A 144,179-nucleotide genomic window follows, 5' to 3' on the forward strand; every position below is an offset into this window, starting at 1 on the left:
GGATAAGAAATAATGAGAAATCTTCTTGCATGAAGAATTAACGATCCTAAATGAAGAAACAATGTCAAGTCAGAACATCAGCTGCTCAACTAATTAGCTTAATGGATTTGGCTCTCTCTAGAGAAGAAGTGGTTCTGCATCATTTTTCCTTGTGGTTTTTTGCTTGTTTGTCTTGCTGTTGTTTGGTTCTTTTTAACTCCACATTTGAGCAGTGTTAATTTTAATCTGATTTTTCTGATTCTGTGTTGTCTCAGTACCTCAAAACCTCTGTAGAACATTTTCATATACAACAGAAAACCAAGCCCTGCTGACATTAGACCATCAGACACAGTTTGGGTTTTATGCCTGTTTGGGCAGTGGAAGCCTAAGAGGCTTTGCCAATTTTGCTGCATATATCCATATTTTGACCTTTCTTTTTATGAAACTGATAAATATAGCAAAATTGATTTTCACATCTTCAGGGTAGATAATTTTCTGATTGAAATGCTTCTCTGAGGCATGTTCTTTTTTGTTTTATGAACTTTCTCCCCCAGCTAGAAAGAAAAATAGAAACCTTCCTGTCCCATCTGGTTTGGACAAGCAAATCAAGAAGGGCTGCAGATGTTTAGAATGGTTACAATAAAATGCCAGCATATATGTTCTCTTTATCTTTAGGAAAGTTAGGAAAAGATACACAGCCTTTGAAGTACATCATCCATTGAAAAAGAAATGTGTTTCTTCCAAAAGGAAAAAATGCCAAGGAAAAAAGCAGCAAGAAGAGGCAGTAATTTCCACCACAGACAGTGACTGAATAAGGCAAGTAGTCAGGTGATGTCAGAAGAGCAAAACAAGAATCAAGCAGTGAAACACAGCAGAGCACATGAGGAGGGCAGTACATCTAGCACTGCAGCGTGGAGATCCCCTATTTACAGAGCATTAATCAGGCAGTGATTGATTTTCAAGGAAAGGCTGGGTACAGTGGATAAAGGAGCATTGCTATAATAATGCAGATAAACTGGCGCCCTGCAACCTGTCTGGAGAAGTGTTCTGTGTTTGCCTAAATAATGGAGATAAGGTAATGAAAAGCTCTGGGATGCTGGAAGGCTGAGGGCACAGGGCTGTGCAGGAGCAACCACAGCCACATGGGCAGGGAGAGGGAATAGAGCAGATGCAGGCTCAGAACTGCACCGCTTTTTCTTCCCTGACAGTTTGGTGAAAGGAGAAAAAAGTATCTTAGCTTTCAATAAAACTGAAGATCCTTTGCTCCAGTGAGAGGTGACCTTCTACAAGGTGAAGATAGCAGCTCATTTCTATGAATGGAGCAGATTTATGGCAGTTGCTCTATTTTGAATGAAGTAGCACAGTTCTATGGGAGGGAAGATTGAAGCATGAAATATTAGTGGGGCACGACTGTGCACTATTTCTGTTCTTCACTGACAATCAGAAATTGATAAGTTACCCATAAGACAGTTCTTTCTTTCATTACCTTGGGGCTTTTTTGTGAAGAAAAAAATTGCTATATACCATCTATAAAACGTGTAAAGTGGGAAAAAAAGCCACTCAGGATAACAGAATCAACCAATAAAAAAATCAAAATATTGAACAAAAGAGAAAAAGGAAATGAAAAGAGAACTAAATTTTGAAGCGTGGTTTCAGTTCTGTTGCCTCAATCATTTGAACTTAGTGACTGGAAATGGAATCAGACAAATGAGTTTTTGCCAAGCTTACCCTTTCCTACAACACCCACTGCCAGTAAATGTAAGGTGCATGTTCCAGAGGGAGTTAAGGGGCTCTGCCTGAGCAGTCACATTTGCCTTCAGGGAGGTGGTTGCTGCATAAGAAAATAATTAGTGCCCTGGGGAACTGGAAAAAAAAATTTATTCTGACTCCAGCAAATGCTCTTTGTGGGCCCTGCGTTGCTGATCGATGTCTCCAAAATAGCTGTCTCAGTTTGCCTCAACTTTGAGACTCTATTCACCAATGCTGGCTCAGAGAGTGAGCAGCCACACTCTGTGACCCACGAGAGCTAATGCACAGTCAGCAGGAGATGGGTTGTCTGTTACCCTTTTTACCCACACAGACCAGGGAGAAAGTAAGGCTTTGATGTTCCACAGATTCCACAGGATATCTAGAGCTAGGTCCCTCCCTTTGTCCAAAGCCTTAAAATGCAAGCTAAATCCAGAAAACATTTATGCTTGAAATAAAAAACCAAATAAAATTAAGTCCTTTATGATATGATATCCATGTAGGCAATGAGCAGAGAAGAAACAAAAGGGTGGCATGAGCTGCAGCACTGTGTCTGGAGATGAATATCTGGGTACCTGCAGTCCATTGGAGACTGATATCATCCACAGCCTCCTGTGCCACCAGGTAAGGAGAGAAGAGCACATCTCTACAGCCTCACACAGGTACCCACAGCCTGCCAGCTGTCTTGGGGAAAAGCTCCTATCACAATCCTTAATTCCACACATCTGGCAATGTCTCCTGAGGCACTGTTGGTTTGTGGATGCACGTGGTGTCCATCGGGGTGCTCTTATATTTAAGAGAGAGGTTTTAAGTTTGTTCTGAAATTGTGGCACTTAACTAAAAATCTGTCCTTTTCTTATTTTAAATGACAGAGATGAAGAACCAGGAAAAAAACCTAAGACTATCCTTTACCAGGCTAGCATCAGATTTCAAAGACCCAGTAGCCCGTTTCCTTTATTCTATCAGTAAAACTGATGCCCTGAAAGTTGTACCAAGAATGCACAGGCTGGCCTACTGCTTACCACTCAACACCAATCCAGAGAGGAAGTCATGAACTGCATCAGGATTTCATCAAAACAGGACAACTTTTCCCTCCAGTGCTTTTTCAGAGCTGTGACTTTCTCTAAGAATGGCTCCAAGCAGCACAAGGGGCTGAGCCAGAGTGGTGAGGTGAAGAGTGATGAGGGATGCTCATTGCTCAGCTCTGTTGAGTCAAATATTCAAATAAAAAAATATTAGCATCCACTGAGAAAATCACATTTAATTAGAAGGGAATAAAATGAACATGAGAAATAAAAAGGAGACCAGAACTGTTGCAAAAGGAAGTTGAAGCAATCCATCTGAGAATTCTCTGGATGATTATTATTAATAACACTGAGCACTTATGTAGCATTTTTTTGGGTCAAGTTCATTGCTGTAAATCATCACAACAAATGTGGAACATAGAACATAGGTTATTCTTCAGCATTCAAATGTCATGTCTAATGTATATTAGTTTAGTTATCACTAGCATATGATGAGGGGCCAATTCTGTCTTTGTTATTGAAGGGTTTTCCCCTCTAGCCTGCAAATAATAATCTTACCACTTGTGTATCACTTGTGTCTGTTTCCTGGAATATGAAGTATGCAATAAAATGTACTAAATTCTAATATGGATTAACTTTTCATTCCCAGTGCAGTTTTCAAGTATGTTCTTTTTTGCAAGAGGATATTTTCGACAACTATTTTATACTTTGGTTTCAACAAACATTATGTTCCCTACTTCAAGCCCCAGAACTCTGTGTGAAACAGGACTCACTCTCTTTAGTCTGGAAAGCCTAAATATGAACCCAGCAGCTGTCAAGGTATTACAGCAGCCAGGTCCATGGGAAACCAGGCACTCAAATAAGTACATTTAGTGCACCACCCTGTAAAACCCGTGAACCACACAACTCTGCTTCCCCTCCTCAGCTCTTCAGGTCTGGCAGCTTCAGCAGATCCTCAGTCATTAGCAGCCACAATCATCTGCTGGGCACTGCACTTTCTGCAACACCTTTGATAGTTGCAATTCCCCTCTCTGAACTAATATCAAGGGCTTGCAGCCTCAGCTGGTGATCTATTTTATTCACACACATTACTTGCAGTCCATTGTCTTAATTCAGTTACAGTTGAAAATTAATCCAGGTCAAAGCAAGATTTTACATAATGATTGTTTTCCAGACACACTCTGGAGACTGATGCATAATCTGACAAAGTATCCTGAAGCAGATCTCACCATCTCACAAGCAAGTTGTTTGTGTAAGCAGGAGACCAGTTAACAGGTTGGAAAAACAATTGTGAAACAGCTATTTTAAAAAAATCTGTTCATGCTTCAAATAGCATTGACAAGAACATTCCTGGAATAAAGGTGTATTTTCCTGGTGTAAATGTGCCTGAGAGTTTGAAATGTTTGGGAAAAGGTGGGTTGGTAGATAGCATGTTTTAAATTTTCTTTTTTTTTTTTAATTTTTTTTTTTTTTTTTTAATTTCTGCTGATTAAATGCAAGTCAAGGCAGAAATCCCTGAAAACACAAAGCCAAACTGAGCGCTGATTGTTTTTGAGCTTTCCTAAGCTGATGGAGTGTCATGTTGTTTTCAGCTGCTCGGTTCCCTTGGAGAAAGGGCACATCTGAGCAGTGTGTGCTGAATTCAGGTGACACTGACAGACTGCAGCCATCAGGCGGGTCGAGTTGGCTTTTGGGGCAGCTCTGGTCATTTCTGTTGACAGCTGTGACCGGCCAAGCTGGGCAGACGTGCAGCTCCAGCCCTGAGGCCAGCGGCTCCAAGGGCGTTCGCTGCCTCGCTCACGCTTCTGAGCTCCTTCCCCTCGTGTCAGAACCTGCTCTAAACAGGGGGAACAACTGATTTGAAGGGGGTGTTGCAGTAACCTAAAAAAGAAGAAGGATTGTAGGGAGAGGGGCTTCATGCTCTAATACATTTGCAACCTGCATTTCTGTGTTCACTTCAACAATGAAGCACTGGCCTTGCCAGTAAGCTGGGCTGGGACCTTGGGCTCCTCTCCCATGCGCTCTCCACACCCCACTGAGGTCCCAGTTTGGGTTTCTGTCTCCAGAGAGAGTAGCTGAGCCTCTGAGCAGCCACGGCCCTACAGCTGCTGGGAAGGCTTGTGCTGTGTGTGTTGTGGCTGGCTGGGAGTGAGGGGAAGCACTCTGGGCTCTTTGGGCGTCCCCTGCAGCGGATGCCTCAACAGATTGTGCAAGTGACCTCAAAGAATTGTCTGCCCAAGAATTATTATCTTCAGAATAACAGTCATCTAGGCAGGCTGAATAAAATCTAAATTAAATCTAATTAAATCTAAATTGTATCCATGTACAAACACAGACACACACATGCATGCACACACAGTGTTTTCATCACATCTCCTAAATTGTACACTTCCTAAATTTGTATAAACACAATTTGTTTTGTATTAATTAATCGACTGTGTTTTCCAGAATAAAGTTCCCTTTTCTTTACAAATTTGTATGAATATGCCCAATTTTGGATGGACTGTTTGTACTCTGGTAATTGATTATAATCACCTGATTGTGCATTATTTTCCACAAAGAAGGGTATCGGACATCACTGGACTGGATACCACCCGCCCTGCCAAACTGCCTGAGTGCAGCAGCATCTGCCCTCTCAGCACCAGAAAATTCAGACTCTGTGAGCCTTGTCCTGTGCCACAGCAGTTGTCCCTGTGTGACTAAAGAGAATGGGGCTGTTCAGCTTCCCCCAGGCACAGGTACTTATTTCAGGGTAAGATGGGTTGCCATCTGGAGTTGCTATGTTTCTCCATTGAAAACAAGGTTCTGGAGAGCTTAGATGTATTAAGCACTACATTTTTCAGTTTGGTTAAAATTAGATAAGAGGAATCCTGCCTCAGGTGCTTAGGCTTCATAAGTCACAGGTGTTTAAAAAAAACCTCTTTTCCCCTATAACAACTGACAGTGCACTATTATTGAGATTCCTCAGGGTACTAACAGCAGAAGTGGAACCAATTCAGATCACATGGTGCTGCACAGAGAATCTGTCACCATGTTTAGACATCAGCCAGCACAGTAGAAATACCAAATGGGAAATCATCACAAGACTCATCTTGGTAAGTCGAAAATCTTTAGACTCTCTAAGGGAGTGTTGAATATAGAGCATTGTTCAAATTTATGATTGACTGTTCTCCTGTTTGTACACTAAATAGCATTTCAGAAAATACTTTTTCCCCCACCTCAGAAAAGATAAATTTTAATTCTAAAATTGCTTGGCTCCATCTGGTATCTTATCAACACAATTCCAACACAGCATTACAATTACAAAAATAAACTTCTGGTGCTTTTCCCCATGTCTATTGCTGTAGAGTTCTACTGCTTTAGTAGGGCCATTAAAGGTAGCATGTGATCTTGTGGACACCACACAGTCTGATGCTTGCGCTAATGAACTGCTTGTTAAGTTTTCCTTTTTTTTTTTTTTTTTTCTTCCTTGAATGCAGCTTTGGCTCCAAAAAATCATAACCTGAAACCAATGAGTCTCTTAAATGCACCTGAAAACTGAGTTAGGAGACCTGAATTCATATTTCAGGTGATGAAGCATGAGGGAAAAAAAAAAAAATCCCCAAACCAAAAAGCGTAACTGCCAAATCAGTAATTGCTCAGTTTGGTCCCATTCCTACATTCCCATACAGCCTCAGTAACTTCAGATATGCCCCTTCAGTATATTAAAAAAAATGGGGAAAATTATAAACCCAGAGATATTTCCCACTCCCTTCTTACTCTCATTCCATAATTTCCCAGAGAAGAATCAAATAATAACAATTTTGCCTCAGTGATTGGGGCAGGGAGAAAAGGGCTCTTCAAAAGCTGTCCTGAACAGTTTATGCTGCATTGCCATGGAAAATTGCAGATTGCTGCGGCTCATTTCCTGACAGGCAGTGTGTGTGTGCCCCTGTGCAGGAGGCAGGGAGCTGTGGGATTGTACCTTTGTCCATGCAGTGCCCAAGGTATCAGGAAAAAGGAGAGCAGAGCAGATTCATGTGGTCATTCACCTGAATTCATCTGAGGGATTTCTCATGCTGAAGGGCTCTACCTGCATGTATGACCAACATCACCAGTTTCAAGGTAAAGCAGAACCATGAGTGGAAAGCATCTCTGTTTTATTTCTGCTAAGGGGTTTCTCTTTTCTACTGTCTGTTTCTACCAAGATATCCAAAGATGAGAGCAGCAAACTTCCTTGCTGATCACCAGTAATTTTAAACTAAATTTACAATGATTTTGATCTTCCAAAAGTATAGTTTTAAAAAATAAATGGGCTAAACTACTTTCATTTAGCTCTACCCCTGACTTTATTCACAGGTATTGAATGGTTCTTGAACAAGAATTGACTGATATTCAGTATCTTATTTTTAGCTGGAATGATAGAGATGGAGCAATCTCACCTCAGAGAGGCTTTTCAGTGGACTTTTTATCCAGGATAAATGGCCTCTGAAGAAGGGAAACCATGAGTTTCCAGAAACTTGTAACTGGTGATGAAGGCATCGATCTTCTTGTCAAATTTAATCCCAACTCCAAAAGCCCAAGGAATTAGAGATTCTCAATAAAACAGTCAGAAGTTACTTTTAGGTTTTGTTTTGATATTTTCTTCCCCCAGTATCATTCTTGGAAGCAACAGGACTGTTCTGCAATTTCTGGACAAATGCACAGGCCAGCTTAAAGTAGAATGCTAGCATGGAAAATTTCAGCACAAACTGTTCACACCTTTATAGGTTATAGGCACACTAAGTGCTGGGTCTTCAAACAGAATGACTCAAGGAAGAGTACCACTGTATCTGGCATCCACGTGCACTGTCTGTACTTTTAGGGATTTTACCATCCAAACTTGGTCCTCCATAACATTTGAAATGAAGATGGGGTAGGTGTGATGCATTCCTGGGAAGTTTTACAGGTAAGTTTTCAGCTCCAGAAATTTTCTGAGTGGCCATTGCAGGAACACCAGAGGCATGTATCTTGCCAGAAAGCTTTTACTTGATGATTCCTGATGCTTTCATCACCTGCCTCTAAAAGTTACCAAAGGAATGACTTTGAACAATCCAGCCCTGTGTCTGCCCAAGCTGTTTTGTCTGCCAGCCAGATGGTCGACACCTGAGGGCTACCTGCTGCTTCCAGGGCAATTTCCTGGGGACAAGACAAATAGCATTTCTTCCCCTGGATCCAGAGGTCACCAGAGACAATGCATTTAAAGTAAGCAAGGCTCTGAGACATCCTTGTTTGAAATTTCACCTGAAATGGTTGTGTAATAGTTATTATTATTATTATACCCAGTGTTTAACATCACTAAGCTATCAGCCAAGCAGCCAATATCTCCATTTGTGGGCACAGAGCCATGCACCTCGTGTTATCCTGCAGGGATCTGGCTGCTGGTGGCCAGGGTGGGCAGGGCAAGCACGGGGTGCTGGGCAAGGGACTGTGCAATGCCTTGCTGTGCATGAAACAGGCACAATGAGGGGCTTCCTGCCCTCCAGCTTCTCCCTGTCACCTGAGTGACACATGGGTCCAGACAAGACTTTCTTCTGCTGTGTGGGTTCAGTGCCAGGACCTTGGCAGGGGGTGATGATTTCAGCTACCTCAGTGTGGCTGAGAGTGGGCAGGGGCACCCTGCTTTCAGAGGCAGCTGCTTATGAAAATGCTCCCATTTTGCTCCTGAATGCCTGTCTGCCTTTCAGCTACCTCTGGAGAGGTGAGCAGATGGGTGATCAGGTGCATTTATGTTTTAATCCCTTGTTAAAAGGAACACACAGGATTTGAAATATTCTGTTTTAAGCAAATGGCTGCAAATAAGGTGTGAAGCCCACAGCCAGGATATGCCTCTCACTCTGCCCTTTGTACTTCTCTCACCCTCGTGGTACCTCCTGCTCAGCCTCCTCCTCTCCCCCCTTTATTTTTTTAATTTTCCAGTAGGCATATCAATTAGAAGAGAGCTTTTCCTTTTAAACATTGGGATTTTCACTCGGCCTGCTAAGGCTGTCAGGTCCTGTTTGCTGCTGAACAGTTCATGCTTTGGTGCTGGACAATGCATGAATGTTTAAATTGCCTGAAATGTCTAATTGAATTATCCTCAAATTACAAATCAAAATAGGGGAGGCTGTCTCTGGCTCACAGGCTCATTCACTGGGATGTGTCTGCCATGCTGCTTTTCTTTATATTTTCTTTTCTGCTTCCGACTAGGCCTGTGTTCAATGAAACTTCAATCCTGAAAGCATTTCTGTTTGCGTGTGCAGGGGGAAGTGATGCCGAACCTAAAGGGAAATTTATTCACGTTCCGCCTCTGAGTTCCCTTTGTGCTGCACAGAAATGAATTCATGAAATTTCTATCAAGGCATAGGAAAGGAAAACAGCCAGCTGCTATTTGCAAAGAAACTTCCTTTCTCTTTCAGCCACAGTGATATATCAAATAAAATACTTTCAGGCAGATATATATAAATACCATTTAACTATTTTTATGAGAGCTCCCAGATTAAGGAAGCCAACTGCCATAAAGAAGATTTGATATATCTAGCCAGCACTCATGATAAAATCAGCTTCCTAAAGCCTTGCCATAATACAGCAAGGGAGAAATTTAAACCCATAGGATTTTCTTCTCGAAGTTCTCAGGGGAGGCAGAACTGGGTCTCCATGCATGAGTCTGCCCTGTCCTGCACCCTCCCCAGCATCCCTGGAGGCTGATCTGGACTCTTCTCAGTGCAATAATGCCTCTTTCATGGATGTAATGCTTTTTATAGAATTTTATAATACATGATACAGGAGGGTAAACTACTGACATCCGGCCTCAATCATTTTGTTACTGAACCTTAACTTGTCCAATGACTGCCTGAAACAAGGGCTCAGAGTGGGTGCTGGTGCTGCACACTGTGTCCAGCACTTGCACCATCCCTGCTCTCCCCAGAAAATACCCCTTGAGGGACTGCACACTTCATCAAGGCACTGGTGCCTCCCCCTGTGGCTCCCAGGCCACCCCATGTGCTCTGTGTTTGCTGCTCAGGTGAGGAGCCCGTGCCAGGGCTCACAGCTCTGCCTGGATGCTCACACCCACTCGGGCTGGGCTGGCAGGACACTCAGTCTAATCAGGAGAACTGCCAATCCCCATGGATATAGCAAACTGCCATGGGACAAGACAGAAGCAGCAGGACAAGAGTTTAAATGTTGCAGTGAGTGCCTTTGTTTTAACTAAAGCCAAAAGTTAAACAAGCTCAGAGCATGCCAGCTATCTTGATATGAATATTTTTAGTATTTTTTTCTGAATACTAAAAAACTTTATTTCAGGCCACTTTCAAGGGCAACTTCTCTGTAAACTCATAATTAGAAAACTGTTTCTGTGCTATAAATATGATTGAAGACATTGCAATTATGAAAGAACCTTAAGGAAAGGGCATAGATAAAATCTTTATTAATGGAAGATCAGCTGTGAAGGGATATTTTTCATAAGAAAGAAAATTCTATTGATATTAAAAATGTTAACGCTCCAGTAATTGAAGACTAATACATACTACAACATCAGTTTTCAGTTGTTTTTTGTTTTCTTTTTTAAAAACATTTGATTGCTTTGTGCTCAAGGATTATACCTGCATGAATCAAGCATGCCCAAATAAAAGCATCTTTCAGAAATGGAGAAAGTTCTGATTTGGAACTAATTGTACTGGGCATCTTTTAACAAGATGCAGACCTTGGCAACATGTGCCCAGATGAAACCAGTGAAAAGCACTTCATGATTTTATATTACCAGAATCACAGAATCCACATCTCTCTCATTATAATTTCTTGCTCCCTCTCCAAATGATATTAAACCCCAGTAATCCAATTTCTCTCTGGCTATCATAACACTGGTTCCAAGTGATGGGATGGTGAAGGAAGAGCACGTCAGGCAACATCAGGCTCTTCAGTGCAGGGAAGTTGCTGCACCTCATATTATTTAGCAAGGTTTTCAGCTGTACTCAAGACATAACCCTGGTTTCAGGTTTGGAGCTCTTTTGCTGTACTCTAGTCTGATCAGATTTGCACCCAATCCTCCCATTGCTTGTTGTGACCATCTCATCATGACTAAAGCAAGAGAAGAGCTCAGCCAAACAGCAGTGAATTTGGGGCTGATAGGGTTAGTAGGACTTGAGGGACCACACCAGGGTGTGCCCTGCTCTCCAAAGTGACATTTTTCTGCCTCGGCAGACTGGAGGTAAGGATGTTGATCCAACAGTTTTGATGCCTGAAGCAGAGGTCAATCCCTTCCAGAGGCATTTTCTTTCTCAGTAGTCACATGGAGATTTTAATGTGGAAGTTTTCTTCTGCAAAACCTGTTTAATATTTAAACCTGATGGATACCACAGTCTGCGGCACAATGGCTCTTGCTGTAATTCATTACACTGACCCCCACCACTTTGCATCATAGAATCATAGAATTGTTTAGGTTGGAAAAGACCTCTAGGATCATCAAGTCCAGCCACTTATCCAGCACCATCACATTCACCACTAAACCATGTCCCCAGGTGCCACATCTATGAGTCTTTTAAATAGGTCCAGGTTTACTGACTCTGCCACTTCCCTGGGCAGCCTCTTAGTGCTTGAGAACCCTTTAAAGGTAGAAGTTTCTCCTAATATCTGATCTAAAATTCCTCCCCCTAGGACAACTCGAGGCCATCTCCTTTTGTCCTATCACTTGTTATCAGTAGAAACTGAGAGAGATAAGGTTTTCCCTGAGCCCCTCTTTTTCTAAACTAAACATTCCCAGCTCCTTCAGCTGCTCCTCTTAAGACATGTGCTTCAGACCCTTCATGTTCCCACCATGCTAGATGATTATTGGTGCTCTGTCTTATTTAAGAATTTTTTCCAAACTGGGACATGAAATAATTCCTAAGGTACCAGCAAAAACTGTTAGGGAATAATGTCTTGGGAACTAAAGACAACCAGAATGCTTCCCTATTAAAATAAAGATCTCCTCTCCCAAGGCAGGTGTTAGCTGAGCTCACACAGGTACCTGGCAGTCCCTGGGGAATTCCTTCAGCCTCCTCCTGTGGCCGGGGAAGGAGGAGCCCTGCTGTGAAGGAGGAGTGCAGGCTGTGGCAGGGCCTCACACAGGCTGTGCTCTTCACCTGGAAAGGCACAGAACTGGGAGGGGGAATCCCAGCCAAAGCACCCAGGTTTAGCTACGGTGTGTCAGTGTCCATCTGCTGAAGGACTGGTCCATAAACTGCTTTTGTTCTTGAGTGGAAAAGGAGGGCAAAACCCATCCAGGGGCTTAGAATAGAAATTAACATTATCTCTTGAATATTGTGAACATTATCTCTTGCACCAAAATAAATAAAGATATGTAGTATTATGTGAAAGATGAAGAAATCACTCTAAAACTAGACTATGAAACTTCCAGCCCCTCAGCATAAGAGAAAGGGTTTAATGAGCTTTGGGGGGCTGCTGGAATGCGTGATTGCAATCCCTTTGTTTATGCACCACCAGCAGTGCACGTATTTGGGACAAGAACTGCAGGGTCAGGTGAGACAGAACCAGGACCTGTCCAGAAACATGCACAAGCAGCAGCCATGAGCCTCTCCAAAACCACAAGAGAAAGTGCTCAAGCATGTCTGACCAATTTGGGTAACGAGAGAAGTGCCTGAAGAGTCACTGCAGCCATCTCCCCATTCAACGCTCTCAGCTACATAACCAACAGGACACAGCTAAGTTTTTACAAGTACATTTTTATTTAAAATAAAAATTAATTATGGTGCCTTTTTAAAATAGGGTACTGCACAATCTGTATATGCAACACAGTTTTTGGTACAGAACATACTTATTGAGCAATATCCTTAAATACTAAATATACATTAATGGCTTGTTTGAGAAACATGACAACATTAAGTCTGATTTTTTTTTCTCTTTAGTCATTTAACCACTGATACAGATTTCCTATAAACAATATTCGTTTTCATCTGTACATGTGGTACACAGTCAAGAAGGCAGATCTTAGAATATTTACATTCATGCATTGATTTAAACACACTATTTTGCAGTTTAAAATAATATATTTTTGTTTGTACAGGTGCAGGGAGTATTGTAAATACATATCTACCATAGGCCTGATTCTCCATTGCTTGGCAGCATCAATGGTCACGACCTGGCTGGAGCAGGGTGCCCACACTTTCTCCACATGCTGTGACCATGTAGCATGCAAGACTGGACAACCAGGTCTCTGTACAGATATATATCAATATATTTATATTTTATACTTCGTAGAACTTTCCCCTTTCTTTCCATGTCTGTTTTTGCAGCATCTGTCCAAGGCAGAAATGCTTCCCTGGGCACACCACTGTGTCAGGTGTGGGACAGGAAGGGCAGCAGGGCTGCGGCTTCAGCTCCACCTTCCTGTCTTGTGAGGAACGAGGAAACTCAACACATTGCAGCTCAGGCCCTTAAGGTGCATTCCCTGCTAGTGGTGATCCTTGAGAAGAGATTTGGAGCTGCTGCTCTCCCTCAGACTGAGGGCAGCAGTTTGCTGAGTTTGTCTGGTGGTGGTCAGAGCCCAGCAAGTACCTTCTGTGTAAAAACTGGCCACCTTCACACCTGCTGGGGGATGTGACCATTTGTGAATGGAGCTAGGCAGGTCCTTTCTACCCCTGAATATTTTAGTGGCTAAAAAGGAACTCAAAATGCTTGTAAAGCTGCATTTTGGGTTGCCAGTTCCCCAGATGCAGGATCACTGCTTAGCAAAGCGCTTATGTATCTGGCCTATTCCTTTCCCTTTGCATTTAATTATAGTACAATAAGGAAGCACAGAAGCCTCTCTTATATAAGGTTTGCAAGTAGTCTGCAGAGTATTAAACACAACCTTAAACCCCATCAGCAAGCCTCAGAAATCACTCCTCAGTGACATCCCCTGTCTAGCCTCCCTTTTCTGAAGAGTTGTGTCTGATTCCAGCACACTTTTCCCAGTGATTTTCTCAAGATCCCTTTGGTGCAATGTAGCCAACTGTACTCGGGCAGGAACCTAAAGGCAAAGCGACCCCGTGCAGGATTTCCCACCTCTCCTGCCGTGCTGCGATGTGAGGGCTGAGAGCAAAGGGTCTGGGCAAGCAGAAGAGCAGCTCTCAGCCCATCTGCTGCTGCTTTTCTGGGGCCAATGCATTATTAAAGAGCGTGAGGAATGCTTGCTCAAGAACCATTATGGCAATTATGTGTCCAATACATTTATCAGCATGTTGCATATAACACAGTGTATATCCACCTAGCAGGTAAGCCGTGTGTATTTCTCTCAAAATGCTGCCGCAGAGCTGGTACCTACTTTTATTTTGATAATACAGATGGGTAAATTGAGGCACAGAGAGGCAAAATTACTTGCTAGTAAACAGCAGATCAGTGGCAGAGTTGGGAGTAGATCCTAGGCAGCATGTGCTGTGCCTTGCAGTGCCCTGCCTCTCCACTCTCCAGGAAGTTTTTAAAGTTTATGTTCTCCTGAAGAGTCTTCATGGGGCCTGGGCTGGGTTTGCTTGTGAGTTGTGTTATCATCAGGGTCTGGTCTAGTGAGGACATTTTACCACTGATACCACTGAAAATCAGTTTAACGACCATCTCTTTTTACTCTTTTTTGCAAAAACAGACATATTTTGATGGACATAATGACCTACAAATCCTTTTTGTGATTTTGATCTTACAGAACATGCCTTTAAAGCTGTATTAGGAAACAAATAAAATTGACAACCTTTAGGAAAAAGTGCTAATCCTGAGCCCATATTATGCTAAACTTATCTGCATTCGTACTTTATACTCTCAGATAAACATGCAACCAGTCTCAAACTATGCCACATTTCCACATTTAGGCTGAAACAACTGGAGTAAAAAAAGAAAGGCAAACATAGGTAACTACACCAAAATAAATGATATAGCTTAAAAATATTCTATAAATATACTTGCAATATTTTTATTATAGTATTTAGGGGCTAAGTGCTTTAGGCAATCAACATTTGGGATACTAGACTCAAATTGTAAATTGTGTAATTTTAATCTGACTTTGGATCTAAGAATATATCATTGTGTCTTGCACAAGCACACAACATTAACATGTTGGGAATGATCATACTTGTGGTTACTTGCCTCCTTTCACTTTTGCACTTGCATTCACTTCCCAAGAAAGTCTAACTTTAAAAAATAATTTTATGCAGTGATGACAGACTAAAAAGCTATATGAGTAACTACATAAGTTTCTCAAGAGCAATATATAGCAGCATTTCATTTTATAATTGAAAAGGTTCTTATATTTACATACACCGTATTGTTTGATAGGTAATAGAAAACTGCAGATGGGCCTGAGCTGAGACTGCTGATTTGAACATTCCAGAGCCTTTTTTTGGGAAGATCTGCAGAACAAAGTCTTCCTCTACCATCATGCCAAACTCTGCATCCCAGGAACAGATTACCCACAGGCCGGAATGTGCTCAAAATCCAGGTCTGATTTCTGCAGTTCAGGCACATCCTTATATAAAAATGAAAGTATTGGTGTGTTGCAGTACTGAGGGACAACACAGCTGGGGGCAGCCAGGTCCCAGAGCGAGACTGCATCGGTGCCTGGGAGTTACCCACAGACACAGAGACCAAAGTTTTATGTCCAGACAAGATGCCAGGGTGTAAATTTGTCTTTGACTGCATCACTACTTTCAGCACAGAGGTAAATGGAGACATACAAGTGAAGATATGACACAAAGGAAAGTTTTCAGGAGGCAGGGAAAGACCATCATCTCAACTAGTCTCACCACCTTTATCCTAAGGGCTACTTACTGAGTCTGACCTGAGATCCTACATGAAATGAACTTGGGTAGATTCAGCTTTGCTTTAAATAGTCTGCAATCCATGTCATGGAAAGTATACTGAACTGTATGCTGAACTTGGCACCACTGGCAGCCTCAGCTCAGGAGAGGCAGAGACCGAGGCAATGTGGGCACAACCAGCTACCAGACCCTCAAAAGTGGTCCTACGAGCCAGACCTGCAATGTCCTCAGGGCCTCAGTTCAGGAGAGTCAACACTTTGAGGGAACAGGACTAACCAGTGAATGAAGAGAATTTCAAAGGGCTGCTAGTCCTTTCAACACAATCCTGCCCCAACACGCACACCAAGATGTAAACAGTATCTTTCCTGTTCTGTCCTAGGAGTTTCCCTGGGGAATCAGCATGATGTGAACACAGAGAAACATGGAATTTCACAAAGGAACATTTTAAAAGATAAAATAAAAGTGTGATGCAAAAACGGACACTGATTATGAAGTAATAATATTTAAAGCACATCTCTTTCAAAAGCAATGCTAATTGCTAAAATCTTACATTTTAATTTCTTCTGCTAAAATCTTACATTTTAATTTCTTCTGCCTGAAAACTTCAGCCATGAAAACTGCATAGTCACCAGACCACAGATAAATTTCTTGGGATAAGTCGCAAGTTCAGGGCAATTTTGCTTGATTGCTTAACAGAAACATTTGTTCCCTTTATCATAACAAAACAGTAAGAATGAAAAGAATGAAGCATCAGCGTATGAAACTGCGCAGGCTGGAGAAGCGCATAGGTGACACTTCTCACCATTTAAAGGGAGACACCTCCCATTTAGGAGGCACCTCCCTCTGACCCATCTGTGATAAGCTGCTGCCCCTCTGGCAGATCACCCTCTCCTCAAAAGATCTTACTCCAGAAGCTTTTTGTGACACTCAATTCAAACACAAAAGTAGGGGAAGAGAGGAAGAAGAAGAAGCGGGAGGCATGGCAACATGGCTTTCATGGGATGCAGCATGCAGTGCTTATGCCTTTGCGAGGCCTTTCCTCTGGGCAGCCCAGGTGGGTGAGCTGATCCTCCCCTGGAGCAGCAGCAAGCCTGGAGAGCAGCCTGTTTTTCTCTTCTGGATCACTGATGCGTGCGCTGTTTCTGAAATGAAGTCCTTGGCCACAGAGCTCCCTCGGTTGCCTCATTTCACCCACCTTGCATACTCTGTGTGTGTGCTTTGAAAGTTTGCCACCTCCTGCGCTTGGCGGGCTTTCGGGGATTATACGACCGCATTGTTATCAACTGTTTTGTTGTTTTGGGAGGAGGTCATTGCATATTCCGACCGACTGGTTCCGTTCTCTTCTTTTCTCATTGGTTTCCTTGGGTGATCCCAGGTTCAGTGATGTACAGGCAGGGAAGGGAGAGAAGAAAGAACAGAGATCAACATCTTCTTTGTCAATACAGATAGAAAGGGAGGACATGTAAGCTACATAATAATATCAAACCTCTGTCTATTTTTCCCTTTCTGAACACAGGCTAATGCATCAAGCATCATAGTCCATCTGTAAGGTGACATGTCTGATCCTAAGGTGTCATGATGTGCTTTTGGTGTCCCCATGCTAGTCTGTTAATGGATACAGGTGTCCCTGTTACATGAGATGAAGGCTGCTGGAAGGAATGTCCTCCGCTGCCGCCTTCATCTCTGGAACACGGGCTGGGATGCTGGGCTGGGTGCTAGTTGGCTCTGCCGTGGGGCAATGACCCTTCTCCTCAAAGCGTCATATCATTCAAACTGGGATGATGGCCAGTCATGTCCACCAAGGACCCAAGTCCCTCACTGGTCATGAGAACACCGCCGTGTTCAGTCTCTAGGAGTGCACTCATCTGACCAGTGCAGATATGTACACTGTGGTGACCACCCCAGACAGTCTCCACAGCCAGTGGAGAAAAACAGGTATTTGTAAACACGATTCAGAACAGCCTAAAGTGGATACACAAAATATGTCAGCTGCTTTGTGCCCAAGGCATTTGTGTTTCCCTGCACTGTCAGTAAAGGCAGGCTAGTCTGCTAGCCCAGACAGAGGTGTCTATGTTCTAGATGTCTGAGCTAGTGATCAAAACATGGTGCCTGCTGTGACCTACCAGACTTCCAGCACCACCACCTTCTTGTTTTGTTTAGTGGCCACTCCTCCTATTTACTAACACAGTCCAGGATCACATGTTAATTGTGAGAAAATTCAGGAAATTCTCAACAAGTGCAGAAAGCTATCTGTACATCACAGAGCAAAATCATTTATTTAGGATTTTATAATTATTCTGAAAAGGGAGACCTGAGCTTAAGTCCTATAACAGACCATGTTCCACCTTGCAACTTCCCCCCACAACTTCCCTTCTCAAAAGTGCCTCAACTTGAAGCTTTAAAAATAGTAGGAGGAAAAAAGCTCTGTGCTTTCCACACAGGTATTTCAGACATGAGTGTCTTGAGATTAAGGTGTTGCTGAGGGCAAAAAGAGGACCAGATACACGTATTACAACAGTCATTCTGTGCTATTGTTCTTGTCAATCTTTAACAAAACAAACAGCAATTATTACAAAATGGTTAATGATATTTAATTTCAGCAAAGTCTTGATGAAAGCTTCATGGACAGTGATTACAGGTAGGTAAATTTCTTTGCTTGTAATCTCAAAGAAAATACTTCTGATTGTGACAGTTTGTGCCTTGCTACCTGGTAAGAGTTAAAGCTTGTTAATATTAGTCATGATTGCAGCTAGTAGAGAATGGAAATGGAAAGGGAGACTAAGAGTTAAGGACACTAAGGGGTTTGATAAACTGATTTTCAGTGCTCAACATGCAGTGCCTGTCTGAAGCTGAAACAAGGTCATGTGGGTCTTTCTTCTGTGACACTGAAAGCACACATCCACCACGCCACATCCCTGACAGGAAGAATGGAGAATCTGATGGCAGTGCTTATTTTTTTGTTAGGGCAGGAAAAATGGTGTGGCTGTCTAAATATCTCTGCTGCTTTCAAAAATTCTTTTGTTTTTCTTTTCTCCCAGTTACAGACCTATCAATAATTAAAAAATGAAGACATTTGGCCACTTTGACTTGCTGTTTTTCTCTTATTTACTCCTTCTTTCTTTGGTCTCCTATGTTTCTGCCCCTCCCCAGTTCCATTTTCTTTCCCTGTCTAGACTTCCTCTTCTTTCTTCATGTTAAAAAATGCCTTCCTCTCATTTCTACCTACATTTTGACATTTTCTAGTAGTGATTTTAAGATGCACTGCTTCAGTTGTCTTGAAATTTGCACTTTCCCCTCCCCAGGCTGGTGTCCCAGCACAGACCTGGGTGGACTGGAGGCTCTTCTATGGTGAGATCTCTCTGCAGACCCTGCTAGACAGGTTGCCAGGGATATCACACCATTGGCACTTGCATGCAATGGAAGAGTATTTTTACAGAGCCTGCAAAAAGGGGAATGGAGATTTTATCTGCTTCTGCCTTATCAATTGCTCAGGGTTAGTGCTAGCAAAACAGAGCACTTATTTTCCTGAGTCTCAATGAAAAGACTATTGTTAGATGCAAAAGTTCAGGCTTGGAGACTCTATTTAACTCCCCTCTCAATTTGTATTTAACTCCTTCTCTCAATTTGTTTTCAAATGCACAACAGGGATTTGGGGTCAGACCTGCCCCAGTTACACCATTTAAATCACTGGCTTGGCACACTGGTACGCACTTGTCACCACGATTAAATTGACCCATGTATTTAAATAAACAAGGTCATTTTGGCTTGTGATTTTTTCAAGTGCTCTCTTGCATTGGGGCATTGACTCTCTGTGTTCCACTAGTTCTGTGCCACTAACTTTTTACTCCAATTTTTATTCACTGTTGAGATCCAAGCATGCAAAGTTTCTTGCACACCAAAGAGAACCCTTTTATCTGCCTAATAAGCCAAATTGTGGATGATCTTCCAAAGTGTAATGCTCCAAGCCCCCTTTTAGATGATAAGCTATGGACACACATTTATGCCTTTCCATTCCAGGGTTGCTCTTCATTGGTTAAAAGGATGTTTGAAGTTAGTGAGGAAATGAGTAGGGAACTATTCATAGCTGTGACATACTCACTTGGTGGCAGGCGAAACAGGCTTTTCACTAATAAGTGGTTTGCATTGTTTTACCGTATAATTTGCTATACATTGTTTAGCAAACAAATTGGGTCTTCATGCCAAACATCTGTGAATGCAACTCTGGCCATGCAACTCTGTGCAGCTTAGCACACGCCTGAAATGATGCCTCAGAGTCCATAATGGCCTCTCCACCATGCATGCATTAACTTGTGCGAGTCCTAAAATCAAGAAAGCATCAAACAGCTGTTTAACAGTGTATTTCACATGTCAAGCTAAAATTTCAGATGAGGTTCTGATCACATTATATATCTTATTTATCAAGAATTTCATACTGGCTTGTCACATTGGCTTGTACCAATCTTCTGCAGAGTCCTGGACAAAGGTCAATGTACTGATGCAGAGTCAAACGCAATTTTTATGTTCTACGTTTAGAAAATTTTTTAGAGGAAACATAGTTTTTGGCCCTTTATCATGTCTAGTCACAAAACTGAGTCTGTATATTTGATAAAACCCTCCTTGCCAGCTTTGGCTACTGTGTAAATTTGGCATAGGCCTACTGTTTTTAAGGCAATTATGTGACAGAGTATTAGGAGAGGGCTTCACCTCGTGTCCCATTTGTACACACTTCACTATGGCTACACAGACAAAGTCAAGTAAAACCAGAGCAGACTATTCATTTAATCATGACTTTATCACACCTCATTATAGGCTTAATAAAGCTTTGAGAAGAATAAGATCACTTTGACATGGGAACAGAACTTTTGTCCAGAACTGTAAGCTGCAAGAGAGTTTAAAACTCCCAGTGTAATCCACATTTAATACACTTCTGGGTGCTTCATACTTGGAAGGGATGAGAGTTTAGAATAAAACCTGATTTCATTACACAGCCTCAGTGTTGCAAACCTGTTTCTGCTAACTACCTCCACAGCAATGTCTCTGTTGAGTGCCAGTGCATCCAGTCCAGCACCTGGGAAGGCTGGGTTCCAAGGAAATCCAATTGAGCTAGGAAGGGGTGACCTTGGGCTGGCAGCAGAGACATGACAGGATCTCAAATTCACCTCCTTCTGGGGTTCCCATACCCGACTCAGCACTGCCAGGAGACACCTGTCTCCACTTGAGGATCTGCTGCCCTGGATTATTCTCTGGGGAAATTCATATCCTATTTCTTCCCAAACAGCAATAGAGGCTCATTCCTCTTTTCAGGTATAATTAGAGGAGGAAAGACTGTTTTTTTGGTATGCATTGTTGGAGGGGATGACCAGTTCTCAGAAGTTCAAAGTGAAACTTCAGTCTTTGCTGATCAGTGGTACAAAATCGTAAATTGTAAAAGCCAACTGCAAAAGTCTCTCTCTATATATGTATATACATGAAAGATTGCACTGGATGGGTATCAGTATCAACTGACAGAGATTTTACCAAAGGTGAAAGCTATGAGGCATCTCTGTACTGTCTGTGCACAACTGTATTTGTGCCAATGTTCAGGGCGCCCATGCCAAAAATCCCTTCGTGTTTTCAGTTCCTCTCAGGAAGGTGTCTTTAGTAGCATGTGAAGAGCTTGTCTCTCTCCTGATTGCTGTTTCACTCTTGAGCAAAGTTCTCTGCTCCATTTGGCAGCCCCATTTCTGGTGCTGGCATGTGCTGGGTTGAGTGCTATTCTCTGGGGCAAAGTGGCTGAAGGGAGAAGGCAAATCAGAGAGCTATTTCACTTACATGTGCAGTGATCTCAAAGCTCTTCTCCATAACCATATTTCATTAGCTATCAACACACAAAAGATAACAACTTTCAATAAAATTTGGTCTCATACAATACACCCATTTGCTTCATAGGATTGGTCTATCCTCAGGGGACATATAAATAGAAACACCCAGAAATATCCAAGCTACCTATATACCAAGTAGAGAGCAAGCTGCAGTGGCACCTTTCTGGGTTACAAAAAGTTGTCCAAGAATCAGGGGGGATATCTGTGTAGTTTATTTCCACTCAGCTCCATCTCCAGGGCTAGGATGCTAGCAGTACCTGTGGCAGCTCTGCTGAGAGCTCCAGGCCAGACTTTACTGCTGGAAGCCCAGCCATGATGATGTGTGGGCTACAGTCACACTTCAAATTCATCCTTATTTAGCAGATAGGAATGGAAGAATACATTTTGTCATGTTATTCAATAGACCACCACTCTGCATAATCTGAATATTTATAAGAACATAAAGAACATGAATGGAGGCTGTTTACAGCTCAGGACTGGGGGAGTTCATCAAACAACTGTTTGATTCATGCTGGCCATCAGTCATCAGAGGTGAATCACTTCCCAAGAGAGCAAGTGGTGGGACAAGAGAAGTTGCTTCCTAAGACTGGTTTGTGAACAGGACTCCTGCTAGAGGAGCTCAGTGCATTGACAACAGTTGCTTTCAGGGACACAGCCATTAAATTTGTGTGCAGCCACACACAACCAGCCTTGCTGGCCAGCCTGGTGCTATGGCTTAGACATATGGGGCTCATGTTGGAGGAGGAAACTTCTCTGGTGAAAATCTTCAGAATCATGGAAGGAGTCACATTCTGACTTATACCTTTCACTGTCTCAGAGACACAGGAAAAAAAAAAATCAGACTTGTTATATTTTATTTGGCAATGTAAAGACAGAAGTCAAAGAAGAAACCCTAATGATGAAAATTCTCCAGAACCTTAGTTTTTCTCTATTGAATTAGCTAATGGCCATATGTGGACCATCTATCTGTCCAGAAAACAGGCAGTACACTATTCATTACTCGTAGGAAGAGGTTACTGGCTCTACTGCCTCCCACATACAAAGCAAATGTTTTACAGTTATAATAAAAAGCAGCTCCATCTGGACAACTTTTAGCAATACACTCACTACAGCTCAGTGTTTGTCTCCCAAGGCTTTTACATGTATCACCCATATTTCCATCTCCACACGGGTTACTTAGATAGTCCAGCATCTAAAAGACCAACAAACTGTCTTGTCCCAGTGTTTATTACTTTTTATCACAATATATGATTTTTTTAACTTACTCTTCCAAACTAGAAAGCGTTACAGGTATCTTTGATGATATTACCTGCAGCATTTGAAAGGACTATGTCTATTGGGCTATTTTCAGGTTTAGACATTTGATGGACTTCTCCTTCCTCAAGCTGCATTGCCCCTTTGCCTCTTATGAAAACAAATAAAAAGTCTTTTATGAATCAGAAAAGGCCATTCTTTCCCTAGAGACCTTTGAGTACTTCAGTCTTAGCCAAACTGAACCAGTGGTCAGATGATAAATAATATTTACAAGAGCAAGTAATCATACAATTTTTAACATATTCAGACCTTTTCTCTCTGTCTTGTGTGGAAAGGAGGGGAAGATCTGTGCAAGTGCTCCATATAGTGCTAGGATGATTATGCAAAAAGAGAAAGACTCCTTCACAGCTCTGGAAATTAGGCTGCAGGATAGCTTGACATAGCTCCAAGATACCAACTCCCAAGGAGATCTTCTTCTCTTCTGACTGTTCACGTGAGTGTTTTGAAGCCTGCAATTTACAGCTAACTCGGCTCTGCCGCACAGCCAATTTTAGCTGACCAGTTTCTGGAGTATATTTAAGACCTGCTGGCATGTGGGCGATTTCTGTTTTGGCATGGTTTGCACTCAAATTCCCCTCTCTGTGCATGGATTGAGCCTTTGCTGAGTGTTTCTCTCATGGAAAAAAAAAAATCCTTACTGCTGGGCAGCCATTCATCAGCACTTAAGAGGCTCCCTGAGCTGGTGCACTTGGGCTGCAAAGCAGGGGGGCAGATCTCTTTCTGCAGCAGTGCACCTCTCTCAGCCTGCTGCAGTCACTCTGGGTATGTCTAAAGGGAGGATCTGCACTGTTCAGATTGCAAGTAATTACAGTAGATTGCTGAGCCACATGTGAAATTTAAGAAGTGGAATTTAGTCTCCATTTATTTTCAGCAGTGCAAAGTCAGAGTAATTCCACAGACTTTGCTGGACTTGAGGAGGATTTGTTCTGATGTTACACAGGAAGAAGATCTGTCCCTGGGAGACAAAGGTGATGGATGCAATCCCATTTCCTACCAAGTCTTCAATTAAGCTAACTTCAGAATTATGCTCTGACATGAAACCAATCTTAAGGAAGAGAAGCAGCTTTATTATTATGATGCTGGACAATTAACTGACATAATTGATAAAAGTACTTTCAGTGACCCCTCACATAATAACCCATTCTTTGCATTCCCTCTAATGAGCTTTAAAAGGTTTTATTGACTGGAGGGATATTACAGCTGACATTATCCATTGGGTGTTCTCAGTGTAGAATACACTCTCAATATGTTTTGATTATAAAAGGAAAAAAATGAATGGGACTAAAGTAAAAAAATGAACTCATAATGCCAGCTTTTCATACTGGCAAAAAGCTACTAAACAAGATAAAAAAAATTTAAAAAATAAATGTAATAAAAAGACATTCAATGCATGAAATGAAGGCACTTTGAACAAAGCCAAAGCATGTCTGGAGGATGGTCACAGCCATGGCCATGGCAGGGGACGATGCACTGGCAGTGCCCTTTGGAGATGAGCTGGGCACACTGCTGCTCCTCAAAGGCCTGTCCTGTTGCAGAGCAGTGCAGGCAGCTAAGGCACAGTCCTGGAGCTCAGTTCACAGTGCACCATGCTCTGCTAAGCACTGCAGAACCAGCCTGGGATTGGAACATGTATGCTCCACCCAGAAAAACGGGATTATGTGTAACTCTATTGCATTTGGCATGATCTGCCCCACAAAACTGAGACATACATGATCTCACAGGTGCTGGCATGAGGAAAACAAACTAATCTGCCACTCTGTAATACAATAACACCAGTGGAAACCCAGACCTAGATCTCTCTCTTAGTTCTTTAAAATTCTCTAGAACTTCTGGGACAGGCTGGACAACTATTCAATGCTTGCTATCCTCAAAGTGCTTAACAAACATTAACTAGGAAAACTGGAGAAACATAAGGTGTCCTTACAAAAACGTGTCCATATTGGAAGGGAAAGTGGAGGAGGAAAAAAAGAACAGGAATTCCCTACCATGTTTGCAAAATGAATGGCTGTTGATGCCTGTGCTCTGGGTCAGGGTGATCATCAGTACTAGAAAAATGTGGGGTTGAAATAAGGGACAGAGAGAGGAGATGAGCAAGGGCTGCTCTTCCCTGCTCTCTTGCTCTCTCAAGGACAGTATGCCCCTCATCAGTCAAGTGACTGTAGAAACTGGCATTTCAGGCAATGGACTTTTCCATCCTCCAAATTATGGTACTTTGTGTCCAGATATTTTGCTGAATGCAGTTAACTACCTTGCTATTTAATCACTGTCAAACATAGGCAACAACTTGAATGATGGAAGAATGAAGAATGAAGCTACTTCTGCTTCACAGAATCATTTAAATACAATTTCACAACATTATTTAAATAGTATGATAAATTTCTGTCAAGATGAAGAAGAATTCTATGCAGATCTTACAGAAATGTCTTTGAAAGAAGAGTGTCTGCAACACAAATAAATGCAAGGAGCCTAGAAGAAAATTAAAACTCATAAAATTAACTGACCTTTGCAGCTATCTAGATCTTTGCATTTGAGGCAATCTGTCTCTGCCTTCAACCAGACTGAGACCACTGATTTTTCAGGCAGCTGCTTCTGGCTTTCTCTGCTCACAATGAAGAGTCTTCTCAGCCAGACCCTGCTCTTTGTGAGATAAATGCAAACACAATGTCCATGGACTGCACAGGATGGTCCCAGCCTTCCCATGCTCCTGGTGTGTAATGGGGCAAGTCCATGAAGAGACAGAGAAACCAGCAAGTCCTGCTCACTTTGATGTCTATGCAAAGGTTTGGTTTTGTGTAGCTTTAGACAATTGTAACTGGGGACAATTTCTGAGGAAGAATTTGAGTCCAGCCAGTCTCCACACTGGCTTCTCAGGGCTCAGAGCAAGTGAAGGAAAGAAACTACCGTTCCAGCTGCTTGGGAATATCACCATTTTTCATAAAGCCTCAAAAAGCAGACATCCAGGGCAGCACAGTTTCTCCAAGTGGATCCTCTTTTCATGGCCTCTTTCAAAGGCTGGAATGAGGAACGACCCTATTTTCTCACTCCTACCTCTCACACAGCTGGGACCAAACTCGTTACATACACCTGTCCCCTCTGTCCACTCCATCACCTGGCATTAGCTTGGGGAATGGATGTTGTGACACTCATCCCCACTAATGTTCTCTGACATGGCTAATTAGCCAACAGCTCCCCAAGACGGACAAACCAGCAGCATTGTTCTCCAGCCCAGCCACACCAGAGGGGGTGGCCACGTGCCTGCTGATGGAGGGGACTCTGGAGTGAGAGCGAGGCAAGGGTGTCATGGACAGGGACCACCCCAGCAGAGAGCATCTCCTGCCATGGCAGCTCTGCCCACGCTGCCCTAGTGCGTGTCGCGCCTTCGCCGCAAGGCTCTCGAGCAGGGAGCTGAGCGCTGCTTAGCAACCCCACAGCACGGGAAATACTGAGCACTAAGCACAAGGGTTGTGGAGAAGGAAGGACAGAGGCAGCAGAAATCAGACTGTGCAGCCCCTCAAGCAGGGGCAGCACAGGTCCAAGGGGCTCAGGTGTGGCTGTGGTTGATGCGCACCCTGTGAGTGTCACAGATATGGCTGCGCCTTTTCCCTCTGGACAATGCAGCTGTAGGCAGCAAACAGCAGAACAAGGTGAGGGGGTGAGATGTGATCTCCCTTCAGCTGGGACCCCCAAAACCAACTCAACTCACTAGGAGCTGCAGTTGTTCAGTCCATGGAGAAGTCAGGCTTTACTGCTTTTACTCAAATTGCACTGCAAAACCTTTGTGGAAATCAAAAGGGGGTAATAAGGCCAGCAAGGAGGTTTCCATGGGATTATTTTGTGCAGAGGGAATTTCTGGGTGAAAAGGAGCAGGAGTATGGATCTATATCCCCACCCCACTACAATGGGTACAATTTTCTCTGAGTCATAAAAATACTGAGACTGCAGACTGCTGCCGCAGGGTTCTTGCGGGTTCAAGCTCAGTCCTAAACTCAGATACTCCAGATAATCAAGACAGAAAGTTTATTCAAATGTCTCTGCACACTGTGCTGGGTATGCCACAGCCACAGCTTTGGCTTTTCACCCACATGTCAGCCCCAAGCACCCTCACATCAGCTTACAAGAAGTATGACTGGCTAAAAAATTAAATGAATGCCTGAGAAAAATTTATTTATTTGTCTTTAGGAAAAAATGTAATAAAAACATCATGGCGACCCTTGCACCTCTCCTATGTGTTTCAAAGCTCTAGTATTAACTTGTTTCTTCTGTTTGTGTTGGGGTAAATCAGGAATGCTGCAACCAATATAATTAGACCAGCATGAGCATTATATTCTGTCACAAGTGTATAAAATCCACCCATGGCTATCAGAGTTGCACTGGGGCAGTAACTCTCAACAATACTTGGCTGCATGGGTAGACTTCTGCCCATTCAATGTAACACCCTCATCTGCAGTAGAAAACAGAAAAAAAATGGCAAGTTTCTTTCTGGTCACACTGGAAAATTCACTTGTCACAGGACAGACCATAACTGTCTACAGATTTCTGTTGGCATCTTTGTCAATATATCACAAATTAGGAGTAAACAAGTGCAAAATGATCCATAAGAGACTTTTCTCTGAAACAACTGGACCACTTGTTTTATGCTAAGGACTAAAGCCTGTTGATGGCTTTCAGTGTTCCTGCCTATGAGAAAGAGTCGAGCATTTTATCTATTTATGACCACAAACTTTCTCCCTAGCAGACTTTGTGAGTTTGCATAACATAGAAGAGACAGAGCAATCCTGCCCTACAACTGTTACAAAAACTCATAGTACTTATAAAAATCTTAGACTGACAGCACCAGAGAGCAGATCCTTCTGCTTTTCTGACCAACACATTCTTCACAGACAGGAGCAAAACTAACTGCTCTGCACAGCAGTGCCCATGTGGCTTGGCTGAGCCATGTCGCCAAGTAAAAGCCTGTTTTATCCACTTCACTCATCAGCCCTTGAAGTGCCAAAAGAGCCTAACAAGTAGTTGCAATTCTTTTGCTATTCTACTTAAAAAATTACACCTTCTGCATCTTGATGCATCAAAAAGCATCGGGCAGCACACACTACCAGTCCTCTGTCCAAAATCCCCACTGATGCCCCTGAATCAGCAGAATAAATACAGCAGAGCTCTGGCATCTCCACTGGGCTTGGGTCAAGCTGTAAAGCTCTTCAACAGCTTGTCTCATAAATAATACCCTCAAAATTGTTGCACAAACAACATCCAGACTTCAATACTGTTTGGTAGAACAATTGATTTTCCTCGTATTAGCACTCAGTTTTGATCAAGCAGTGATTTTACAAAGTCATTTCTTGATGATTGAAAAACGGGATCTCCTGCAGAAAGATTGGTTGGTCAAGGTATTTAAATTGTCTTTAGTAGGTCATCTGCAGCCTCATTCCAAGGATGGGAGTCAATCCACCACTGGGAGAGGGTAACCAATGCATGGGGATGTTGGGCTTTGGTTAGAGGTGACAGAAGACCTGGACAGTGGTGTTCAGTGGTTGATGCTAATCCTGTTGCTGATAAACATCAACATTCAGACAGTGGAATCAGGCCACAATGCAAAAATCTTTTCCTTACTTTTCCAAAATATTAAAATCTGCCTTTTTCTCAGCTGCCCTCAGTAACATTCCTGAGGCCTTTCTATGACTCTTAGGGATGACTTCTTAGGGATTGATCTCTTTTGCAGAGCTGATCTGGTCTGGCATCAATGAATTGCATCAAAGGCACAGAGATCTGCCCCCACAGACCTTCTTCTTCCCTTTGGGTGTCTCCCACTCAAACAATAGTTCTAAACCTATCCTTTCAACCAACTATCTCACTTTATCTTCTGAGTAATTACTGTCTTTCCCTTCCTCTGCAAGGAATTAAGGCACCATTTCAGTACAAAGTCCTCTCCTCTAATGTGTCAGGGAGAATAGGAGAGATTAACAATTTCAATTCACCTTGACCTGTCTGTCATCAGTCATGCTGTGAATTGCTCTTCAAAGCAATTAAGTGCACTGAGGATTCTGCCTTGTCTGCTCAGGCTAAACAGCACTGTTTTGTTGCAATTAATACTGATTTTGGACTAGATCATGCTGTGTCTCAGCGGCTCATAGGAGAAGACCATGCAGAGGACTACACAGTTCTTTCTCTTTGGGGTAGTGAGTGGTACAAAACTGTCTGGGGAAAAAGTGCAGGGCTAGGACTTTTTTAGTGGGACATAAATCCCTGCACCATGGGGCACCCTCACTACAGCCCCCATTGCCAGTTCTTGGCCTCCTTAAGAAAGTCTCAGTGTTTTCCTCTTGCAAGTATCTTGTTAAACAAAGCCAAATTTCAGAACCTTGCTCCGGCTTCTGAAACTAGACTTTGCAGTATACAGGGGCCATAAATCATACACAAATGCTAAGCACCCTAAAAATACCTGAGCAATGAATTTTGAGACAGTTTAAATATGACCTGTCATTTTATTACAGTACAATATTTTCTTCGATTTAATTATTATTTGAAGGTGAACTCAGCACCTACTTAAGGAAGTGCCTATGTAGGCATTTATGGTACCTTTTTCTCAGGCTATGAGACACATATAAAACAGTGGCTTCACAGAGTTAGAACAGAGAATAAAATGTATATCATGTAAAGCTTGGCTATCATCAGCCCACTTTCCCTGCTGATCTAGCAGGAGGGCTCTTTGGCAGCAAATCCTGCAGTACATCTGAGAACAGATGGATCCATCCTACCTGAAATCCAGCAGAACCAAGGAGCCACATCACCAGGCACAGTGACCTGCCCATGGGTCATCTCAGACTATAGGGATGTTCCAGAGATACTGAGCATATATTTTTCACATGTTTGAAAGCCATCTGAAACACTCCCTGACAGGTTGAATAGGTGGCACATCACTTGTCATAAAGACCAGGATGCTCAGCTTTGCTTTCCCCTTCGAGGTTTGACAGATGGCTCTGTTATCTTAATTTTATACAGGGAGCCAGGGATTTATTTTTCCCTTTTATGTAAATATCTTACTCCCCTCACAGACACTGACACACCAGTGAGCTGCAGAAATAGGATTACACACTGCATGTCCCGCTCTCCCCCATCTCAGTTGCTTATTTACCAAACAACTCTTGTTAATCCTCTTTACTGTGTTTACTTCCCTCTTCCCTCTAGTCTTAGTGTCTTACTATTATTCAGGTACTTGCAGATGTTAAAAAAAGCTTAAGAGACAGTCACCTCCAGAGCTGATTAAAAAGAATTGAATTCCACTGATTGTTTCTGAATGTGGGTTGATTTACACCAGATGAAAGTTTGTTAGTGCTGCTGGCATTCATGGTGCACATTCCCAAACCCAAAAATCACATAACACTGAAATAATCTGGATTTCTCCACCCTGTGTTAGTTTATGGATTGTCTTTAGACCTCCTGCTTTTACTTTTTGATTACAGTCTTTTGGAGAAAGAGTGAGAATGGCAGGTTTTCACAGACAAAGACAGGGTAGAGAATTACTTGGAAGCATTCTAGACTTTGAAGCAGTTATTCATCTGCTCTTTCTATGTGTTACAGAAATCACTGGTTGTGAGATCACTTTTTTTATCCATGAAATGTATGGAAAAGTTCCACTGCTTACACTGAGGCTGAGCCCCAGCCATTGATTAAGCCTGTCCTAGAAATCTACAAATGTCACAGATGGAGCTAACTGACTATTGATAATGTTCTTCTGATGTGCTATGGAAAAGATTCTTAAAAGAAAATCTAATTTTTTTTTAAAAAGTGGAAATATGCCTCTAACACCAAGACCATAGAAAAAAGCCATTTCTCCACTGCCAAACTGAAGGTGCTTTCATCATGCAACCATGCTGCAGCCCAACACAATATCATGTGTGGTCTCCTCTGGTGCCAGATCTATGCAGCAGCACACATCTGTACCTGGTGTGCCAGTCATGTAGTGTCCAATGCTGCAGTCACCAGCAACACACAGAGGAATTAAAAAGTTGCTTGAAGCACCTTTGAACTATCACTTCATATGTATCTTCCCAAAGTTCAACCCACCTGAGTATTAAAGTTGATGGATGCAACTTGGTGAAAGTTCCTTCATAGACCAGAGAGGTCAAATCCATTCACTGGGATGGATCTCAGCATTTCTTATGACCATTTCATACTGGAAGGACCTGAGTATTTCCAGGGTGGATGCAGAAGTGGAGGTAGAAGTGTATTTGCTTGGTTCTGGTAGTTATTATATACAAAGAAGCACCAATCCACCAGGCTGTATTTTAGTACAAATCACTTTAGTGCCTAAAGTTGGTGATACACTGAAGTTTTAGCTTTTATGAGGGAAAACAGACTACCCCAGCAGACACAGTTTATATATAGATTGAATAAAAACACAGTTGAGTTATGATACCTCGAGGTCACTACCTCTCTTCCTGCTACAGAAAAGCAGACATAAGAGAGTTTGACTGGGTCTGGCCCTTTGAAACCAGTAAATGAGATTTCAACTTAAGTACAATGGGATTTTTCTTTTTACTCCAAATTTGATTCTTATGAAAGTGAGGGATTAATACTACAAAGCCAGACTCAATGCAAATAAATCCCTGCCTGCACTTTGCTACTAAAACATTTAACCCTTGTCACACCCTACAACCAGAGAACTGCTGTTACTTCACTCCTCAGCCTCTCTTCAGTGGAGGCAGTAGACAGATTTGTCAGAAGGGTTGCAGTGACAGAAGTCCCAGTTCCAGGAGATGTGCAGGAAGGAGGGCCCAGGAGGAGAAGGGCAGAGGAGAGCTGGTGGGATGAGGGTATGAGGAAGGACAGGGCAGAGCATGGTTATGGAGCCCAAAGCTGGGAACACACTGGAGGAACGCTTGGCTTTAGCATCACCCAGATTAATTCCCTTACTCTTTCTCTAGTCACTTCTACCTTCCAGCAAAAAACAGAGTGAAGGATTTCTCACATTAGCTAAAGCCAATTCAGCTCAATGAAGCTGTGTTGAAGCCAGAGATGCTCTTCTTGTGAAGCGCCTGATCTTATATCCCAGCATTTATTGACAGGTATCTTTTACAGTGGATCAAGAAACCTGAACTACTGGGGAATTTGCCAGGCCCTCCAGGGCATTCTTTAGCAGAACTGTCTTAGCAAGGACTCATTGATGAAAAGAAATGCTCTAGTTACCCTGTAAAATTATAATTAATATGATTTTCTTTCATAGCTGTCCATTCCACATCTGAGCAGCTTTCAGCTTAGCATTTGTCAGCAGTTTGAATGTCAAAAATAAGAAGATCTAAGAGGAATTTTCCCTCTTCTCTGAGCCTAATGCCTGTTCAAGCAGCTGGCTTGTAGGTTGATATTCATACTGTAGACAAATAATGGGTGTCTTCATCAAGTATCAGTATTATTTTGCACTGAAGCGTGAGACTGTACGTGAATTCCCCAAACCTTTGCAAGGCAGCTCTAAATTTGTCTCTTTTAATTTAATTTCTGTTCCTCCCATCTATTGCTGCTATCTACCAGCATCACAGCAGATTTGAAAAGCAATTCCTCGTGAGGTACAGGTTGCCCTGGAGAGTGACTGCTCTCATACAGGTATTTTGCAGCCTTGACACAAATCATTCACGATTTGGCAGTGGGTTAACAAATACAAATGAGCAGCAATGGTAAACCAGCAACTACAAGTGTGAGACTTTGCACTGCAGTACCAATTCAATTGGATGCCAATCTGAGGCCTCCAAAGATAATTTTCTGAAGTGCAGTTGCTAGAGTGAAAGCTTTTCAGCTCCCCTGAAATAATAAACATTCATTTTAGCTAAACTAGAATAGCAAAAATACTTATGCAAATTTAATAAGATCTAAAATAGAGACTTTCTCTTCTTGCTGGAATTCTCCCTTTTTGATGCTCTTTCAAATCCTGCATAAATTTTTCAACAACCACAAAACATGCCCAATGCTCCAGCATTGTGGTATCCCCACCAAGGCTCAACAAAAATCTTGCAATCATTTTGCATGCACACAATATTTTTCATGAAAAGTATTTTTACTTATTTTCCTTTTTCCCTCATTCCAAAATACTATCACTCAGAAATCCTGAAGTTGAAAAAAACTGTCATTTAATCCAAGCTGAGATTCAGATGTCACTGCAGTGTCTCATGAGAGCTATGGATGGGAATTGTGCATTCTCTACCGCAGGCTGGGTCACCTGGATATACTAATAGCTCCCAGCCAAGATCCTCACAGTATAAAACAGTGACACCACAAAAACTCAGATGTGGGCTGTTGTCAGAGCCATCCTAAAAACAATACAGGAGAAATGAACCTTCATCCATCTGGCAATTTTCTCTTCTAAATCAACCCTTTGGACTGGCATTTGGAATCTTAAAATGGAAATGTTAAAATTTTGACCTTTTTCACCAGAAATATAAATTTTTATTTAAGTGAAGAAATTATTTTCACTCATATTTTTCTGTGTAACTGAAGTCAATACTTTCTAACTACTTGAGGCCTAGGCAAGTGCAGCTATTGCAAAGACAGAAATGGGCTGAAATGGCCACTACACACTGTTGTACAGAGGCTTCACAGAGACTTTTACATTAGGGGAGAAAGGTTTTGAATTTCATCTGTATGTTATAATTTTGAAGCAAGAATAAATTAGAAGTATGGTCTCCAAATGAAAAACTACTCGTATTACTGTAGATTTTGAGTTATAAGTGTTTACTATAATTTGAAATGCTAAAACTAGTAATGGACCTGGGCAAAGAATCTCACATTCCACATGTAAATTTTGAACATTACCAGAAGTAGTGTTCAAATACAAGTTGTTGCACAGTGTTTCCTACCTCTACTCCTGGCCAAGCTGAAGCTCTCCACATTCACCATGCAGCAATTTGACTTTAGGCAAGTTCTTATTAATCTGAACAACGTAGCTCTGTCCTGTTTCTAGTTTTTCTCTTCCTTATGCCCATGACTGCATTGAACAACACTCTTTACACATGCAGGATACAGTACATGGAATGACTTTCCAATGAAAACACACACTGGCTACAGGACTCATTTTGCCTTTTGGATGCCTTTAAACTAAACAAGATATCATGAGACAAGTCTTGGGCCTTTAAACTAGACAAGTTATCATGAGACAAGTCTTGGGTTAGCCTCTGTGGGGCTGCATTGGCCTAGGCACAGTAAAAGCTTCTGGAGCCTTACCTTTTTATGGCTTTGTAGCAAATGATGACAACTACAAAGAGGAACACTAGTGTGGTGCAGCATACTGCAATGATAATAACCAGGCCTGGCCACCAGGTCTCTTCAGTGGGACAAAAGGTAGACTTGGGAGCTGTAAAAAGAGAGTGGAAAAATACATTAATTCTCCCAAATCAACAGGGTATTATCAGATATGCTTCAGTCACTCACGCAGTAGCACTACACCAGGATCACAGATACATGCAAAGATGTTATTTCACATTTAGGACCCATTTCTTTCTTTTCCCCAAGCAATCAATTTCTCTTATTGGTACTAAATATTTCTTGTCACAGTCCCCAGATGACCAAGTTCTCTGTGTCGGTGTTATCTACAACCTGGTACTCAGCACCAAGGAGAAAGGCTCAGCTCTGCTACCCGAGGGAAACATCTTCTTCCTCTGCATTCGCCATCTCCAGCTGCATCAGATTTAAATTCAGAGAGGGATATTATGCTGATAAGAGCATGTTTTCAAACCCCATTAGGGGAGGTTAGTTGGGAGCCAAAGCAGTGCCTACCAATCTGTATTGTAACTAATATTACTGTAACCTTGGAGTGAAGAAGGGGGATTTGTTTTAAAAGAATATGAGTTCTATTACATTTACTAATGGCTTTCAGAGTATTATAGTTGAAAATCTTATTTTCCTTTACACTACCTTTGAATTCTAAGCTAAGTTGTCAAGATATGTTAACATTAAGAAAAGTTAACTTGTGGAAATATAAGCTATTATTATTATTATATTTTTCTTATTACATTTAGGGCTAGAATTGTCTATTTAAGTACCACTCAAAACAAGAAATATTTTGCATCTGGTGACATTTAGTTAAAATATTTTCCTTCAGGGCTATGTTCCTTTTCCCGTGCTTTGAGGGGACACATTTCCAGAAGGATGGCGAGTAACAGCCAGTGCCTAGAGCAGTATCAGTGTATTGCAGAGGGAGGAGAGAGCCTCAGCACAGCCTCTGCAACCACATAAGTTCCATGAGAATTCTGGTCGCCTTAAGCGACATTTAATAATGAATCAGTTGATGGGACTGTCTTTATCTATATTCTCAACTAAGTAGGTGAGAGAACAAAATACAGCAAAAGGCTCTTTTACGAGCCTCATTGTTTAATTTGATATTCTGAATGTCCAGTACACATCACAAATAGCTGCACAAGTTTAAATATCTCATCAGTCCAGTATCATTTATTGTGATCTGACATCTCCTTTGTCTCCTGTGTTTGATTAGGAAAAGACACATACCCTTAGATTATGACTCAATAGATTAAATAATGAATGACACAATTCCTGAGAAGACTTCTTTTTTCCAATTGCAAGATGTATAGAGGAGTTGGCAACATTCACCCCAAGGGATTTACAGCAGCACCTTAGGAAAAACTAGGTAAAGAATTGTAAGAAGCAAATAAAGTAATAAACCCAACAGCTTGACAACTAGTGGTTCCCAGCTTCCTCTTTGACAATGTTCACTTCTAGAGTGTCCCAGAAATTTCTACTTTATTACTATGTCAGTTGAGGAAGTCTGCTTTCAGTGGGTGATGGAACTATTTACTGTGTTTTGATAAAGCTAATGATTTTAATATTCTCTGGAAGTTTTCAGTGTTGTTAGATTCCAGAACAGAATGCATTTCAAAGATGACAGAATGTTTGCATGAAGGAACAGGCAGTGTCAAGGTCAGCTCTACCCTTCTGGTGCTGTCCTGAAAAACACAAAAGGGAGCAGTGAAGTAAAAGGAAAACCATCGATCAGCAGGTGCCATGTAAAATCTGGTGAGAGCACAGAAAATGGGAGAAGTGGGGCCTTCCTTCTCTAGCCCTTGTTCTTCTTCGAAGGCAGGATCAACCAAACTACCAGAAAGAAAACAGTGGTGAGCCTGGGCTGCTCTCAGCACAATAAATGACAATGACAAATGGCAGAGGCAGGATATAAAGCCAGGCCTGTCACATGTCTGTACACCATGTAGTCCTTGATGGTTTGTCACAGTATTTTTCCACGGAGAATAAACAGATATATGTGGGATTGAATAGTAAACATTACTACTAGAAGCAGTCATTAATGACAGAAAAATAAGAATTGCTACAGCCTAATCCACCTGGCTCAGTTCTTTTCCCCACTGCTCCAGAATGGGCACTCAAAAAGAAGCACAAGAAATGCTGGAAGCTACCAAGCTGTTTCCTAGTGGCTTGTGGTTTCATACAAGTTTAAAAATTACCTTATCTTTCTACTCCTTATTAATGCAGTGCTAATCTTGTTTTCCTTTGAAATGCCTACTCCTTTTTCAATAAGCTCAGTGCTACATGTGCTTTTCTGCCTTTCTCAGTCTGTGTTCACAAAGCCCTCACACCCTGGCATTTCTATGTCCTTAATACATTTCTCCTCACAATTATCCTCTGAGAAAGAACTGCATTTAATCCCCTTATGATGGTGGGGAGGCTGAGCCTGGCCTGCATGGATGACTCCTCTGTGTGCAGCAAGAAATGTCAGCTGAGAGGGAGCTTCCCAAAGAACCAGCAAGATGCCTGGGAAGAGCCACATCTTCAGAGAGGAGCCTCCTAGTGAGTCCCACACTGAGCTCTTGATGCTAGGGAGGCATTGATGTCCCAGCTCCCTGGGGCTGGGGCTCACAGCTTTCCCTGGGGCTGGGGAGGCTCTCCATCTTGTGCTTGACCACCAGATCCCAGCTTATCACCTGCACCTGGGGAGAAGGGCTGAGCCCACAGGTGTCAATGAGCTCTCAGTGATGAGAAATTACCCTGGGTGAGGTAAGTTCTGGCACCTGGCATGGAGTAGCAGTGCATTTCACAGGCACTCCCTGAAAGAGCACACACGTGGGTCCCAAACGCTCCTCAGGGAGATACTGACATCACTACAAAACACACTGAGCAGAAGATGAGCACACATGTAGGTCCCAAACGCTCCTTGGGGAGATACTGACATCACTACAAAACACACTGAGCAGAAGATGTCCCACACTACCTATAACAATGTCAGTGTCCACTTGTTTCATCGTCTTCACCCATGATGAAGTACAGGAAACCAATTCTCCTGGTTGCCTCCTTGTTTGTACCACCCCTTTCAAACACATTATAAAACCCCCAAAACTGTATATTTCAGAGCCAAATTGTGCCCTTTCCCTTGAGTAAAGAAACAAGCCACAGACTGCTGTCCCTCACAGAGTGCCAGAAGTCCCTGTGTCATCCCACTGGGCTTCTGAGAGCTGAGGGCTGGCCAGCCTGGCCACAGAGGGTCCTCTGTGATGCTGGGGTTATGAAACTATAAAGCTACACACAGGGTAAGTGTGGCACACATAAACTGAGTTAAAAGCCAGAGAAGTGGTATGTCTCAAAATCTAACTATAAATGGAAAGTCACTGCAGGAAGAATGTGGTTTTTAAGAGTGACCTGCCTCTTCAGCCCCCAAAATAGAGTGATGAAACTGATACAGTTTGCAAATGACTTGGGAATGCATTCAACTACAAATGGAGACAAACACATTTAGATTAGAAATAGGGTAATTATAATCATTAAGGATAATTAGTCATTTCCATAGTCTATCATTTCTGGTTGAGTATTTAAACAAAAAACTTAGTTTAAGGTAGTCTTTTCATTTTTACTTTAAGAGGTCTAAATTCAGCTAAAGAGATTGGACTCATTATAAGACTTGAATAAGTAAAGAAAATGCTCTGGCTCTGGAAAGTCCACATAAGTACAATGCCTTTTATCTCTTGGCCTTAAAATTTATGAAGTACAAATGTTGGTTAGGTTTACTTTTAGAGGGCTATCACCTTCTCCTATTCCCAATGGCACCAGGCTTAAATAAATACAATGAGCAAATATACCCATTTCAGCCCTGTAGTGGGTAGATGGATCCAACTCATTCAAAACAAATTAACAAAAGAGTGCTTTCAGATCAAACTGTTCAGCTTCACAAAAATCTTACACCTGCTTTTTTTTGACTAAATTTGTTTTGAAGACCCAGGATAAAGACACAGCTCTGACTCTAATGTTAGAAAGTATCTGTACACAGCTGGCTCTAGCCAGAAATGTGCATAGCAGAAAAGATTAGCTCAGCTATTGAGGGTTTCCCTTAATGTCTAGGCACAAAAATAAAGGTTCTATCACTGGAAAGAATGTTTCCATGAAATTCCCAAGAAGTTCTCTGATTTTTTTGGATCAGATCTCAGGGGTCATTCACAAAATTGCTCTGAGCATCCAACAAAAAACTGTGATGAAGCTGTTTTAATCTTCTGGGTTAAGGAATAAATAGTTTTGTGTATGTTGTAAAAGCAATACATGTACTGCCTGAGACAGAATCTAGAAACAGGACTTTGAATCCTTGGATACACCATCAGGTTATCTGTAGTGGTCATGGCTGTAGTTTATAAAGCTCATCATTTCAAAATCTAGTGCTCCCATAATTTATTTTGATTAGTGTTATCACTTTCCATTACCATATGGGTTTTAGGCTAATTGCTCTTTGCATGGGCATGCTGGGACACTAACAAGTAACACAACCAAGTCTGTCAGGAGACAGAAAGGGCTCTCTGAGGGGGGCCATGCTGAGCTGGTGGCCCTGAGCAGCTCTTGGCAGTGATGCTGAGCCAGGGAGCCTGCACCAGGGCTCCCCTTCCTACTGCCAATCCCACAGCAGCCAGCTCTGCAAAGCAAAGAAAAACAAAACAGAATAAAGCAAAACAAAGCAAAAAAATCCAAACCAAAACAAAACCAAACACAGGGCTGAGCCCGAAAATAGCTAAGGGAGGCAGTGACCCGTGCTCCCACATGTAATCCCAGGGAGGTGTCTCCAGTGGAGTCTGTCAATTCACTCACAGACTGAGACCCAAGCAGCTGGTGAGTGTCCACTGATGTGATGGGGAAGGGTGACAGAGACCCCCATCACCTCCCTACAACAGCAACTTCATACCTAAAAAAAGGAAGAGCGCTTTCAAGATAAATCAAAACTGATTATTGTTTTTCTTTTGCTCTTATTCCTATTCTTGCAGAAAGGTCAAGAGTGCTGTCATAATCATCCTTATGAGACAACTGCCTGTTTTTAATATTGTATACTCACAACAGGCTAAACCCTGCCATCTCTATGCCTGAAGCATTTCTCTTCCTATTGTAAGGCTGCCTGAATCAGCCATGCACTTTTAATTAGCATGCTAGGAAGCAGGATAGGATTTTATTTTGAAGGCAGGCTCAAATTCCAAGGGCCTCAAGTGTTTTATCAGTCTTGGTTGGAAATTAAAAGGAAGATGAAGGCAGTGTGTTTTCATGTATGTCACATGTTCTAGAAACCTCTTAATCTTCTGGCTAAAACAGGGTTTGGGTCCTAGTTTCATCTTCACTCTTATTTATTATTTTGATATTCAGGTAAATTGTATGTTGACGTCCCATTTGCAAGACAGAGAAGACACTAGGTCCTGCAGCCATTGTCACACTGGGATGCAGGGGCAAGCCCAGAAAACATGGAGAAGTTTAAATGTGATTTCAAACGTTGAGGTGTATGAAAAAAATCCCAGGACACTCCAGTGTCCAATCTGAACTCCCAGTTAAATATGGAGAAGGATTTTGAATGTGTTGCAGTTTGGGTCTCTTCCCATCAAGGCATGTCATCCAAGCTCCTGTGGAATAGAGGAGCTCAATTAATCCCCTGATTAATATGAAATAATTTGGGTTCTGTGAGGAAAAACCCTGCAGAGGAAGTTACACAAACACCAAGGCTCAGATATTTACTCTAGGCATTGCACTGTGTAACGCACAAGAAACAGGGAGAGCCTCCATCACATGCTCATATCTTTTTTGAGAAAGCTGATTTCAGTCCTGAGGCCTCTTTTCAGGCTGATTTCAGAGCCTGAGGCCTCTTGTCTACTTTTGCATAAGGCGCTTCACTCCCCTCAGCAGTGTAGATTCACTCTAAAGTGAGTGCTGAATCATTTAATGCTGATTAATTTCATTGTATGATAGGATGAAGCCTTAGGCAGCTAATAAAGAATGTCCAAGGGCTCAAGTGATGTAAACTAGCAGAAGTGCACCCAGCTGTGAGACTGGTGCCAGCTGAGGACCTTGTCCCAGCATCTGCATGATGATGCTCAGAAGAGAAATGTAGCTGAAGGTCAGGATCAGTATCTCCAGAGCCCTGGAGGCTGAGGGCTCTCTGGGAACAAGACTGGTTACCTAACCCAGGGCCTTGGGGAGAGATCAGTGAGTCAGTGTCAGCTGAAGCATCCCCTCTGTTTGCTGCATTTCATCACGTAGGGACTGCTACAGATGTGTTTGGATAATGCATGCAGTAGGAACGTGCTGCGCGTACCCAGGGCTGCTCACAGTCAGAGGCAGCCAGCAAGGGAAAAACAAATCCTTCAAAAGAGCCTGCTAGTGGAATTTGTGGTGCTGCTAGACTTGATACAAATATAGATCTTCAGCTGTTATTCTAAAATACATTGTGAGAACAGGCAAAGTATGTGTTCCCTTCCACACTCTTGGATTTAAGTGGAAAATTTCCTGTGAGGATGGGGGACAGGAGGCTGACCAAGAAATAGCTGACCTTGGTGTGTGTTCCAGGGGCAGAAAGCAATGACTGCAGATGCGACCTGCATCCTCAGGGCACCCCAAAGCACATGTCCTGGGGCTCTGCTTGGCCACAGGGAACCTTGAGCTCACCTTCACGTGGCAGCCACAGCTGCCCGCAGGAGGCAGCCCTCGGGCTGGTGATGAGGGACAGACAGGCTTGCCAAAGGAAGGACTGGCATTTTCCACACTGATAGAGAAGTGGCTTGTCTAGCCCTGTCAGGGTTCCTCATGCTGTGTTTGGCTTTTTTCACTCCCTTACAGATTTCTGCCCTTCCTGTAGCCTGTAAGCTCAGGGCCATTTGCAGAGTGCCCTGAGCCAGCTGGGTAAACAACCAGGCAATAGCGGTGTGCTCGGCAGAAAGCCCGTCCTGATTTATGGCCTCCCTGGAGTAGCTAGGTTAAATAACACTGGCAGAAATCAGCTATTCCTGTAGCAGATGATACTTCTGTTTATCACACTTTGTTGCAGACAAGTTTATATCATGCAGCTGCTCCGTGCATATGTTCCTACTACACTTCTAAGGGGGATGCTGCAATCACTACGCAGCGGGAACTTCTGCTATAATAAAAACATGCGTGGGAATGATGCTGGAGAAATTCCCTCCCCCGCAGCTCTTACACTGTAGATACTGTTATTCTACACTCTCAGTTGCCTCATCTTAGTTTTCTCCTCCTTTCTAAAAACACTTCTCTTCTGAAACAAGAAACACACACAGTTTTGTGCTTAGTTTTGGGAAGACTAGGGTGTTCAGGAGGTGAAGGAAAGGGGTAGTTCTGCAGGGATTTTCTGAAGGTCACAGGCACAAGAGGAGGGCATGGCTTATTGCAAGAAACAGAACTGGAACTGCAGGTGAAAAAACCTGAGCATGGATAGTCAGTAAGGAAGAGAGCAGCTGGGTGGGGGAGGTTAAGTGTGATGCTCAAGATCTAAGCTTTAGGAGTTATTGAACCGGCACACATTTAGGTTTGGGCTTAGCAATAGATTTCACTAAAGCTCCGTGTTACTGTGCTTTCTTGGTAGGTGTCATGCAGCTGCTTTTCCTTGCCCGATTTGGGATTCTTATAGAAAAAGAAGATATAGTTAGGACCAAAATAAAATAATAATAGGTAAAAATATTAGTTGGCCAGACATAAGTAAAGCACATTGTGGGGAAGTGGCTTGTGCAAACTCATTGCACCTCAGTGAGAAAGCCAGAGAAACAAAATGTCTTTTGACTCCTGGCCAGTCCTCCCCTCTGGATTGTATTTCCTCTTCTTTGGGAGTAAACACAAACAACTGATTTGGCTAAGACTACATTACAGGGGTGGAAACAGCAAACTCCCTCTCTGACTTCCCAGGCAGGCGCCCAATCTCTGCCCCAAGCCAGCACAGCGACACCATGCCCAGCAGGTCATTGCAGCCAAGCCCTATGGACAGAAACAAGGCAGGATCCCACAGGATGCCCTGGAATGGCTGACACTGAGCTTGTGGGACAACCTGTCTTGGTTTTGTACAATTGCAGAGGGAGACTAGAGACAGAACAGTTCAGAGTTCTACATACATATGGAAATATGGCAATCCATAGAGCAGAGCAGTCAAAGGATTGTCAGACCAAGTAGGGAGGAAAAGTCTGTGCTCCTAATGATTAACAGGCTGAGGGCCAGACCTGCCTGCCTTAATCCTATTAGGTTGTTGGTGAAGCTGATGGGACCCACCAGAGCTGAGGAACCCGTCAAATAGGGGCAAAACATGCTTTCAGCTGCTGAGGTCTTTTGGAGGAGAGCAGGGTTAGAGAGCACACAGGGAGAATCTGTTCCCTAAAGCATGATCTGGAGAAGCAGTAGCATTTATAGACCTTGTGGTAAAAAGGCTTTTAAGGAGATTACATCATAGCTAGCTTCTGTGTTAATACTCAGCTCTGGCACTTATCTTTACAATGCATGCTCACATCAGCCAGTGCCCTCTGATCTGACTTTGTCTGGTGTTTTTCTAACCAGCAGTCTCCCCATGAGACGCTGCTTTTCACTCCCCATCTGATTCTCTCTCAACATAAAGGATGAATTGTTTCTAGCCTGATTGAATCACACCCTGTCTCTCTCTGTCCTGAGCAAATGAGAACTGGAGCCTGTGCCTTGCAAGGAAACCTCCTCCTTGCAGCAGCACAAGCGTTTGGGGGAGCCTCACGGGCATGGTCCCATCGTCCGCTCTCCACAGCCTGGTCACTGCCAGGCTGGGCAGCACCAAGAGAGTCCTCATGACAGCCCCAGGTATCCTAAGTGCTGCCCCTCCATGGGAGCCATCGCTGAGGTGAGCCCTGCCAGACTTGGTGGCCTGTTTGCTGAAATGGAGGAGATGTCCATCAGATTAGTGGGTATCTGGTGCCCCTAAGAAACAGGTCACAAGTGCCAAAGCATTTGCTGTTATATTAGTACCCTGGCATTTGTTTTAGAAGGTAACCTGGTTTCCAGAGGTTCTTAGCACTCTGAGAACCAGGATGCTTTAAATTGGGTATAAAGATATACAACCTTAAGTTCAATTTTTTGCATTTCATGCTACAGGCTTTAACCTCTCTGTACTTAGGCACCATGTCACTGCAGCAGACAGAACTTCCCCTCAGGAGGTGGGTTCCAGGCTCAGTTCTCCTCCTTGCTCACTGGGTGATTTTGGGACAATTTCCACTCCAGCCTTGTTTCTCCTTCTCTGGGATAGGAACAGTAGCTCCAGCTTTCTAAATGGTTGCAAGGTGTAGGGATAAAATGTGTAACATAAGGCTGCATGTCAGCACTGTTGCTATTTCTTTCCCAATTCTTTAATAGAACAGACTTATAAGTACCCATTTATAAGTACTTAATCTATATTTCTACAAGAACTAGCTGTAATTACCTGACCTTCCCGTCAACCACCAATTCAAGGAAACACAGCAGCAAGGCCAGAACAGCAGGGCACAACACTGACCTGGAGACAGTAATTCTCAGTTCTTTTGAACAGAGGCACCACTGAGAGACAGAGATGTGCCAGTACCACCCACTTCATTGCACAAACACTCTCCAGCTCTTCAGTGGCAACTGATGTGCACAGGCATTTTATGAGCACTTGCAAATCTTCAGTGAGGAAAGATCAGTGCTGAACACAATCTGCTTGTCCTGCCAAACTGTGTGACCCCATCATGTTACAGTGATGAAAGTGAAAAAGCATACAGAAAAAAAGAGGCCTAAAAACACTGGATCTTCATGCTAAATCTGCCATTTCAGCACACTTGGGCTTATTTCCATTAACAAGCACACACACACACACACATGCACACAGACATGCACAGAAATATCTGGGGCTGTTTAGCCTGGAGAAAATGAGGCCAGGGGAGACCTCACTACTCTCTACAATTGCCTGAGAGGAGTTGTAGCCAGCTGAGGGTCAGTCTCTTCTCTCAGGCAATCAGCCATAAGACAAGAGGAACAGTCTTAAGCTGAACAAGGGGAGGTTTAGGTTGCACATTAGGAAGAAGTTCTTTAAAAGAAGTGTGATTGGGCATCGGAATGGCCTGCCCAGGAAGGTGGTGGAATCACCATCCCTGGAGGTGTTTAAGGAGAGACTGGACATGGCTCTTAGTGCCATGGTATGGTTGACAAGGCGGTGTTTGGCCGTAGGTTGGACTTGATGATCTCAGAGATCTTTTCCAATCGAAATGATTCTGTGACTCTGTGAGTAACTTCAGCATGGGTAGGAAGAAGTTTGCTTCTGGGAATCGGATACGTGGAGACTTCTTCAAGCTGCCAGGGAAAAGGACTATCTTTGCTTGCAGGATTATGGCACCGTGCCCTGAGCCATTTAACATCAAACAAAAGTAGGAACCAGTGAAAGAAATAAAGGGTTGCTTCCAAACTGGAACTCACTAGGTAGAGGACATGCATTTTCCCACCTCAATCCCATAGCCAATATCACCTCCCAGGTCCACTGCAGTAAAATAGGTATAAAAAGAAATGAGTCTTCCAGACAGTTTCTCCCCCAATCTACCTGTCTTGCTTTCAGGCTTTTTCAGTGGCTGTTTTAGGGCAGATGATGGGCTCATCATCAGTACCTGGAATTTCTGGGAGAAATAGGCTCCTTTGTGGTGCAGTGCAACTGCAGAGGGCAGCTCATAGGGAAGCAACTGCCAAAGAGCAAAGACACGAAATAGAAAACTTGCCTCATCCTCCCTTGTGACCTGATGGCCACCACTCACCTCAGATGAACAGTGAGGAAGTGATTAGTAAACAGTTAACAGATTAGTAAACAGTAAACATCAGTGAAGAGCTGTCCAGTCCAAAATAAGGTGGGTTGGACCATGGCTTGGGACACTTGCTGAGAGCTAAGTGGCTTGGAGAGCTTATTCAGCATCTATTTAAGTTTTTAGGTGATAAAAGCCCTTAAAAAACTAGCCCCTGTTGCAAGTAGTCGCTACTGCACTGCCCCCAGGCTTTACACAGGCCTTACCTGAGGCTTCCACTATGCCTCAGGTACCCTTGGATGAAATCCATGCCCCAACAGGTGCCATGAAGGCAGCTTCTGGTGAGCCTGTTAAGGTTCTGCGGTAGTGGCAGTTGTATGGACTCTATAAGCTCATATAGTGAGCATTCCCAGGTTGTTAATTCCCTTATCTGCTGAGATACTCTCCTTTTCAGGGCTTTGCTGGAGCTGTATCATCATTGGCAGAGGAGTAATAGGACAAGCCATAGAGCTGGTTTTTAGTGTGGGTTCATGTCCAGCCCCTCAGGCTGCCTCCTTTCATTCATTACTGCATGGTGATGGTGATTATTCTCTCCTCTGCAGGTGCTGCATCTCAGCCCTGGCACAGCCCTCACTGTGTGATGGTACAGCCTCCTATTCCTTGGGACAGGACACAGCTGATCAATTCGATAACAATTACCATTACTTTTGAGCCTAATAATAATAATAATAATAATAATAATCTTCAGTGCTTGACACCTACTAGTCTCAAACACAAAGTTTACAAGGATGAAAACATTATCTCTGTTTCAGATGTGGTAACTCTGGGTGTCTGATATTGTAGTTGACTGTTGAGATCTCCCAGCAAGTTGGTGGCAGAGGGAGAAGCAGTGCCCTGGACTCTCTTTTCACCATTCCCTGGAGGGTGGGCAAGATGTCTCCTTTGAAGGAGTCACAGTATGTTACCCTGAGACCTTTTGAAAGCTTATCAGTCTTTCAGCTCTTACACTGAACAGACCTTCCAAGGAGGGATGATAGAGGCTGAAATTCAAGCAGCAGAGACGTGATTTCAGGAGTCTACACTCTTACAGTGATGACCAGTCTTTCACCAGCAAATGATTAATGAGGTACCTCAGGGCTGGCAGATTTCATCTCACAGAAGGATGACAGATTTTCTTGGTATAATGTTTTATATACAGATTGAATTAAAGTCCACATTTGTACAACTTCTTAGAGTTCAACAGTATTCCCATGAGTGGTGCCATCAGTCACAACCTATGCAAAGTGAACAAAATCCAGTGCTACTGGTATTAAGGCATTAACTTGTAGATCCTTAACAGCTTTTTCAAGAGCTTGAGAACCTCTAGGTAATAGCAAAGATTAGACAAACCTCACGTCTTAGTGCTGACACTTTCTCAAAATTAGCACCTTCAGGGAAGTCTGAGACAAAACCAACTGCAGACTGAATTTCCTAAAACAGACTGTGGAAGACTTGGAAATACTCTGCATATTTTCCTAATGTGCTAATAGGACAGTTCCTAAGGTACTGGTTTGTGTCCATCTCTGAAAAATAAATGGTTTGCCTGCTGGGCACCCCACTATATGATCAAAGTGACTATAACAGACACTTTAGATTGTTAAGTGCAGATGGCTCTAAAGAGTTCACTTTACAAAGAAAGCCATTTTGTAAGTCATTTGTCTAAGTTTTAGGGAACAGCCAGCTGACTGTGTAGCTGATACTTCTGTTGATGTATGGCATCTATATAAACATAATGCTCCTATTTGCTATTATGTGGTTTATTCCTTGTATCACTTCAATAACTCAGTTATTGCTGGAATTAAGGGCTACTTAAAAAAGGATCACTTAAAAGTGTCCCTTAAGAGATCAATGAATAATTCCCACACCTACTGCTCCTAAGTTCCTTTTCCAAATTGTATTCAGATTCAACTTAAGGGAAATTAAATTCATGACCCACCCAGGATAAAATGGATCTGAAATGTAAAAGGCCTTCCAAACCAGGTGTAAATGTAATTCTAATATAAGTAAAATTACATTTATCAACTACTAATTTTTCATGCAGTTTCCATAAAATACAGAACACTTAAAAAGGCAATTGCATCACATTAACAGATCGAGGCATTTCACTGTGCCAAATGCCCTCATATGAAGTCCTCAATCACCACTCAGTATCTTTGGAACTCCTGGAAAGCTAAAAGACAAGGCACAGGTATCTTTACAGTCACAAAGGCAAGCAAATTGGTTACAGGTTGCTACTGCACTGCCCCCAGGCTTTACACAGTGCCTGCTGAACCCACAGCAGTGGGAAGCCCCCATGTACGGTGATGCCCTGAAAAGCTGAGGCAGAGCACTTGCACCTTGCCAAACTGAAACAAGAGTTAAACCCAACCCTCCCTGTGCTCCACTGATAGTTATTTCCTTTGATAATGGCTATGAAACAAAAATATGCATCACTTTCACAAGGAAAGGAAAATGTCCAGGGATGATTCAAGAGAATCTGCTCCGTTGGTAAAAGTCCAGTTTAATAGCAGCATTTGTCAAGGAACAGATCTTTGTCTAAAATTATTTCTAACCAATGAACTGATGAAATACCAGTTCGATTTAAAAGACACTTCAAAATAATAAAATAAGTCATTTAAACAGCCATTAGGGATCCACAATTTGCTGCTATATTTATGTAGTTATAATGCAATATGATTTACTAGTGGAAGGGTTAAATTAACTTGCATAATTATTAATAACAGATTTTGGCAGCAGCATCAGTTATTAGCTGATACTCATACTATATTAACGGACACTGTGTCCTCACTTTGGGATAACATCCCAAATTTCCAGACTACTGCTTCCTTGACCTGTTACAGTGATTTAAATATTACCCTTAAGCTGCAATTACACAAGCAGGGCAACACCTTTATACCCTGTTCATAACAATACAATGCACAAAACCCTTACAAGAACATATTTCTTCAGGTCTGCTTTCCCAGGGTCAGCTGCTTAGCCCTTCCTTCTGGAACAGCTTGTGCCAATTAAGCATTTACTTCTGACTTGTCAAGATGAGGCACAACTCCTTCTGCCAGGAGCAGGTGAACCTACTATTACTTGTAAATCAGCAGCCTCTGACTCATCAGTAACTTCACTGAAGATTTGTTATCTTCTTAATCAGTGAAATGGTAGGCATGTACAAATGGACTGCCATCCACAGAAGGAATTAATGTCTTCAGCTTAGCCAACTCCTTCTGCTTAAAAAAAAAAATCAAGATGTTGGAGTATGCATCTCAGAGCAGAAAGGACTGTTCTATTGCAGAACCAGTTTAATATGTGATGGTTCTTTTTAAAAATTAGAGAATGCTTTTAATCTATAGACAACAGAACTCCCACTGATTCGTGCACTGCAAAATCTGGCCTGAGGCTCTTACTTTTAAATACTTCAAAATGCATTTTCAAGAGAGAGGATTTTTCCATTATATCAATTTATTACTGTATGAAAAATTCAAAACAAATATGCAAGGTCCCAGAGCAGGGGAGATAGTCATCACTTGCCTAAATAACAATTAGACTTGGCAAAACGTTTCAGAATTTATTGTGATGAAAAACTCTGAAATGGGAAAGTACTGGAAGCTGTGAGTGACCATCTGGTCTTACCAGTGCCTCAAACAGAAAGAGATTTTACAACTCAGTATGAGGAGATGTTAGGTGAAAAAGTGACAGCAAATCCTATCATGAAGGTGTTAGTATGAACCTTTCCAGTCTTACCTGCTTTCTCATCACTAATCCTGCTCTTCAGATTTGATATAACATCTTAGATGCTCAAACTATTTCAAATTTTGTATTTGATTGCTGCTTAAGGTATATCTTCACCATAAATAATTCTCTCATTTTAACTGAGAGGTGAGGACTTGTAACTTTTATTCCTACACCAGAAATAACTGTGCTTAATGGAAAAAAAGGGCAGGATTTTGAATTCTATGTGTCTTTGGTGACAAAATCAAGAGCCTGCAATTTGAGACAGAAAATCCAATCACTGCATTTATGATTTAGATGGGTGAATTCTGCTTAATCCAGTCTTGGATGCTTAATGATTTGGTTCACTTCAAGAGTGAAGGTAGTGTCTGTGATGTGAAAACAACTTGATGGGGACTTGGACTAGACTCTACTTCTGCCATCCTTCATGGCTCCAAGCTGTGGGCTCTGAGTTCAATTTAGATTTGAAAGTCTCCAAATCCTACAGCCAGTTCTGAGAGTCACATTCCTCCAGTAACACAAAAGTGTATGTGGGAGATGACAAGAATTGAATTTTGGTTTTGCTTTGTAAATTATGAACAATGCTCTCACACAAGACTGCAATTCACAGTATGACAGCTGTGTTACCAAAACTGGAAGGGCTTCCCTGTTTCAGCATTCTGTTTGCATTTTAAAAAAGTCACTGTCTAGACCAGACTTAATCTCACAGTAGCAGTCACTACTGTAAATGTCTTCATGCAGGAACCAATGTGTCCCCTGCCACTTTGGGGCCACTGCAGTTCTCTGCTGTTCAGGTTTGGTAGTCACTATGTTGTATGCAGGATGGAGGGAAATGTCTTCTCCATATTATAAAACAAACCTAGCCCTGCCTGTTTGCTAACAATTCCTTTGGGCATCACTTGGGAGAAATCCACCCAAGATTCCTCTAATATGTCCAAATATCTCAAAGCTACTCTGAACAAGTCTTTCAGGCAGAAGGGCAGTAGATGAAGGGTGGTCCTGCCAGCTGAGCACTTAGGGCCAGCAGCTTTGCAGTGGGTGCTTGTAAAGATAGAGAGCCCTCACAAGATGAAATGCTTAACCAAAGGGAAATTAAACTCAGAGCTCTCTGAGGTGCTCAACTCCTGTTGCAGCAGCCTCCATCAGACTGAGCTGAGCTGACTATTGGGCATCTCATATTTGAAGACACGTCGTGGCCTCCAGGAAGGCTTCAATTCATTTTGCAATGACAGCTTTCCCTCCACTCCTGGGGGACAATCAGACCTCTGCCAAAGGCAAAAGTTCTTTAGGCATTGAGTAGGCAAACACATCTGCATCCAAGTACAAGAAATGTTGTGGTGAGCATCAGGACCATGCTCAGTTTTCCTGCTGGAATAGCGACATGGAGACAGTATTCTGCATAAGGTTCAAACTCATTCTTTGAATCCACACTGGATCACCTGTGCATTCTACCATCAGGATTTAGGACCAAGAAAATCCCAAGGAAAACCCATTTCTTATTCTTTTATGTCCTAGAGCCATACAATGTTTATTTCTACAACAAGTTATTGCTCTGAAAGGCTATTTTAACAATTAGCAACACATTTGAAAACTTTGGTTACTTGAAAACCTACACAAAGTTTAAGAAGTTCCAGACTATTCCTGTTCTTCAGATTCCTGCCTAATATACACACATTGTGACAGTCCAGAGATGAGTGGCATTCCACAGGGGATGGTATTAGGACTGGTGCTGTTTAACATCTGTGTCAGCAACACAGACAGTGGGATTGAGCCCATCTTCAACAAGGACCTGCACCCATGTTGGGGCCATCCTGAGTACAAACAAAATCTGTGAAGAGAATAGATGAAGAGCAGCACTGAGGTGAAAGACTTAGGGGTGCTGGTGGACAAGAAGTTTGACATGACCTGGCAATGTGTGCTCACAGCCCAGAAAGCCAAGTGTGTTCTGGGTGCAGCAACACAAGCGTGACCATCAGGTCAAAGGAAGGGGTTCTCCCCTCTACTCCACTCTCATGGGACCCCATCTGCTGTACCATGATCAGCTCTGGGCCCAGTATTAGGAGGATGTGGACTCACTCCAAGATGGGGGCATGAAGACAATCGGAAGGCTGGAGCACCTTTTCTGTGAGACCTTAGAGGTTCTTCTGTGAGGCTGAGAGACCTGGAGCAAACTCCAGGGAGACCTTATAGCAGCATTCAGTACCTGAAGAGAGCCTACAAAAAAGCTGGAGAGGGACATTTCACAAAGGCATGTATGGCAAAGGACAAGGGGTAATGGATTTAAGCTGGAAGAACATAAATTTAATTAGATGTTAGGGAGAAATTCTGTACTCTGTGGGTGGTGACGTACTGGAACAGGTTGTCCAGAAATGTTCAAGGAACACTTCCCCATCCCTGGAAGTGTTCAATGCCTGTTTGGATGGGGCTTTGAGGAACCTGGTCTAGGGGAAGGCATCACTGCCCATGGCAGGGGGGTGAAACTAGATGATATTTATGGTCCCTCTTAACCTGAACCATTTCATGTATCTACGATCTGTCCCCAAAGATCTGAATGCCCTCAGCTTTCCTACTTGCACTAAAGGGACCCTACATACTTTCTGAAATTAGGTTGTACATCTGAGCTTACATAGCTGCCAAAAGGCTTCACCCTTCTTGTGGTTGGTCATTTTTATTTTGGCATTTTCACCAGTCCAAATAATTACTTAATTAGATGCTCTGTCTCCAGAGATAAAGATTTCACTCTGAAAAACAAAATTATACAATTACACCATGGAGATTAGTGTCCTCTGCAGTGATGTCATTCACTTTGGCTTTGCACTGACATGATTGTGCTTGATCTCAGCTGACAGCTCAGGGCAAACTTCCACTAAGGTCAGGACCTGTAAAGACTTCACTGTTCACCTATGTGCCAGCATCCAACCACCAGAGACTGGTTCATGTATCCAGACTGAGCTTAAGTTTCCTCCTCTAAATTTTGACTGAAGCAATGTTTGAATGAACACTTCTTTCATCCAGAGAGCAGATGGCAATACCATGGACTCCTTGACCAATATAGGAGAAAGGTAAAGCAGAGACAGCAAATGTTGCTCACCAACAAGTGAGTAGTACAGGCAAGAACATCCTTTCTCTTCCTTGTACCATTTCAAAGAAGTCACTTCTGATATTTTTTTTAATAAGACCTCACACAGGTTAAAACTGATACTGACTACTGTGTATATCTAGCTCTAACCCCTTCTCCCTTTCCTATTTTGAAAGCCTGGCTTTTACTTCCAGACAAAGTCCTTTCTTCTTTGCAATGCCCCTGGAGAAACCTGCATGCTCATGGAGTATTTAGGGGTTGACAACAGCAGTTTTTCAGATTTTTAAGGGTCAACATCATTTGAACTAGCTTAATCTCATGGGCCTGTGAAGCTGGGTTGGAAATGCTGCCTAAACAAGTATTCCATCCACCTTGTCTTAGTCTTGGCTGAAATCCAGAGACAAGGAGAAAAGCAGATGGAGAGAAAAAGACACAGTTAATTAAAGGCCAGGTTCTGAGCATCTCTATTGCCTTCAGGTCATTACAGACATATCTAGGGAACACACTCAATTTTATTGAAAGTTCCTTCTTCCTTTGCTGTCAGCATCTAAGTTTAGTTGGCCTTAGGCCTCTTAGAGCCTCATGAGTTTTCTCTTCACTTCATCAATGAGCAGTTTTCTAGGCATGGGTTAAAGAGCAGGCTGCTGCTTGCATAAGGGGAGTTACTCTGGAAACATCGATGTGCCAAACTGTCTGCAGGAGCTGCCACGGGCTCAGGGACCATGTCTCCTGACAGTCCCCACCATCACACAGTCCCCACCATCCTAGTTACTTCTAGCATGGGCTGGAGTCCCTCTCCTCAGCCCCTTGGTAAGGTCCACATCTACATCTGTATCAAATCAGACAACAGTATCTCAATGGGATGGCAAATAGCTGCACCTGAAATGAAGCTCAGGAAAGTCAAAGCTCAAACAGCCCATGTGTCCCACTTTGCAGAGAAAGGTGCAGGTGAACCAGCAATAGTGAGAGACCCAGCATGCACAAGGAGCAGCATGGCTGATGGCAGATCATTAGGTTCTGTAAGGCAGATGGGTTCCCAGGAGGGGGCACAGGGTTATTTATGCTGCCATGATGGAATTGGCTGCAGAGCAGAGGCAGTGAAGGCAAGATCAGGGGTGGGATGGGGCACCATAAATGCAAGTGGTCCATGTGAAGGAGTTAGAAATGTGGGGAAAGGAGACCTGGGGTCATCCCTGAAGGAGGACAAAAGCACTCTATTTCATTTCCTATATTCATATAGTTTCATTCATTTATTCAGTGCCTACTTAGGATGTACAAAAACCCTCCCCATACATTCTTAATGTAAGTACCCAACTCTAAGAAGGAGGTGTCTCCTAAACCAGGGAAAGCTGGTGCTCCTAACACTGCTTGGGGTTTTAGACTGCCTGCTAAGCTGCGTGATTCTACTAATTTTCTCCAGAGGGAATTAGGTTATTTCCCCTCAGAGTAAACACAGCATTTTCCAGCCATTATATGTGAATTCTAGGATTCTCTGCATTTAATAGATTTTGTATAAACCTATGTGCAGGAAGCAGAGCTAAAGATTTGTTGCTGGATCAACCTGTCAATACTGAAGTGTCTAAAGAGACACTAAATGTACTATAATTGTTCCTTAAAGTCCTCAAAGCACAATAAAAGCCTTTCAGGGAGTGATTCAGCTGCTCACAAACAGTTATGCAGTGCCATCCCATATAACCAAGTAGGGTTTGTAAAATAATCAGGTGGGACTTATAGAGAGGACACCTCAGAGGGTTCTCTGATTTTCCACAACAGCATCTTGAGGCCCCGTCAAAGAGCACTAGATGCTTCATATAGCAGACAACTGAATTGTCAGTGTCTATAGTGACTGGAGAGAGAGGACTTTTGCATCTATCAGCTTTAACTACCCAGCCCAAACCGTGGTAGCTGCTTTAGAGTTGATCTAAATCTCCAGCAACATTCATTTTGATTGCAGAGAGTTTTTAAGGACAGTACCTAGCAGACTGAAGCCTTTTGTGACTCAAAGCTCTGAAAGCAATTGAAGCATTTTTATGTAGTGCCTCATGACACAGACACTGTACCTTGTAAAGGTAAAAAACTTGCAGCTCCTGGTCTGCTGTTTTTTTGCAGATGTCTTTCCAGTACTAAACTTTATTCACTTAGCAAGTTCAAAGTGCAAATCTAGCATCAACCATTTCACAATAGCTTTTGGCTCTTTCTTTTCCTCTCCTCTGAATACCATTTAAAAGCAGTGTCTGTAACATCAATATTTAACCACAAGGCTTGTTGTTCCCCCAAGGAAGTGGATTGCTGTACACATGGACTAAATCACAGTGCCTAGACAGCTGATGATAATGAAAGCATCATTCAAGATGAGACATTTGATTGCTACTCTAAAGCTTACCAGTGAAAGAAATGTGTAATCTCTTTTTTTCATTGTATTTGAAATGAAACCACTTGCTTAAGTATTAGTCATCTGGATTTATATAGCTCATTTTCAGAACTGTGTTAGCACCTGGCAATCCAGCCTGGAAAGCATCAGGCTATCCCAGTCACAGGCCCATTAGATCTCTTCTTCTTTCTGCAATGTGTGACAGACTTCTTTTTTTTCTGACATGATTTACTTCCCACTTGACAGGGGACAAATCCATGCACTCAGAGCAGCTGCCTGATGGAGGGGAAGCAGCCTGGCAGTGGTGCTCCCTTCCCAGTACAGCTGGTCAGCAGGGCTGGTCCCTGTGCCAGCACTCTGCCACATCTCATCCCCCTCAGGGTAACAGGGTACCCCAGGCACAAGAAAAGAGAGTGAAAAAGTACTTTATTTTCTGGCTGTGATACAAAGATCAAGGTAATTTTCCATATTACTGCCCATGACATTTTCCTGAATATTGAAAGAGATTTTTCCTGGTATAAAAACTATCCCTCTCTGCTTTCCCAGCTGTCTTTGTACTTCCTTTCCCAAGTGTTTCACTGTTGGTTTTTCTCCGCCTTTGCCTTAATTTTCTGCAGTGTAGCACAAGTACAAAGCATGCTCCTGGCAGAAAAGACACTGAAAAATTCTGCCTGTCCTCTGCCTGACTACAAGCTATGCAGAAGCCTTCTTCATGTCTTCTGCACATCTGGAGATGCTGCTGATAAAGACAAACAGCCAGATGATGATACCTAATGATTTATTTTTCCTTGGGGGAAATGCTGAGGATACTGGATACACTTTGCAACAGTGCTCCCAGGAGAGTTTATATAAGCAGGGAGAAGAATTAATAGGCAGCCTTATAGGGAGAGATGAATTTATGTAAATGCATAAGCATTAAGGAGATTTACTGGAACACCAAACTCCGGGGACCCAGTCTGTGTCTCTGAACCCAGTGGGTGCAGTAGAACCAGGAAGGTCTCTCCCACAGTGCAGGGACCATGGGGACAGATATCACTCTCCAGAAATTATCTGTATGTCAGGGATCACAGGAACACTGATGTGGAAAGCAGCTGCAGAGCTAGCCAGCAGGAACTGAAGGCACCGGGTGTGCTGGGCATGGGGATGTATGGCTGGAAATAAGGAGGAGCTTGGATGCACTGGGTAAGGCTTGAGAGCACTGATTTGTATGAAGAGAAAGAGAAAGAGATGAGTCTTAGCCTGCATGTGCATAAGTGGGAAAACTGATCACTTGCCATTGACTCCTGACATGCCTCCTATTTTTGTAACACTTGTAAGCAATTTAAACCAGTGAGCCTGAGTCACTGCTATGGTAAACTGCAGTGCTCCAGTGTCTTGTCAACAGTCAAACATACTGAATGGTCTAGACAGAGTGCTTGGATTTTTGTCTGCTTATAAATTAATTTGCCTGGGAGCACCCAGACCTTCAAGCTGCACACCTGGCAAAAAAGGAGGTCATGCCACTCAAGGGGCAGCACAGCACTTTGTGTCTGTAGGAAAGCATTTCCCAGGGCTAGGGGATTAGGGAACTGTTTAAAACCAGGGAATCATATATAACACAATGAAAGGGGGGAATTTCTCTGGCTTTCCTCCAAAGCCAAGCATTATTCATTGATCAGAAAACAGATCTCCATCTCTACGGAGAACATTTCTTCTTCCATTTGCTAAGTGGAAAATGACAAATGAGCTAGCTGTGCCCTTTCCCACATCCTTTCTGCTGTCTGTCCAGGTGTCCCCGTTGCTTTGCCCTCCTTCAGCACACCACAGCAGTATCAGCAGCTACTTACTTGGCACCGCCAGCAACCTTGGGGGCGGTGGAGGTGGAGGAGGAGGTGGTAACAGTGGAGGTGGCCTGCACTGGCAAATTTCCTGGCAGCTCTCTGTAAATTTCTCTGCTACAGGCTTGGAGCATGACTTCTGGGGCTCACCCTGAGTGATCTGTGAAGAAACAAGTCATTGCATGAGCAGCAGAACAGTGAAAACTGATGAATGTGTTTTTTAGACTTGAGTACCTGAGTGACACCTCAGACCTGTAGCGAGAACTGAGCTAAAGTTCCTAAGATGTCCCCTCCCTACATGGTCCCTATTTTTAATATTTCTTTTATTTAACACAATATCTTCAAGAACTCCTTCCCTCTGTCAAATTTGGTTGAGATTGGCCAGCTGGTTTCTGAGTTATTATGGGGTAAGGAGAAGGCAGGCAGCGGCAGACAATACGATTGCATAAGCCTTCTTTCCTTAGGAAAGCCATCTAGCAGCATGCATTATTCACAGGGTCATTGCTGCAAGCCAAAGAGAGCTAATAAAAATTACAAGACAGTTAGGGTCAGGATTATGTTCATTTTCCTTAAGGCAGAACTGAGAGCCAGAGGACATCCCTCCTCTGCTTTGCCAGCCTCACTTGGAATTTCAGAGAGCATTTCACAAGGTGTTTCACTTCGTGCCAAGAGGGGAGGCTACCTGCATTTTAATCATCTGTGGACCACAGCAATGACATGGTTTAAATGGAAATGCCACATTGTAGCCTCCTGTGAGATGCAGAGCTGGCTAATAACAAAAGTGAAGATGAGACATTGCAGAACCCAAGCATAAGCATCACTTGGCCATGAGCAATGATTTAGCCAGTACTGGTATACAATATATTCAGTAGCTTGATCTAGTCACGACAAGGACTATTTATTAACAGCATATTTTTCTTATCATAGAAGTATTTACATAACTAGGGATTCAAGGAATATTCAGAAAAATTTGGTAGAATATAATGCTACAAAATGGAGTCAGTCCCCAATGAAAAGGAAATTTGCTGAGTATCACAGAAGCTTCTGAGAGGTGTTAGCTTCAGAGGTCTCTAAGCCAGCTCTTTCTGAATGACTTATACAGGATACAACTTTGAAGAGACAAAGCAGAGCCTAAAAGATTAATAAGCATGTTATCAACAAGCACTTTGAGTGTAAGTATTAGGAGACTGCCTGGGACAGACTTGTGTCCTGCTGAAGCTAAGGACAGTTATGCTAGCATATTTTCTTGTCGAGCTTGGTCTCAGGCGGGCTATTGTCCTAATAGTGTTGGCCTAACATCACCTTCTTTAATTAGCTTTTTTCCACAACACATTGGTCGTCACAAAGAAGATGTCTCATGCCATGCTCTCTGATCTGTTTTAGGCAGGCTTCTTCTGCATCTCTGGCAGGGTCACCCAGGGTTGCCTTCTCCCCACTTCTCTCTCCTGCCCAAGTTTTGCTTCCCTCCCCCTGCCAGCTCTGGGCACACAGTCTGTCTCCTCTCCCCTTTCAACCCTGGCCCCCAGCACGGCCAGCATGCCTCTTCCACTACCCTCAGCTGAGCACCAAGGGGGCTGCACTGCCCTGCAGGAAAGCTGTACACAGTCGTTTCATGTATTTCTGGCCAAAAAGAGAGACGTGGCTAATTAAAACAACATCAGCGCACAAAGGACGCGTTCACATGCATAGGAGGTTTCTAAATGCAGAAAGACGCATTACTCTGGCCTCAGGGAAATGGAGGTAGGGCTTTGTTGATTAAATATTATGGGGAGGGAGGAAAGAATAGAAAAGGCTACATGTAGCTAAGTTGGAAGGACGGCTCAGCACAGCATAAGGCAGAAGGCTCAGTTCTTTAAACAGCTTGTCTAGATCTATTACCAAACATAGGGAAAAACAAATTCAGCACAAGTGCTTTCCAACTTTCCCCTTCACCATCAGGTAACAGTAAGAGGATGGTTAAAGATCATCCCAGACAGCTTCCAGGAACTTACACAAACTGTCTGAACACTCTAATGAATCAAAGCGACTTGGCTGTGTAATCCCTCATGACTAGTAATAAATCTGTCAGCTAAGAAGGTTTATTTGTTTTTAAAGTAAGTGATCCCAGGCAGCAGAATATCCTCCATGCTGCTTCAGCTCTTCCAACACTGCTCACATGAGGGGTTGGGGTTCCAGGCATGTGCCCAAGAAGAGCCCAGTGAGAGAAGTGTCCTTCCCGTGCAGTGTGGGGGCATACCTGGGGTACCTCCTTGTTCAACAGGTGTGACCAGATTTCCCGTGCTGACAGAAGGAGGTGGGACAACACCTCTCCAGTGGTGTTGGCAGCTTATTAGGAAGCAGCTGTTAACTCCTAGCTACAGCCTGGGCCCTCAGTTATTGAATCCTGAGAGCTTAGTACAGTCTTGCAGGGGACAATGTGATGGCAGAAGATGGACACAAGGAAGAATAACATTGAGCAGACTTGGAGCCAGCTTCCTTTGCAGATCAGAAGCAGCTTTGCATATGCAAGTTTGAAGACAGTGCTGGTGTGGCAAAGCTACATTGACTTATTGCTCTAACTTAATATCAACCAGAAGCAAAAGCTTGCTCTGTCTTTTTTTAGAGCTATTGACTACTTTTAAATCCCTGGAGGCTCTCCTCCCTTAGGCTGGTAATAGAGTGTCCTCAGAAAATAGTGGATAATTTTCTCAATTACTTTGCAGACAAGATTAACACTATCATGGCCAGTCACTTTGCTGCACCTGCTCCTGTCTACTTTAAAAATATTATTTTAGGGGGGAAAACCCCAAGAAAATAAAAAAAAAGGGAAAAGTTGCTTTATTTCTCAATACTTTAGCCTGAACCTCTATAACAATTTCCCAAGATCATTTTTAAATAGTCAGGAAAGAACTGACATTTAAAAGCATGGGCTTTATCACCTATTTGTTTCCCTTCTCCTGTCACTGGGTGAAATGTGTGGTTGTTAGAAGACAGAAGTAGGAACATAAATATTACCTTGACGAGTTTGTCTTAAAGGCTTTGTTTTAAAAACAAGGATATTTTAAGTTGGTTGAAATCTGCCAAGAAAAGGAAAGACCCAAATCGAGGTTGAGGGCCTTGGGGAGGAGAGAAATAGCCAAGGACTGCAGCAAGAGGACAGAATAGTAACAGTAATATAAAGCAGCAGATAACAGTAGCAAGATAGAATCAGGAAAAAAAGGAAGGCATTGGCTCCTTTACAAGGAAAAAAAATTCCCCTGTTGATGCCTATTAGTCTTCTTATGAAAGAAATGAAGGCTATTACTTGTGTGTTCTAAAGGTAAGCAGAAAAAAAATCACTAGAAAATATGCTTTAGGGAACAATCTTGCTCTGGCAGGAGATGATGAAATAATACTCCATTGTTTCTTTCTTACTGCCTGCAATTGAAGGTAAACTGCCTTTACAGCATATGACAGGAAAAGTGCTTTGAAAGAGCCACACCTTTCTATGGCCGGGTCAACCAAAGGAATCTGGCCTCAAACTTTACTGCTTATTTGCTCTGGCAGACCCTACCATGGCCCCAGAATGGCTTTGGAAGACCTTTGCAGGTAAGGTGTAACTGGAAGCCCACCAGGCTGCCAAGCAGTTTGTGGCACAGAGGTTGCCTTGGCAAGGGATCATCTCTGGAGATGGATCCACAGGCTTGCTCCCTAGCTCTCCCAGCCATTCCTCTGGTGCTGAAGGTGCCATGAACAGCTTTTCTTGGCCTATCTGAAACTTGGTTGCTTGTTTGGCACGAGGCTTTCTTAACACACTGAGCAGTTGGCCGGTCTAGACTTTCAGCTGCCTGGACTTTCAGCTGCTGCATTTTTTCCTTGCTCTGAAAATATGTAGAGCTGACTTTATGGATTTGTGTATTTGATGTGAACGTGTTCTGCAAAAAGGAAAAATGTTTTAAAATACTTATGGAAATGAAAATCTGATCCGCAAATGTCCAGGGAAGAACAAACAGAAAGTGGTAAAAGGTGGTTTCCTTTTGCAGTCTCTGTTTCTGAAGTTTGTGCCTGTGGGATATTTCTCTTTAGTCCAAGATTTCTTTTAGAAACAGTGATGCTAGTCCTATTTTGCATACCATGGAAGAATAAATCTGCATGTGGTCAGAACTGTTTAGTATTTCAGTAGAGTCCCATGGGGTTGCAGCAGTCCACAAGCACGTTCTACAGAGTGGGATGGGAAAAGAGGATTAATGCAGTCCCTGGAGGGTGGCCTTCTTGTGACTTTCTTCAATCAGGTAAAACGAAGAAAGCTTTAACAGAAAAGTGCAGTTGACTGAAGGCACAGAGACCTCTAAAAGCCTGCTGATGTAGCAAGAGCTTTGTCTCTTGGTAGCAGTCTACAGAGATGAGATGAGATGAGATCTCAACACTGCTGCATAAATCCCAGGACAGCTCTGTGCAATTCACATCAGTTAATCCAGATCCATGTTTACAAAGCCAGAAAATATGTGTCCCTGCTATTTATCATGACCCTTTCTTCTCTTTTTTAAATTATGTCAAAAGCCTCTGACAGAATCATCCCTTCTCTCTTGTCACAGAACTGGCTACCATGCTAATAAGAAAAGATTGTGGGTTTTGTTTTGGTTTTGGTTTTAGCAAGACAAATGTTTCTCCTTTGATTAGCATCTGACTGATTCTTTTAAGTGTCTCAAGGCAGGACCTAAGGAGAAAAAGCCGAGGTGGGAGGGAAGACTATACCACACTAAGTCATTGTGGGGACAAATGCATGCAGAGGGGCTGGGGGATGTGAGTAAACATGCCTGCTGCTGGAGATGGAGCAGGGGCAGGGCAGCGACAGCACAGAAGTAGTCAAGGAGAGAATGGCTTGTGAGACTGAAGATAAGAGCAAGGATTATGATTCAACACGGGGAAGGGAATCATGGGAGGGGTTCAACCACGAAGGAATTTCAGCCACAGGAAGGATGGAAGGCTGGCATGCCAGTGAGCATTTCACACCTGCCCTTCCCATTGGAATCTGCTGATGGGATCCTGGTTTTGGGAAAACTGGAAAAAAGCAGGCTTAGTGTTTGTTCTTCCACAGAACAGCAAGCAATAGCACAAGTACAGCAGATGAATGGGTCATTCATCCAAATTACAAATTATTGCAAAGAAAGGCTACTGAGCTCCTTGGTTTTTGTATTTCTCAGAGCCTGTTTCAATTTTTATAATTGTAATTGTTTTAGAAAATGTAATTGTTTTAGGAAAATCGTTTTAGATCATGTGAATAGTTTGCCAGAAAGATGTTTATCCGAGGTTTTTTTTCTCCGCTCAATTGACTGATAGGGGAGAGGTTGCAGGAGGCATCTCTTTTCACCCAACTGTGCCTCCCTGAGGAATTTAGTTATAGTTTAACTTAAGATTAGCTACCTAAATACTTGAGGAGGACAGCAGGGAGGTAGCGCTGGCAGAAATTTTTATGACAGGACATTGCTTTAAAGGTTGTTTTTGTTGTATTTCTGTTCATTTTAATCCATAAGGAGCACAAATCCTCTTTGTCATTCATGGCAAGAGACAAGATGCTAAAACAAACAACATCTTTCTAATCTCTTGGGAGTCACTAAGTTTAGATCAGCGAGTAAAAGATGTGGAGTCTCCACTTTGTTTTTCCAAGAAAGAAACTGTAATTGGTCTGTTCTTGAACAGCACTTGGCTGGCTCATCAATCACTCCTCTGAAGACTTTTATTATAAATAAACTTTAAAATATCGAAGTGACGCATTTGAGATGAGCTTTGCTGCCGTTCTGATTCTCCAAACTGGATGGGCGCTCTCCCTCACCGTGTACCAATTTCTCCCAGTCTCTCTTGCTGGCCACCCACACTACAATCAAGGTCACACAACCCCACGGCGTCGGAGTTGGCAAAAGCTGATTCAGCCCTTTACCCAGAAAACCCTCAATTCAATTCGCAATCAATACAGAAAGCCCACGGCAAGGCGCGACCGCCGGGGCTCCGCTCCGCCGCTGCCTCTTTGCGTGCATCTTGCCACCTACAGCAAAATGCGCTTCCCAGCCCTCTGACCGCCGGCGCGCCGAAGAAAGTCAACTCCATCCTGCCGGGACCGAACACTCTCGGACCGAGTTCAGCGCTCCGAGGCTGGCACCGCCGCCCGTCCCGCACACCCGCCGTCCCGCAGCACCCAGCAAGGGGGGCCCACGCCGGGGACGGCAGCAGCTCTCCCGGCTTTGGGGCCGCCTGCGCGACCACCGCCCCGCCACGGCCTCCTCCCCGCAGTGCCGGGGATGCCGGGGGGGGCTCTGCCCGCGCCCCCGCTTTTCCCCCGCCCCCGCCCCGGCCCCGCCGCCCCCCGCGCCCTGCAGCTGCGAGCGGGCTCGGGCGGCCCTACCTGGAGGGATCCCCAAAGCGGGTGGAGGGCACAGTGCAGCAGCAGGGAGGGCCAGCAGTAGCGGAGCAGCCCCAGCAGCTGCCGGAGCAGCATCCCTCCTGGGCGGGCGGGCGGGGACGCGGGCTCCGGGCGACCTGGGGAGGGAGCAGAGCGAGCCGGCAGCAGAGGCGTTGGCTCGCACCCATCCCCGGAGCGCGACTGTCCCAACTTTAATTCTGGAGGGGAGGGAAGGCGGGAGGGAAGGAGGGGGGGGAGGGAGGCAGGGAGATGGGCGGGTGGGGAGGGGAAAGAGTGGTCGGGAAAACCCAGAGCCCTGCAAGTCCCGGCTCTCTCAGCGGGGAGACGCGCCTCCACCCCCGCCCTGCCCGCCTCCCTCCCCGCCCGCCCCGCCGGCTTCCCCTCCCTGGGATGCTCCGGCTGTCGCCGCCGGCAGCCTCTCCGTGCCGGGGGCTTCCCGGCCGGCGCTCACCGCTGAGTTCGGGGCTCCCGCACACACGGGAGGGGAGCGGGAAAAGTTTGGAGCCAGGCGCGGGAAAAAAGAGGCAGGGCCGGGGCCGGGGCCAGGGCCGGAGCCGGAGGGGAGAGGCGGGGAGAGCGGCGCGGCCGCGCAGCCCGGGCAGTGCATCTCCCACCAGCCCGCTGCCGCTGCTGCAGTGATTTTTCAAGCCCATCGAGGCAGTCCCTTCCGCGCACGGCTCCCCTCGTCTCTCCCTCCCCGCCCGGGCTCCTCCCGGCGGCAGCTGCCCTCCGCTGAGCCCCGGCGGGCGGCCCCGGGCGGCTCGGGAAGCGCCGCACCCGCCCCCGCGCCCTCCCCGCAGCCGAGAGCGGCATCGACCCGAGGGGAAGCGCGGGATGAACCGGCACCCCCGTCCTGCAGGAGCCCCATCCCGAATTGCGGCCAGGAGGTTTTGGGGTTGGTGGTTGTCAGCGTTCACCCCTTCTCTCATGAGTGATGCAAGGGTTTGTCCTGCGGCCGGGTGGGCCCGGTGTCTCTGGGATGTAACAGGGAAGACGCTTCATGGCATTTGCAGTTCTATGTTCCAACAAAACACGCGGAAATGTGTAACAGTGCATGAGGGGAAGTGGATGGATAGACCACCCTCCAATATCAAGGCACCACAGTCCGGCTTCCCCACAGGAAGGAAACAGTAGGAAATCAAAGATGAAGATGGTTTTGCTTCCAATGAAACCCTAAAAGCAAAACAAATGTTTTGTGAACGGTGGCTATTGCTGAAAGTTGGGCCTTGAGGGTATCAAGATGACCATAAAACATTTGTGGTTGGGTCCATGACGCAGGGATCTTGTTTTCAATGTTTCAAATGCAGTAAAACACATGGGTATGAACAAAATACTAGTTCCAAGGTTTACATTTCATATTGAGAGATGAATGAGTTTGAGGATATTGACTTTAGTTTTTCTTTGTATTTCTTGCGCTCACTGAGCCAAGTTTAATCATCAGTTTCATAAAAAATCTGCTCGGAGAAGCAGGAATGGAATTAACCTCTAAACTGATACACAGCTAAAATTCTTTTTTCATACCACTGTTACATTCATTTCATGTCCATTCATTTCATCCCTAAAAGGCACTGTTTTAAATGTCAGGACTATCAGGCCCAGCAGCATTTTACAAAGGAGAACAGCACACTGGAATTTAATGGTGTTACACCTGAGTTGAGGTAGAGTCGTTGAACCTAGGCATCTATTTGTAAATCCCTGTCTTGTGGTTTTATAAGAGCAGAATTCAAAGAGGCAGAGACATTATGATCTTGGGTATAGGCAGTAATTGTACAGCAAAGATATTTTCTGTGATGATGCTGAAAAAGATGGCGTCCTTTTCTGTAAGCCTACTGTGTAATACGCAGGGCTTAATATATTGTGCTCATTCAATTATAGTTTTAGTGAGCTGGAGTCACAAGAGACAGCAGAGCTTTTCAGGCTTTCTGGTGATTTCCTGAAGGTATTTCAGCACTTGGTCACAGTACAGAACATAATAAATTGCACCATCTGTATACATAGTTCTTGGTTCCTGACAGAATGAGAGATAAGGCTTTAGGCATTCTATGCCAAAAAAATACAACACAGATTTATTTTCTTTCAGTATTTACAATGCCTTAATGTCTGAAGAACTGTGGATTTTCCTGCCATTAGCGATTGCCCAAGTAGCTGTCTCAAAGCACTGTTCCTGTGGTTCAAAGACAACCCAGGGAACTGAGGAGACAGAGCCAAACTCAACCCACAGTCACACGGAAGCAAGCGCAATCAGGGATATTGTTCTGACACAAACAAGAGCAGAGTTTGGCCCAGGTAATCAGCATCTTTTCTGTCTCACACTGGTAATTGACAGTTCACTTGGGAAAATGACTGGGCTGCAAATATATTAAATCCAGCCTCTGGACCCAGTCATATGGTCCACACAGAAGTATATTTCCCATTAGTCTGAATGGCTGAAGAAAGGGCTGAATGTGTGCCCTGTTCTTGTCCACATGACACCAGTACTTTTCATTAATTACTTCGGCTTCTCTGTAGTTTCTATGGAGAGAAAATAGAGTCCAGGAATTTTTTCCACTTATAAGGAAGATAAATGATATAATTCTTGCAAGACTGTAGGCCCTGAACCAATGACAGGCTTGGAATATGTTTTGTTTAATAGTGCATTAAGTATCTTGTAGCACCAGGGCTGGTATGTGGAAGAACACGATGATTTGTCTGCAGCAGTCACACTACTGAAGTGTGGAGAAGGATAGTGGCTAGGGCCATCCTGGAACCAGAAACAGGATTTCCTAGGGTGTAGTCCCACTACTACCAACTCCCTCTGCTTCCTTGGGCACATTTTAAAAATTACCTATACCAGATTCCCTACCTGTCAAAGCAGTTCAATGAGATCCAGTTACTTGAAATTCTTGCTGTGTTTGGTGGGAAAAACAGTAATAAGGTCCTGTCCCCCAAAATGTTCAGCTCATCACAGAAACACGGAACAGTAGCAGATCCTTTGCTGGTGTGGTCAACAAAGGTCTGTGCTCTGGTTCAGGGCTCTGGAGATGAAAAGTGATATATAAGAGTTAGAGCTCAAAATAATAACTTAAACTATTTTAATAGGGTCTTCACTTTTTTTCTTTTTTTTTTCAGAAAAAGACTGCACAAACAGCATAATTCAAGCAGTTTCTTGAAAAATTTAAGTCAAATAATAATACTCAACAGAATGATGACCATTACTCATTTTCCCTTTCATCTTTTATCTGATTACCAAGGAATAATATTTATCTTGTTTGCTTCATGTTTTTATTTTTTAAACAATTGCTGATAATCAGAGAAATCGTGATTAACACTCCAATGCAGCAACTACTTCGAAAACATTAGTAAGGCTTGCAACACTGCTTAGATGTACTAACAAATATTATAATATTTCTAAGTAGCCCTAATAGCCTTTAAGAGGCTATTTATTTTGTCAGTATTGATGGAGTTTACAACATAATTCAAATGTTCAGAGAGCATAGGAGAAGGTTCTCTTTGATGTTGACTTGTCTAAACTTTGTTAAAATCAATAGATATTCCCCAGTCTGACTTTAGGCAAATTTTATCCCTATATCTTTAGAGACATCAGAGGGGTTTTAGCTGAAGCCAGTAGCAGAGGAAGCAAAGGCAACCTCTTCTCAGGCTCTGTGGTCAGTCAGGCCTAGAAAGAATCCACTTAAGCTGTGCTTTACTAATGACATTTCTGGATGCAAGTCAATGAACTCAAGAAGAGTGTCCAACCTGGTGAAATGCTAGAAAACATAAACATGCTAGAAAACATTTTAGCACTGACTTTTTAAAGCCTTCTTTAGCCTGGTGTGGTCAGTCTCAGATTAATTTTTGGATTTGAGTCTAGAAAAACATCAGCAAGCAGGTAAATGTACAGCATCACCTTTTCTTGTGATGAAAACATTTTTGTTGCTATTTTTAAAAGATATTTTTATTACTCCATATATCTAAAGCAGTGCTTTCAACATGTGGAAAGAAAATTTACTGGTTTTGGATTTCAAGTTTCTACCTAGCAATCCACAATTTATTGGGATATTTTTAGAAGATCAGGAATTTATAAAAGTCACAGCAACAGAAACAGTGGAGGAAATTGCATTTCTTCAAATACCATGATCTCTTTCCAAGGAGGGGAGAGAATTCTTCTTGATGATCCCAATTATTTAATAAAACTGAGGACCATACAAGTAAAATTTGATTTTTGGAAGATTTGATTACTCTATTGTTTAATATTTTCAACTTGTGGGAAAAGATCCCCAACTTTGAGGATACCTAGAATACATTTGGATAACAAATGACTCTTTGATTTTCATGATATTAAAGTTTTGGAAATAAGTTTTAAGTTTCATAACTATCTGAACTCCAATAAGTGCTCTTTAAGTTTTCTCTCAGATAAATTCAGGCTATTGCACTGCATCTGGAAAACAATGGCAGGGTGCCCCCTTTTCATTGCTATAGGTCAGGAATACTGTAACCAAAATCAATGTTTCCATGTCAGGTTAGGTGAGAAGTGAATAGGACAAACATGGAAAGTTGTATGTAATCTTTAGCTTGAGTTCCCTCACCTGAAAGTACAGGACATGGTAGGTTTTTATTCATGGTCCAAAAAGCTGTGGCTATACATCATACAAGCCTGTTCTTGTATTTTCAGTTTTCTGGCTCTGAGATGCTGCTTTCAGTGATAAACAAGCCTCCTGCTTATTAACTTGCTGTAGTTTCTTTTGTTCTCTTCAAAAATGGATTTTGTCAGCAGTATCCTTGCTCTTTGTTTATAAAGGTAAAATGTGTGGGATTCGTTTATTAAACTGTCCAGAAAAAATCTTAGATGTAAGGAAGAGATTGTATGCCCCAAATAAGTCCCTTTTCCAGCTCTATCAATTGTCCACACAACACATTACTTCTTACATATACTACATTTTCAATCACTTGTGACTTTATAATGAAATCTCTACATGCTGAGTGAACTGAAGGTTGCAGCAATCACTTAAGTGCTATATCACTTTTTCACTCATTATACATTGCTGCTCTGGTCTCAAAGATTAAATACTTATTATTTGGATGTGTAAAAGATGGTATGAAAGCACTGCCTTCACATGTACTCTTGGACTCTTTTTGCCCAGATCTTATGGAAACGGAGGGATGGCAAGGACAGGGCTGAGTAAATGTACAAGAGTCTAAGCAGTTCCAAATGAAAGGCAAGGAAGGAGAATCACTGTTTCTAAAACAAAATTATCAGTATAGCTTCTTTTTTTTAAACTCACCCTTGAAAGAGAAACCTGCACATATTTGGTCGGACTGATCTAATTTTGGTTGCCAGTTTAATCAATCCCAAGCATCAGAATACCCCCTAAAACTACACATCCGAGAGTTTCTATGCCTAGTGAAAATATGTGACTAAAACTACTGTGTGCAAGTCTGTATATTTGACATTGTTTCATTAAAAAATGCATGAAAAATGATCAGTTTCACGGAACACTGTTTTCTCTTTCTTTCCCCTCTCTGTCATTTTTACCTCTGTTTCTAGTTGACATGATACCTAGCCTGAAAAATTAAGAACCAGATTTTAGAATGCTGTCAGTGTGAAGATCTCAGGTGTGTGTTGTCCAGCTGGTCTTTGTAACAGCAAGCACACAGACCTTCTGGGCTCATATGTGGGATCCAAACTGTGTGGGGATGCAACCCTAACCCTAGGCAGTAAACGCAGCCTTGGGCTCCAGCTGCCTCCAAGGGAAAAGCTGTGGAGGAAGGCATGTTGTGGAAGTTTTGTGCTCCCCTTGGAATGCCTTTTGCAGCTGCACTGTACCTGAGGCTCTGGGCTTTGTGGTTTTCAAAACCCTAACCCTAGGCATAACCCTAACCCTAACCCTAACCCTAGGCGGTAAATGCAGCCTTGGGCTCCAGCTGCCTCCAAGGGAAAAGCTGTGGAGGCAGCCGTGTTGTGGAAGTTTTGTGGTCCCCTTGGGATGCCTTTTGCAGCTGCAATGTGGCTGGAGCTCTGGGCTTTGTGGTTTTCAAAACCCTAACACTAGGCGGAAATCACAAATATGTATTAATTTCTAGAAAATACTGGTAAAAAACACTCCTCATCTTCATTTTTATTTGTCTTCACTTACTGATAAATTCCACAACAGTTTATTTTGGTAAAAAGCCATTCTACTGTTTCTTTTACAATACATTCAACAATATGGCATACACTGTGGTGAGGTGGATGAGATAATCTGCGCTGCTGATAAATATGTGACATTTGTAGATGGCAGGGAAAGAAATATGAGGCTGTGCCAATGTCTAACAAAGAATTTTTGGTGAATATTTTACATCAGCTAAGGTTAAAGGTTAAGAGCCAGACTCTGAGGAGGTCAGATTGTAATGGATCCATCTGTCTCATAACAAGAGCTATTGATTGGTTTTAAGCCCCAGCTCGTGGGGGACTATCACAAAGACAGCACCAGCTCGCCACTGACCTCCGCTGCAGTCATACAGCACTGGGGTTAATGGGGAGAGTTTCTTTCAGAAGTCTTCATGGTGAGCATCAAACACTGCTCTGGGACAAACACTGGCAGGTCCCAATGGCATTACTGGTAGCAGGTCCCAGTTCTTTGAGCAAGTCTTTTTGGTATGTAATAGAGGGCTATGTTTTATATATTAATTCAGAATTTTGCAACGTATTTGTAGTCTCCTGTCAGTAAATTGTGGTTCTATTTGCAGATGGAAAGGAAAATCCAGTGATTTGTCAGTGGTTTCTAGACTTTTAAAGCTTGTTAAATCTTTCCCAGTCTTTTGCATTACCTGTGTCTGAAGTCACCTTGAGGTACACCAATCCAGTTGGCCACTGCTGTAATTTCTTAGATCCTGTGTAGTCTGTAATATCTGAAGAAAGAGAAGAAAGATACCTAAAGTGGTGCGTATGCTTTCTGGTATGCAGAAGATATCCTGGAATCTGCCTGTTGACAGTAGGTGGTAGGTTAATGTTCAGTGAGATATTGCTAGAATTTTGTTAGATTAGGGCAGTAGCTGGGAGCATGGCTCCTTTGGCTTAGACTGGCTGTCAGAAGGACTGACTGACAGACCATGTTACCTTCCCTGTACAGAAGACAGCCAAACACATGGGTCTTACAGCATTGACAACTGCACAAATCCTGGCTTGGCCTTCAAATATCATAGATAAATGCTGCTATGAAAGTTCATAAATCTACATCATAAAATATTTCAAACATTGAGGTACGGCAAAGCGTTTCACATCTCTTGTCAGCAACCATGTGCTCCTAAAGCTGTCCTACCAAGCTGTGCCTGTGGGTTTCTGTTGTCCCCTCTAAGTATTTTCTAGGGTCAGAAGGCATTTTTCTGGCAGCAGCACTCTCTGCAGGGGTAGACCTGGAGATGTACACAGTGCAAAGAATTTTCTCAGCTAGACATAAGGGGAAGGCATCAATGTGTTTAGGCAACAATCCTAAGAAAAAAGGTATAAGTTCTTAAATACTTTACTTTGAGCCTATGCTATGGATGTTTTGTTGAAATCAAACAGAGATTACACTGCTTGTAAGTTCTTTTATGTCACAAGTTGTCAGTGTAATGCCAAATTGCTTCCCTGGCAGAATCTTATGCAAAATGTGGGGATGTCTCTTACTAAGGCCACCAACATCAGCAGGCATGTATCAGCAGTTTCAACTCACCTTTTTTGCTCTGAATCAGCCAGTGGATTTAGATCTTATTGCATTCTAAAAGAAATTATCTCCTATTAATAAAATCTCAGTATTATCTTTATGTTTCTAAGATAAGTGTTCTGTCTTTTTGGAAACATTAAATTACTTGATCTGTTCCTTTTCCTTCTTTATCTTAACAGATACATGCACTAGGAAGAGGAAGAAAACTCTCAGTAGGTCTGGCAGTCCATAGTTCCTCCAGCTGAAGCACTTACACCTTGGAGTACTCTTTATCTTGCAGTCTTCTTTGTCTCACCAAACAGTGAGAGAGCTCTCAGGAGGTCCCAGGAAGACAGTGATTTAGGTGTCCATCTTCATGGCTCCAAACATCAGGGCCCACACTCTGTTCCACACAGCCTGAGGTGTGCTCTCTCTTGTTTCAAATTTCCATTCTACTCAGCCTACTGAAAACCAATGAAGGAACGTGCTAAAAAATTCCTGTGCTTTCTTTATTGTGATGAGTGATGAGTCACATCATGGCTTTGCTGGTACTAAGATTTCTTGGCTAGTGAGAAAATTTTGGGGGTATTATTGTATTTGCAATATATTTTTCTGCTGCTTATTTGCAATGTATTTGCTTGCTGCTTACATGAAGGCACTGTGGTATGATCAGAGAGAAAAAAGGGGCTAGATATATTTTCACTTGCTCTGTCACTGGATATTTTAAAGGATTTTAGAAATGCATCTGTGACGATCAACAGAGCCTGAATCCATTTGAGGACTAGGGAGTCATCAGATTCTTCTTTGTCAGCCCTTTCTCTTCCCCCAGACCATCCAGCATTAGTCTGGTGTGTTGGAAATCCCTGGGAGCCACTTGCTGCTGATTTGAAAAGAAATGCACCTAGAGCTGTCCTGCAAGACTGACATCATCATGCATTCATCTCAGTGCCTCCTAAGTGTCTTGAGATCCTCTGATGAAAGTTATTACATAAATGCATAGCATTGTATTCTTAAATGTTTAAATCATGACAGATTTTGAATACATATTTTTTGTGACTCAGTCATGAATTACCACAATTTGCATACAGTATTTTCCTATTAAATTCCTTGATCTGAAGCATACCCTCCTTCTCATTTAATTTAGGTCCTTCTGACTTGTGCTGCTGTAGTGACTTTAAACCTGAATTACAGAAGCAATTTTGGAGTGCATTGCTGTTAACTTGGTGATGAGTAATCCTGCTGTACCTATAGGCAGGAATAATTGACAAATTTTTATAATGAGCAAGGAGGAAACCCATAATCAAAGGAAACATTTCTCTATTTATGAACAAGCGCATCCATTTTACTCTCTTTGTATCCAAAGCTATAGTGGCTGTCTAATGTGAATATTACTTTTCTTTTGCTTACTGCTGCAGTGCCAAGGGATAAGCTGATATTAGGCCTTCACTTAATAAGGCCCTGGTCAAATGCTGAGGAATAGGCAGGGATGCCCCAGTGCACTTACAGTCTTAAAGAGAAGAACAGTGAGAAGGCATAAAATGCAAGCATTAAAGGAAACTAAAAAGCAATTCTCCGTCTTTGAAATAAGTTTGTTTGCAAAGGGTAGCTTAATATTTCTTGGGAACACCCTGCTGTTTATCCAATCACCTCCTCAGCTGCCTTTTTCTGGTTTTCTCTACACAACTTGGCCAGGTGACAGCAGCAGTCCTGCTAAGTCCCAGCTGTGGGAGAGAAGCTGACATGCCTGCAGCAGCCTATGTGTACCCATGCCTATAGAGCAGTGTCCAGTGAACTGGAAATCCACAGTCCAGCTCCACACACTTGTCCTAGACATCTAGAAATGTAATTCTGCCAATGTATACCTGATATTGAAGGCAGAAGCCCATTGCCTTTGTTGTCTTCAGGAGGAAGTGGAGTTAGGAACTCCCTGGGCCTGCCATGCTGCTTTTGATAACCATCCCCCACTGTCCTTTTGAATGTTTTTGCCATGTCTCCTCCCGCAGGAGAGGAAATAGGTCCTGAAGATGGTATATCCTCTATATAATACAGAATCCTATATATATATTATATATAATACAATCCTCCTTTAATTATGGAGGATTTTAACAGTGATGATTTCTTGCCCGGGGGATTAAATGTTTACTCTTGAGATAAAGAATTGCCTCACAACAAAGCTGTTTTACCAGATACTGGTTTGCCCCATCCCTCTTCTGCTTGAATATATTATCATAATGCTTTTTTTGCTGTAATAATCCAGCATCCGCTATGCTGACAGTCCCACACAGAGCTATTTAGAAGAGCTAAGGGTTGTTCTAGAACAAACAGACTGGTTCTCTTTCCCCTTTTTCCCCTCCTTTTTCCTTCCACAGGCTAACCTGGTGCTGATCTCCCCTTCTTCCCAGGCCTCTTGGTTGGGGAGGGGTGGACAGGACAGAAGCACTCTCTGAAGCAACTCCAGAGTCCCAGAGCATTTACTCCTAGCCCCCTTGGTGGGGACGGCAGTGCTGTTCAGGGTGTGCATTAGTCCTTTTCTCTCCAAATCTGTGGCGCTGGAGCAGGATTAGCTCTCAGCTAGCAGAGGTCTTGCCCTTTCATCTTTCAAAATGTGCCTGAGTCATCAGGCATCTTCTGAAGCATTGCAGATAAGCAGTTATTGGATCCCATTTTGGTGTTTGAATCTGGAAGCTGAGCTCACCACTGGCAGTTTGGAAAATAAGATGCAGATAGATATACAGATATACAGATGCGAAAAGAGAATAATTGCACCAGAAGGAATTTGCTAGAATTACCTGGGGTAAGCTGACAAATTCTGTGGGTGCATTTTCACACTCAGGCTTCAGTGGGGTCCTCCGTGTGCAGAGGCCTCCAGGCATTTTTGACTCTGGTAACCTGTCTCTTACAGCTCAAACTCTGTAAGTAGCTCAAGTGCAAGAAGACACTGATTCTCTCCTCTCTTTACAACAACTTTTAGTTGGAAGAAAGTAAAATTTAAGCTCTGACGTGCTTGAAGTAGAGTTCTGGTGAGCACTGTCAGACCCTACATCTACATGGGTCGGAAACTCCATCAGCAATGGGCGCACTGCATATTTTAATTTTGGATAGGGAGAAAGTTTGTGTTCAAAAGCTTTCTTCAGTGCCAACCATCTGCTTTCAAGAACATTTTTCTTTGTGCTATTTTCATGAACTGGGAGTGAAGTGTAACCCTTTTCAGTTTTCCATTCATGGTTCCTTTTCACTTGTTTAAATCGCTCATCCATCTTGTCCATCAATATGTTTCTTCACTTACTACAAAGATAATAAATTCCTGTGCCCACAAACACTTGGTTCCATAACTTCTCTAACATAAATATGCTGAATAACTTTTCTACAGGACAACTTCCATAAGGAAGATAGCATATGTGCACATTGGAAGGAAGATAAGAGTCTGAAGTAATTGGATTAGCTGTAATAGAAAAATGGGTGAGCTGCAGGGATGGAATTCACCCAGGACTAATTCGGAGCACAGAATATCAGAGTGCTGCAAATCTGATTGCAAATGATGCTGATTTAGATTGCAGATCAGGAGGCTTTATAAGTGTATATCTAGCAATGAATCTGTATATCATCTGTAGGATGTAGCATGCATGCACCTACAGATATCTGCATACAGCATTCTTTGATGAAAGGGTGCCCTGAAGAATATGTTTATTCAGGCTAAGAAAATTATAGGAATTCTACTATATTTCAGAATCCAGTAGAAATAACTGCCCACACATTCTGAAATAGCTATGTATACTTTCCTTCACCTCCTTACCTTTAGCTTTCAAATATGGAACAACTCCTGCTCCCTCAACTGGCATCAGCTAGAGGTACTGCTTGTAGGGAATCCTGTATGTTTAGTTATGGGGGACGTTCTTCAGAGCTAGCTCAAAAAGAACAGCATTGGCTTTTAACCCAAGAGAGATAACTTAGAAACAATTTTTATAGAAGAGTTCGTAATTCTTCCAGAAGAGAGGCTGCAGAAAGACAGCCAGGATAACTCACACATTGGGTACACACACCTGTGACTCAGACACATAACCTGGACAAGGTGAAGTTGCTCAGTTCTGTTGACCCATGAGGACCAATGGTACCTTGCATTAAAATTTAAAGACTCTGCTACATTTTGCATTCTGTATTTCTGCTCTCCAGTTGACAAAAGATTCATCTTTCCTACTGTTCTCCTTCCTGGAGCTGAGGTAATTATTCCCCACAGTGGAATCCAGGCCTGCATATGGCTCATGGAGACCTGAAGATTCATGTTCAACGTTGTGGCAGGTGCCCCAAGAGCCAGTTCTCTGGGGACTCTTGACAGCTAGTCTCAGCCAACATTGCTATAGTGTCTGCCTAGGGCTGTGTTGCCAGGTATGGGGCTTTGTTTCCAACCCCTCTTTATGCTGTTTTGCTTTCATTTGATTTATAGTTGTCTCTGATAGTTGAGATTAATGTGGGTTTTATTTTACAAGCGAGCACGGCGTTAATTTTCAGAGTATTTATTGCTCCAGCCACATAGAGGAGATAAATCACCTAAGAAAGAAAATGTCCTCTTACATGCAGTCAGCTCAGTAAGTTTGTCTAAACTCATAAAAAGTTGCCATTTAATCTCTGTCTGGGGTTAAGTCCTGTGAAACTGTGACTGAGCAGTACAACAGTAGTAAGCAGCACACAGGACAGGAAATGCCTGTTTCCACCTTTCAGAAGTACTCAACCCTTACTTCTTTCCACAGGCTCTTAAGCTTTTATTCAATGCTCAGTGGAGATAAATATAACATACCCACAGCTCTCTCTTGAATGGAATAAATTAATTTATGTATTTATTTACATTGCTATATAACAGTGTATTTTAATGTAATATAATGTAAGGTATTTTTATTGTGATATAGCAATGGGTTTAAAAAAAAAACCTACTCACCTGCAAATGGCTCTCCATATAAAGGATCAAGATCTTCAAAGACAACTAATGATTTTGAGCCGTGAAGTTGAGTTGCTCATCCTAAAACAACACCACCAGCTTCACTGAGACTTTTGGGATATAACTTGGACAGGTGACATGCCCATTCACCAAAACATTTTTCTGAGTATCATTTGGGCCTTCTATTTTACACCAGAGCAGTAGTGGTCTGACTGCTTACATTTCCAGATAATTTTCCTCCCAGGTATATATGAACCTATCTATTTTTCTACTTCAACACCTATCTATTTTTCTACTTCTACCTGCAAGGTAGTTTGGTATATATTTACTTCTCAGTCTGGCCAGAACTGGCCATTTTGAGATAGACTTTTCTCTGTACAATCAATCAGTCTATTCCTCATCCTTGTGTTGCAATCAGTTTTGGTGTCTATTTAGAAGAATCAGAAACAAATATGCCTTGGTATCTTGCTTAAATGTAGTGAGAGACCCAGTTCAGGGTCATCCAGAGTGGCAATGACCTCCACTACCTGTATGTTCATGTACCTACACTGCTTTTGCACTTTGCAGTCCATGCTGATTTTGGAAGACTTTCATACAGAGGATAGTTAGAATAGTTGCTGTTATTGCCTACATGGCATCCATCAGCTCCATAGTGCTGTTTCTATGCTTACAATGCTAAGTAAACAGAAATTTTCAAATAAATTTAACAGATCACTTCTAACTGTCAGCAGTTTACATTTTTTTAAATTAAAAAAATCCAATGATTTTTTAATTTATAAAACTTGCCATGTCTCCAACCCTGGGTATTGAACTACTGGAGAAAAACTGGTGTTTTCATTCACCCATTCAACTGCTTTTGGTGAATATTCCAAAATGTCATGTTTGATTTTGCTTTCAGATTCTCACAGAAAATCTGCCTGTTCTAAGGAGACCTGGATAAAATTAAAATAACCATTAGATGAGGGGGTTGTTTTACTGTGATGTAGTAAAGCAAAGCAGGCTTCTTCTGCAGCTCAGAAGAATAAGAATCAATCCCCTGCTTGTTCCAGCTCTGTGCCCATTCATATCTCTGGATACTTATGAAAAGCATTACTCACAAATCAGAGAATACCCTAACCTTATTGCTCAGTACACAGGCATTTGAGATCTGTATAACTTAAGCATCTCTGTGCTCAGCAGGACAACTGGAGGAGATTGCTAGTGTAGCAGATAGAAAAATTGCTAAACAAAGGGACTGGAGTGCTCTGATAGCTGTCACAGACCCAAACCTGTGATGTGGTCACAGTAAAAAAACAGGAGAGAAAGGCCCCCTTCTTAAATTAAACAAAGCAGAAAACAGAACAAGTGTGAACTGGAGTGATAAATTATAGAGGACTTCATGTGGAGAAATCAAATAAATCTCTAAATATTTTTAGCACACTCACTTTTCTTTCAATAGCTCACCAGGAGGTTCAGTGGTCTCACCTGGCATCCTATTAATCCTGCACTGATTGGTGAGCATGCAGGAATGGAGCAGCACTGGCATCTGGGTTAATCACATCTTCTAGGAAATCGTGAAAACGACTCAGGAGACATTTCACAAATGGTGAGCTGAGGTTTTGCTGCAAAAAAAAGGCTCTGTTTTCACAGCAGGTGGTCAATAAATCTAGCACTGTTATGGATCACAGCTTTAAGTCAGGTTTCAAATTTTCCCAACTGCAAGAAGCATCTGTCTTATTTGGAGTCTGAACGCAAACAATCTTTGCTGCAAGTGCAAGATTTAGCTTCTCCTGCATTTGGGTTGCTTACTTTCATTTGTGTCTTTAACTTGGTCTCTTCTTTGAATCCTGATATTTCAGAAGACTATTTTTGATCAATACAATCCTTATGCAGTGCTGACTGATTTCCTTATTTTGAACTAAAAATCTCTTTCATAAGCAATTCCCAATAGAAATGTTCCTTTTAGTCTTATGCACTACTTGGATTTTTCCTCAGGGATGGAATGTTATTTTTCTTTTTAATTCTCCCTAAACTGCTGACACTAATGCTCTCTATAAAACTTGTTGTAGGCCCTGCTCTGTATCTCGTCTATATTTGGGATTAAGGAGAATTATTATCATGTGGTCCTAAAGCAGCTTTTTTGAAGTCTTGAGTACACTCTCCTGTCAGGTGAGTGCTGATTATATATTATAGAAAAAAATGGTTTTAAAAATAGATCCAAGAGTGAGAAAAATCTGAAGGCTTGAGATGAACTGTTAGGAGAAATGAGACAGAGGAATTTGCAGCAAGAGAAAAATCTTAGTTCCCATGGAGGATGCTCAAGTGGATGGTGCTCTTTATCCTGAATGGAAGCAGCTGTGGCCCAAGAGGTGACCCAGTGGGGCTAAACACCATGAGAGCCCAGGACATCTGAGCTCACTTCCCATCAAAATACAAAATTTGGAATCTGGAAGTTTGATTCCATTCAAGGGGACTGGGAACATTTACAGCAGAAACCAGTCTCCCACTCAGAAAGCTCAGTGCATAGGCACTGCTACATACATAAATATGCACCATCTTTTGGGAAACATATCAAGATGAAAATTCACCCTTTGAACCAGGCACCTAAATATGGAAACAGCCTCAAACCAACCTGTTTTGAAGGGGTTAGTTTGGCATTTCCACTGCTTTTGGAAGAGGTATGTGAACTCACAAAGAAATATTTCATGCCTTACACTTAAAGTGATTTCAAAGGCAGTCACTCACTGAAGAAAAGAAAAAGAAGGTACACTGCCTCTTGATAGTCTTTAAAACACAAGTAAAACAGAATTCTTTGTGTTTTGTGAAGGAGAAACCTCAGAGGTTAAACATGCAGGTTGTGGAGAAAAATGATTTTTAGAGCAAAAAGAAAGGTTATTCTAAATGTTGTCCTCCTAAAACTGGTATTTCTCACCTCAAGTATGGTGAATGTTTAGAATTTATAACCTTGATAGTTTTAACTAGAGCAAAATATATATAAATGGATCAATATGTTTAATTGCAAATCTGACAGAGATAAATCTTTCAATGAATCACTGGCTCAACTTCTTGCTTGAAGTTAACAGTAATTTAATTAAATTTGACTTCAAAAAATAACTTAGCATGATTTAATGGTATAAATAATGAGATGTTCAAATTGCTCACTGAAAACATATTATTTAAAGAGGTATTTTAAATGTAAGCAAAGAGTAAACAAGCTGTGTATTTGATGGGTTACACATTTTATTCCCAGCAGACCATTTCACACTGGCGAGTATCACTAACTTGTCAGTTTGATATAGTGGTATGAACAGGAGCATCAAAATTGGTGGTTGCAAGGCAGAACGTATGTGATCTTGGGAAAGACATTTCACTTCTGCATTGTTTTTTCACCTGTAAAATAGAGAGCAGGGGAAAAGCAATGAAGCTCTTCTGGGGTCTGCATTAAGTTAATGTTTGTAAAACCCTTGAGGGTTGTAAAAGCAAAAGGTGTTAGAGAAGTGTTGTAACTTAATTATTTCTAATTTTTCTTTCAAGCAGGGGTCAGAACCTCAGATTTGGTAGGAGTTCATAACTATATTGTGCTTTTCCATCTTCTTTCTTTTTCTACTTCCATCTTGGAATTTTTGAGGAATTAAAAATCAAACTGGCTTGTGAAGGTAATGCATTGAGAAATGTTTTATGTTTATTGAATGCTGCTCTAAACCTTTTGCCAAACTTCTCTGGCTGTCTGAGGTTGCCAGTAAAGTTTTGGTGGTTTTTTTTCTGTTTTGAACTCTTGAGAATATCTTATCAGTATTTCCCCATGCATCTAACTCAGAGTATGGGAACAACTGTAAGCCCTTCTAAAAGTCTCATTGAGTTTTTTGGGGCCTTAAAACGTGACATAGAACACTGCATACCGAATCTTTGTCCTTCCTCTGGTTCCTCCTTGTTATGGTTACTGGGGACCTGGTGACACCCTGCAGCGTCCTGTGCAGTGCAGGATATTTCCTGGTCAAGAAATATTTGTACTCACTGTAGATAGGACAATTATAATTCATATTCCCTTCCAAAGAAAAGCTATTGGTACATTATTTTAAAAAAATATTCTTCTATGCTTGATTAGTGCTGGCTGTCATAAGACCCAGACTGCTGGGTCGTAAGCCTCAAGTCTGACATCTCTTTTTTTCTTGTAGTCATTAAAAGCCTTTCAGGAAGGCAAATTTAGTAGCAAGACATCACTGAAACACAGGCTAGCCCCCATTGCGTAATGGTAACCTCTGTCTCTGGGAGTTATTAGCCAGGGTGACAGGCTGTGCACTTATTTATTCTTCCAGTGGCAGTGAGATCAGAGCACAAAGGTCCCTTGGGGACTGTTCCATCTCAGTCCTAACTGGGGTATTTAATACTTTCTACCACAGGCCTATTAAGGCTGATTGTGAACTCTATTATCTAGAAACCACTGTTCAGCAAAGTGACAGCCAAATCTTTTGAATATTGTTATTTTTTGTAAACTAGCCTAAGGCTTTTGGGTGAGAAAAAGGGAGAAATAATTGCTTAGTATTGGGAAAAACTCAGGCACAATTTAGAATTCATCCCTATCTATTAAAATGGAATAATTTCTATATTGTATACTCAGGAGAATAACGAAAAATTAGATTTGTACTTACAAAAAGAAATGTCCTTTCTTCTTTAATTGGTTCCTACTTGGAGAACACCTGTCAGCACATTCTATGACTGTGTTTCAGTCTAATCCACCATTTAGGTGTTTCAGCCTAAAAACACCTTAGTGATTAAATTCTCTCTCTGCAGTACATGTCTCCAGGGGACTCTCTTTCCCTGGCACTAATGCTCACCAGGCACACCTTGTCATCTCAGAGTTCAAAGCCCACTCCTAGTCAGTGCATTGCCAGAATTCAAGAAGCGTAATGTTTTTACAAGACAGTGATTTTTTTCTTGCTAAGGGTGCTGGCTTTTTGTTCCAGTATGGAATATATGATGGAAGACCAAACTGAGAAGGTCTAAGTCCTCAGAAGTCCTCCAAACACTACCTGCTTGATGTTGTTCAACAAATAGATAAGACTGAAAGTTAAATATAAATAAGACTTTTACTCATGTGATTTACTGAAACACGATTTGCAAAAATAAAAGAAAAAAAAAATGAAAGAAGCTTGGCCTTCTCTCTGCTGCTTTTTGATGAGTAAAGCTTGACACACATCTATTTCCATCATCTGGCATTGTCACAGTCACACAATAAGCATGTGCAGACTGTTTCATTTATCATTCTGTTTTTTGGGTGTTTTCTTTATAGCTCCCATAAAAGCATTGTAAAGCCCAAGGTGCTAGTCTGAGTGGTGCTCTGGGCTGGTTGGTATTTCCACCAGATATTCTCTGGAGGACAGAGAGTACATAAAAATAATGGATATTAGGGACTGCTTTAGGTGAAAGGAAAAAAATTACAGACATCCTAAAAACCACAGCATATTTAAAGAATGGTTTGAAAGTATAGTAAATCAGAGCTATCCTACAGTCAGTATGGCATACTCCTTCTTGTGACATACATTCTACCACAGCAGTAACATCCAACCAATCACCTTCACTCGTATTTTTGTAGTATTGCCTTTATCTGCCAGTGCATTGTGCCAGATTTGGTAGTGCCTCTGAAGCAGCAGGTCAGGATATAGGTGTCTGACAAAGCAGAGAGGTCATGTGGAAAGAGCTGGTTATTAATTTTGAAGAAGAATATGTGCTCATGTCAATAATAGCCAAACAAGAGGATGGCCTTAGGTAAAGAGGATGTATGGAGGGACAAACCTTGACTGTGTTAAGCATATAACCTGCATACAGATCAGCAAGAGTTTTCTAGTTAATTTCAAGGGGAAATGGGTTAGCTGTGAGTCTAGAAGGTGATGATTTAAGAACCTGTGCTATTGTACAGCTGCTGCTATATGGAGGAACACACAGACCAACCAGCCTTATGTATATCCCCTTACCCTACTTCATATATCACCTCTTAACCATCAGGCACTCCAGAGAGACTGTGCTCTTGCAGCTTTGTGGAAAAGAATGAGACAACTGGTACCTAAGCAAACTGTCCTGAAATATGTTCTTACATTAAAAAAGAAAAGTATTCTCTTGCCTTGTTCAGCTCCTGTCTATAAATCTTCTTTCCTTGGCAGGGTTATTAAGAACAACTGGCTGAAGCAGCACTGTTGTTAGCTGAGATTCTTGCTGTCCTATGAAACTGTCAGCCAAGTTACAGGAGTAAGTATAGAGAATCAATAGTCTTTTTGGCAAAGAAAAAGAGCTGACATTGATTCTTCCAACTCTGGCAGGTGCCTTTCATACTGTGCCCTTTGATGTGTGATCAAGGCCTGCCTATGGCCCCATTGTAACCTTGTAGGGTGTTCAGCATAGGAGGAAGGAGAGTCCTAAAAAGCCACATCTTCCCTAATTTTCACAAGCTAAGGAGTGGGTGAGTTTGACAGAACTTCACACTTTCAAAGGGATAGATGGGATTAGGTGAAAAGGCTCCTCTTACTCTTTCCTGTCTTGGATATCTGACCATCTGGCAATGTTCTGTGAGTGACCTCAGTGGACTTCTGGAGAAGTCTTCTGTCATAATTTAATATATCTGACTGGGTAATAAGATACGGTCCAGAAACCACCATTAAATTAATAACTGTAGACTACAGTCCCAGGCTATGTCACAGACTAACAAAAGCTTGAACTTGCAAATGAGCCAGGTTTACTGAGAATTAACACAGGCACAACCAGAGAGGTGGTCTACTTACATTATGATAATAACACCAGGCAGAGTCATTACATAGTTCCTTCTTTGCCCCCATACTTTCCTGTCACTGCTCCTTAAAAACAGTAAGTAATATCACTTTTGGCTGATGTTGCTTTGCAAACCTTTAGGGTACTTGCTTTTTCTCGGCTCAACTGCATTTTGAAATGTTATGCACCTCTGCAAGAGCCCAGTCGGAGGTGGGTAAAGGTTTTACTTGGTAATGATTATTCTAAATCCTAAATGCCACCTAGTAAAACAATCACTCATAATTTGACTTCATTAAGTATTCTTTGTTAGTTCATTAAGCCTGGCATTGTCAGCATGTTGCCACAATCAAGTACAATTTATTCCATGTTGTGCAATGAGAGCTGAGGGCAGATCTCACACTGGGCTGTCATCTAATGGACCTCAAGCACCTGCTAAATGTAACAGTGCACTGTGCTCAATATGGGCATCTAGCAAGGGGAAAGGATGTATGTGCTGGAGAAAACATGGTATAAATTCAGGCGCTGAGCTGGGCACACCCAGTCCTTTATTCACAGTTTCATCAAATACCTGACAAACTTTCTGAAGCCCAGACTTTCTGTAGCTCCTCTTGAGCTACAGCTAAACTAGAATTCCCACAGGACTGTTTCAATTTTGCTTACTTGAATGCTGTTCTCAGAGGAGGAGAGAACTGATGTACAGGCTTTGCTCAACATCTGTGATACTTTTCAAACTGCAGATAATCAGTGGATAATGCAAAATGATATAATTTGCATCAGAAAGATAACTGAAAAGCCTCTTACACATATTAGTGGGCATAATTTAGCCCTTTGATGTAAGAACAACAAAAGAATATTAAGGGCAAATTCTGCTTTGTGTAATATGTGCTGATAGAAGAGCTGAAGCCAATGACATCTTACAGATTTCTGCCACCTTTTTTCATGTTGACCTGCCTGTGGCTAGCTCCCAGAGGTCCTTGTGCAGCAACACGTGATGCAAAAAGCCTTGGCCAGTTGTGTGGAAAAGATAATTTCCTCCATGCAGGGAGTCAAAAATACTAAAGGCAAGCACCCTCACCAGTGCTGCAGAGAGAAAAGGAAAGGGATAAAAAGCACCCTGAGAAACTTTTTTTCAATCTTGTTATAGTAAGAATAATTGAACAGTGCAAAGTGTCATAAGCAATTTGTCTCTATGTGACAGACAACAGATCTGTTTTGAAGGTGATGATTACACTGACTTCCCAGCAGAAGCTCAATCAAATCTGTGGTTATATGGTTTCCTTCCAAACTGGACAACACAGCAGAGCTGCTGTTATTTGATAACAATTTTTTGGTATGAATTTATCACATGCTTTCTACTTGGGCTTCCCTTCAGTGGTTTTGTCAGTCCAGACTCCATGAGCAGGACCACCCCATCTCAGCCAGACATGTCAGCTTGCTTCCATCCTGATTTTCTAACTGGTCTGGACAAAGAAAATACAATATTCCATGGTATTTAGGCCATATCAGTAGTTTTTAGGAGTCATCATCTCCAGTGTTGTCTGTGCTCAGGAGATAGCATGGTAAGAGGAAAGTGCTGTATCTCAGAGGCTGCTGTGTGTTAAAGGAAGATAAAGCCAGTTATGGCCATGTATGCAAACAGAAGAATAATACCAAGCACTCTGAGCTCTGTAAATTGTGGTTCTGGTTTACCTTCTGGACCTCCCCTACAGCCCATATTCCTCGAGATCACTCAGTTTTCCACCAGCTGTTAGTCTTTACAGATAAAAGATAAATTCTGTTTTAAAATGTAAAAAAGCATTTGTGTTTATTAAAAAAAAAAAAAACAACAATGTTAAGATGATAAGATTTTACAGGTGAATATGACTCTCATGGGAATCAACAAGCCCTTCTGTTACCTAAGATACCCTTTTCCAGAACTTCAGGTTTTTATCCATCATCTTAATGTCATTTTATTACTGCATCTGAATCAAAACATTCTAATAGTAAAAGCAGTACTGCTTTTCCTGCTTTGTACCTATTTGACATCTATATCTTGACTTCATTTTGTGTCTGTCCAGAGTTGTCCTTAGGATATCTCCTCAGAGTATTCTTTACTTTTTATTTGCATTGGTTAATATTCCAAACTGCCTATCAGCTATCAAACTTTCAGCTAGAGGCATAATGATATTTTATTGCTAGTGATTTGCCCATTTGAGCCTATAAACCAGCAATCAGTGTTCTGATGACAAATAATGCAGGTATTTATCATTGCAAATAATGGACATAAGTTGGACTTCACCTACTTACTCAGATTATTGCTGAGTTACACCAGCATGCACAAAATCAAATGTTCTGACATCAGAGACTGATGTAACTTCTGTGGGGTCAGTAGATCTGTCTGCAAGTGTAACTTAAATGAACAAAGTGGCTCCTCCTGCTCTTGCTGAACTAAATGGGAAAAAAACCACAAAATCAACAGGATCGTGATCCAGTCACCTGGGAGTGTCTGTTTACAGAGAGACCAGTTCTTCACAGAATCAAAGAATATGTTGAGTAGGAAGGGACCCACAAGGCTCATAGAGTCCAGCTCCTGTCCCTGAACAGAAAAATCCCCAAGAGTCATACCATGTGTTTGGGAGCATCCTCCAAATTCTTCCTTAACTCTGTCAGGCTTGGTGCTGTCACCACTGCCCTGGGGAGCCTGTTCCAGTGTCCAGACCCCCTCAGGGTAAAGAGTATTTTTCTAATATTCAACCTAAACCTCCCCAGACACAACTTCAGGCCATTCCCTTGGGTCCTGTCACTGTCACCAAAGTGAAGAGATCCGTGTCTGCCACTTCTCTTCCCCTCACAAGGAGGTTGTAGACTGCAATGGAGCATTGGCAATGAGGCAACCAAGGCTGTAGTTGCTATTTCAGTGAATAATTAATAGCTATTTCTGAGTTGGGTATTTTATTATTTATCAAAAAACACCACTTATCAAAGCTAAGGAGTCTATTAAAAACCTATTGCTTTTGAGAAAGCCTGCACCTTACAAAGTGTAATGAGAACAAATGCCTGAACCTTGAGTGTTTCAGAGACAAGGTCCCCAGTTGTATGGAAGGCTGTTTAACTTTGTTCACATTGGCAGTGGCCTTGGGAAACAGGTACTACCTAGCAAGGTTACTGCTGTTGGTTTTGTTGAAATTTCTCAGAGATGGAGAAACAGGGTTGGGGATGAGGGCACATGGGGAGAGACACAGGGCAAACATTTATCCAAGTTGCAGGGCATGTTACCACCTAGGCAGCACCAGCTGGGCTGGCTCAGGTTGTAGCAGTAATGCTTTGATAGTTCCATTACACCAGCAGAGAGCAGGAGAACAAGGACATACTCCCTTCAGGCTTGTGCTCTCTGTCCTTGGTGTGGAGACCCCTTTCTTGGGCAGAGTTTGTGGCAAGGCACTGTATTTGCTGATTGACTTGACAGACTGTGCCCTCTATAATGCTTAACAGGCCTCCTGGTCCCTGGGAGAAAATAACTTGCTCTTTAGATATTAGAATACTCCTACTTATTATGTTCCCCTCAGCCCTGATAGATCTGACTGCAAACATATATCAAGGTGGAATGCTCCCTTCTGCCTCCTGGATCGATGAGTTGTGTGCCAGCAGCCAGGCAACCAGTGCTCTGGGAAAAGGGTCAGTGGGTGCACACTGCCTCATCCAGGAGGGTCTCTTGCCGGTCTCCTTCCTACTGTAGCAGCACAGGCTCAAGGCCTTAATAAAGTCACAGTCACCTGCTGAAGGTCTTAATTTACTTACTGACTTTTGGAAAACACATATACATAGAGGGCAGAGGCCTCTGATGTGGTGTTTGAAGTGTCACCTTACAACCATACTGGAAACAAGTTTGAACACGTGTCTGTGGGTGCATGAGAGAGCTCCCTTGGGCCCTGGTGTGAGCTGAGCATCCTGACCCTGGCCTCTGCCCCTTGTTCCACTCAGCCTACCTCCCTTCCCAGGGAGGTCCAGGAGAGCCAGCCCATTGCACTCCGTTCCTGCTCCCAGTGTCTGCAAGGCAGAAATTGCTAAACATTTTTTTGACTCCTGCTGGCCAGAAGAATGAGTCTCAAAATCACCTTAGATCCATGCATACAGACAAAGAACTCATATTATGTCTGCATATATCGCATCCTTGGTATTGGGAAGGCATTTGTAGTAAAGCTGGAGGTGACTGGGATCAGACTCCAAGACTGCAAATTAATGTAACTTGCAGGGACATCACTGAGTCCAGAGAAGAACAGATGGCACTGCTCACTGAAGAGCTTCAGAAATGGGATAAGTCAACTTTTAGTGCACTGCAGTCATGTTTAACTGGCAATATTTCTTTGGAAATGGATAAACCAGGCAGTTCTAGAGGCAATGGTGAGCCCATAAACTGCTCACGTGTTTCTGCAGAATGGGTTGCTACTGCTTTATGGTCAAAAATGTGCTTTCTGCAGCAGCTCTCAGTCAATTCTCCTGAAAGCTTTAACAGGGTAGAGTCTACTGTCTGACTATTGCCACAGATTAATCAGTCCCCATCTCCCCCATTTTTTGTTCTGAAGTCCTTAAAGACGTTTTAGTTTTACTTTGGGGAAATCTATTCCTGAAGTTTGTTTGTTTGCATTTTTTTGTTTCTTTTTGTTTCATTTTGTAGCATTGAGCGCTGTTGAAATAATTCTTTCCCATGTTGTTCCTGTGCACTGTGCTTTTTAAATTCCGTGTAGCTTCAAATTTGTTCAAGCAGAAATGCTTAAAATCCCTGGCAAGGGGTGTTGTTGTCAGGGGTAATCACCTCCCCGCAGAGATGAGAAGCACAAGGTGTAAATGAGTACCTCTGCTCCCAGAGGCCGTGTTAGCCAGCAACAAGCCACGCTACAGGATGCGTCTTACAGGTATTGTGGAATGTCTTGTTTTTCCACATAAATCATTTAAATAAATTATCATGATGGCTGGAAACTGCTAGCTGATACTAAAATGTCTCAATTGAAGACAGAAAGATAAATCTTTTAAGCATTTATCGTCATGGCATGTTCCATTAGTCCCTTATTTAATTAACGGCAAGGGGCAGTGTCAGGGAGGGGAGCAAGGGGGTTGTGAAAGGATTTTCTCCTTTAGAAGGAGGGCAACCAGAGTGTGGGTTGAGGGGCAAGCAGAAGTCAGTACTGTTTCAAAAGAGTGAAACCTCCTGGCATGCCAGCCCTGTTCTGTAGGGGTATCTGAGGTGGCTTTAACTAGACTGCTGGGGCAAGCTTGCCACCATGCACACCCCTGTGCAAGCCAGACTTGCAGCTGCTTTGCCAGCTCCTAGTGTCACTGTCACAGGACATCTTCTAGCCTTGTTCTCCCTTCAGATCACAAGGAAGGTGTCAGCCTCATCTGCACGGATGAGATTTCATCTGGATGGTCCCCTGACAAGCATGATGACTTGTCTATCTAGGTCTGAGGTGCAGTTTTACTTTTTGTACTTTTAAATTTAACTTTTACTTAATTTTTACTCAATTTTTTTATTTAATGTACAGACAAATAGCACTTCCCATCCTTCATTTCTGTGAGGAGAAAAAGTCTGTTGAAAGACATTGGGAAGGCTTGGATACCACTAGCTCAAAAAGACAGTACTGGGGCACATGTAGGGAAGGAGATCTGCTGTGCTTTAGACAACCTCTTCAAGCAAGTTGCCAAGGGCAAAACACCAAGTTATGGACAACATGGCTTAAAGACTGTGTTCAAAATGCTAAAAGCCTGGGCCTCTCAGGTGTGGACGCTGTCTAGGGGCTCTCACAGAACTCAACGCTTGGCAGGCCTGGTTGTGACCTGTCATTTACGGCTGGTGAAATTCCACGGGAAGGCACACTCTGTGACTCACGCCCGGCCTGGGCGCTGCGCTCACTTTCACAAAGCAGCCGCTGGCGCTGGCGGTGCATGATCAGAAGTGGTCTCTGACAGCTGCGAGCATGGGCTCTGCTGACACTGCTCCAGAGCCACCCCTTCCAGGCAGCTCACCATCCACAATCCCCTGCGCAGGAGAGGGCGGTACTGTCAGCTCTCCATCACCCACAACTACTTTATTTGCCATCAGGTGGACCTGCTGGACCTGCTCATGTACCTCTGGCAAAGTCTGCAGCAGGCTTTTCCCCTTTTCCCCAGCCTGTCTGGCCATCAGGGTCCCTGGATTAATCCCTTGGATACTGCTCACTGCACCAAACATTGCATTCTGAGATGTCACCCCTGCAGTGAGTTCACTGAAATAGTTTTTATTCCTTCAGAATGGCAGTGTGAACAGGGACTGATCCCAACTACCTTCCTGTTTGATGTGCAAAACAAAACAGGAGAGCTCAGGATTATGCACTTTAAAAAGGCGTCTCTGTTTATTTAAATGAAGTAGGGTGCATGAATTCGTTATGATCTGAAAGCTCTTCAACACTGCCTAAGTAGGTACAACAGCTTCAGATGAGCCTCAGGACTAGTTGGTAATGCATATACTTGAGAAAGTTTTCTTGGTTTTTTTCCCTATGCCTACATACAGCTGCAGAGCTCCCACTTCAAAAGAGCATTCATGCAAAAGGAAGTACACTAGATGAAGCCAAAAGCTGCAAAAAGATCATCAACTTAATTTACTTCTCAGTTGCACCTCTGCAGTTCTCAGGACTTCACTTCCACTATGTAGAGAGGAAACAAACTCTGCCTTGATATACTGATATAATGAAAATAATAAAGCTTAACAGACATTTTTGTATTGTACAGAAGATAATGTCTATAGTATCATAATTTTAAAGCTTAAAATGTTCACTACAATCATAAGATTGCTATGATCATCTTTTCTGACTCCTTTGTTCTATTTATTTTTTAATTTTTTCAATCATTTAATAGAGATTGTGTCTTGCTGTAATTTTCATAAGTCTGCAAGCCACAATCCTGGCCTTGCTACTTCCTGCAAGGAACTGGAATCAGACCCACAGTTAAATCTGTCAGATATTTGTATTTAGGTATGTAGGAAATTAAGAGCCCTATAGCTGTGATTAAAACACCTCAAACCTCTTGCTCATTTGTACACGCTCTCTTTATAAGACTGTGCAGGGAGATAGCACATATTTTAAATTAATTTTTCATCCCTGTTAAGGAAGCCCCTTAATCTTCCCTACACCTTACACAGGGGTTGCTCCTCTTGTTGCAGCAACTGCAGAAGTTTGGTGGCTCTACAAAACATGGTTTCAGTTTCCCAGCCCTCATGACCACTCAGGTGGCTTTAAATCCATTAGTGGGACAAGCTGTTAGCAGCACTAACTCTCAAACCCTGTCAGTGGGTGAGGCAATTCCCACCACAAAATGGCAGTACACGACACACTGGGAGGACAAAAAGCTACACATTACTGTAACCTGGCTGGCACCTGGGCAGGTCCTGTCCTGTGTCCTGTAGTGGGACCTGCACACGGGCTCTGGCATGTCCCCTCCAGCCAGCCAGCCCTACTGCCATCAGCAGCCTGACGTGCAGGATGCCCTGGCATTGGTCACAGCTGAGCAAGATGGAAAGTGAAACTGCCTACCCCTGATCCCTCATGAAATTTCTTACCCGGAATGATCAAACTCCCAACTCACTTCCCTTCACAGGACCAAGACCCTGGGAAGTGAAGTCCTTTGAAGTCCTGTTTTCAAGAGCAGGTCAGTTCACTGCACATCCCAAGATGCAGATAGAGCATATTTTAAAGACAGTCCTTTACTTCTGAGATGAAAAGGTCATGAATATCAGTCACTCTCAAATTCAAAAGACTGCTTCATTTTAAACAGGGAGGTGAAATGTCACAGGATGATCTCTGCAGTATTGTCCTGAGAGTTTCAGAAATGCTCACTGTTATTATAGACACCCCTACACCCTGAACAACAGCCCCCACTGCCTGGGACCAGAGCTCTTCCCATAAATCCTGCAGAGCTAAACCTCTTAAACAAAGGTGTTCTCATGTCCACAGTGCAGTGCAAGTCGCTGGAGATGAAAGTTCAAGAGATGGGGGAATAAGGAACATACTTCAGGCTCTATCCCTGCCCACAATGTGAACAGTAAATCACTGCTGCCATGCTGGCAGGAGCTGAGCTATCTCTTTGGAGCAATAGAAAGAAAATGAGAAAGAGACAGAGAGCACCTGACAAGAGCAGCAAGAGGGAAGAAGACAGTGCTTCCCTTGGGAACAGGCATGGTGATGCCGGCTGTACCTGGAGCCAGTCCCCACAGTGTGTGCACAGCAGGAAGGGGCAGTAGTGCTGCTGGGACCTGGGCAAGGCTGGGAGCTCAGATATGTACAGTATGTGTGTACAGTGATGCAAACAGCATGGGCTGAGTTTTGCTTTCATCACTGTCCAGAAGCATCCTTGAGGTAACACTATTGTGCAGGGGCACACCCAGAAACCTGAGAGACATAAGGATCCTGCTGCCCTGCTCCCCTGGGAGGCCCACAGCCCCAGAATGGACTGCACTATACCTATGCCCCAGAAATAGGTGGGGACTGAAAATGGACCCTTGGACCAGAGGCATGAGGAAGATAAAGGTGCTGTAACACCTGTCCTCTGATGCTGACAGGCACACCAAAATTTCAGCTGCACACCAGTATGTGACTGCTGAGCACAACCAGGCAACTCAGCATTTTGAGGGCTCTGGCATAGGGTTTTAAGAACACAACTTCAGTCATGTCTTCAGGATGATCTTCACTTACTTTCAGTTTTATTTGTTATGAATTTTTGTTCCAGATCTGCACAGGGATAATCAATTTCTTCCGTTCATCTGGGAACAGGGAAGAAGTGAATCACAAGCCAGCAAATGTGGTCTTTCTAAACAGAGATTTTTGTTTTAGTTAAACTTTGCAGCATCTTCAATGAGATGTTCTTGAACTTGCGTTTTCCAGGCATTTTAAGGCACCATGAATTACAACATAATTGAAAGATGGACCTGTTTCTTAGAAATGAAGTGTAACCAATAGCCCCTGTCTGCTGACTTAATAGAGAAGCTTAACATTATTATAACCATATTAATAACAAGGCCAGCTAGTCATTAGCAAAAGGAGTTCATTCATTGCAGCTCTCTGACACTTTCCAGCTTGCTTTTTCATGGTAAATGAGTGTTGCTTGTGCTCATTTTCTATTCAGATAATTCCCAGTAGCAAGATAAACATATGGGTGAGATCCTACTTTTCTCTACATCTAAGTAAGAGCTGTTAGCAAGATGATGATAGAAATAAAACAAATCTATGATGAAGGAAAATACAAAGAGGAGAAGCTAAAGCACATCCTGGACAGAAGACTAAAGGGAAGGACAATGAATTCCTGACACGTTAAGGTTTCTGTGGACTCTAATTGCTGAAATAAGGACGAACAGTTGATGGGCATGCTTGTGCATTAAAATACAAAAACTAGTTTACAAAAAAACTCCTTATGAATCAGTTTAATTTTTAACTTTGATCAATTGAATTTTTTTTACTGTGGTTTTCTTTATTTTTGCTTTTTTTTTTTTTTTTTTTTTGGTAACAGCTATCCTGGGAAGTGCATTCAGATAACAAAGTCAGACTCAGTCCAGTGGTGAAAACAGACATTTAAAAGGTTTTAGAAAATCACTGTTACATAAAAACAAACAAGCAGATGATATGCTGATCATTTTGTAGGGCCAGTTAACTTTTTTTCTTACAAAAGGTTTGTAAAAAGGAGATGTTTCATTCATTCAAAGCAGTGGGACCGGGTCTGCCATGACATTTTCAAACTCCATTTACTCTCTGTGCAGCTGACATGCTGCATTCACCCTGTGGTGGCTGGCTGCACTGGCCTGGATGTAATCATTTGAACAGTCAGTCACACACAAACCTGAAAATTACTCTGCTGCATGAACAAGGTATTCCTTACTTGTTACACCCCATTTCAGAGGTTCCATTCACCCAATCAAGAAACACGAGACAATGTGACACAGCTGAACTAACAACCTAACATAAAATGAATTGAGCAATTAGATTAAACATGGGTAACCCAAATGGTCCAGGAAATAATGAATGGATAATTATTGATTAATTCTTATTAAAAAAAAAAGAAAAAAAGAAAAAAAGGCTTTATTTTAGTCCCAAGGAGTAGAAACAAGTGTGCTCACATATATATGAACTAAAGTAATAGTAAGAAGAGAAGAAAGGGACTAATGCATCTGCATCAAGCCAATGAGGCTATCATGCCAGAAACCCTTGCAGTATTCAACCAAGCCTGTCCTACAGGTGGCAAACAAAAGTCAAACAAAACACATGTTTAGAGACAGTTTTGTTCCTAGATGTTGTGAGATCACATTGGGTCAGTTCAGTTCATCTAAAAAGCCTTGCCAGTCTCTTGATAGATCACTTCTTCTTTCAAAACCAGCACCTCCACTTTGGTCTGCCAAGTGCTTGCATTGGTAGAGACCCTGTGTAGAGAACAGGGTCTGGTCCAGGCTATGGCACAGGGTACTAACCCTATTTGAAGCAATCCTACCTGGTGACAGAGAACACCCATGACTCTGTGCAGCTTTCTCAGCTAGTGTCTGGATGAGATGGCACAAAACACCAGGTGTGTTCAAAATCTTGGAACAATCTTCTCTCTCAAGAAAGTCTTTGGTCAGCTTTGCCTCTAGACTGACATTACGGAATAACATGTTGATTCTTAAAACAAACCAGATTAATAATAGCAAATCCATATAAACTAGGAGTTATTCAAATTCCTGAAGATCATGAGCAATTCCATGGAAAAGAAAGATTCTTCTGAAAGAATATTTCCACCTGCAGACTATTTTTACCAAAACATGGCTACTTATGCTAGTGAACCACTCTAGCCTGTTCTCAACACTTCCAGGCCTGGAAGAATAGTTAATAAAATTCTCTTTGTCCTGACAGAGTTCTCCAAATTTTAAATTGTACAGAGAGATGATATTACTTATCTCTATTTACTTTCTTTTTAGCAAAAGTTGTATCATTGCAGAGCTGTATTTCTGTCTTGAAACAATTGATCTAAGACTGTTCCAAACTCCACCTGCAGAAAATGTAAGTTTGTGAGAGAGGATGTGTATTCAGAAGGACATCCGACAGTTTGTGAGTTATCTAGGCTTGAGAAATTGAACTGGGTTCTAATATCTGAAATTAATATTGCTGGTTTGATTACCAAATAAATCTTTGGAAATGTTCTGGGAGCTGATGGGGTACTTTCTTTGAGCACTATTCCTCCTGCTTTCCTTTCCTTTCTTTCTTTTTACCTGCCTGATACTGTACCCCTAATGTTATCAGTATTCAATTACTAGAAAATAGGAAAAGTTGCTTTTCATAAAAGCTTTTTCATTCTGCCTAAGGTAGAGTGCAAAATGACTGCCTTTTGGCTGAGGAAAAGAAGAAAAATTTCTCTCTTGCTACAAATCACTGTCTGCATTTTACGATACTCTATCTCTCAGAGCAGCTGCAGTCTAGTGTAGGGATTGCCCTTCTGCAGCAGTACGTGGTGTTAAACAGCTGGAGATAAGCACATTCAGAGCCTTACTGAGAACACACCACTGCATTTCCATTGGTAATGAGAGAAACAGCTCCAGTACTTTCCATCTGAAATGAGCTTTACTGTAAGCTAAAGATACCACCAACCAAGAAAAAATACCATGTCAGGTGGGCAGCAATCTCCTGAAAGCACAGTGGCTCTTGCCCTTACACATTAGTAATAAAACTCATCCCTGTGATACTCCAATAAACGCAGATGCTTACTTGCATCTACAAGGGATGTTTTTCTCATTCTTAAAGTTACAAGAAAGGTGAGTTTGAAACAAAGAAAGATGCAAGACTATAAACAGCAGGGGTACTACTTGATAAGGAGAGGTAAGAATTACACAGTTGCAGATACCTCTGTGTTTACTTTTTGCCCTCTGCCTTGCTCAGGTTGCGGCTCCTGTGCTTACATGGTAGCTGTCAAGGACTACAGAGATCACATGCTATGCACAAAACTGCATGAGCATGGGCTGCCTTTGATGTTTCTGGGAGGGCTCATGGCAGAGTCTGGATCTGAACATCTCCCCTGATCAGCGGCTTTCTGAGCTGCTCCCTCAGGTCACATACAAGCTCCTGTGGACAGCTGTGGCATCATTCAGGCTGGCAGAGCTCCTGCTTTGGGCACAGAGAGAATAGCCCTTCAGCAACCACTGGGCTGTCAGCATGAATAAGGCAGGCTGGGTTTGAGCCTCCAGGGACAGAGAAAGGACCCCATGCTCCCCTGCCCCAAATCTACCCTTTATGCAGGAGTAAAGAAGATGACTTAGCTGTTGTGGCACTCTCCTTTTCCTGGGCCATTTTGGCATGAAAAGGTACTTAATTGGTTTACTGCACACTGACTACAGTAATGCTGGGAGCTGCCAAAAAGTCTGCTGAGCAAAAAATGATGGTTCCTAGCTGTTCTTTGCTCTGACAACCTCCCATGTGGAAACAGGGCTGGCTGGCTATAGTAGCAGCAACATTTCTGAGTCAAGACCCCAAAGTAATCCTTAGTAAAGGGAATTCTACCATGAGAACATCTATCCCTCTGATTTTCCATGCTGAGGCAATACTAAACCACCCTCCACTCAGTCCCTTTTGTACATGTACCTGTTGTGTTTGACTTACTGAGAGAGATGAATGAGAGAATTGGTAATGAGAGAAACAGCTACAGTACTTTCCATCTGAAATGAGCTTTACTGTAAGCTAAAGATACCACCAACCAAGAAAAAATACCATGTCAGGTGGGCAGCAATCTCAGTCAAATTCTGGGCTACAGAACCAGTTCTCATAAACACTACTGGCCCTTTATCCTTTGAGAGCTGCAGCACTGGGGCTGGGCTGTGGGCTAACTATGCTCGTGGGGCTTTTCAGGTCAGATGATATAGGAACATGTACCACTAACTTCCTTCTTCAACAATAAAGTTCTCTACCATCTCCATATGGGATCAGCCTCCAGAGAGGTGAGCAACAGGGGGAGTTGAAATGAGGTGTCTGGCTGAAGTCTGTGTTAAACTATCCCTGGTAACCCACTGCCCCAGGGTCTCCAGAGGCAGAGAAGCACCACTCAGTGGAGAGGAGACAGGTTAATGGCACATTTTGTATCCACGACCGTGTGAGATACATGGGAGGTAAAAAGGCTCTGTCTGGATTTAAATGAACAATTGAAATGTCTGGATTTAAATGAACATTGAAATGCTTCAGCATTTTCAAAAAATCCTGATTAAAAAGTTGGCTTCACTTCTAGCTCCAAGCAGGCAAGGACTGCAAATAAGACATAGCCTCTCTCCTCTCACTCTTCTATTGGGAGAATTTTGCATAAATTAAAATTAATGCATTTTTTCAACTAGGTCAGTGGAATGTAAATGTTCCATTCCAGGGAGGATTATACATGTAACTCAGTTAAGGGATGCACAGCACAGATCAATCCTGCTGCATTTATCAAAGCTGAGCTGTTTGGAACAGAAAGCAACCAAAGTTTTTCTACCAAACACTTCATTGCAGTATCTGAAGTCTCATGGGGCTGAGGATGGTTATTTGTCTCATTCCAGGAAATCTTAAAGTCTTTGGCTTTTGTCTAGGTGTCAAATATGTCTTCAAAAATGGTCATGAAATCTGTGTGTTAAAGTGGGACAGCAGGAACAGCTCCATCTAAGTGGTTTTAGCTCCATTGGGAACGTGCCTCCTTGTGTTTGCAGACCAGGCAGTGCAACGTGAGACTCAGCAAGTTGAACAAAACTGAATTTGTGTTGCCCCAGGAACTTGCCTGCTCCTGCTGTCAAGCCTGCATCTGGCTGCTGGCAACAGTGTGGTGCTCTCAACAACTGCCTACTTTATGTCTTAGACCCCATATTTGGTCTGGGTGCAGATACTGCGCTACAGAACCACTGCATCTGAACCCCTGACAGGGCCTGCAAACAAACAAATAAGAATGTCATTTTCTTTCTCTCTCTCTCTCTGGCTTGGATTTTCTCCTGTGCCACAAATCTGCAAGCACACACACACACTCTCAAGTGTATGGAAATGAATGGCCACTCTGGCTTTCAGCTGTACTGGAGAGAGGGTTCAGAGGTAAACAGGATGTTTCTGCTTTCAGAACTGGACTGGGAGTTTTGTTTTGGTGGGCTTAGTACTGTATATTCTGGTGTAAGGAAAGATGCTGTGACTGAGACCATAACACAACAGCAACAACAAAATCTTCCCAAAAAAATTTTTTTTCATGATGAATGACACTTTGAATTATGTTAGCTCCCCTTAGAACAACCTAATCTTCTAAAGAAATCATAACTAAATCTTTCTGAGTTGCATATGTCCTTTTATGAGGATCAAAAAAAAAAATTGCTATCAATGCAGAATTGTTCCAAATAAACTCTTAAACAGCAGGTAGAGAGAAATGGGACCTTGTTTTTCATATGGTTCCAGTATACCCTTCCTTGGCTCTTACTGCATAATATATCCAGGATGTATTTTCCCATTCCTTCAAAAGAAAATGCTCTAGTGATTATGATTAAAGGTCTCTACAGTCCAGAACCTGACCTCAGATGTCAGCCCATGTGTATATTTAAAGAAGTGCACAAGGACAGGGCCAGACAGTACACAGTGGTCTGGGCTTCTGATGATCGATACTTTCAGGAGCCCCTGAGCTACAGGTTGAAGGTGGATATTTCATCTTGATACTGGTCCTATATGACATGATTTTGTCTAAGTCCTTTTTAAACATATTTGTGCAAGAACAAGTTGTTGTTTTGGCAGCAAGTTCCATCGTTTAATGCATGGTGTGGAAAATTCCTTCCTTATGGTTTAGATCTACTGTAGGATAATTCAATTTCTTACCCCTGATTCTTGCATTGAAGAAACACAAATAAACCTTGTCCTGTTCACCTTTTCCATGCCATTGGTGATTTTATACACTTATATCAAGTTTCCTCAGGTAGTCTTCTTTCCAAGCTGAAAAGCTCTAATTTAGTCTTTCCTGAAAAATACATAGTTACAAAACTCTGACCATCCTTGCTACCTGTTCTGTATCTTTTTGAAAGTAATCAGATCAGTGCTGTAATATTATTTTCTGTTCTACTTTTTTGTGTTCCCTCATTCAGCAACTCCTACTATCCAATTTGCCTTTTGACTGTTGCAGGGCAGCAAGTGATGTTTTCAAAAGCCTCATACCTTAACTTCAGTCACCCAAGATCTTTCTTAAGTGTTTCTATCTAGAGACTGTCACTGCACATGTATAAGTAGAGTTATTTTTTCCCTAAGTGCCTTACTTTGTACTTGTCAATATTGAATTTCATCTGGCACTTCACTGTCAGTTGGTATTACAAGCTCCTTCTGCAACAGTCAGCTTTAGCTTTGATTATTGTGAATAATTTTATATCATGAATAATATAATCTGCAAACTTTGCCAGTATTCACACGTTTTGACATGTCACATACAGAGGTGGTGAACAGCACCGAGCCCAACATATGCCCTTGGAAACTCCTTTTGTAAATTTACCACCAGTCCAGAGAAAATGATGCCTTATTTATTCTGTCACTCATACAACTACCTATCACATTACTCACTTTTACTCCTTGAGATGGTGGTTGGTTTAAGCTCTGCCTTGGTAGCTCAGCAATTGCATATTTGAGCTCTTTTAGCACACTTAGTTGGATGGCATTTTGTCCTCATAGTTTGGCTTGGGTCGATTTATCCACAGGGGTCTGCTTTACAGAGACTGTCTGTGATTCTCTTTGCCCACAGTTGTTCCACCTCACCATCAGAGCTTCAGCTCTGGCAACAATGCAGGTATAATTACTTGTTTAGCAGAAATGTCAACCTTTTGCATTTTCCAGCAAAATTAATCCTTAAAAGAAGGGTCCTGTACACCTAGACTGAGCTCTTTGACTGAGGGTGACTTCTCTACCCTCAGGTGTGGAGACTCCTTCAGTATCCAAGAATTAGCATTCTGTTGAGCATGGGAGTGCAGTGGAGTAGCCTTTTGTATTGTACCAAAGAGGTGGGTTAGGGAGAACTGACTGCTGCTAATCAAAGGTTCATTTATTAGACTCCATGTGAGTAAGTCTGTGCTGACATCTGTATAGTGCACAAAATCTGTGCTCACATGTTCCCCTGAAATGGGTACTGGAGCAACACACATAATATGCTTATACCTCTTCTTCTAAGTGAGGAGACTTCTAGCAGGACAGCAAGTTGCATTTTCACCCTTCCTTTTCCCATCTATTCTCAGCACAGGCAGCTCTGTAGTCTACAGGTCTTCCTCTAACAAGCAGGTGCACAGCTTGGCTTCAGTCAGGCTGGCAAACTGGAGTCTCTTCCAGTTTACTTTGTGTCATCCCTCTGTGCTAGAGCAAATAGCAGTCCCTAGGCTGATGATTGCCAAAGCTGTGCCATAGTGCTGCATATATCACTCTCTGCTGTCCTTGAGTCCAGCTTCACAATATGCTTTCATGAAAAAAACAAAAACTCTGATAAGTATTTTAATGACAAAAGCCTCCTGAGATATAAAAGTCTCATCAGATATAAAGTATATTACATTGCCAAGGTACAAATCTGCACCTTATCTGCACCTATATCTATACCTATATCTGCACCTTACTTACTGCAAGTAATAGACATTTAAGCTACTCTCAGAAATAGCTTCAAATCTTCTCATTCACCATGAGCTACTTATTACAGACTTTTGTTTGTGAAGCACTGCTTAAAAGCACCATCCACCTGGATTAATTTCCCTGGTTTCCATGATGGATCAGACCAGGACTCCCAGTATCACTGTCTCTCATATGCTCTGCTCATGCCTGGCAGTTGCTTGCACAGATCTAGCTTGTGCAACATTGACAGATCTACCAGGTTCACTGAAGGCAGAAAGAAAAGAGAAAAATAACAGACCTAACATCAGACTTGAAAAAATTAGGTTTTAGACAATGTATTCTTGTTGTCATAAACAACTGAATATTTTAATTTGCATTCTCTCTCCAAAAGATGGTTGAGAAGATTGTGTTAAGGCAAATAAACGTAATTCTTTTTTTTTTTTTTTTTTGTTTAGGTGGTTTTGGTTTTTTTTTAATTCAACATATTGGAGTTCTAAGTCCTTTACATTCTGCAGAAGCACATACCAAACCTTGCTGCCTCCCATCAACACCCACTATAGGATCCCAGTGGATATAAACACTCTTATATCCCAGGAAAGCAGAGTGTGAATCTGCTCTAAGTACCCAGCTCTTGTATTTTTAATGAAAGCTCATGATGGAACCTAATTTGGTAACTGTAAAAATCCATGCTTATTTAAAATTTGGCTTCAGTAATGAGCCCAGAACACCTAGAGCAAATACTGACTCCAGCAGAGACTGATTCTGATCATCAATACTTTGATTAATATTGGCTTTGTGATTTGCTCAGTTTCTTCAGCGCAGTATGTTCTACAGACCCCGTTTTCCTCTGTCAATGTTCCTGATCCTTTATGCAGGACTGGTCCCGAAGAACTGGACTCAAGCACCTGGAAGTGCTGAGCGTGCTCAGGCACCACTGAACTGAGGGAGCTCTGAGGCTGGATTGCTCGGGCGTCTTTGAACCTTCTGCCCAGCCAGGGACCCGTGGACACAAAAGCACGATTGTTCGCCCGCGATGGCTTCTCCTTCTCCCCTGGTGCATTTTAGCAGCAGCACCGTGTGGGGAGAGGAGAGCACTTCCCGACCGCACCCTGCATCGCCGAGTGAAGAAGAGGGGAGGGGATTTGTTATAAATAACAATTAACGCCTGATGGTTTTTCTGGCCCGAGTAAAGGCTGCGGCTGCCCAGCCCGAAAGCAGCACGGCCCGCAGGCAGGCAGTGCCCGAGGCAGGCAGGGAGACAGGGCCTGAGGCAGGCAGGGAAGGAGGCAGGCAGGGAAGCAGGCAGGCAGGGCCGGCGGCAGGCAGAGCAGGTGGCAGGCAGGCAGGGAGGGCCCGAGGCAGGCAGCCAGGGAGGCCCGAGGCAGGCAGGCAGGCAGGCCCGCAGGCAGGCAGGGCCGGAGGCAGGCAGAGCAGGTGGCAGGCAGGCAGGGAGGGCCCGAGGCAGGCAGGCCGGCAGGCAGGCAGGCGCAGGCTGCAGGACCGCAGGCCGGCCGGCCCCGGGCGCGCAGCAGCAGCGCCGCGCACGCTCGTGGCAGCGCGGCCGGGCCCAGCCGGGCTCCCGCAGCGCCCCCTCGCGGCCCCGCCGCCGCACGGCCCCGCTCGGGCTCTCCCAGCCACCCCCGGGAAGGGCGCACGGGCGGCCTGGCTGCTCCCTGCGGCAAAGGCACGCGGCGCACCGGCGTTTCCCACCTAACTGGGTCAACAGAGCGTAGGAATCAAACGCATCACTCGGAGAGGCAGACCTGTTACCTCGTTACCCAGTTAGCCTCGAGGTGCTCTGCTCAAGGATGCGCACTTGGAGACCATCAAGGCAGTGAGGGTGGCAGCAGCTGGCGCTGCAGAGAAATGCCTGGTTCTTCAGTCTCTATGATGATTATTGCCTTTTCTGTGGAAGTTTCTCCATCTATCCAACCTGCAGAACAGCAGGCCCTGAAAAGCTCCTTGTGCCCAGGTTGCTCATCAAGTGCAGTGTGCACTTCTTTGCACTTCTTCTCATTTCCTGGCACTCACCTCCTATGAAGTGTTCTAGGGGCTCCCACAGGGAGCCTCAGTAACCGCTGCAGCCCTTGTCACCTTCACATATTCCTTTGAAGCATAAGGTCAGTTTTAGAGAAGGACATTTCCAAAACTGGGATGGAGAGATGACATCAAATTTGGTACGTGCTGGTTCTACTTCCTTGTGCAACGGCAGCCTACTGCAAAGGAGGATGAATTCCCCAACCACAAATAGTGCTAAAGTTACCAATCAAGACAACACGGAGTGTAGAGAAGATTTAGAGATCTTTAGAGTTTTGTCTAAGCCTTCTGCATGGATAGTTCAGCCCAGCTAGGGTGGATACTGAGTTTTCATCCCACCATCCCTCCAGTAGGACACTTGGGACTGCAAGAGCTCCCAAATAGCTTCTGTACTGCAGACCACCAAGAGAATTTGAAGATCTTGTCCAAGAAGAGGGTTGTAGTTCATCAGCTCTTTCTGTCATTATAGGTAAGGAAAGAATTTTCTTTTGGTTTGACAATAATGACCCTTGTTATTTCTAACTGTTTCTCAACAAAGAGAAACTAAAATAGTAGCTAGTATTCGCTTTTATTGTCTCTATCAATCCTATGTATGAAATACCTCAAACAAGTGTGGGTAGAAGGTCAATCTGTGCAGCACAAACAATGTCTGAGCTGGGACTATGCCACAGAAATGCAACTTGTTACAGCCTTGGTGGCTCATTAATGGAAGGAGAAGAAAGATATCAAAGACACCCTTTTGCTCAGACACCTCCTGGCTCACCCTTTAGAGGGGATGGTCCAAGTGCTTTAAGCAAATCTCATCCTCTCTGAACTCCCCCTGTGCTGAGCCAGTTCCTGCACACATCTGTGGGTGATGCTCACACACCAGCCTGCTCCACACTCCATGGGGTGATTCACCAGCACTGGTGGGCAGACACCGTGCCTGGAAATACAAGGGAGGCAACCAGGAAATGTTAGGGACAGAACCACACCCTGTGCCTTGCTAGAATTATCTATCTGTCTGTCTGTCTGTCTGTCTATCTATCTATCTATCTATCTATCTATCTATCTATCTATCTTCAGCTGCCTGCCTGAAGCCTCATGGTCATCCTGACATGGGGTCAGCTCAAGGCAGCACTGCCTGAGGCTGCCTGCACCTTGTCCAAGTGCTGAGGATGCCAAGTGCAAGTGCAGCCCCATCCGGGCTGTGGTACAGGGCCATGCCCCGTGGTAAGAGAATGCAGGTGCAGGAGTGTCAGGAGCGTGCTGCTGGGCTGAGGAGCCCAGCACTGATTTCAGTGCAGAAACACCCATGGGGAGAAGCTTTGCCAAAGAGTGTGGAGCAAGGAGCAGGGAGCAGGGCTGTGAGCCTGGCCATAATGTGGGCAGGAGAAGCACACTACCCTTCTGGTCTGGTATTGCTCTTCTGTACCATGCACTCAAGATCCAGACTCTTTCCCTGTCCAGGGCCCATTTTGTATTTCTTATTTTGCAGCTTTTAAGAGAAGGTCGCCAATCTTTCGTATGTTCATATTAATGTCTGTATTTTTTGAATTCTTTTTGCAGTACTGTTTCTCCTCAACAGACACACCCTCTACCATTTATCACAGAGCTCATCCTGCTCTTGAAATACTTATTTACTCCAGAATTATGTAAAGAAACCTATATTTGGTGCTGTTGTTTTTTTTCAGTGCATACCTGCCATGTGGGGAGATAGAATTTAAGCCTTCAGAAGGACCAAACCAAGGCCATGCCTTTTTAAAAAACATTATCTTGTTTACCAGAAAGAAATACAGAGAAAGGCAGTATGGGCTTTAATCATACCTAATTATGGACTGTAATATTGGATACATAGTTACAATATTGTCATGGGTGCTTTTTTTCTGCCCAGAAAAACAAAATTCTCCTTAAAGAAACAGCTGTGTCCTGCCTGCAGCCTGCAGAAGAATGGCATTAGTCACGTGCAGTCCAACACGTAGCACAATTGTAAAGTTCTCTCTGTGAGACTGACAGGAGCTATTCACATCGGCCCCCTCCACCATCTGCCTGAATGGCAGGCTCTGGGGGAGCACCGGCCCCCCCGTGCTGTCTGCACGGCCTCAACACTTACTGCCTGCTCAAAGTCTGTCCCCAAGTGCAGAAAATCAGGGACTGAAAGCAAAGAGAGGATGTCACTCAGGTCAAAGCAGACTGTCAAAAGGAAAAAACAAAAAAAAAAAAAAAGGAGGGTGGGGAAAGAGTCAAAGCCTCATCTGCTGGAGGGCCAGGCTGCTGTTCTCTTGGGAGCAGAGGTGTTAGTTTCAACAAGAAGGTGTGGAGAGTGAGGAAAGGGGACAACTGAATAGCACGAGAATGGAGAGAAATCCCATATTCTTTTCCCCTGAGCTTAGAGGACTCAGCTGTGGGGCAGCACCAGGCTGTGTGAGTGTCAGTGCCAGGGAGAGATGTCCCTGCTGCTGTCTGCAGCGCCTGCATGCTGGGTTGCAGGAAGGAATGCTGAGGCCTTTGGCTGCACCCTTTTGCAGTAACACACAGTCAGACATCCCTTTCAAATGAATCTGCAGGTCCTGGAATGGACAAGCTTCCATCCCAGGCTGGGGCCAGGCTCTAAGCCAGCCTGAGACCCTGAGTGCCATCAGCACCATACCACCTTTCTCCCTCATCCCTCTCCCCTCCACACACTTTGAAGGTCAGACTAGATGAAGGGAAATTCATTTTTATCCTATGACCTGATTTCCATTCTCATTTACAATGGCATTTTTCCTCATGACAGAAATTCCCGCTATCAGTTCCTGAGGTGTTGGCTCAGTTACTGCAATTCTTTCCTCTCCCATTGTATTCACCTTTGTGGTCACCCAGTTCTTGCAGTATGATGTTAAATAACATCTTCCATTTTTATGCCATCAGTGCATCATTAATGTCTTTCCACTTCAGTCACTGTCAACATGCAATCTAAAATCAGGATCCCCAAGGAAGAGCTTTAGTGGTCTTCCTCCATCCTCTCCAGGCCAGTACTTCTGGTTTCACCATGAATCATCATCACCTCCCCTCAGGTTCTTGGCTCTCCTTTTCAAGCATGAAGATGAAGCAGAGGCTTAGGAAGGCAGCAGGTGAGTGAAAACAGATCACGCAACTGAATTATCTTTGCTTTTAACTTCCCATAGTTGACTGGACAAAGAAAAGGAACAATTCACATATGGCACATCTGAGATGTTCCAGCTAACTGTCTAACATTTCAAAACAGTTGGAGCCCCATTTTCTCTTTGCTTCACACATCCACATCCATTAGTCTCAACAAAGAGTAACAGTACTGTCACCCAAATGGGGAAAAATAGTTAAAAAATGCATAAAACAATGGGAATTTGTTTTTCTCCTCTCCTCCTCTGTATCACCTCTGTACTGCTCAGTTTTTCACTGAGCTGCCTTTTGCTTTACCAGCATGAATAAGGTGTCCCTGCTATTTGAAATGCTTGTGGCACTTATGGGGAGGGATCCCTGCCCCAGGTAATGGTGTGCATTTTGGTTAGTGGCTGTGCTCACATAGCTCAGGAAAACCTAATGCTGGAATACCCTTGCTGAATGGGCCCCTCAGCCTGGAAAAAAAACTTTGTGAGATTTTGGTGTAGAAGTGACTAAAAGTTGACATCGCTTACAATTAGTGACACTTTAAAAAATTTTTGCAGATATATTTGTGCAAGAAAATCTTCTTTCCTCTCTTCTTCATTTAGTCTCAAAGAAAATGCTTCATTTTAGAAAAGGCCTGGCTGCAATTTTCAAGTGAATGAATTTACTCTTGTGCTTTACTTAAAAAAGAGGAGTTAGAAAACTTTACATACCCAAAATTCCCAAGAAGACAGCTGTCAAGAAGTGACATGTCGGATATGAAGTAGCTCTCCAGCTGGTCCCTGTCTGCATGCTGGGAAGGCATGTGGAGACATTTTTTCAATTGCTGTACTAGTTTGACATGTTCACAGTGGAAAATGATGTATCATTCTTGAGCCTTTGCTTGGTGGACACTTCAAAGTGCATTGGATCCTCATAGAGGAGTGCCCTATTGTTAATTGTTCCTTTCACATGTACATTGGGATGAACATGGTGAGAGCAGCGAGGAACAAAAGGGCTCCGGTGGCCTCTTAGAGAAAACCCTGTGCAGCTCAACCTGAGTCTGACCTTGAAAGGGTGGGTTGCTCTGGTTTTTAAATCCTGCTTGCTGGTTCATTCCCCTCTGGCACCCCACTGTTATCAGCTGCAGGGGAATGGGATGGCAGAGCAGAGAGCATAGCTAGGCGTGGGGAGCTCCTCCACCCCTGCTATGTCACATCCTGCATGAGCATCCTCCTGGGAGAAGGTGGGCATGGCTGTAGCACAGGAGCTTAGAAAGGGCTCCTGCATTGAGTGTGTTGGAGGTGTGCAGGTCTGTTATCCCCCAGTAAGCAGGCAAGTCACATCCACCCTCCTCAATCCAACCAAGCCACTAGCCCTCAGGCCCAGAGCACAGCCTGGAGTTCTGGAGCCCCCATGATTGGATGTAGTTGCCATAATACATGGCACGAGTTTCCCAGGCCTCTGAGGACATAGTTCATTAATATCCAGATATAATCTTTGACTCCCAGGCACCTGTCACTTATCTCTCTATCTCTCCCTTTTTTTGCCTTGGGAAACAAACTACCTCTAGTGGGAGACTGCACCAGGAACTGTGGTGTCCCAGGCTGGGTTTGAAACCTCAAGCACAGGAGTCAGTTTATTTCTACAAAGAGAGACATGATGCCTTGGTGTGCATCTCTTTGAATGAGCTGAACAAAACCTCTCCCTGTAGTCTCAGCTGCACAGAAGTGTCTGTGCACGCCACACAGACACTAGGAGGAGAGAGGCACACCTGCAAATCAGCCACCATGCTACAGCCCACCATGCTGCCAACAGCTCTGCAGCACATTCTGCTGCTGACCCAGGGTCTCCCTAGACCAGAAACACCTCAGCCTGGGCACCACCACATATGGCTCAGGCCAGACTGGGAGAAAAGGTGTGAATAGGGATGAGTGCACCAATACAGGGATCATGAAGAGTCATCCTGAGGCCTCTGCCCAGACTTTCATATAATGGCATAGTCTGGATCTTGGCTTCCTGTGAGGAAAATTGGATAAATAGGAATAAAATAAAATAGCAGTCAGTAAAATATATGTAAAATGTGTCTGTTTTCATCCCTCAGTGCTCAGGCCTTTGATGCTTCATAATAGTAAAACAGATTTTACTTGCAAAATGTCTTGGACTTCAGTCCCTACTTTCCTCAGCACACATCTGTGTTTGCTTCAGAGCTGGCAGTATCTCCCTGATGATGGCTGTACAGGTGCTGTGCCCCTATCCAGTCTTCCCATCTCCAGGGTACTGGGGACTGGAGAACAGGAGCAAAACTTCTTCAGCTGTAGGAGGCAGCGGGTGCTGGCTGGCATACAGGCTGCTGCCAGCTCTGTGTCATCAGTGCACACCAAGGGCAGCTCTTCTGCTCTCCTTTTACTCCAGCTCTAGGTTTTACTGTGCTTTTAAGTAATTGTCACCCCTTAGGGACAAGCCTTCGAGAAGGCAGAGGGCTCGCATAACTCTGGATCAGTAAAGGAAGCAGTTCAATTAGCATTTCACACGCCTTTTCTTCCCTCTCTTCTTACCTTCCCTGCAGCGGGCATGCTTTCCCCTTAAAGGATTGTCCTGTTTCTGCTCCTTGCCAGCGTTGGCAGGGTGACAGTAGTCGAGTGTGCAAACTTGTGCTATTGTCCCCAGGCCAGGGGGAGTCATGGAGACCCACTAATATGACACAGGAAAATGTTTGCTGATGGCAATTCTATGGGCTTTGTCTAACTCTTTCTCCATCATGACGACTCGATTTAAGTCTCTAACTGTTTGACTACAGATGCAAGAGTACTATCCAACTCCATCCTTTTGTTCGGGTAGTTTGAATGGGTAATTCAGCTTTTGTGTAACTCAATTGAGGGGGCAAACATAAAGACAAGATTCTTGAGCGCTCAAGCTCCCTTTCCATGGATATCTGCACATCTCTTTAGAGATTTGTTCCTTTCCTACCTTTTTCTGACATCATCCTCCCCTTAAAAAAAAAAAATGCTCCGATGGGGAACAGTTAAAAGTAGGCTAGTCCAGTCCCCCGTATTATATTGTCCTGTGCCAATGAAGCATGTTTAGTATCAGCCCCCAGACAGCTTTCAAGAATGCAGAGAAAAGGGTGTCTAAACTTTCGTAACTGATCTTCAGCATTTTTGCTTTGGATTGTGTAATTTTAAAATGAAAGGTTTCCATCGGGGTGAAGGGGATAGGGAGAATGGTAGAAATCATGGGGAAATGATTGTATTTATTAGCTGTCTTTCTGCGGCTGTCCCCATGGAGACAATTTGTGATGGCAAAGAATGCAAGGAGGGGAGGCTGATGCCTGATTGGGATGCTTTGTATTTGGTAAAGTGGCTTCTGATTGGCCTGGGAGAGCCCCGAACTCGCTGGAGTCGATATTCATTCAGCTTGCTCAAGTGCTTGCTAAACTACATCCAAACACTGGCGGGCCCTGGCTGCCTCCGCCGAGGTTGGCGGTGTGTAACCTGCCTAACGAGATTAGCGGGGAAGGGGCTCTCTCTCCCTCTCTCTCCCCTCTGCAGCGACGCTGCCGCCAGCACCGGTGAGAAAAGCTGCCGCGCGCCGGGTGAGTGTCCGTGCTTGCTTACAGGGCGGCCACCCCGGCTCTGTCCACCTCAGCGCTCCCTAACGAGATTAGGCGCTGAGCTGCTGGCTCTTGTGAGCCGCTCCCCGTGCCGGTGTGTGCTGGGGCAGCAGTGCGGGGCGCTGGGCTGCGGGCACGCGTCCGCTCCCACGGCAGCTTCCCTGCATGGGAGCGAGCTGACGAACAACCTGTTTGTGTGGCTGAGAAGTTTGACATGTCCTCCCTCCGTTTGCTTAGTGCTGTTTGAACCAAAGCTTCTTGCTCAAAAGTCTGCCTGTCATGTTTCTCAGGTTTGTCGAGGTTTGTCTGAAGAAGGATTATAAACTTTTCATGGGAAACTCTGCGCGGTGCATTCAGTGAGATGGCATCGGACAGCGAGGTAAAAACTCTACTGAACTTCGTTAACCTGGCTTCGAGCGACATCAAAGCGGCTCTGGATAAATCGGCTCCTTGTCGCCGGTCAGTTGACCACAGAAAATATTTGCAGAAGCAGCTCAAGCGGTTTTCTCAGAAGTACTCACGGATCCCACGGTGTCACCCCAGCAAAACCCCTGAGTGCGGCTGGCGCAGGGGGGCAGAGGACCGGGTCCGCGGCCCCCTGCCCGAGGCACCTGAGCCCAGCCCCCACGGCGGGGCTGCCGCCGACAAGGTGATGGGCACAGCCGAGGCAGAGGAGAGCCTCACCGGGGAACGGGTTTTGCAGGAACAAAAACCTGAGGCTGCCCGACCCGACCAGGTGCCCATGAGAAAGCGACAGCTCCCCGCCTCCTTCTGGGAAGAGCCACGGCCGGCCCAGAGCCTGACGGCCAGAGCATTTGCTGCCAGCCCTGAAGGGCTGCAAGCCCCCAGAGACCCTCCTCCCTATGAGGGGAAGAAAAGTAAAAGGAGCCCAGACGCTGCTGGCCCGGAGAGCCCCCCTGACACTGCGCCACATGCCGGGGAGAAGGACCCCGCCGGGGCCCTCTCGGGCCGAGTGGGTTCTTGGACCTGCTGCCCCTTCCCCTGCCCCGGGCCAGGCGTGTACCAGCCCCCGGGCGCGCTGCCCCCGTCGCCCTTCCCGGGGTTGGAGCTGTGGAGAAAGAGTGTGGCCACGCTGCCGGCGGAGGTGCCGCCCTTCTGCAAGGAGGCCGATGGCCCGGGGCAGAAACTCTACAGGCCCATGGTTCTGAAACCCATCCCCACCAAGCCCGCCATCCCCCCTCCCATCTTCAATGTTTTTGGCTATCTTTAGCGGGGCGGCTGTCGGAGTTATGCCGAACACGACAGCTCCCGAGGGGGATTTGAAACGCCCGGTCAGCCTCCGGGCATGAGCTGCTGGCAGCGCGGAGCGGCAGGGGAAGGAGGCCGGCGATCGCACCCTGTGCCTCGTGGGCGGGCTGCAGGGAATTAGTAACTGCTGGGAAGGTACTTGGGCTGCACTCTCCTCTCCGTACACGGGCGTAAATCGGGAATAAACCTTGCGAAGCCGGTGGATGGAGCATGACCAGGTCTCTCGTCGACGGGCATTGTCTGAGCCGCGGCAAGCGGGGCTGCGGGCCATTGATAGCCGCACTTGTAACACCTAGGAGACCCCCTCCACGTGGGAACATCTTTTCTGGGGCTGCCCTGAGGCAGCAGCAGTGAAATGGAATGAATTAAATGCATTCAGAGTTTTTGTATTTTAAAGTAATTCCAGAGAAGTCAAGGTATTCAGGTCATTTCGTTTTGCATGCAAGAGACTGGAAGGGAGGTATTTGATATAAAAACCGCTTGCGATGGATTCAAGCCCTTGTTGTATGTAAATACTGACAGAATTTTAAAAAAATAAGGGAAGAAAGAGAAAGGTAATTTTATTTTGGTGATTCTGCAAATGCAGTCTTAGTTTTGCCCCACTGGGTAGATACAGGTTTGATTTGCAACTGGTGGGGAAATATGAGGGCTGAAATCTCTGCCCATTCAGATTTATACAAATCAGAAATAATTTTCCCTAAGTAAATTTTAGCTAATTACTAAGTAATTAGCTAGTGCTAAGCTGGTGCAAATGAAAGCGGGATGAATTTCCACATGAGGAATTGCTCTGCATCATCAGAATAAATGAGGAATCTTACTAGTTTAACACAAAACCATTAGGTGTGATGGAAGAAAAAAAGTAAAGAATAGACTGCCTTGATTTCTGGCTGAGAGATATCTTTTATTTTGACCGATTTTAAGATGTTTTCACAAGACCTGGCTGTAAATGTTTTGCCTAGCATTCTCCTATATTTTTAAAATAAATTGGCATTGGAGAATTTATTAGGAAGTGTTTTTAAGTTAGATTTCTCTTAAACTCATGAAGAAAGTGGTAGTAAGACACAGAACATGAGATAAGAGAGGTTTAATATTGCAGCTGTATGTGTCTATTTGGCTATACTGGAGTAAATCACTGAAGTCAAGAAAAGTATATTTTGGGACAAAAAAGGGCCAAAGAATGGACACCCATGATCTTCCAGGGCCTGAACCTGCTGTTGCTGAAACTAATGGGAACTTCTCCTAGGACTCAATAAAAAGTGGCCTTGATTGGTTTGATCTGTGACTAGCATAGCTCTCCATGACTCCTGATATCTCTACAAGGGGGAAACCAGAAAATGTTTCATTTGAGTGCCTTGCAGTCATTAAAAAAATTATCATCTGAAGCAATTGTAGAGTATCATTTTGTATCTTCTGATGGTGTTGGTATTATGTAACTAGGTTGCAACTTTTATTAGGATATGAACTACCACTGGGATTAGCTCAGTTGGTTAGTGCCTGGTACTAATGCCAAGGTTGTGGATTTGATCCCTCGATGAGCCATTCACTTAAGAGCTGGGCTTGATGATCCTCGTGGGTCCTTTCCAACTTAAAATATTCTGTGATTCTACTCCCAGGCTAAAAGGGGTTTACTCTTTCCTCAAACCTCACATATCCCACCAATGTTCACTTTTATGGAAACAATGTCTGCAATGTGTTTGTAGTGCAGGCAAACAGTAGAAATAGAGATGGCTTTTCCTTGCTTTCTCCCTACCATGGCACTTGATACATGTATCAAGGCAGCATGGACTGCAGGAGAGAGAGCAGGAAATGTCTTTGGTATAACATACCTGCGACTAAATGCAAGGTGTGAGGAGCTAAAGAGCCAAACTAGGGGTTAAAGACTTCAGGTTAGCTCTTCATCCAGAAGTAGAGATAGGAACATACTTAGATGCCTTTCCCTTTTTTGGAAAAAACCCATGAGGAAACTCTGTCTCTCTCCAAAAGGAGTGTAACAAAAGCCAGAGCCACTGAAGTTAAAGGTAGAACAACAGCTTTTCATTTATAGTCCTGTAGGTAAGGAATTTTGTTACATGGAAATGGGGGGCTTTTCTCACATCAACAGCTGTGTTGCTGCTGTAATCCAGATGCAGCCAGATGCTAAACTCTGTTTCAGTACTATCAATACAGAGCAGCCTCCTTGGAATTGGTCTGGATTTCCATCTGGGTGGCCAGACCAGGTCATGGGATGAACTACTGGCATTGCAGTAGTTGCTGTGCTCAGGTTTTCCTCCTTGAGTTCATTAGGGAAATTTCTAAGTGCTGTGGATCACACCAGAATAAGGACTTTAGTAAAAATTAAAATACTTGGCAAAGTGGACAGCCTCTGTATAAATTTTATTTCTGAAGAAATCCAGAGGAAGAAGAGAGTTAAAACCAAGTTTCTATCTTTTGAATATTAAATTCCTAGTTTTCTTTTTTTACTTCCTTTAAACACCTTTTTATTTGAATGTATATTGCTGCCCATTTTCCATGTAGTAGAATAGTGTGTTTTAAAATTATGATGAAGCATTGAAACGGATCATTCTAAATGACCTCTGATTCAAATATTTATGCTCCTACACTCAGATTTAAACTGATGTTACTTTTTCAAAATCTTTTGTGACGTAGAAGCTCCCCCCCAGCCCAAGGCAGGCAGTGGCCCTTGCTGGGGCTTTGAACTAGAGCAGCAGAGAAGTAAAATACAAATGAACAGAAGACAATTGTTAAGTATATTCAAAATCCCTGAATGGGGATGTGTGAGACTTTGCAAAAGGTTTGCAAATAATAGCAACTCTGTCTCCTCTCTAGCAATACTTACTGTTCTCTTATCCCTGAGATTAACAATGGAATTATTAATTATTCAAGCTTGGATTGATTCAGAATTTTTCTGGATATTTTTGTGTTTGGCTGGTCGATGGTTGTTGTTGCTATTCAGGACAGCTGATAGTCCTTAAGGATCTACTTGTTTATTCATATGTTGTTTGAAAGATGGAAACATAACATTTGAGAGCAGCTATTTACTAAAACAGTGCAGATTTAAACTTTTGAAAACACAATAGCTTTTATAAATAATGGGAAGGGAGAGGTAAATGAAAAAAACTTTCATACAAAATAAAATTAAAAAATCAGAAAAGTGCACAAGAACATCAAGTGAATTGCACATGTTGCAGTAAAAAAAAGGTACAGTAACCTGGTCATGAAATATTCCTAGAACATTTCACAGAAAGTCATCATCTCTGAAGGAGTCTAACTATCACACTCAGTGAAACAAGCCACTTTACCTTGCACTAGAATTACTGATCTGCTTACAAATCATGGCTTGCCTGGATTTTGGAGTATTTTTCTTTTCACAGTAAACGTAAATAGATGTATTAAAGGCACATGGAATTTGTGCAGATTGAGTATTGTGCACAAAATAGTATGTCAGTGACTGGAGTGGAGAGGTAGTGGGCTCCATTTCAGTGCAAATAAATGTAAACTGAGTGTGTGAAGGTTTGCTTTAAAGATCAAGTAGAAGGGACTTAATAACATTGTAATTACCAGACTCCCCCTCTAACAGATAACTCTTCTCACCTCAGTTTCTGTGCACAGCATGCACTTATCCTTCCCACAGATGTGTTATGTTCCCATCAGACCAGTGCTCTCTGGCTCTGTGATTCCTGCTCAGGACAGATCATTGACAGCAACCAGGGCATGGGTCTCCCAATAGATATGAAGGTCTCTTGGTTGAAAGAAGAAATGGGCTTTCCATATTTATCCCACTCAAACCCAGTTTCAGCTTCTCCAAGGACATAAAAAGAAATTGCTACTTGCTAGACTTGTGGACACAGAAATGTTGGCTATGGGGAAATTCCCAGTTTGGGATACTTATGAAATCCCACTTCTGGAGTTATACATATACTTGGTGATTGTGAACCCTTCTACCTGCCAGGGTCTCCAGGGCTGTCACTGCACACCAAACTCTGAAGTGGTCTCCACCAAGCTTTGTCTGTATCCATTACCCTCTACAACTCTGCTTTTTTACACTTACTTGATTTCAAGGATTTCTGATTTATATCGATGTAAGACCCAGACCTTTGTTGCACAGCCCCAGAAAGTGAGAGATGCATGAACTCCACAGTGATTTCCTATCTCTCCAGGTACTGCTTACCAATACAGGGCCTTCACTGGCAGAACCGATATAGCGATTTCTTGTTCCTTTTCTCGCCACCCAATGTTTTTCTAACTTAAACCAATTCCCTGTTCACCCTGCAGGAGACAAGGCAGTACTGGCAGTAAAGGAAGCTGCTGGATGAAATTTCACCAGTGGAGGAATCTCACCTGACTTTCCAAAGCTTTACAAGAGCAGTGTTCAGTGTGAATTGAAACTCTGTTGGTTTTTTAATTTTTGCGTTTATAAAGGGGACAGCAATGGACAGAGTAAGCAATCCTGTAACCAGTGCTTCTTCTGCTCACATCCTGTCCCACAAGTGATGAAGACATTTCACTCAAACTCATCACAGTCTGTGTGCCCAGACAGATTGTATTACTTGTATTTGTGCAACACACTTTAGTCCTGTGTTAAGGTATAAAACTCACACAAATAAAACTCAGTGCAATATATTTTCCCTACTTAGAGTTCTATCATATTCCATGGATGGTATGCAGACAAACAAACAAAATCAGATCTCTAAGGTCTCTGGTAGGGACTCCACGCAGACCATGGTGCACAGCTCCTCTGTCACCTAAGGTAAGGAGTGTGCTTCTAGCATAAGAGCTGCAAAGATGTAGTTCCAAATTTAGTTTCTTCCATTCTTTCTTAGGAGCCTAGTGAGGAATAAAGCACTCATCAAAGCAGTTCACCAAGTCACACCTGTCAACTGATCTGTAGTCTCTGCCAATAACTGTTCATAGGCTCCTTGGCCTCCCCAGCTGTGAGGGAATGTGACTTGTTAAAAACTTCAATAAAAGAATTTCACGGACAATTATAGTGGTTCAGCAGATAGATGGTGACTTGTTAAGCTGCCATAAATCAGTTGTGGATCTGAGCTGTAAATAGGTGACCTAATTTTCAAAGAAGCTGAGATAATAACTTTCATCAGTGTCAAAGGAAGCTAAAAGATACTTCAAACTTCCAAAGTCAGAAAATTCAAGGCTAAATTCTGAGATTTTTTATTCTGCCTCAGTAATATCTGATACTGTATATGATTCCTGGTTTAAGTGGAACAACACCTGGTGCAAGCAACTTGCCATTGTTTAGGCACCTGAATAAGGATTTGGACACCTAATTCTGGGTATTCATTTCCATAAATTTTGTAGTTTGAATTCCATAATTTTGAAATAATTTCTCTTACTTTCAGTCATGGTATTGTTACAGCCACAGAGGCCCAAGGAGGTTGGAGAGGCTGGGTTTTATAGAGATGAGATCTTCTGGGGGAGGAAGAGAATAAGTTGGTTCAGCAGTGTTGCCTCTCTCCTTCACATCACTCTCTGTTCTTGTTCCTCAAGGGCTTTGTTCTGTTCTGACACCAGCTTCATGAAAGCATAATCCTTCTGTTTACAGTGCAGCTACTTCTAATTTACACCAAAAAAACCCAAAAGAGCTAAGCTTTCAAATCCCTAGTCTAGGAAATTCTCTCAAGCAAAATTTCACTTACTTCCTATTGCAAATAAAATACAGAATGAACTGTATTCACTATGTGCAAATATAATTCTTCCATCCTCCTTAAATAAACCTTTCCTTGACTTTTAAAGGATTCAGCATTTCTGGATTTTAGTCTGTTAAAGAGTTCTGAGATTTGAAGGTTCATAAATCAAGTACTTAATAAGAAAGGTACAAAAAAAGAAGTAAAGGTGTTAGCAAGGTGGTGTCAAAATATCAGAGAATTAGCAACCAACACACTTAGCAGAAATCCAAACAATAGAATAGAAACTACAATAAAAATCTCAGTCAGTGAAGGTAATGTGATTGCTTTCCCAAACAGTCGATTCTTGACAAGTTCTGAATTGTGACCACAGCAAGGATGCTAAACTCCACCACAGCTTCAGGACACTTTTGAGTTCCTCACTGATACTTGCTTCAGCACTACTCATTTGTCAGTATTGGCTTTCATTTTTTCTTCTTTGCAGACTAAGGTCTGAGGTGAATTGTATGTATTTTCTCTTGAAAAACCTAACAGCAGTCTCCTATGTTTGCTGTCTTCTCCGTTTTCTTCTCGCTCCTGCTTCAAAAGCGCATTTCTCTTAAATTAGTCACGGGAGGCTGCTTGACCAAGCCAGCAGCAATTCCTCCCTGGTGTGCACCTGTGCCACGGTGGTGACGTTGGGTGCCACGCTGGGAAGCTGCTGCACATCCAGTGTGCTTGGGGTCACTGTGAGTAATCGTGCTGTAAATAGCGGATCAGTCTGTCTGGGAGGGGCAGCGTGTCCAGGAGTTTAATGCGGTTCCTTCCAACCAGGCTCCGCACCTTGATGCGGCAAAGATGGGAAAGAGGTCGTGGAGGTTCTGAAAGACAGGCGGGTCAGAAACATGAGCAGAACAGGTTTTTACTTGAGGGACTTGAGCTCAGCTTGGGCAGGGGAGTGTCAGGAGGAAAATGGGAGAAGGAAGAATGAAAAAAGGGTTTTTTTCTCTAACCAAAGGATACTATGTCTGGTGGCAGAACATGTATTCTGAGGCCTGACATGGGGAAGGATGTGGGCCTGGAGGATGGGGTGCTGTACCCGTCTCAGCCATAGCAATGGGCTTTCTAGGAGAACTTAAAAATTCTACTTCAAAGTGTTTAGTTTCCCACAGAAAATAAATGCAATAGGTACCAAATTTAGCTTGGTGCCAGAAAACTGATTCTGATAATATTTATGAAAGACTTTTTTCTGAGGGAAAGAATATTAGGAAAGTGGAATATTAATAAAGGCTTTAAAGGCCACTGATGCCTGCTAGGCTGCTGTGGAGATGGCTGTGCTGCCCACCTGTCCTGATCTGGCTGAACCCCAGCTACATCCAAATGGGCCTTTCTGCACTGCTATGCTCATTCCCAGTGGGTCAGATCTATGGCTGGTGTGCATTTCACACCACAGGGCCAGTGACACACCAGAAATTCCTGACACTCATACCTGGTCAGTCACAGAAGGGAAATCCTTTCAAGGATTTCAAGTTTATGGGATGAACACTAAGAGGAGATGGTGACTGAGGTTTTGAATCCAACAGTGGGACTATTTGTGCTGGATTCTCTTCTGAGAGACCATACCTGCTTTTTCTTTAATGACAGCCCAGTCCTCATAGCTGTCAATATGCTCCTTGAGCCGGGAACAGAGCTGCACATTTCCCACATAATCCAGAAGAACGTCGATGATTGGCCCAGCCCAGCGACTTATCTCTGGAGTAGACACCATTTCACAAAACTTCAAGGAAAAACAGATGGACTACCATCAGTGGGACATAAATGCACTTGTGGAAACAGCAATTGCAATAGCCCTGATAGCTTTCATGTACCCCCCTTCTACCAGCTGTGAGGGCAATCACCAGTTTCCCTTCAGAGAACTTCAACTAAAGCCTATTCTTTTCCAGCTGAGGGCAGAACCCCCTCTTTGCAATCACAGGATGACATAAATCCCTGGCAAAGTCGTAGCTCTGAAGCATGCAATAATGCTGAATTGTTTGCAAGTCCTAAGATCTTTCTTCCATAAAAATGAAAGGGCAGAGGAACTTTGCCCCAAGCTATTCAGGGGCTGCTGGAAGGTCCATGCAGTCTAGGGCCCTGTGACATAGCATGCTGGGTCCTTTTCCCTAATGGGTGGGGCTCTGTGGGGCAAAATGGAATCTTAGGGAAGAGGGAGATTCAGAAGAATGCAGGAACTCCTGCTTCCTGTGAACCTGCTTGTATCTGCAGCTTTGGGGGACCAAACATCTTACAAGAAACAAATGTGGAGAAATCTCTGCACAGATGAATCCCTGGCCATTTTACTCATGTGAGAACTATCCTGGGCTTAATAGAGGGTGCCTTTCTTACTCAGTCCTGGATCATGCAAATTGTCTATTGTCTCCAGTGTAAGCTGAAGAGTACCAAAATTCATTGCATGGAGGGCTTCTTATGGAGATACTGAAGAACAGATTTAAGAACCTTACTTTAAGCAGTCACATTTAAAAAAAAAATCTGCCCACTTTAATCTAAATATGTATATTATACCAGTCAGTTTCATCTGTCTCTCTTAGGACTCTGCATATGATGAAGATATCTGTGGACATAATCTGCATGCAAGCAGTGAGGAAACTTAACATGAATTAAATCATGCTGTGTGGGTAAGAACTCAGGCACAGGGCTGAACCCTATTGAATGATGGTGGCTGAAGCACCATCCATCAACTTAGTCACTCAGACTGTCTGCAAACACCTTCTAAGCCCACACTAAACAGGAAAGAAAATGCACTAGCTTAAAGCTCTCTCAGTTTAAATTCCTTTAGCTAGATCAAATTTGATTATTCATGCACGAGTCCTAACTCAAAATCATTAGACTCTTGTGTGGATACTCTTATTCAGAAGTAAAATTTTATTAGTTCACCTAGTAAAATAGAGCTGTGGAAAATAAGGTTATTTTGTTCAAGGTGAGAGCATTCACAGAGGTGTTTACTACTCTTCTGACTCTTATTTTTCACTGAACATCACCATGTAATGTTTCCCAGGACAACTAGAGACAGTAGTGTCAGAAGGATGGCAGTGGACAATCCACAGTTTCCTATCTGGGCTGCTTATAGGGAGAGCAGTTTTGTATGTCTGGCTGTCACTCTGCAGTGTTTGTGTCGCTGTCGTGCAGTTACCCGTGCGAGACACAGACTGGGCACCTGACTAACACCTCCTTGCAGTGACTGCTTTGGAGAGCTGAACTGAAGACACATGTACTTGCTCTCTTCTTGTCTGCACCAGACACCCTGCCTGTCTTTTTCTCTCTTCCCTGTCCACAAGCTCGGCTTACAAAAACATCTTCTGGAATAAGCACGTTTCAAAACACATTGCAGGAAAATAAGGGTAGCAAAGTAAAGAAAAATAATGCAAAACGGCAACAGCCGGCAGTGGGATTGACTCGGACCAGGCGGCTCTGAGGCTGCGTTCTCGGCAGAAACCCGAATGCCCTCTCGTGGCAGGTCGCTACTGCTGCCCGTCCCCACCTTCCCGGCATCAGCAGCAGCTCCGCAAACGTGGAGAGGGACAGCGACCATTTTCCTGTGTTCACTTTCTCCAGGACACATTCATTTAGTAGCATCAGTTATGATTTATATTTGTGCATTTTCCAAATCCATTTACAGTACTTTGTGACCTTTATAAAGACTAATAATTAAGATTTACTATCCTTACATAATCTTGCACAAGAAAATAGAACATCCTTTGTGTGGAGAAGGCTGTAGTTTCATAAGATCCTCCATATTTCAGAATATAAATAATATCGTAACTACATATCATGAAGCTACCACAGAAGCCTCACTTTTATTAGCCAAAATCCTAGCAGTAAAAGCAAATAAAAAACAATATGAGAGGGAAGGGATTACTTATTATTTTTCCGTGTGCATCTCTCCTCACTGCTCTCTCTCTGGACACATAAATTTTTACACAATTTTTTTCTATCTCTGCCTCATATGATGTGACCTTTGAGGCAATGACTCTTTGTGAGTGACCTAATATTTTCTTAGGCAATAGTTTCAGGTGAGATCTGGTTTTGAGTGGCTAGGATACCATAGAGGGCTACAGACAAACCCTGTCTACTTGTCTTGGAATTCCATCTCTCTGTTCACTCAGTGTGCTACCATATCACAGATGAAGAACTAGAGATGATGTATTTAATAAATTTTTCTTTGGCAAAAAATATGGTATACTGGAGGAATATTGTTGTGACAAAAGACTCTTGAGGGTAAAACCCTGTTTAGGAGAAGAGATTATTGTGATGGACTCCTAAAATTCTCTCGATAAGATTTTCTTTTTGGTTGGTTTTTTTCCTCAGATATGTTATCTAAGAGTAAAGTCTTTTGGAAGACAGGACTGATAAAAAGGTCAAAATTTTCTAGGATCATTTAATATTTTCCTTTATTCTTTCCACCACAAAAGTACATATATATTGGTAACCATACCTTTGGGATTCTGCTGAATCCCTCAAAGCTGAGCTTACACTAGATAGAAGCTGATTGATTTTGTCCTCGATTTTTTGCAAAATAGAAAAACTGTCATGTTGGGATTTCATTTTTGAGTAGCATGTTGAAAGACAGAAAATTTTGAGTGAAGCATTGGATTTTGAGATACATTGCAAGGAGAGGGGATACAGAAATCAGAAAAAAAGTATAATATGAAATTCTGCAAAGTCCTTTAAGGGATTGAGAGTCCCATTCCAGTCCAATGGAAGCTAAGCCCAGCTGCATTTTAGAAAGGTCTGCAAAGATACTTGTATAAAATGTAGATATCTAAAGCCTGTAAGTGGCTTCAAAAATATGAAATCATAGACCTAAATCTCCTAATCTCTTGTGAAATATTCAAATATAACTCAGTCACATAGCTAATGTAATAATTTATGCTCTGTCTCCATGCCTTCTTTTCCAGTAGACTCAGAAATTGTAGTTGTACACATTCACTAGTTTACCCTCACAGAGTGAAGCACTAGACTGTTTTCATGTAAGCAGTAGCTAACATTCTGTATCAGACAAAACAAATCCTACAGGGCAAGTTAAAAAAGAAGCTTTCTACCTTCCATATGCTATCATCCATATGTTTGTCAAGTAAATATGCCTCACTTTTGGCACCTCAGGCCCAGAGGAAAAGAACATTGTAGAATTGTCGGTAAGAATGTCAAGGTGGCTACAATTCACTGTAATTTCAAGCTATGGACACAGTGGCTGTTCCCTATCTTCCTGCAGTCATTGGACACAAACTTGGAATGTTTGCTGGCTCATATTGAGCCTTTTTTTCTGTAAATAAAGTAGGGATTGTGGCATTTTCTCTCACAAAAAATGTTGGAAGAAAAAATACACTAATGTTGTCAAAACCCACGGGTAGGAGATATCCTTAGAAGTCCCCTGGTAGCCTGGGCAGTGCTTACCTGTACTACAGCTGGCTCCCTGGTCACCTGAGGATCATTCAGTCTTTCCCGCCTGTAATTTAATGCAGGGTGTGGGCCATTTCCGTACTGACACTCGAAACAGGAGCCTGCGTCACAGCCCAGATCCAGGAGGTACTTCAGCACGGAAAGGTACTTCATTGAAAACATGATGGTGGCTGGAAATGTGGTGGGATGACTTGATATATAGGCATCAATGTTTGCTCCATGGTCAAGGAGCAGTTTCATGGTCTTCAGGCAGCCATGGCGGATGGAGATGAGTAATGGGTTAATGAGGTCAACATTGGGGTTGGCTCCGGCTTGCAGCAGCAGCTCTGTGGCGTAGATATTGTTGTTAAAAACAGCAAAATAGAGTGGGGTGGTGCGTCTGTCCTCATACAGGCAGGAGCGTTCATCAGAGAGGGCAGTGTTGACCTCATAGCCAGCTTCGATCAGCTCTTCCAGGATATCGTCATTGTTGCGCTCGGCCGCTAAGTGCAGGGGGCTGATGCCACTGCGCTTGACACGGGTGCGGCTGGTCACAGGGATCAGCATGGACACAATCCTGCCAGGAGGAGACTCAGTGAGCAGCAGTGAGCTCCAGGGGATCTACAACCCTGCAGCAAGCTTTATTCATAGCTTTGTGATTGTACCCGTAAGGCAGAGCTGGCTAACTCAGGCAGAGGAACAACTCATAGAAACCAGACTGCAAACCTCAAACCTGTCAGCAACTCCCTGTGCACCGGCCTTGCCAAAAATATGAGTTGTTTGACCTTCCCCTTTCATGGAGGAACACATTTTTTTGAGATTATTACCCAGTTTCTGTGATGTAATGGCAGCTGCAGGGGCAGTTATGATGGAAGAGATGACATGCTGGCACTCACCCACCCTGTTCTAACTGCTCTTAGGTTCCACAGCCCAAATGGCAGATGACCAACCAGGAACTACCAGATAGTCTGCACCTTCATCATTGTGCTGTGGGTAGGACTGGAGGAAAAGGTGCACAACCTCCAGCCTGAGGTGCCAGCAGAGAGAAGGTATGTCCCCTTCTCAGGTTTTGCTTTACTGCTCAGCAGAGAAGGGTGGCAACACAAAGTGCTGGCAGGTCTTGTGGGTCACAGCCACAGTAACAGGCTTGGCACCAGACAGGAGGTGAAACCCCATGTCTAGAGGACTGAGCTAGGATAAACTACAGATTTAGTTCCCAGGCCTTCCCTATAAGTTTTTTACAATTCAGTTATTACCCTGCATTGGTCCTTATCCTGTAGACCTTCACGCTGCAGCTTTTAGCTATGGCAAGTTCATGGGGCTATCAATGTCCATCCCAGATCACAGAGAGCCAAAAAGACAATTAGTAAAAGGGAGAAAAAGTAAAAATATTTTCCAGGCTGGTTTCCATGTTTCAGCTGAGGGAGAAAAATTGTGCAGCCAAATCCTAAACCCCAGTAATGAGGGATTGCTGTTGGAAAGCGTGATGTGGCCTTAAACACGCCAATATAAATCAAGCTGCTCTAATATTTAATATGAATTTCAAATATATGATGCACAGGAGCCCTGCAGTCACAAACCCATGATCATTTTTATGTCTGCACAGGTGTCAATGCAGCTGCATGACCAACCCTATGGGTTAAACCTTCATTTCCTGCTTATAAAGTTGGGTGATATAGCCAAGGCCCTAGGTTGATTCTGTAGAAATAGACAAGTCACCTCAAGGAAACTTACTTTTAGAAAGACCCTAGGGATCATCCAACCCAAGTCTGCCTGCTGTGTCAGGAGTTGCCCACACTCCCTTTGTAATATCTGTGAAGAGGGTGATATCTTAAATAGGAACTTGTGAGAGCTGGGAAGCCAAGCACACCTTCTCCATCTCCTTTCCTCCCATGCAGACTGCTCTACCTTGCAGTCATCAGCTCTGGTGACAGACAAACATGAAAAGCTCATTTTCCTACCATGTAGTGTGTCTCCTTTAAAATGCTGCATATCTTCAGCTTGACTGCAATAGCTGGTCCCAACACTGGGCCCTCAAACTTATATTTACATAATGAGCTAAGCCAGTAAAACCTTTGTCTGTGATGATCTTGTGATTCTGTGAAACACTGAGCCTCCAGTGCTCCCAGGAGCTGAAATAAGGGTTGAAGATGTAATTTTACAGGATTATGTTCCTATTTACGTGATGTACTGTTGATGTCTCCAAGTTACTTCTACATCTCATTTTTAAACAAAAAGGCTTTTAAAATTATGTAAATATCTTGGGAAATTAAGCACTTTTTTTTTTTCCTCCAAGCAGTCACACTAATTTTCCAGCACTGTGACACTTGCCAGGGAGCAGGAGGTTTGGGTGCTGGTGAGCTGGCAACTTCCCACCCTCAGCAAATGTTCTGTAAGAGCCTAATAACAAAAAGGGCACAGAGCACTGTGAGGACACTACGCCAAGTACCAGCATTACTCATCCCATGATCAAATGTTTTGAAGATTTAAGGGTCTGTTTTGTTCTTTCCCTCCAGCATATGTGCTTCAGCCAGCTCTTCACATCTGAGTTAAAGAGGCACTGGATCATTTCTGTCTGCAAGGGGAACCTGAACCTCGCTGCACGGGTGCCACGCTGAGGCTCTGTGTCCAAATGCTGCAGTGTCCTAGAGCTCAGTACAGTCCCTGTAGCCCACATTTATTTTGGTGTGACAAGCAGGAAGCATCAAATTGCTACCAGTTTAATTGTGTAGCTTGAACCCGCGTCTCCTTTCTCACCCTCCAAAGTGGGTCAGTTCAGTAATATGGTGCCCCTGGAGCATTTCCTGTTTCTCTAGAGGGAGAATGCAACTCACGTGAAGGCAGCCAAGGCCAGACAAGTCAGACCACATCCCATGTTTGTCACAGGGATGAGCTTCATGTACAGTTTTTAAATAGTGCCAAGATTTCCCTAATCCCTTGACACCTGCTTCTGTGTTTTCTGTTTGTTAGAGGTTATATGGAGGAGGAGGCAGAGCATCCTTAGTGTGAGCATGCCAAGAGTTTACTGACTTGTATTTACTTAATAAATCTGCCCATGCTTCACAAAGTCTTCCCTTTTCAACTCCTCAGTTCTAAGGGGGAAAGAGTTAAATGACTGCTTGTAGCTTATGAGATGACCCTTATGAATTTCAGGTCAGTATTGACAAGGTGTCATTTAAAATAAACAAACACCAAGCAACAAGAGTTGACAGTTGAGCCCTGGGACCACATTCTTGGCTTTTTGATGGTAGGGAGCCTTCGTGCTCTGGCAGAAAGTTGAAGTGTGGAATTCCTGCAGAATTACGTACTAAATCTGCAGGAATACAGAGGTCACCATGAAGGGTGTTATTTTACTGAATACCAGAGGAATTAAGAATGATCAGCCAAACAGGCTAAAGTTTTGTCATTTAGATAAATATTTATAAGAGAATATATTTTTCTTTTGTGTTTCTTTTCTACTTAGTTTGCAGCACTTATGCACAAAATTTGTGCTCAGTCTTTTACAAGCGAAGGAAGGCAGGCTTTGAACTAAATTCTGCTCTCACTTGTGCTGCTGGTTGCTGGGAATAATAGATATGAGCCCTGAATCAGGCCCTTCCTTTCATAAGCCAGAGGTGAACTCAGGTTGTGGAGTTTCCATATAAATTTTTCAGGTCAGAGTGTGAAACTACTGAGGGGAGGGAAAGAGAGCTGGCCCATACTCTATATAATTCAGATCAACTTACTGTACTTTCAGATAAACTTTTTAGAAATTTGAACAACTGAAGCTGAGTTCTGACTCTCACGCATGAAAATGACTTTATAAATCAAAAATTTTGAGTCATTCATGTGTTAGTCAGTGCAGTGTATTCATGTACATGATGTAAGTGTATAACCTGTTACATAAGGTGACATTGAGCTGCCCTCTAGAATACACAGCTTGCACAAGGAACCAGGCCTACTCCAACTAATATTAATATCCTCAGGTCTATCAAAGTGGTTTGAGAAGCTTAATTGGCATTCCAAAACAAATCTAAATTCTATCATGAAAAACATAATGGGAAGGTGTAGTGATGTTAAAAGCTTTTATTCCTCAGATGCTGTGAAATATGTAGGAATCCACTGGAGCAGTTTACTGCAAAGACAGCTGTCCTGTCCAGAAACAGGCACTGCAGTTGGACAGACACTCTCATTTGCCTGTTGTAGAAATATTTTGGTAGAAACTGTGATAGTCAGAGGGGTCCTGTACAGTCACCAAAAGGATCTGTTACTGAAATGAAAAATTAGCCGTGGGTCACTCACTCTTCCAGCAGTGAGGGATTAAAAGCATGAACTAAAACTTGCTCTAGGATCAGAAGTAAATGGTTTGGAGTTCATGCTCAGAAGCAGGCTGCAATGTCTCAGGTTACTTCTTACATGACAGTGCAACATCCCATCCCCAGACAGCATCTTCTAAATTGATAATCTTTATCATAGACTATAGTTTGTCACTTTCCTAGAAAAATCTCTGTTTTAGAGGACTGGTAATTCTGCTTATTTTTACTAGTTACTCGTCTCCTTGTTTAAAAAAATATGCTTAGCTCTGTCCCAAACACATTTAATTTCAGAAAGAAAGCAGTGGATCTTTTTATGAATTCGTCTGTTACAAATAAGAGTTATTTGATCATTCACTAATAAAATATATTTTCCAGACCATGAGAAATTCTTGTCCTTCTTTTCTGGAGCCTTTACAATTTCTTGAAAGGTTTCTGAAAGGAAGGATCTCAGAACTGGACACCATATTCTAGTGACAATCTCACTAATGCCCTAGAGATTCACTTAACCACTTCCTGCTGTCAGCAACTGAATTATTGTTATTAAAACCTGAACACACCAGAGAAGAATCCAGCATCTTCTGCTTGTGCAGAAGAATCACAATGGGCCCATGTAGGAAAATTATTGCACACCATGCTGCAAATGCTATTAAGGACTAACACTCCCCACCAATACTTTTTCTATTATATTTTAAGAATATTTGGAGGACTTCAGTTTAATCCACTTCCAAGATACATGATCTTATTTAGCTGTAATAGATGATGTCTTGGTAAAATTAAAGGAATCTTTTCACCCCACATTCCTGCTCACCCCATCCGATCCCGGCTTCCAAACACACTCTCCATCCTGAGCTCTGCAAGCAGAAAGCCCACTTCTCAGCTGGTACCTGCTTTGCTCACTTTGCTCAGAATTGGTTCTGGGACATTACATTCTCCTTTTTCTGTAAGGACTTTGGATTCTTGTCTAAAAGATGAAACCATGAAACTAACCAAAACTTACTCGCAAATCCCTTTTTTGGCTGCTATGTGAAGAGGTAACAGGCCATCCTTATTGGCTTTGTTAGCATCTGCTCCTTGGGACAAAAGAAACTCCACAATGGGCACATGTCCATTTTTACAGGCTTCATAAAGAGCAGAGGCGTTATCACTGGCTTGTGTGTTTATATCAGCACCTAGGAAGGAAGAAACCCTTTTAGCACCAAAAGGTTAAAATGAGATGGGAGGAACATACTTTGAATGAACACTTACATTTCCATGACACTGGAGCTATGAAATGTGCTGGATGGGGATGTGAACATGATCATATCACAGGTGGCACAGTCATATCAGTTATACACCTTTATATTATAGATTTACATTGGTCTATAATATGATGGGAATTTTATGAGGGACAGTTTATCATGGTGGCAACTATTAGGTCCCAATCATGAATCCAGGCTCTATTCAGCTCGAAGGTAAAAAAAAAATTTAAATGGGCTGTTCTTAATATAAAGGCATGGTCTTTCCTTCAAACACACTAATTCTATTAATATTTATGTGTTTACACTATGTATGTATACTATTCCTGAGCAGGAGTTTGGATGAGATTATCTCAATAGGTGCTCTCCAAAATTCTATGGATATCTATTTATGCTGCATATTTATTTATATTTATCATTTATACTCTATATAGTTACACTGTAAATATCACACATATTTATAGTATTTATACTTTTTAATTTTAGTATGTATCCAGGCTAAAATAATACTCCATAAAATGACATCTGCATGGTGATGATCAACAATTCTAAGGTTGTATTTGGGAGTGCCTTAATCAATGAATATTGCATTTCAAAACTCAGCACCTGAGGCCATATCTCTTCACCTCATGAGGACTGGAGTTAGGCTACAAATAGTAAGTTTTACTACAAAAAAGAGAAATATTACCAACGGACTACTAGACTATTTGGTAATTTCTTTCTTGAGCTCTAATGTGTACTTTGCTTAATAAATAACATGCAAGTATAAACCAAGACAATACTTTTTTGCCATAAACAATATGGAATCTAGCTTTTTCTGTTGTAGATATTTAAGGCCCTTAAGCTTGGATTTTGGCTGTCATATACTGTACCATGGTGTTCTCAGGAAGGCTGCTCTATGTATCCTAAATGGGAATGACAGTTCACTGGAGTTTTGCTTCTAAACTCCAATAAAGAAACTGATCAGTCTTCTGTTTGATCATGAAAACTCCCTGCCAGTGAGAACATTCCCCTGGGCTCTCACCCTAAGCTGAAACATCTGTGTTGTGTTTGGCCCTTTGAAGATGTTGTAGCTGGAAACATCAGGAGAATTCCAGTGACAAAACATAACACAAGACTACGTTCCTAATGAGAAAGAAACCCTTTTTATGATGAAAATTTCTCATCATAAACAATGAATGATATCATTCCTGGGATGAGGAAAAAAGCACAGGAGAGCTTTCCAGGGCTTGAAATAACTGAACAACAATTGAACAGTTTTATTGTATTTCTTGTGTATTTTTCTCAAAACTACACTTTAGGAAATCTTAATATCTATGTAATTTGAAACACAAATCACATTCTGGCTTAGTTGCTTAAGTCATAGGGAGCATGATGGACTAACTGGTCTTACAAAACTCTCTGACAAGACTAGCTGGGCAGCAGAACATGTTTTTGGTTTTCCAACTCACATATCTTTCTTAATCATACTAATCTTTCAAAAGTTTTCCTTATCTTCATCTAAACTCTTGTTTTGCAAGTGCAGGACCCAAGTCTTACCTACATTGAAGATATTAGTCCATTATGAAAATGAAGTATGATTCAGAATAGTAGTGAAGTGTATTGTGCTTATTGTAAAGCTGTTTTACATGACTGGAGCAGTAAAAGATAGGTTTAGTGTAAATTAGATTAAAATTCACTCTGTTGATATGTTTGAACACAGGGAGAGTGAGTCTGCTTCTATTTGATATAAACCCATAAACTCTACAGTAGTATTTTATTAATTTTCAGAGGATACATTATGAGGACATCTAACCTTGCCCATCACTGCACATGTTCATGAGCAGATGGGGTTGGCTGAAGTTCAACTTCTGCCATCTATTACCACCTGCAACTGCCTGTTATGACTGACTGAATTTTGGGCTACAGGTGTGCAGCAGTATGGGTTTAGAAAGCTGTTAGGATGTGCAGTCAGACAGCACCACATGACTTCTCAAAGTAGGTGACCATGGATGAATGCTGAAGAAGCACATGTCTAGATCATGCTCTGTGAAAGACCCTACCCAGTTCCACCATCAGGAGCAGCAGGGTCTTAGTGCCTCTGCAGGCTAGGCCTGGCCTCCAGAGACAGAAAAACTGAGCCAGGGAGAATTACTGGGAAACTCTGAATTATTAAGAATTAAATGAATAGATGCATGTAAGCTGTACTCACCACATCTTGCAAGGTATCTCAAAGCTTCCAACTGCCCACTCTCAGCTGCCACAAATAAAGAAGTTATCCCATAGGCATTTGCTGACTCAATCTTGGCACCCCCTTTCACAAGGATATCAATGATCTCCAGGTCATTTCGGGAGACAGCCTCATGGAGCGCGGTCCATCCTCGATTGCAGCGATGGTTGGTGTCTGCATTGTACTGCACCAGCAGTCTTGCAGCCTCTGCGTTCTTACGCTCACAAGCTGTTTTAGAAAGAAGGGAAGAGACTAAGACAGGATTTTGGAAATATTCTGGGTGTTGTGTATCTGCTTCATGCAGCCCCAGGCATTATCACACAAGTAGGCCATAGTAAGACCAAAGATCCATTTAGGTCTACACGAGAGCAAAGGCTGCTGCCAAGTGACATTGTTTGAGGCTCAGAAAGGATGTGACAGTGAAGCCAGTCTTCAGCTGGACCTGGCTAAGTGTTCTGTGCAGGGCTTGTGTCAAGTCTGGTACTGGGGGAATCCAGCCCAGCACCTTTGTACCAACAGGAAATCCCAGGGACAGAGTGAGGTGATAAGGTGCAGAAAGTAATTTATGAAGAACAAATATGTTAGAGAAATCACATGACCTGAACACTTTCTTTCCAAATTCTGTGCAAACTGACTCTTTATCTTACTCCATAGACTGCAGATAAAGCTCCGTGTAAACAAGAAAATATAAGAAGCTCAAACCAACAGCTGTTTGAGTTAGTAACACTTTCTCAATTTATAGTTCAGGACCATCCTGAGCTAAATATAGTTTCTTAATAATTAATAGCATTTTGTTGATTTTTATTCTACCAATTTGCCCATAGCTTTTTGAATCCCAAATCATAGGGCCTCCCTTGCACCTTAATGACAGGACTCCAACATAAAGGGACATAGGATGGGTAGTTACATTGAAAAACACCAATTAGCATCTGTTGTAAAATGTACAGAAGAGAAACACATTTCATAGCAATTAGTTTTTTGAAACTTGAAATAATAGTGTGTTTTTCTCACAGAGGTCCCACCTTTTAGTTCTGATTCTTCTTAGCAGTAGCTCCATAGTGTTCTCCCCCATAAACAGGTGTCACTCATATACTGAAAGCAACTATGTAATTAGACATTTGTGTAATTATCTATCCATAGCTCTGCAGAGTTTAATTTGCTTACATATGATTTAATTTGCTTATATATGATATGATGAGTATTTTGTTATGATAGTCTTTTAAACTCTTTTTTGTTGTTGTTGTTGAAGGATAGTGTAGAGGATACTGCATCAAGGCTAGCCCATTCTTAGTAACAGCTCTCTGGCTAAAGGGTGTTTTCATATAATTGTTGTTGTGATTATTATTACTTTGAGCACTACTACTACTACAGCCATTACTGTGTCTTTAATGCACAGCTGAACAGCCTTTCCCATGTCAACTAAAAGCCAGTATTTTAAAACAAAAGCATTTCAAAAGCAGCTGTAATTCTAGGCATCCAAAGTTGGAGGCAAGATTGCTGTTTTAACCTGTAATATATGTTTTAAATGTTTTAGAGTGCTAAAAACTGACATGGCATGAGCAAAGGAGATTGGACATGAAGGTGTGAGAGGTCTCCTCTGAGTGTTTGTGATATCATGGATATATTGCTAGTCTGCTAAAAGAAGAAAGTGTTATCTCCAATCAGCAGCAAAGTAATATGTCTGTGTTAAATACTTTATCTACCTCACTGAATTGCTTATAATTTTATGACTCTCCTATAGCACATAGCCTGGTCTGACCTCCATAGTATATGAATCACTGGCATGTCTACAGTTACTGTGTATGGAATCCTTCCCCGTTTTACATCTCTTGTACATCTAACAGCTATTTAGGTCCTACTGTTCAGCACAGCAGTCCTTCACTGGCCAGCTTGCTCTAAGTTTGAGACATTGGGACATCGTGCTTAGGGCCCCACTGAGAATGTCCCTCACCCTCAGCACCCCATCACAGCCTGCAGGACAGCTGCTATTCCTGTCTATGGAGACAGGATGAGATAAAAGGCCATGGCATGGCAGGTCAGGCATAGGAGATAGAGGACTACCACAGGGAAGCAGAAAACAAGAGCTCATCACCGGCTTTCAGCACCTCATCACAAGTGATCCTGCAGTTCTGCCTTGGTGGTGCCAGCAGAGCTAGGCACCCCTGTAAGAGCAGCTCCTCACCTTTGTAGAGAGGTGTTTCTCTGGCCTTGTTGGAGATGTCGGGCTCAGCCCCAGCCTGCAGCAGGGTGAGCAGGCAGTCCAGGTTGCCCCGGCTGGTGGCCAGGTACAGAGCTGTCTCCTCATTGAGGGTGCGCTGGTCGATGGTGCCTGGGTACGCTGGGGAGGAACGGGGAGCCCAAAGTCATTGTGGCATGTAGTGCAAAGTATCTGCAGCACCATCACCCTTCTAAATCCTTGAGGGTTTCAGTTTTTACTGTTTATTCATTCCCATAAGCAGTGTAAGTTAGGAATATACTAATGTATATAGTACAGTATATACATTATATATATACTAATGTATATTAATATAATGTTACTATAACTCAGGCTGAGAATCAAAACCTGTCTTCGGTTTAAATTAAAATGTTCAGCTTTGGCCACTAGTGATGCAGAAAGTTGTTGAGCAACTGTTCTTCATCTGAAGTTTGAAAACAAACTACAGTAATTAACTTCAAGCACCAGCAAAGAGATGCCGGGTTGGATCTCCCCCCAGGGGAAAGGGGGTTATTTCTGTCAGCTTGCAGCAGCCAAGTAGCTCATAACAGGAGACAGCTCAGCTTCAAGGCTGCATGAGAAATGCAGGGTTTGGCAGAATCTATCCCGTATCACTTTCTCCCAAATATCCTAACTTTTAGAGGCTTCAGTCTAGAAACCTACTTTCCAAGAGAAGATGAAATTAGTATACAGGCAGGAAGGTTGGAAAGAAACTTCATACACAGCCCCAGGCTAGGATTGAAATACTGCTAATTTGGCCTTTTAGTTTATTCATGTTCCTCTTTTCCCTTTTGTAATTAGTTAGTTTTAACTTCACTGACCTTTTTGCAACAGGCTCAGGCAGCCCACTTGGCCGTAGTATGCAGCTTCATGGAGAGGTATCCAGCCATCCTTATTAGGTACAGAAAGGTTTTTTCCTGACTTCATCATGTTGCATACTGCTTTTTCATCTCCATCCCTGATTGCTGCCACTACAGGGTCAATTTCTCTTTAAAACAAGATTAAAACTTGGTTATTACTTCCTTCATTGCTGAGAAGCTTTCTGCAGCAGCATCACTGTTTTATTTGCCCCAAAGAGTGAACCCCTGCAGCCTATATAGCACGTATTTATACAGTGAGACTCCATAGGGCCTGTAAAGGTAAAATTTGTCTTCCCTAATTTTGTTACTGTCAGCAGATCAGAAGAATCACTGTCTGGAGATACTGATCACTCTCCTCAGAATGTAAGGGAACTAGGTAGGTGTAACAAATGTCTGACACAAACACTGATATTTTAGGTGTCGGGAGTTGAGGAAGACTGGCTCTGACATTGCTCTATACACTGTGGAGTGTCCACGACTGTGATAATTGCATCACCACACTGTCCCATGTGGCATGGTGCATCTATATGAGATCTTTAAATAAGATCAGCTTTGAAGAGAATTACCCCTGCTCATCCTTGAAGAAATTTTTAGATTTGATTTTTGGGTGGCTTCAACAGAAATGATCAATAAATCTTACTCTTGTATTTTTAAGATACTTCTTATTTCCTCACACAGTCCTGTTTTCAGAATTTAGCCAGTCCACTTATGAAGTAGGGAAAGCTCTGGTTAGAGCATGTGAACACTGGGGTGTTGGTCTTGACTCTCCCTTCACTATCCAGGGAGGATTGAAAAAATTCCACCTACCCAGATCCCTCTGCCAAGCATGCATTCCGCACACTCCAGGCAGCAACTCATTTCTCTGAGCTCTCTGAGTGTTTGCAGAGCAGGGCTGACCTGGGCACACCAATCCTACTGCAAACCAACAGGGAGAGCTCCTGTGAGTCTCCCCACACAGCAGGAGTCCCAACACTGTCTGACAGCCACTTTTCCCCAAGTCAGCAGCACCTGAACAGGACCTGCCACCCTCCTTCCACCCTTCTGAGGCTGCTGGTAGCATGGCAGAGGTAGGGAGCTGGGGAGCTCGTACCCTGCAGCCAAGGCAGGCAGGACCCAAAGTGGGCAGCAGCTCTGTGCATGCTGGTGGGCTGTGCCTTCCAGTGTGGGCATCTGCTTGGGCTCCAGCTGAGCTGTGCTGGGACAAGGCAGCCACAGCTTTGTTATTGTGAGACACTAAATTACTAAGATTCAGCATGAAGGAAGGAAGCACTTCACCAGTGCTAATGGGGACTTGCAAAAAAATGAACGTGGGCTATGGTTTCAGAGACAGAAAACAAGAAGTTGCAGAAAACACTGGAGCATTTGTGGTTTGAACTAGCTCTACAGACAAAATCTTGCAGTCCTGAAGACAGAGAGATGCGGGAGAGAGGTGCATGTCAGTCTATTACCATTGCCAGGGCAGGAATACAGCATGTGGTGGAGGTCACACAGGCTAGTGATGATGGAAACAACTAGAAACTCCAGTTATAACAAGAGGAAAGTCTAAAATACCACAACAGAGTGAGATCAGAGACAGAAAAATAGGGGCAGGTCAGCACAGGAGTCCTCAGAAAGCAGAAAGAGGTTACTGGTGTAACCTCTGCACCTCATGGGAGTTACAGGACCAGCACTGAACTCCGTTGCCTTGTAGGGGCTGGACAGAGCAATAGTCTGAAACTCACACAGGCCTCACTAATTTCAGTTTGCCCAAAGGCACAAAATCTATTCTATAAACACTGATATTAGCATTGAAAGAAGCTGGTCTTCTGAGGACAAATTCAGGGCCAGGAGTGGAACAGGTGATCTCAACACTTGTGCCAGACAATGGGAAAAAACACCATTTCCCAAGTGAAATAGTACTTGGTGCCACTTGCTCCTTTTCTATAGCTGGAAGCAGTGATTTCAAGACAGTAGGGTCACAAAAATAGAAACACTGGAATGAGGAGAGATATGGGACACAAGGCCAGGCATTTTGCCTGAGAAGATAACAGCTAGAACAGGCAGCTGCTGTCCTGGCCACAGCCCTCCCGGGAGGAATTGACTGACCTTCTGATATCTGCTGGCTGGATGTCCCAGGGACATGGCTGTATCTCTACTGCTAAGGGTACTCTGGGGACTAAACCTAAGATTCCTAATTGTGTACATATAATGGATTTTTATACAGGTGTTTGAGCATTTTGTCAAAGTCTGCTGACAGCAACTATTGGCATTTTCGGCTGGGAGAGGAGGCGGAGGTGGGGGATCTTCATCTTTCAACACCTCTGGCACAAGGCTGCTGAAACCATCTGTTGTTCTGTGCAAAAGCTCAAGTTACACATGTAGGGCTGTGACCTCAGGATTTGGGCACATGATATAATTACTGGTGCTTAATGAATTACAGCATGCCAGGTGGGCCATGGCAGGGGTCTGCACATGGGCTGGCTCACAGCAAATGCAAGGTAAATCACATTATCTGAGACCTCAGGGAAAGCAGGAGGATACCTTGGATCTGTGCTGGGGTTAAAAATGTGTGAAGAATCAGTTACTATTCTGCTTAAGCCCTCAGATGTTGAATGAAGTAAACTTCTGTCGGGTTCCTTGACCTTAAATGATTCCTGAGTAAGATGAGGGGGTTTGCTGGACCAGGCTGCAGAGGCTTTAGCCAAGAAAATTCCAGATCAGAACAGAAGGTTTAATGAATCTCCATGTGAAATCCTTGTTTTCTGCCTGAGTTATAGTTGGCTGTTACAAAAAACCCACCACATTCTGCTGCCTGGATTTCACCAGCTATAGAAAATATAAGCATTAAAACTATGGAGGAAGTCTGAAGAAACGAACAAACCTTAACCTTATAGGCAACTCAAAAGAATTACTGCATTTCAAAGACTAGTAGGCAAGATAACAAATACCCCTTGCAGATGGGATGTATGGTGAGGTCAATTCTGAGTGTTGAAGAAGAGGTTCAGTGGAGCATGGAAAGGTTCAAGAAATTCCTTCTTTTCCTGACAGCCTGGAGAGATGCAGGCAGGATGAAGGAACACCACTTCCCCAGGCGAAGTGAAATATCATCCTTGCCTAGCTCTGAGACTAAGGCTGTAAAAATGCCAGTCATGCTATCATGCTCTCCTAGGGCTTCCCAGGTATATTTTTGCTCTGCCTGGCAGAAGAGGAGGGCTAGTTTATCAGCCTTCTTGTACACTGAACTCTGTGCAGCTACCTGGTGGAGAAGAACAGCCTGCCCTCAAGTCTTCTACTGCATCAAAGAGGCATGCAAGGAGTGCAGAGCACCTAGTGAGTGGATGTGATTTCAGTGTGGTCAAGGGAAGCTGGCAGGTGACAGGGATAAGGCAGGCTTCATGTTGTAGCAGGAAGAGGTTTTCACAAGATCAGGGAGTGCAATGCCAGTGAAGGGCCAGGAACAGAGTCTGAATGAGCCAGGATGCAGGGGAAGGTGGGGGAGATTGTAGAGCTAGTTGAGACGTGAAAGGAAGAAGAGTGGTGGAAGGGTAGTCCCTGCATTCAGGGAGAGACTTGTAAGATGGATTAAACAAAATTTTTATTGAGTAGATAGAAAAGGCCGGGAGTTGCTTTTCTGCAGGACACAGGGAAGTGCTACCTGTAACACGTTACTCTTGTCATCTGATAGCTAAGGGCATGTATCTATTCTGCACTGCAGAGAGCTGTAATAAACCTGTCATGGTCCACACATTTCCACTACACGCAGGCACTGGGACAGAGCTTGGGCTACTGTCTGCTTTTCTCATCCATGACTGTGTTCAACTAAGCTTATTTGCAGCCTCTGCGAACAGCAAAACATGGCCAGGAGGATCAGTCAGCCAAGACAGTTTCCTCTTTGGACAAGTAAGCCTTCCTCCATATGACTGGACAGCACAGGTATGGCTGGGAACAGATATGGCATCTTGGGAGCATTTATAAAATACTTATTTGAAGGACTGGACTTTCTCACCTTGTTTATATACTGTGATACATTTTCCCCCTACTTTTTCCCATTGCTGAGACCTGAACTTAATACCAGTGCAGTTACTATCAGCACCTGCCTGTCTCATCTATTCTCTTGATAAGTGAGCCAGCCTATGTAAATTAACCACAATGCAGTCATCCCTGCTGTCCTTGTCACTTCAGAGCTTCTGACTGAACCAGAGGCCCCAGGACATGAGCACTGGGGGGATGGAGAGACATGAAGAGGGAGAAGAGAACAAAGGATATTTGAGGTGGGTCACTTGCAAGAGCACAGGCATGGCCTGGGGCAGTGGGGAGGCTGGAAGGAAGAACAGGAGTGCAGCAAGGGTGAGGTGCAGGTGTCAGTGAGACCTCCTCCAGATGAACACCACATTTCCCCCCATCAGGCACCATCACCACCCAGAAGACACGACTCAGAGAGTGGGTAGCAAGGCTTGTTTTGGCTGCAGGGGAAAGCAGGAGAGGGAGAGGGACACACTTACACGGACTGGGATGTGCTGAACTGGCTGCTGTCGCACCTTCGCCTGACCCCCCAGGCTGCCCCCGAGCTGGACGGCTGAGCACGGCCTGTCTGCTGGGCCGCCAATCTGGAGTGGCGATGACATGAATGAAATAAGGAGAAATACTCCGAGTAGGAGAAACAGGTCATGCTGAGGCAGAAGCAGAGACACACATCCACAGAGACAGAGCAAGCCTGCCGGTCAGGGCTTTGAATAAAAGCAGATGGCCACGGCTTGCTCTGCGCTGGATTCAGCTGCTCACTCGGCTCGAGTTTATTTTTGGCCCTCTGAGGAAGCGTCAGGGGATTCAAATGACCATATAAGACAACAGTGTGGTTAACCCTACCACCACCACACAGGAAGCAGGCACAAAGCGAGGTGAGGTGACATTCATCACCTCCAAAGTGCCAGGCAGACAAGTCAGAGGTGGGGGCAGAAAAGGATCCAGAGCTGCTGGATGTCAGCTCCATTTCCATCTCTGCTCTCCCAGGTGGCAGAAGAGTTCAGCAATGCTACAGATTTGGTGCTTCAAGCTCCAAAGGTTTCCCCTCTAGTGAGAGGTCAGACACTCCTGGGCTGAGACAGGACAGACAATGCATAGAATTGCTAATGCTTCTTTTTGCCAAAATAGCAGGTGTCAAAGGACCTTCAACAAGGACAGGATCAAATGGCCAGGGAAGCCCTTATTCTCCTCTGTATCAGGTCTCTACAGGAGAGCTGGCTGTAGAGTGCACAGTAACCACACAGAAAAACCACAGCCTTTGGCGGCAGCAGCTGGCCACACAGCATCCTGATTCCACACCTATGTACATGCTTGCTGCTCATCAAATTGTCCCCAGTTTCCCAGCCTTGGAAACCAAACAACCGCGGTGGTAATGAGCAAGGCATCAGAGGGCGGTGGAGTTACGAAAACAGAGGAGGAACAGAACTTCAGTAACTCTCAGTTTACTAAGAAGGGGAAAACTAAAGTAACTTAAAAGATTAAAAGGTTATTTTTCCTTGGAGGAAACCTTTGGAGGTGACTTTGGAATCTATTCCCACCCCCCTTGAGAAATCTGCCTTTTATAAAATGAAAGGGGAACAATGTCTGGGTTTGAAACTGTCAGCAGGTCTCTGTGACCACAGCTCAGCACTGCATGCGAGGGGGATGCTGCCACGATTTGGTGTCTGGGTTGCTTTTGGTTAAGAGTGGTGTGCTTGAAGTCAGACTGATCTGAAATAATCACATCCCTTAAAAACTGAAGTATTTAACAGGTAGTCAGGTCTCACTGTTTTATATACCTGGTTTTTGTGCCTCTTTTACGTTTTCTCAGAACAAATTCTTTGCTCCCTCTCTGACAAAACCTAACCTTGGCATACAGTGGGGGAAAGGAGCAGCTGGCTTTGGGAGGGCTTCTGTTGTTCAGGAAAGCTTGTGGCTGTGCCCCTTTTTTTATTTGTTTTTTAAAACAGACAACATCAAGCAAATCCTCCTCTCGCTGCGAGCACGTAGATTGTTGACCTCATTGGATTTATAGCAGGCTCTGGCTTTGACACTAATGACAGACTCGCAGAGGAGCCGCCTGGCAGAGCTAATTAGAGAGCACGGGCAGGGCCGGGGAGCCTGCTTCCCCCTGCCGGGCATGGCAGGGCCGGGGAGCCTGCTTTCCCCAGAGGGCACACACAGGGAGCCTGCTTTCCCCTGCCGGGCACGGACAGGGAGCCTGCTTTCCCCAGAGGGCACACACAGGGAGCCTGCTTTCCCCACAGGGCATGGACAGGGAGCCTGCTTTCCCCACAGGGCACACACAGGGAGCCTGCTTTCCCCAGCCGGGCAGGGCTCTGTGGGCAGAGCTCGGCTGGCACTCACTCACCTTTGCCAGGGGTAGATGCGGTAGGGAGGGTTGTGTGGGCTGGCACGGCTTGGGGCGGCCGCTTCACCAGCACGGGCCACCAGCGACTTCTGGGGGCTCTGGGCCACTGGCTGAGCCGCCGAGTCCTCTTCCAAGCTCTGCTGGATGGCCATCTTTATCAGCTCATCTTCGCTCAGGCTGCTGTACAGACTGTACTCCTCGCAGCCTATCGTTTGTCTTTGAGTATTTGCTGCCGTCGTAGCCATTTTTATAATTCTTTGCTTTCCTGTAAAAGGAAAATTGTGATCATCAAAATCTGGAAAATGAAAAAATCTCGACTGTCTTGTACTGTCATTTGGGTCTGCCTCTTAACAAGGCTGACCAGAAAACCCTTTGGAAATCCTTCACCAGAAATCCTTCACATTATCAGCTAAAATCTGCATGTAAACTTAGTGAACTAACTCCTTTCAATTACACAGAAATAACTGGTTTAGCTGGTGTTTAAAAAAGGGGGAGTTGTTGCAAGCAAGGCAAGTTTTTATCTGCTTATTCTAGCTACCACATCTCAAGAGAAAAATAGATAAAGGAAATCCCCTTAAGATTAAAGAGACAAATTTTTGAATTTTATATAGGAGAAGACCAATGGATGTCTCTTTTTGTTGGTTTTAATTTCTTGCTCTAGTTGCAGGAAAAAAAAGGGAAGAGGTTTTCTCTTTGCTGGTTTTCTGTAAGGACAGGTTCTCCACCATGAAGTGCAAAGAGGCTTTGCATTTTTTTCCACCTTATCTGGAGATCTTCAAGCAACATACAAAGCTATGCTTTGAAGTGTCTTTGTTTCACTTAGTGAAGAGAGCAACACTGGTCTGTTTCATTTCTGAGTTTTTGCTTTTTCACAGAACAAAGTTCAAGGTCATGAGTGAGACGGCAATGAGAGAAGTGGGAAACATTGGGCACACTCAGCAGTCACAGAATGACTGTGAACCACCACTGCAGGGCTCTAACAGGCAGAGACAATTCAAAATACTGCAGAATTCCCAGCAGTGATAGGGAAGTACTGATACCATGAACAGTACAATGCTCTAGCAGGATCTCATTTGGATGCCAGAGAGCACTCTGGCCATCACTGTTCAAGAGCCAAGGGTTTATTTTATGGGAGGAGGTGGAAAAGCTTGACTCTTTTAAGATAACAGCCAGTGCAGAATAGGTTTGATTTTATAAGCGCTGAGCAAGAACTGTGTAAAATAACGGGGGGCACTGGGCTGAGGGGAGATGGGAACAAGCTGCTCAGGAGGACAGGGACATGACAGGGGAGGACAGGGATCCAGCAGGTGAGGACTGTGGGGACATGTTCTCCAGGGGCAGAGAGGTGAGGCGCTGGCTGAGTGTACCAGTGCAGCTACCAGGAAAGCTGCCTGTCCCCACCCTGTGGCTGCCAGTCCCTGAGCCATCAGTGACACAGCAGGGTTGGCCTTCAGCTCCTCACAGCCCTGCTCTGCCCAGGATCAGCTCCTGCTGATCTGGGCCAGCCAGCAGAGCCATGAGCGTGGGGACAGCAGAACCACCCAGCTTCCCACTGCTCAGGAGCTGCCTCAGCAGGAGCTCTCAGCTCCCTTGCCCTTCACAGCTGCTCTCTCCGCCCAGTACCCAGCTCAGCCTGGTTTCCTGGGCACTCACACTGAAACCAGAGGGCTCCAGCAGGCCAGCAGCCTCACACCAGCAGGAAAGCACCCTGCTGCAGTAGCCCTTGCTGCTGTGTGCACAGCCAAGTCCTGACTTGGAGGAAATGGCAGCTCCCCAAATACAGTTTGAAGAAATTGCAAGAGCTTGAATCAGTCAAGTAACTTAAAATCTTGGATTTAGAATTTTCACTACAGACATGGGGATATTTCCCCCATATATCAACAGCCACTTCAGGCTCTAAGCCCACTCCAGAAAAAGTGGGAAGACTTCAGATTAAAGGGAAGCCCAGCAGATTGCCAGTATGACTTTAAACAACAAAGGATGTATTTTGCAGCCATGAAAAAATGCCAAAATAAGACCTTCAGTTGCTGTAAATAATTGCAAACCAAATAATTGCAACCCAGTTTTGGTGGGTTTTTTTCCCTTTATTTTCAGCCAGATCTCTCATGACTGCTGTTGCTTCCTTTTTCCAGTTGGTGCCTCAGTTCTGCTATGACCCTTGCTGTCCCAAAGATCCAAGCCCAGGCATCACCCTGATGGAAGCCTCCCTGTGCCCCCGCTGCTCCAGTACATGCCTTTGGCTGCTCTCCAGCCAGCAGCTGGCTAGGAACCATGACACAGCTTTGTTTGTCCAGAGGTTCTGCTGCTGTTGGGCTTTCTCAGCCCCTGGCATGCTGGGCAGTTCTCCCACAGCCTCAGCCTAGGAACTCACGTGGTGCCTGGTGAGCGGCAGATGTGTGGAACCACCGGCTGGAGCTGGCAGGAACATCCAGCAGTCGTCTGCAGCATCCAGCACTGCAATGCCTGAATGTAGGGACCTGGCCCCAGTGGTGACTCAGAAACCTAAACAAAGCCGTCAGCAGGGAGGGCAGGATCTGATCTTAAGCTCCTAATGGAGGTGATGCACAATGAATCCTTGGAGAAGGCAAGAATGGAGATGAAACTGCTCCCCTCTGAGGGCAACGTGCACCAGTGCAGGCTAGGACACAGATTCCTCCTCTGTATCCTCCCAGTCCCATTGCCATCATTCTTATGGCAGTAAATCCATCACTGCTGTGATCTGAGCTGGGTGTTGCAGTGCCTTCTGTGGGAGCCTGGGCTTTAAGTATTGTACAGGACACCTCTGCCAACCCGGCTCCACAGCCTGGCACAGGGGAGCTAACTAATACAGCTGCTTCACCACATCCCAAATGGGTCTAGGTATAAAGGCCCATTCTGGACCTTCTTCCCTTCCCTCCTTTTGTTTCACACATTCTTCAGGCAAAGGGAGCAAAAGGGAAGATTTTAGATTTGTGGGGATCACTCCTATTTCATCCTTTATCCTTTGTAGGGGTTAACTGGGTCCAACCCGCTTGCAGAGAAAAGGGAGAACCTCTCCTGCGTGTTGGTGAGCCTCGCTAATCTAAATATTTTGACAGGAGTTCCATAGAGTGCAGAAACAACAGTGTTGGCTGCAGCTCCCATCACTGACTCATCCCGCAGGGAGAAACTTCATAGGGCTCAGAACAGAGAAAGCTTTCAGTTCTGCCCATCACACTGCACAAACACGATGAAGGTGTGGGGGTCACATCCTGGGCTGCAGGAGCTTTTGGGTCCTTACTGAGGGCCAGGGACAGCCTTGGCTGCCCTGAGCCCATGCAGAGAGTGTTCTCTCTAGTTGGGCTTGAAGGTGTCCCTGAATCCCCTGCTGCCTCCACTTGCTCAGACAAATGCGTGTGTGCAGTTTGTCTGTGTGCTGTGACTGAGTTTGGCCCGAGGCAGGGCACATGCCTTCTTCCCTACAGCCCCCTGCAGAGCAGAGCACAGCAGAGCCACCACCCTCCCCTTCCACCTCAGGATGCTTTTGTTTGAAGCTGCAGGACTGCAGGACAGGGGCACTGGTCTGAGTTATGTCTGTAAGAAGCTGCAGTGAGACAGCTGAGCTGCAATGACAGGCTTAGCACATGCCCTTGGCTGAAGGCTAATGCACAACGGCCTAATTCAGTTTACCCTTCTCTCCCTGAGGCCAAACTCAGTGGCATCACCTGGCAGTGGCCTGGCTCAGCTGACACAGCAGGGCTAAGTTTGCCCCATCTGAGGCCATCGGTGAACTGCCAACCACAGACAGACTTATAAAAGCTCACTAGGCTAATGTGCTATATGCTAAATATTTTCCACCTTCTGTAATGAAGGTGTGGAAAAAAAAATCAGTCTTTGTTGCTAGAAATATTTGAACAAGTCTGGATTATTAAGATCTGGCCAAAGTGGTCTTTCTAAATGCTTTTTGAATCTATTTCCTTGCTCTAACCCAGCTCACTGTAGGTTTAAAGTATTGGAATTAGAGTTAAAAGTCAAATGCTCTGTTTATTCTTCATCCTAACTTCAGGTTTTGGGGGAATGCTTTAACATTTGGCTATACTCTGCATTTCTCTGGCAGCCCAAGAGGCCATCTTCACATGCAGGTAGCACACAGCATCTACTGGGACAGCAGAACCTGATTTTTAAAGCTCTGGGTATAGGGACCATATTATTTCTTAGAGAGTGCTTTCCTTTCAGTTCTGATGCCTTCAGTAGTGATCTCTCTTGGAAGAGACATGTTTTGGGATTCTGCTGTCTGTGCTGCCATTTAGGAAATCAGTCTGACAAGATCTTCTGGAATCTAAACTTACCACCATTTCCACATAGAGTCTGATCTTGATTTTAATTTTGCCATTCTGATTTAAGTGAGAGTTTGTTAATTTAGATGTGTAATCAGGCCTGTGCCATACAGAGGCAACTTAGATGCATCCAGTGACCAGAAGGTAAGGTTGGGAATAAAATACTTGTGCAAGGACCGTGCTGTGACCTTCTAACTTGTGTTGATGAGCAGCTGTACCTGGTAGATCTCTGAAACCAAAGGTACTACTCACAAGGGGAACTACTAGTAATCACCTACATGATGGCAAAAGCCAGAGACAAACACAATTAGGTTGCTATTATGTTCCTACTACAAGCTCTGTCAACATGCTGCTTAGGAGAATGGGCCTCTGATCCCTGGTGCAACATAAATAAACAAGGATTACGGCTGGCTTTGAACATGCAGAACCGTGCAATTCAATACCATTAGCATTTGAAACAACTGGTCCCCGTTGATAGCACTTCTTTAAAGAAAAGCTTAGTGAGGCTGCCTGCCCCCCCTCAATAGATCCCAGGCAGCAGAATTAGCAGAATTACTTATTTATGTCAGAGAAGGATGGCAGATAAGTGACAAGGTCATTAAGGGAACAGAGCCAGACTTTGCCTGCCTTTGCGCTGAGTTTATTCCAGTCAGCTTGTAACTGAATACAGAACCTTGTTATTTATGGCTCAGGGTGCAATAAACCACATTTGTGAAAACATAACCAAGTCTTTGGGGGCTGCAAAAGAGATAGAAGAGGAATAGCTTCACATTTTGCCTTTTGCGAGGAATGGTTAGGCTCCTGCTTCTGCAGATCCGTGTTTGCCTTTCCACGTGTTTGTCTTTACTTCTGAAAGCAGCAGGAGCACACACGGGGGAAGGCAAAGAGGCTGGATGTCTTCCCAGCAAACTGAGCCTTACTTCAGTTCTTACTGTGGCACCTTGCAGGACAGATCCTCAGCGGGCAACAGAAACCAGACTGATTTGCAGCACTTGAAGTGCTTGCATTTTTGCTGCATTCTAGATCAGTTTCCAGATAAACCTTTGCAGTTTTCCAAGGGTATTATATTGGATAGCTGTTACAAGGAAACAGATGATTTTTTTAAAAACAGAAAGATTTCAGTGCCCATCAGATCTGCCAGAGCTGAGACATCAGAAGGATGACGCCTCACACTGTCCTGCTGCGGCAACAGGCAAGCATGCTTTGTAGTGACAGTTTATGCAAGCCACTCAAGTTCTAGCCCAGTGCTGAAGGAGCAAAGCCAGGCTTCCCGAAGGAATCCTCTGAGCAAACAAATCCCCATGTTCAGCCCCAGCTGTCAAAACAGGTCACCTATCAGCGTGGCATATGCGCTGATGCCATCAAATCACGATTCTGAGCAAATTCTTTACTGGAAATCATACACCTGCAAGCTTTTATTTCTCCTCAGAACATATTAATTCACACAGAAATTACTGCAATATTAGCTTCATGTCAAGCCAACTAGAAATTTAAAAATTAAAGAAATTATTTCCTGGTGTAATTTTTCTCTTTCATCCTGTGGCTTGCATGCTAGATTCTACCTTACTACGTTGTAGCTACAGCATTGATTTCTGAGCAAGATATTCTAGGGCCAAAGATACAGGCACCACCTGCGAGTAAAAGAAAAATAAGGAAATGATAGAGCTACTGTTCTGTTTAACAGACAGTGTTTTGTGGCATATTTGAAAAAATAACCAAAGCCCAAAACAAACACAAAGCTCCCAACACTGTTAGGGTGTTAGGTTACAAACTGCTGTAGGAATAAATATTTGTATAGACATAATGAACTGAGAGATTGAAAGTACTAAATAAGTTCAAAACATGCATATTTGCATTACCTTTTTGTTCTGAAATAAAAGGGTAATAATAGTGTTGAAATGGGTTATCTCCTTGGATAAGTCTTAATTCAGAAAATCCTCGCCGGTATTTGTCTCCCTGCTTTGCCTGGATGTTTCGATCAACTGCAGGACAGCTTTGAAACACGCTCACTTTGAAGCCTGGAGTTTATTTCTGGATCACCCCATGATCAGCGAATACAAGCCAAAATATAAGTTGTTCCCAATCTCAGATTTCCTGTTTGAAGATGCACAGCAGAAACTTGTACCAATCCTGAAGTTCTTCTTTGTTGCATTATCTGAAGAACTTCACTTCATCAACATCCTGGAGCTAAATGACACAAAGCTGACCTTTCTATTACATCATTATTTATTGTCCCTGACAAGTAGACCATATATGGATATGTTTCTGGAACCTAAAGAAGAAAAAAATTGCCATATAATTTTCAAGTAAAATATGCTGTCCTGGAGAGTTTTATTTGCTTGAGGAGAAATGACCTCCATTTACTTTTGTTTTAGCTGAAGCTTTTAAAACAAAACAACCAAACATTACTGGGTATTTACTGATATCTTGGAGTTGTTCATATGTTTTTAAGGCTGCAAATTGGAGACTTCAGGATTCCAAAAGATGACAACAGCACTTTTGAACCTGTTCCAAGTAGTATTTGTAAGAGCTTACTAGTGGAAAAGGACTGCTCTCACACCACCTAAATGTGAACAATAGCTTCTCTCTCAGACTTCTCAAGGCCATAAATGTGAAGTGGTACCCATCTTCTCCACATCCTGAAGAAGGCAAGCTGGCCAAGGAGGAGACAGCACTGATCCAGGGATGAGTTAGAAGAAAAGAGTCAGGCACATATAGGAGAACTGACACTTGTATCATCTGGATCATGAGAATAATAGTGCTCACTTTGGGAAGGTTTCCATGTGTTTGTCCAGCTAATACAATGAATGAAGGGAAACCATAATAGGATATCAAAGTTATGCCTATGCATTTTCCTTCAGCTCCTCTTTCACTCATTTCCATGGCAAAACATAGCACACACTGAGAATAAAGCCTAGATGGAAGGGGGTCTGGAATCCTTTCTGAGTACCTTGTGGAGGCTCAGGTTCACTCAAGGCGCCCTGTCAATGCATGAGCACCCCCATCTAAGGCTTAGCAAGAGGAATCTTGAAGGGGAAAAAACATAGCAAGACCGTATCATCCACTGATATGCAATTCCTTTCAAGTCATCTGCTTTGTTTTTAGAGTCCTTCAGGACCAGCATCATTCCCTCTCCATGCTTGCTCCTGAATCCCTCTTGCTCCAGCATGATATCATGGTGAGTACATAGCACATCTTCCTTCCCTGCTGTCTGAAAAATGATCTGCCCCTCATAACTAGTGCTGGGACTGTTCTGTCCAAAGTTAAAGTCATTCAGCAGTAACTGTGACAGACAAAAGGAGCCCTGAATGTCATCACCAAGAGTGTGAGAAACTCTTACACTCTTGACAAGATGTCAGCCAACCCTCTGTGACTTTTAAACAACACCCAGTGATTTTTTCCTTGATACTATTTCAAGATTGTAACTAGCCTTGGCATAAAACCATGAGCATCTCCCACATTTAACTCTTCCGCTTGCTTTTTGGCAATATCTCACCCTTGATCATTGAACTCAAGAAAAATTGCTGATACTGTAATGCAGGTTCATGCTTTGCAAAGGCAAAGGTGTCTGGGTTTTCCAGCATGGCCTGTTTGATTTTGAAAAGACACTGGGGCTCGAGATCCCATGGACTATGAACATTTCAGGAGGCTCCCCATGCCACCCACAGC

The 144,179-nt window shown here is 43.3% G+C and overlaps 3 protein-coding genes across 9 annotated transcripts in view; 1 reads left to right on the plus strand and 2 right to left on the minus strand.

Annotated features, from left to right (window-relative positions):
• Window positions 1-12,453: 12,453 nt before the first annotated feature.
• PRIMA1 (proline rich membrane anchor 1) lies at window positions 12,454-62,306 on the minus strand. 2 transcript variants are annotated; one of them, XM_059850206.1, is made up of 5 exons: window positions 62,087-62,306; window positions 55,738-55,888; window positions 33,910-34,039; window positions 19,629-19,848; window positions 12,454-16,889 (listed from the first exon to the last, which is right to left on the minus strand). In XM_059850206.1, exons 1-4 carry the CDS (start codon window positions 62,177-62,179, stop codon window positions 19,833-19,835), a joined length of 390 nt encoding a protein of 129 aa, XP_059706189.1. In that variant the 5' UTR covers window positions 62,180-62,306; the 3' UTR covers window positions 12,454-16,889; window positions 19,629-19,832. The 2 variants fall into 2 exon arrangements, with proteins under 2 accessions (XP_059706189.1, XP_059706188.1); XM_059850205.1 differs by lacking the exon at window positions 19,629-19,848 and having other exon boundaries at window positions 62,087-62,296.
• Window positions 62,307-106,767: 44,461 nt separating this feature from the next.
• FAM181A (family with sequence similarity 181 member A) lies at window positions 106,768-110,817 on the plus strand. The gene has a single exon (XM_059850214.1). The coding sequence runs from the start codon at window positions 107,085-107,087 to the stop codon at window positions 107,952-107,954; it is 870 nt and encodes a 289-aa protein (XP_059706197.1). The 5' UTR covers window positions 106,768-107,084; the 3' UTR covers window positions 107,955-110,817.
• Window positions 110,818-110,960: 143 nt separating this feature from the next.
• ASB2 (ankyrin repeat and SOCS box containing 2) overlaps window positions 110,961-144,179 on the minus strand; it is a 47,086-nt gene continuing 13,867 nt past the window's right edge. Inside the window, exons 1-11 of one of the 6 annotated variants that reach the window (XM_059850209.1) lie at window positions 142,370-142,717; window positions 142,073-142,141; window positions 136,216-136,480; window positions 134,345-134,449; window positions 129,825-129,991; window positions 128,971-129,126; window positions 126,771-127,016; window positions 124,342-124,513; window positions 119,065-119,626; window positions 115,237-115,390; window positions 110,961-114,494 (exon numbers count right to left, since the gene is read on the minus strand). In XM_059850209.1, the coding sequence (XP_059706192.1) occupies window positions 114,358-114,494; window positions 115,237-115,390; window positions 119,065-119,626; window positions 124,342-124,513; window positions 126,771-127,016; window positions 128,971-129,126; window positions 129,825-129,991; window positions 134,345-134,449; window positions 136,216-136,460 (1,944 nt within the window). In that variant the 5' untranslated portion in view covers window positions 136,461-136,480; window positions 142,073-142,141; window positions 142,370-142,717 and the 3' untranslated portion in view covers window positions 110,961-114,357. Of the gene's footprint in view, window positions 114,495-115,236; window positions 115,391-119,064; window positions 119,627-124,341; window positions 124,514-126,770; window positions 127,017-128,970; window positions 129,127-129,824; window positions 129,992-134,344; window positions 134,848-136,215; window positions 136,481-138,586; window positions 138,747-142,072; window positions 142,142-142,369; window positions 142,718-144,179 lie in introns of those variants that run through there. The other 5 variants (XM_059850208.1, XM_059850211.1, XM_059850212.1 and 2 more) reach the window with 5 other exon arrangements.

Source organism: Haemorhous mexicanus, chromosome 6 (genome assembly GCF_027477595.1).
Source record: "Haemorhous mexicanus isolate bHaeMex1 chromosome 6, bHaeMex1.pri, whole genome shotgun sequence".
Lineage (NCBI taxonomy): Eukaryota > Metazoa > Chordata > Aves > Passeriformes > Fringillidae > Haemorhous > Haemorhous mexicanus.

What these genes read in the sequence shown, in the direction of transcription:
- PRIMA1 (XM_059850205.1), bottom strand. Translation starts at nt 62,179, where the DNA reads ATGCTGCTCCGGCAGCTGCTGGGGCTGCTCCGCTACTGCTGGCCCTCC. An exon ending in AAGGTTGCTGGCGGTGCCAA is followed by an intron (nt 34,040 to 55,737) that starts GTAAGTAGCTGC and finishes CTCTTTTTACAG; the next exon opens with CTCCCAAGTCTACCTTTTGT. An exon ending in TGCTACAAAGCCATAAAAAG is followed by an intron (nt 16,890 to 33,909) that starts GTAAGGCTCCAG and finishes GGATCACCCAAG; the next exon opens with GAAACCAATGAGAAAAGAAG.
- FAM181A (XM_059850214.1), top strand. Translation starts at nt 107,085, where the DNA reads ATGGCATCGGACAGCGAGGTAAAAACTCTACTGAACTTCGTTAACCTG.